The sequence below is a fragment of the Artibeus jamaicensis genome, unplaced genomic scaffold, assembly GCF_021234435.1.
Source record: "Artibeus jamaicensis isolate MK-2021 breed Jamaican fruit bat unplaced genomic scaffold, CSHL_Jam_final contig_797, whole genome shotgun sequence".
Classification (NCBI taxonomy): Eukaryota; Metazoa; Chordata; class Mammalia; order Chiroptera; family Phyllostomidae; genus Artibeus; species Artibeus jamaicensis.
The window spans coordinates 19141543-19274042 of record NW_026521977.1 but is presented as its reverse complement, the minus strand read 5'-3'; the positions used below and the strand labels follow the sequence as shown (position 1 = coordinate 19274042).

The window sequence follows — 132500 nt, the reverse complement described above, 5'->3', positions numbered from 1 at the left end:
TGTTGACTGAGGTCGTGCATTTGTGCGCGGGTGGACAGGCGAGGGAGTGGGCGGTTGGACCGGGCCGGCAGGTCCCCACGGCTAGCGGCAGTGGAGGGCGCCGCCATTTCCCTGCTCTGACCCCACCTCCACATACAGCGTCATAACCCAGCGACTCTGAGTGGCCCGGCCCAGGTGAACCACCTAAGGCGCTGTTCCTCCGCACCCAGCTGTGAGAAACAGCAGAGGGGGCCGCCATTTCCCCGCTCTGACCACGCCCCCACATACAGCGTCACAACCCAGCGACCTGGGAATCCAAGGCGCCTTTTCTCACACTTAAAGGGCCAGAACAGATCAAGAATGGCGCAGGAGGATCTCAGAGCCCCAGAGCCAATAAATCTAAGCGATGAAGAAATAGCAAAACTCACAGACGCACAGTTTAAAACATTGGTGATCAGGATCCTCACAGAACTGGTTGATTATACCGACAAATTAGACAAATATATGAAGGCGAAACTAATTGAAATGAATGGAATTGCACAGGACACCAATAGCAATGAAAAGGAAACTGGGACTCAAATCAATGGAGTGGACCAGAAGAAAGCAAATAATGGCCAAACAGAAAAGAGTCAAGGAGCAAGAATTCAAAGAAATGAGGAGAGTCTTAGGAACCTCCAGGACATCTTTAAACGCTCCAACATCCAAATTATAGGGGTACCAGAAGGGGGAAAGGCACAGCCGCCAGTGGAAAACTTATTTGAACAAATAATAAAGGAGAATTTCCCCAATCTGGCAAAGGAAAATAGACTTCCAGGAAATCCAGGAAGCTCAGAGAGTACCAAAGAAGTTGGACCCAAGAAGGAACACACCAAGGCACATCGTAATTACATTAGCCAAGATTAAAATGAAGGAGAGAATCCTAGAAGCAGCAAGAGCTAAGGGGACAGTCACCTACAAAGGAGTCCCCATCAGACTGTCAGCAGATTTCTCAAAAGAGACCTTACAGGCAAGAAGGGGCTGGAAAGAGGTATTCCAAGTCATGAAATCTAAAGACCTACATCCAAGATTGCTCTATCCAGCAAAACTTTCATTTAGAATGGAAGGACAGATAAAGTGCTTCTCAGATGAGATCAAATTCAAGGAGTTCATCATCACCAAGCCCTTATTATATGAAATGTTAAAGGGACTTATCTAAGAAAAAGAAGTTAAAGAAACATGAACAGTGGAAGAACAACAAGCTCACAGTTATTAACAACCACACCTAAAACGAAAGCAAACTAAAAGAACAGCTAGATTAGGAGTGGAAACATAGAAATGAAGATCTCAAGGAGGGTTAGCAACAGGGGAGTGGGAGGAGGAGAAGGGGGGGAGAAGGTACAGAAAATAAGTAGCATAGACAGTAGATAGAAAATAGATGGGGGGGCAAGAATAGCATGGGAAATATAGAATCTAAAGGACTTGAGACACATGGTCATAAACTAAAGGGGGGGTAATGGTGGGGATGAGGGGTAGGGTGGAGGGGACTAAAGGGGGAATAGAACAACTGTAACAGCATAATCAATAAAAAAATTTAAAAAAAAAAAAAAGAAAGAAAGAAGAGACCTGGGGCAGTACCTGTGTTCTGTCGACGCCCTAGCCGAATAAAGCCTCACCTAGCATTACCCGGGTGCTCTGTGTTCCCCCGCTGGCTCAGTGTCTTCCCTTACATCATCTTTAATTCTGTTCCAAGACAAAATAGGAGGTGTGACTCTTTCCTTAAAAGGACTTCTCCTGCCCAAGGAAGTACTGACCATGCCCATAGCTTATAGCCTATAAGCTAGGAGCTTATAGGAGTATTCACCACAAAACTTTTATCTCAAGTGAAGCTTCATATTTACACACTTATATTATTTTGGAGTAAAATAAATGACCACAGTACTTCTCAGTTAGGTGTCTGTGTCTGCTTTTCATCAGCAGCTGTGTGGGTCCAGAGCCTCTGGGCTGGGCGGGGGGAGGGGGGTGCGGGGAGAGCACACGGTCTGCAGAGGGTAAGCGCGCTGAACCTCGAGTCCAGATTCTGGGACTGTGGAGTGGGGAGCTGCTTTGCTGCGATCGGCTTCCCCAGGGGGACTGCCATTTCCGGCCTTGCTGTTCCTGGCTACAAGCCAACCCCAGTATGTCAGTCCCAGTATGTCAGCCAACCCCAGTATACAACCAGTGCTCATGCTGCTTCAACCAACCCCTGCTAGTCTGGCTTCAGGTTTTACAGATACATCAGTCACTGTCAGTCTAACCCATTGAATTGATGGCCTTTAGGGGAATGTGTTGCCACGTTCTATAATCATAAACTCTGCTCTATAATCATAAACTCTGCTGGTGTAGATAACATGGGACCTCTATAATCATAAACTCTGCTGGTGTAGATAACATGGGACCTGGCACTAGTTCTCAACAGGAAATGTAGCGGTCACAAGTTGAGGGCTTCCCGTGTGCCAGGTGCTGTTCGAAGCAACATGTGTATGTATTTCACTTAATGCCTCTCTGTGACTAGGAATAGTGTGGCCTCTACCCAAACCCACTGGAGCATGAACAGTCCGCGTTGCCTGCCCAGTTCACTGGCCGGGACTGTGCCTTGGCAGCTGCCCGCAGAGGCAGGAAGGTTTCTCAGAGCCACAGCTCCCTCAGCCTTTTTGTGTTGCTCAAACTAGTTTGAGAAAGTTTCCATTCTTTGCAAGTGAACATCACTGACCAAGACAAGTACTAGTGAGAAGAGTCTACCGGCAATTGCTAACTAAGCCACCCTTTTCCTCCTGGAGCTATAGGACAAAGTTAAAAACACACTAAAGGTTGGAATAACAATAATGTGTACATGATGTGAATAGAGTAGCCTTGAGATTTTTTTTTAATTTAGGTTTACAATAAGATGTCTTTGCAACAGGCCTTTATTTAAACGTGATACATTTGCACAGTTGTAGAAGGTCCTTTTGAGTGCCTCTGCCGCTGATGAGCTCCGAGGCCCTGTGCACACTGCTTCGCCACTCTGACCCTCTTGTGTCACCGATAGTTGTAGCAATGGGGCCTACCGTGACGGGCACTTCCTTTTTAGCCTCTTGGCTTCTGTTCCCCCTCCCTTCTGATAACAACTGCAATTATCAGTTGGGGCATTGCTTCTACTTTGTAAGTGCTGTCTTTGTGGGCCTGATAGTGAACGTGGTCTGCCCTCCTCTAGCTAAAATGTGGGCAAGGTCTCTCCTGGAATTTGGGTCTTGAGTGGAGTTATACTTAGAGTGAAAATTTTTTTTTGGTTGAAGCTGTGTCTCAGGAAGGCTGCAAGTAAACGATAACTCAGAGCAGTTTGATCAGACAGTCTGATTTTCTTGCATAAACAGTCGGAAGGTAGGCCCCTGCTGGCATTGGCTCAGCTGCTCAGCAATGTCTCAGTGGGTGTATTTGTGACATTCTTGGTCTTCCCCTCATGGTCGCAAAGTGACTGCAGAAGTTCCAGCATTGCACAGGTTTAAGGCAGGAAGAAGAGATGAAGGGAAAGTTGTTTCTGTCCCTCTTGTTAGGAAAGTAAAATCTTTCCTGGGAAGCTTCCAGCTATTGTCTGGTCATATCTATTGGCAGGAAATGTCTCATGGCCACCCCTAGCCAAAAGGGAGACTGGCAAAACTACTCTTTCCTTTTTCCAGCTTTTATAAGCGAAGGCTGCAGGGAAAGGGGTTAAAAACAGTCCCTGAGAATAGCCAGCCAAGCGTGGCCACCACTGCAGTGGCCAGACTGAAGAGGCTGCTGATTCCTTTCTGCTCTCTGGATCCCTCAAGTCGCCCTGGTATCAGCACCCTCAACCTAATTCTTAAGCTTTCAGTTCCATGAACTATGTTTTATATAAAATCTCAGTATCGACCTCTGTTGCTTGTGAGCAGAAAATTCTGACAGACCCACCCTCTAAAGTGTTACTACCAGGATAACCTGGGAACCCGTTATAGTAAGTGGTCGATTGTCAGCTACAATTATTTCACCCAAGGTTGCACAGCTAGTTGGTGCTGCTTGTTGAGACTTCACCTCAGCTCTCAAGTTCCAAGCCCCTGCACTCTCCATCCCACTGAACTGCCTGTCAGGCTTCAGTTTTTTAAAAATGTGCTTACTCTGCAAGTGCATAGGAAAACATCTGCCAAGGAAAACAAGAAGGGCTGGACCGCAATTTTTTTTAGAAACTTTCTTGAATTGTGGGTGTTGTGGAGGGAAGTGGGAGTGCGTGGGCCAGCAAGCTCCTGGCCAGCACAGTGGTTAATTCAGATGAGTGACAAAGAGAAGACTGTCCTGAAAAAAAGAAATGAAAAGAGTTTCCCAGAATAGCCAGACCCTTGAATTGTGACACAAACAACTTCTAGTTAGAGCCGGTCCCCTGCCAGCAAGAGAAATCCAGTGAATAATGGGAAAGTGACCTTTCTGGAGGCCGAAAAAGGGAGTGGCCCAAAAGCCGAGCTCTGGGGCCAGCCGACCGTTTTTAATTCCAGCTCTGACAGTAAACAGTCACAGGACCTCGGGCAAATTACTTAACCTTAGTGACTCAGAAAATGGAGATAATACCACCACCTACTGCTTAGGGTTGTTAGAATGATAAAATGAGTGAAGACAAGTCCCCGGCAGGCAGTGACCTCCCTGTGTAATATCAGGGTCCCCAGCAGAACAACAGGTGAACCAGCTGCTGGGGTGGAGGGCTAAGTCCCCTGGAGAGGGTTTGGACTGCAGGGAGGGACACGCCCATCCTCCCGCTCCACTGCCCTCATCAGTTCACCAGGGCTTAGTGGTGAATGAATGAATACATGTATAACTGTTTATAGTTACAGTCACACTTTATGAAGCACCCACTGTATGTCCCAGGTTTTCATCAGATACTTCAACCCCATGATGTAAGTATTGTCTTCATTTTATAGCTCAGAAAACTGAGGTTCAGAGATCTGACGTAACTCTCTTAGAGTCACCTGGATTCAGAGATGACTCCTGTCTTCCTATGTTCAGGCTGCACAGCAAACATTTATTTCTCACAGTTCCGGTGGCTGGCAAATTTGGTGTCTGGTGAGAACCCACTTCCTGTTTTGTGGGTTGCTGTCTTCTCACCATGTCCTCACAGGGTGGAAGGGGCAAAGGGAGCTGTCTGGCGTCTCTTTACTAAGGGCACTAATCCCTCTCATGTGGGCTCTGTCCTCATGACTCAAAATCACCCTGCAAAGACCCCCACCTCCTAATACCCTCACATTGGGGCTTTGGTTTTCAACATATGAAGTTTGGGAGGGGACACAAATATTCACTCCGTAATATATTGTATTCCAAGCCACAAACTCTACATGTGTGTACAAGCTGTCCAGATCCAAGGCAGGCAAGGCCAGTTGTGACATACCCCTAAAGAGGCAGAGAATCTGGTTAAGGTGTGATTGCTGGCGTCCTGTCTAGATGCAGAGCTAAAGTGATGGAGGGGAAGTGGGACTTCCAGTGGACCAGACGGAGTCCAACCATGTTCGTTTGCCCAATGAGCAGGAAGACCGATCGCTAAAGCAACAAGGAAAGAGCTTGTTTCCGAGAGACAGCCAAACGAGGAGGTAGGGAGAAGGCCCAAATCTGTGTCCCCAAAAGGAAAAAATTGAGTGGTTTTAAGGGGTTTGAAAGGGGACTTAAAGGGAGAGGAACTAAGTGATTCTACATTTGATGCACAATGGAACACTACTCAGCTATAAGAAAAGATGAAATACTGCCATTTGCAACAGCGTGGGTGGGTCTTGAGAACATCATGTTAAGTGAAATAAGCCAGATAAGTCAAGAACCCTATGATTTCATTCATGTGGGATATGAAGCAGAAAGCAACAAATGAACAAACGGGATGAGCAAAACATGCAGATGCAGACAGTGGTGGTGGGGAACGGGGGTGGGAAGTGGCAAAAGGTGTCAGATGGTGACAGGAGGAGCCCTGACGGACACAGCAGGGTGAACACAGCTCTGTGAGTGGTGAACACACAATGCGATAGACAGACAGTGTCTCACAGAATTGTACACTTCAAACATATCTCATTCACCAATGTCACCCCAATAACGTTAATAAAATGTTAAAAAATGAAAAGTAAATTTGATAAAGAGATTAACGACTTGGTGTAGAGGACAGTTTTTGTAGGACTTGTGTCGATGTTTGTGTTGCCAAGGCATCTAAGTAAAATCACTATCTTTATGTCACACTAGAATAGCTTTTCTATCTACCCTTCCATTGGATAGATATCTAGCTATCACCTGCAAAAAAATCACCTACAAAATCTCACCTACTGACTGAGATTTCATTTCAAGGAACCATAAAGCTAAACTACAGATAATACCCAAACTCCTTCATTTCTTATCCTTAACTTTAAATTTTATCTTTTTTGGTAGGTTATAGCTTCACAAGTCCAGAGGACACTTTCTGTATTATCTGTAGCAGTCAGACAACTGGGAAAACCAGGCAAAACTACACCGCAGGCATTCCCACGACCTCCTGGCTAGATAGGGCGGTGGCCTCGGAAAATTATAAACCTCAATTGTGATGAGGCAGCCTAGGTTAAACGGTTTGAGTCAGAGTGTTGAGAGGAACTTCCACCCTGCTGTGTCACATTTCTTAAGAGTGACACCCCTGGCACTTCTCCTGAGTGTGGCAGAACCACTGCTCTGCTCAGCGCATTTGCAGAAAGGGCCAGGCCTGTCCTTGGTCTGCTTCTCACTGGGCCACTAAAGGTCCTTCCCTTCTGGACAAAGCTTGGAGCAGCCTCATCTGTGGGTGGCCTCATTCACAGATGCAGGATTAGCAAACCCAACTGACAATGAGACCTAAGGCCACAACCTCCAATTGATTTTTGTCAGCAAAGAAGGAAGGACTCGTGACTCAACAGGATGGCACTTGGGACATTCCAGTAGAGAGGCAGCTGATACAAGAGCTTTAGAGCCCAGGAAGGGAAAGTTTCTGTTCAAATCAGATGCACAGCTGTTCTATCTTTTCATCACCAACTTGAATTTCTTGGTCATTTGTAGGGTTCTGTCTTAACTACCATATTGACTTTATCTCCAAACTGGGATTTAATCTCTGTTTGTATGTGATAACTGAGGCTTCTGTGTGGTTGTTATGTGTACATTATGTTATATTTATGATATCCTGCAGTTAATGGAAGAATCTAGAAGCTTTTTTTCTTCGAATGAATATTGAGGAATAGAGTGAAGAAATAAAATGGAGTCACTGTAGTCAAGCTGCCAAATAGGTTGAGGTATGAGGAAACAAATCTTGTTTTAACAAGCCCGGGAACTTACGTTTTTGAACCCTCCAGTCCTGTGTCAATGTGATATACATCAAACCTCCAGAAAACTCTAATTAGCTCCCCTCCTCCCTGAGGGACTAAGAAAAAATACTCATGTATCTAGATATCCTGACACCCATTATCCAGACCACCAGTCATCTATCTAGAGGATTACTGTCTTGGACCGATCCAGAGGCTAAGAATGGCAGGACCGACTTTTCTCAAGCATGTACTGTTGTTTACTATAAGAACTCTTAGCTCAGCCCTGGCTGGTGTAGTTCAGTGGATTGAGCATGGGCCTGGGAATCAAAGGATCATGGTTTGATTTCCAGTTAGGGCACATGCCTGGGTTGCAGGCCAGTTCCCAGTAGGGGACATATAAGAGACAACCATACATTGATATTTCTCTCCTTCCCTTCCCCTGTAAAGATAAATAAATAAAATTTGTTTAAAAAAACTACTCTGAACTCTTTTCTTCTTCAGAACATTCTGCATATTGCCTAGTTGTGCTTCCAGTTTGCAAACTCTAATACCCTTGAATAAATAAATCTGTGTCATTTATTTCTAGTCAAAGCCTCCACACTCTTTTTTGAGTTTGTTCAATAACATATACAAGTAAAAATGTGATTATATTGCATCATATAAAAAACAGTGGAAAATTCCTTTCCCTTCTAAGAACCTTCAATATATGTAATAACAAGAGCTGACATTTACTGAGTGAGCATTTACCATGGCTAGGCAGATGAGAGATCAGTTAATCCTGACAGTCCATGTGGGTACCACTACCGTTCCCACTATACAGATGAAAAGCTGGGATGCAGAAGGGTTCACCCACACAACCAAGAACACAGTGGATCCAGGGCATGGTCTCAAGTCTGAGTTTGAAAACCTGGCTCTTAGCACTACTATGATTCTGTAGGGGGAAAAGTTGTTTTTTCCTACTCTCTTCCAGTATCTGGCAAAGAGAGATTAATAGGTCACTTGAATTGAACTGACAAAAGACAGATTAGACTTCCGCCAAGATGGAGGTTTAGGTGGATGTGCCGTGCCTCCTCACACAACCAAGTTTAGGGACAACTAAATATTAGCATCAGAAAACACAACCAGAACACGGAAAACTGAACTTTTCGGAAGTCCGCTAACAACAAATTCTTCAGCCCGACCGGTAAGGGGCAAAACCGGCGTCTGGTGAGGAGCTGCAAGGGAGGGCTCGGTCGGACCGGGCGCGGAATCCAGACGCGCGAATCCAGACGCACGGGTTCCAAACCCAGGATTGGACCTAGTGAGTGACCGAGCAACCCACCGGGTGAGCGACTGCAGAGGAGACAGTGGGGAGGCGGTGCAGCGAGTTGACTGCGGTTGCCTAATTGCGCGCGAGCGAGGGAGTGGGCGGTTGGACCTGCCTCGGCGGCAATACAGGGCGCCGCCATTTCCCCGCTCTGACCACGCCCCCACATACAGCGTCACAACCCAGCGACCTGGGAGTCCAAGGCGCAGTTTCTCACATTTAAAGGGCCAGAACAGACCAAAAATGTCGCAGGGTGACCTCAAAGTCCCAGAGATAAATCTAAGCGACGAAGAAATAGCAAAACTCTCAGACGCACAGTTTAAAACACTGGTCATCAGCTTCCTCACAGATCTGGTTGATTATAGCCACAAATTAGAGAAACACATGAAGGCTAAATTAAGGGAAATGAATGGAATTCCACAGGAAACCCATAGAGATGAAAAGGAAACTGGGACTCAAATCAATGGAGTGGACCAGAAGAAACCAAATAATGGCCAAACAGAAAAGAGTCAAGGAGCAAGAATTCAAAGAAATGAGGAGAGTCTTAGGAACCTCCAGGACATCTTTAAACGCTCCAATATCCGAATTATAGGGGTACCAGAAGGGGGAAAGACACAACCACCAGTGGAAAAACTATTTGAACAAATAATAAAAGAAAATTTCCCCAATCTGGCAAAGGAAATAGACTTCCAAGAAATCCAAGAAGCCCAGAGAGTACCAAAAAAGTTGGACTCAAGAAGAAACACACCAAGGCATATCATAATTATATTAGCCAAAATTAAAATGAAGGAGAGAATCCTAGAAGCAGCAAGAGCTAAGGGGACAGTCACCTACAAAGGAGTCCCCATCAGACTGTCAGCAGATTTCTCAAAAGAGACCTTGCAGGCAAGAAGGGGCTGGAAAGAAATATTCCAAATCATGAAATCTAAAGACCTACATCCAAGATTGCTCTATCCAGCAAAACTTTCATTTAGAATGGAAGGACAGATAAGGTGCTTCTCAGATAAGACCAAATTCAAGGAGTTCATCATCACCAAGCCCTTATTATATGAAATGTTAAAGGGACTTATCTAAGAAAAAGAAGTTAAAGAAACATGAACAGTGGAAGAACAACAAGCTCACAGTTATTAACAACCACACCTAAAACGAAAGCAAACTAAAAGAACAGCTAGATCAGGAGTGGAAATATAGAAATGAAGATCTCAAGGAGGGTTAGCAACAGGGGAGTGGGAGGAGGAGAAGGGGGGAGAAGGTACAGAAAATAAGTAGCATAGACAGTAGATAGAAAATAGATGGGGGGGGCAAGAATAGCATGGGAAATATAGAACCTAAAAGACTTGAGACACATGGACATAAACTAAAGGGGGGTAATGGTGGGGTTGGGGGGGCAGGGTGGAGGGGAATGAAGGGGGGAATAGAACAACTGTAACAGCATAATCAATTTAAAAAAATAAATTAATTAAAAAAAAAGAAAAAAAGACAGATTAACAAGCGATAAGATTTATTGTGCATGCAGGGGAAGAGGGCACTTACAGAAGTAAAAATCAAAAAAAAGTGGTTAGGCTTGAGAGCTTATAAACATTTAAAAAAACTTTTTAAAATTATTATTTTAAATTCATTTTTAGAGAGAGGGGAAGGGAGGAAGAAAGAGAGGGAGAGAAACATCTCCCCATAGGGGATCGAACCAGCAGCCTTTGGCTTTGTGGGTTGATACCCAACCGAGCCACACCAGTCAGGGCTTATAAACCATTTTAACAAAGGGTGATAAATTGTGGACAAGTGACAAGACAATGGAAAAGGGCATTGGGCTTCCAGGGGTTGTAAACTGTGGGAAGGAAAATATATGGGGGAAATTTATGGAAGATAAGCATTGTTTAGTAAAGTTTGTTATACGGACTCAAGTCAGTGGCATCTCCAGTGACAACGATTCAACTCCTCCTCTTCCTGAGATGGATGGTGCCTCTAAAAAGGGAAATTGTGCCCAGCTTTTAGGCAGAAAGGGAGAGGACATAGAGTTCCTCTGAAGTCTTCTGTTCCTCAATTGCCTTCAACTTAAAATAATATTTATGCCAAAGGGGCATGTTTTGGGGTGGCATATTCTGATCCCTTTCAGTTCCTACAACCCATTACACTGTGTTTAAAGTTCCCAAACAGGCCCTGGCTGGGTTGCTTAGTTGCTTAGATCATTCTCCTGATACACCAAGGGTGTGGGTTTGGTCCCAGCTCAGGGCAGGTAAGAATCAACCAATGAATGCAAGTGAACAACAAATCGATCTCTCTCTCTCTCTTTGTATTGATTGAAATCAATCAATACAAAATTTTTAAGTTCCCAAATATTTATTGAGCCCTATTACATGCTCAGCATTATAGGATCCTTGGACTGGATCCAGCTAAATATGGGAAGAAAAGCTTCTCAGTGTGAGACATGATGCTCCTTGGAGATAGGTGCCCCTTACATTTATTTGGACAGAGTTTCCGAGTTTCCAAGTGCTTCACACACACGGTTCTGTCTTTGGTCTGGTCATCGCAAACAACTTTATGAAGCAGACTGGTTCGCTTGTTTCTATTGTACAGAAAACTGACTTAGAAGTCAAACAACTTACTCAAAGATCTGACTCCTTTTACTGCTATACCCCCACACACATACAGCATTTGCTGGTGGAGCTGGTACCGGCTCGAATCCTGACTGGAGCAGCCTGAACTCATCCCCACCCATCTTTGTTGATTCACAGCATGGATGGGTCATTAGGCGGAGGCTAATTTCAGAGAAATTTACCTCCTGTCAGTCTAGTACTGGTTGTTTATAGAAAGAAGTCTCTTTCCAAAAAAAGTGTGCGGGCTATTAGGGGTAGGTTCGGCAGAATTTCCTTTTGGTGGTTAGTTTGCTGCCTAATAGCTTTTGATAGTGATTGTGTTTGGAAGAGAACTAAACTGTATCTCATTGAAGACACTCTCCTTTAGATCTGTTACAAATCTATACCAGAGTCCCTTTTTCCACAATCTCGCACAACCCGGAAATTTAGCAGAAACATGGGTTGGCTCTAACAGCCATTCTCAGTCAGCCCTCTTGTCTGTAAAGGATGAAAAGTCCGCACTCATTTCCCCAAACTTTTTTGTATCGAGAGGTGGGTGGTAGAGGAAGGCGGCTGGGGCAGAGGACGGCATCAGAGGCGAGGATTTTTTCCCTCCCTATAAAAGGAGAGTCCCGACTGAAGGAAGTTTTTCTCTTACAGTTTTGGCCAGCTCTCTGTTCCGTGCTTTTGTGTGAAGTCGTGTTAGGCCGAGGCAGCTCGGGGGCGAGGCTTGTGGAAGTTAGGGGCGGTGCGAAGAGCTGAAGGGTAGGGGTGCTGTGGTCCAGCGATGAGAAAACCGCTCGGTGAAGCGGAAATCACACTCCCTTTGCTTACTCCACCGCCCGACCAGCAGTCAGTGGGCGGGGCCACAATCGGGGCGTGGCCGACCAGACCTTAGAACCCCGCCTGTTGGGGGCGGAGCTAAGGCGGAAGGGCGGGGCCGCGCTCCCTCCGGGCGTGGTCTATGGAATCTAAGAACCCCGGCTACTCGAGGCATCCGCGAGGACCCCGGCGCGGGGTTCCTCCCACGCAGCCTCCCATTCAAAAGATGCCGAAGGGGCGGCGCGGCCGCCAGAGCCCCACGATGAGCCAGCGGCCAGCCCCTCCCCTCTATTTCCCGTCCCTCTACGACCGCGGCATCTCCTCGTCCCCTCTCAGCGACTTCAACATCTGGAAGAAGCTCTTTGTGCCGCTGAAGGCAGGCGCGGCGGCGGGGGGCCGGTCCCTGCCTCAGGCGTCCCCGGCCCCGATGCCCCCGCCGCCACCACCAGGCCTGGGTCCCCCCAGCGAGCGCCCCTGTCCCCCGCCCTGGCCCTCTGGCCTGGCCTCCATCCCCTATGAGCCTCTGCGCTTCTTCTACTCGCCGCCTCCGGGGCCCGAGGTGGCTGCCTCGCCCCTGGCCCAATGCCCCACGACCTCCCGGCTCGCCTCTGCCTCCCACCCCGAGGAACTGTGCGAGCTGGAGATCCGGATTAAGGAGCTGGAGCTGCTCACCATCACTGGGGACGGCTTCGACTCCCAGCGCTGTGCGTGACTTCCCTGGGGGCGCCTGAGCCCACCCTTAGCCTGCTTTGGCTCACTCCTTGGCTCCATGTCCCCATCCCCTCCCCTGCAATGTGGCCTCGGGCTCAGACTCCAGCACCCAAGGGTCCCAGATCCCAAGTCAATCCCCCATCCTGGATTTCAACCGACTCCTTTCCCCACGGATCCTTTTGTCCCAAACTCCATCCTGAGCCCTTTCCATAATCTGGACTCTGAGCCCCAGGCCTGGAACTCCATCCACCACAACCCCCAGACTGAACTTTAAACCTCCTGCACAGTAATACTACCACCCCTGGAGCCCCACCCACCGCAGGCAGTCCCCCTCTAGAGGATCGAGATTTAGTGTTGATCTTAAAGCGGGGTCCTTGCCTGGGAGGTAGGGGAAGTGGGTGAAAGTCAGTTGGACTGTCTGTAAGGAGCAGATGGGAATTGTGCAAGACCCAGGGGGCTCATGGACATTCATTGAGGGGCTTTGGAACCCTCCACTTCTCAGTACTGGAAGGTAGCTTTCCTGTTATCCCCACCCCTCAACTTGTAGCCCTTTCACCAGGGTTCTGGACTCTGCCATCTGATTTTAGGATCGAAGTCTTAGGGATCTTAACCAGGGCAGACCACGTATGCTCATGTGGGTGGGATTCCTTTAGAATGTAAGCAGATTGAGTCCTTTCTGTTGGAGAGTAAAATGATCAAGTTCAATTGTTCTCCTAGAGAACCTACTGCATTGTAGAATATTCAGTAGCCATAGGCTATTCTGCAGACTTTGTCTTTCCCATCACCTGTTCTAAGGCTAGCACTTGACCACTGGAGGAGGGCAGATGGTTCTAGAAAGACCATCTTCATTATTGCATAAGACAGGTGAAACTGCCCCCTCCCCCCACTACCCCACAAACTGCCCCCTTCCCCCACAAACTGGGAAGGGGGTTATGAAATAAGCTAAATGTTTAGGTCCATATGGCTGTGGGTCCTAATTTGTTATATACCTTATAATGCTCCCTTCCCCATAGCTAGGGGAAGAAAACAGTTCTTAGAAAACTTGGACTTAGAATTCTAAGTCCTGAATTTCTCAACCGCATATTCTCCACTTACACATGTTTTGGCTATTAGGGATTTTTCCCCCCACCCAGGTTGGACCATAACAGGTTTTTGTCTCACATAAGGAGCACATAATTGCTTCAGCAGTGTTAGAAAAAGCCTTCTCTCTACTCCAGCTGAGTTTGTTGTGCTCTCCCACAGATAAGTTCTTGAAGGCGCTGAAAGATGAAAAGTTACAAGGACTGAAGACCAGGCAGCCTGGAAAGAAGTCAGCCTCTCTCTCCTGAGGAGCTGCCCACCGAGTCCGGGTAGCCACCTCCTTAGGCGTTAGTGCTTAGATAATGTGTCCTGTTTGTTGTCATTTCAAAGATTGTTATTTTCTGTTCTGTATTTACTGCTGTTCTTGTTGCTTCCAGCATGTACTCCACATACAGTGCCCACTTATGTGGTAAACCTCATGGTCTCTCTCCTTTTTGTGCTGCTGCTGAGGCAGGGCGGGTGGGGGGGGGCTCTCTTGTGGGGTGTGGAAGCTGCTGCCCAGCCAGCATTCAGAGGGTCCCAAAACCAGGGGAGGGGGGCTCCCCGCACTGCCGAGTCGGGAGGGAATTGGGGAAAACCAAGGGCAATGCATCCTCGGTCCTGTTACTGTGTCCTTGCTCAGAAAGGCTCTTGAAGGACAGGAATAGTGGGTTTGTTTTCCAACAGTGTGAGTCTTTGGAAGTGTTTTGTTTTTCAGTGTTTTTTTTTTTTTTTTTACCAGAAAACTCTTTGATAATCTTATCAAAGCCACAGTCCTTCCTAGAAATTAATATATCCAGGAAGTAGTTCTGAGAGCTTATTCTGTGCCAGGAACCCTCCTGGGCTCTTATGATTGGGGGTGGAGGAGACACAGATAATATTATAAATAGGTAAGTGATAATATAGTATCACCAATGATAACGAAATAAGGAGAATGACCCACAGGTCCCCTGCCTGCTGCCAGGAAAGTCAAACTCATGAGGCAGGTACTTGTTGAGAAGGAAAGGGGTTTATTCAGGAATCGACAGCCTGAAAAGATGGCAGGCTCATGCCTTCCAAACCATCTTAGCATATCAGGCATCCTGGCCAGGTTATATAGAGGAACTGTGTGTGTGTCGGGGGTAGGTTGCTAAGGACATTCTAAGGAAACAGTTTCACAGCTTTGCTCTCAGGCGGCCTCATCGTCACTGCCTGTGTGTGTCATCATGCAGTTCCATCACTCTGCCTCCAGTTTTATTGCTGGTGTTCAGCAGCAGGACACGCAGTCCGAATTTCTGCTGGTTCTGACAGGAATTGTGGGCGTTTGCCCAGGACTTGTCATCAGGGTTGTTCCTTGTCAGGTAGGAGCTGCACCTGCGGACACCTACCAATTACTCATAAGGAAGCTCGTAGTACATGCTTTTTCTGTGAGTCTGTCAGTACAGCCTATTCTGTAATTATTACTTGATTAGCATATTATTTTTTATTTTCTTCAATCACTGCTACAATAACACACTAAGGGGGGGAAATGGAGAGCAAGGTAAGGATAGTCAGGAGAGTCAGAGGAAAGCAAGGTGGAATTTCAAATACGGTTTCTTGGAGAGGTAGTATTTAAATAAGCTTTGAAGGTGGTTGAGGGTAATAGCCACGTGGCATCTTAGGAATGCTCCAGACACAAGAACCAGTGCAAAGGCTGAAGGTGGGGGCGAGCTGCGATATTTGAGGGTCTGCCAAAAGCCCAGATGGCAGGAGCAGGGGGAGTGAGAGGAGAGTGGCAGGGCTGCTCTCGTACAGGGGCGTTCACGTCAGACCTCCCAGCCCCGGTAAGGACACGGCATTCTACTCCCAATGGGGTGGGGAGCGGGTAGGGGGTTTTCAGCCAGGGAGTGACAGGGACTGACGTGTGCTGGAGGTTGAGAACAGACTAAGGGAGGAAGCGGGGAAAGCAGGTAGGAGGCTGTAGTAATGAATAATCCAGCTAAGCGAGAAGTGACAGTGCAGCCCCACATGCCCTTTCCCCTTGCTTAAAGAGAGGTGTCCACAGATCACCTGCTGCTGCCAGCAACCCCACCCTGACTTGCCAGGTGCTGTCTCCATGGTGAGGAGGAGCAAGAGTGAGATCTCAGCCACACAAGCACACAAGTAAAGGAAAAAGTATTTTATGAAACAAATCTTCAATCAAGTATAACATTTTGAAGTTTAGCATCTAGACACCCTTGTGCCTTCACTATGCCAGCAGCAACTGTAGCTAAAGGATTTGTGAAGTGTGGGCTTCTTGCAAAGAAGAATGAAAAGGAGTGGCTAGTGAGTCAGGTGTCTTTGAAGCTCAGTGTAGGAGGTCCTCAGAGGTGGGACCCGGCTCTGACAAACAGTGGGGAGCCAGGTGGAAATTGGCAGGCTGTGGGGGGGGGGGGGGGGGGGGGGGTGCGCGCACATGCCAGACTCTGGGGTGCAGCTGATAACCAGCTGCAGCTACCTGTTGTCCAGCCAGGAGTGAGGGCACAGTGTCTGGTAAAAACCCCTGCCTTCTAAGTCTTAGCAATCAATTCAAATATTTCCAAACAATGCAGGCCAAATACAACAAAGGCTGGATGGTCCCCTGGAGTTTGCAGCCCCCACCACCAGGAGTGCCAGCCAAGATTCCAGGCTCCGCCTCCCCTCTTGTTTGCCCCAGGTTGGTCCTCATCAGAGCAGCAGCCTTGTTCTTCCAGAAAACTTGAGGCTGGCGAGCCCAGTGAGGGGGTTGGAGAATCTTGATCAGAATAAATCAGGCGTCGGGAAAACCCAGGGCCTAACTCCGGTGGAGACAGAGTGACCTGGTGGGGGGCCTTTTGCCCATGCCCTGCCCAGAGTCCCAGCTTCCACTCCTCCCTGCACCGTGCTCACGAGATCAGTAACTAGAAATCGGCTGCAATGGCAGTATCACAATGTGGAAACAGGCAAATGTGCAAACCAGAGTTGTTCTTCCCTCTCCCTTGGTGGTTAAACAATCACTAATACACCACCAGATAAGAAGGAAGGAATCCAAGTACCACTTCATTTATAACTGAGCTAAGGGGGAAACCGCTTTGGAGCTTTCCAAGTTGAGCTGAAGGTATCAGAGAAGCTGCCGGCTTCCTTTGCCCACTCAGCGGGGAGGGCTCAGGAAGGCAGGCTTCCGTTTATGATGGGCTCTCCGGGAGCTCACGTGGACTGGCTCTGCAGGTGGAATAAGCCTGCCCCTTGGGGAAGCAGTGCCCAGGGAATGCCCTAGACTCTATCCAATCAGATTAGCAACTGTCACTTTCGGGAAATGAGGATAGAGGGGGGCAGAGGTAACGGCCTGCAGGGGGAGGAGGACTGAAGTCCCTCCTCTGCAGTGACAACTGTTTTGCCCAAGATGGAATATGAAACTTGATAGTCCCTGGAACCAGCTATTTATATCATGACCCTTTCTTCAGAGAAATACAAATTTCAAGTGTGACGGGAAAACCTCCCACTGCCTTATCTAAGTAGTCTGCGCCCCACTCTGTGGCCAATGGGGTCAGGCAGGAGCCGGCACCAGCCGGCAAGGGCCTGGCTTCTCAGAAAATGAGAAGAGCAAATCCCAGCTTCAAGACTTCCTGGCTCCCGGCAGGCGAACACCACCTCGGCGCCTCCTGAAACGCTGCCCTCTTCCTTTCAACAGCATCTTGATTTTGTAACAGACCAGGTCTGTGATCTTGGCAAAGTTACCTAACCTCTCTGAGTCTGTGTCCTCCTCTGTAAAGTGGAGACACTGGCTGCTCTCCCAGGATGATTGGGTGGGGTCAACAAGTAGAGTGATATGAAGCTTCCGCCGGTGGGGAGTCATCAGTGCTGTTCTCCAGTGTGCTGAAGACACAGCCCTCACTGTGGAACTACTGGTGCATGGAAGGGTGGCAACCACAGGAGATGAGCTGCAGGGAGAAGCCTTGAATTTGCAAAGCCCAGAGCTCAGCCTCACAAAGGCGACTGGGGGTGAGCTGGGCTGGGAGGCAGGCTGGCTCTTTTCTAGAGAGAGCTGACCTCTTTCCTCCCAGGCACTGTCAGGCAAGGCCAAGGGCACGACCTCTGTGGAGGTGGTGCTTCAAAGAAAGGGCTTTAGTCGTCACTAAAGGGCTTTAGTCCTTTTGTCCTGTCCACACCACGGACGGCATCAGCACATCCAAGAGGGTGCCTGTGCGGTGATGGAGGCAAAGTGACTGGAGAGAAATCCAGGAAATGCATCCGTGACTCACAGCTGGGAAATGACTGCTGTAGGGGCTCTTTGGGTGGCGAGGGAAAAGAAGGCCACTGAGATTAGCTTACTTAAACAACAAGAGTGGCCAACAGGAGGGTTCTTTGTCTACAAGCAGTAGAATCTAATGCGGGAGAAACAGAAGAGGGAGGCCTCCAGGCCTTCGGAAGGAAAGGAAGGACAAGCTGCTGCTGCACGGCTCGGCCCCAGCTAGCGTTCCTCGGAGAGGAAATGGGACTGGCTCATCTGGGCTACGTGCTCGTGTCTGTCCCTGGTGGGGATGGGTGGCCAGGGTCCTATGATTGCAGCCCCGCTAGAAGGGCTTGGAGTGGGGGAAGCCACTATAGACAAAGACATCACATGTTTCCTCAGGGGCTTCATGCCTTTTAGCACCAAGGCTTAGAAGCCACCAGAAGCCCAGGCGGTTGATATCCTATCTCTCACTTCATACACCTGTCGTACCTGCCGCCTTTCCTGCCCTTTTCAGCTAGCTTCCTCATAACTTCTGTACTAACTGACTCATAGGAGCCTTGTGAGTTGTCCACAATGGAGTGACTCATTAGCTGGCTTTGATCTAAGCTACAGGCTGGGGGAGAGGAGAGGCAGAGCAGGAAAGGTCTCATAATCAGCTGTTGATTCAACATGATTCTCCCGGAAGGAGGAAAAAGGACTAGCTGTCCCATCTGTCTGTTATCTGGCAAAGGCACCTGGTCCTGAGTGGGTCTGCCTAGGGCTAGATGGTAGCGTGTGGGTTCTTGACTTCATGTAAAAAAAGATTTCCCAGCACAAGCCCAGGTGACTATGAGGATGCATTTATTAAAGCTGCAGACAGTGAAACAAGAAAGGGCTTAGCATAGAGTAAACGACAGGAAAGCCCAGGCTGGGCTGCCTTAGCTCACTGGGGAATTGGAAGAAAGGGGGCCTTGGGGACAGGTACAGGGGATTAGCCTGTGATGAGCTGCCCACGCCCATTGCTCCCTTGGTTGCAAGTCTCTTGGAGACCCTTAGAATTTAGGAGCTGTGTGTCTGTGGGGGAAGGAGAAAGAGAGGGGGAAGGAAATGGCTCAGGCTACTCCCCAGGAGGAAAGCCTTTTATCTCTGTTGCAGGTGGGAATTTAGGGGAGGTCTCAAAGGAGGGTTCAGCAGAATATCCATCAGTTTTCCAGGTGTGCCCCTTCAGGGTTGGGGTCTGCATTGATTGGTTGGTGCCAGGGCAGAGGGTCCTTAGTAATTGTAGCCGGGTCTGGGTTGCCCAACTGGTTTTGCTGCTTTTCTGGGCCTGGAGCTGAAATACAAGGAGGCCTAGATGTTATCTCTAGGGGTGTGATGTTTTATATCTGGCTATAAATTGCTCTGCCGTTTTGTTCAGCTTTCTCAGTTTCCCTATTCCACTTGTCCTGGCTTACCGACCTGTCTCATGTCCATTCACAAACTCACTCAGATTATTAATCTCATCTGAGAGTTTATCTGAATGCAGCATAAACATTCTAGAGCTAAAAACATTGCTCCTGAATTAAGCCTGTACTCGTTGGTTCATTCATTTATTCATCCAAGTGTTCTTTTAATAAAGCAGGTTCTGAACTCCTCTGAGCCCCTTAACTCATCAGAAATGGCGCATGATAACCCCCCCCACCTGGGTTGCTGGGAATGAACTGAGATAATGTGTCAATTGCTCAGCCTGAGACCTGACACACAGCACCATCATTTGCCCCTTAGGGTCTGCGGGGCAAATTTGCATCAAGGTTTCTGGTCTTTAACACAAAATCCTCTTGTGTGTCTCATGGTGGGGTCCACCAGATGGCAGCATGGATTTAGAAGTGGGATGAAACAGCTCACTCCCCCCCCCTCCTCGTCCTCTCACATCCAGGGCTGACATTTATTAGCTTGCTCCTTATTATCCAGAAGAAAATCCAATTTGGAAACCTTCTGGGAGGAGGAGACACTGTGGCTGTTAAAGGCAGCTGTTGCAAAGATACACACAGGTGCAGCCCCGGCTTTTGCCCAGAGGCTGCAGGTGGCTGCCCTTAGAGAGCCACGTTTCACTTGCACAGGGGCCATCGCTCTTCAGAACCAGTTTAAAGGTAAAAAATCCAGTTTACATGAGCAAAATAAGCTGGATTAAATATATGATCTGTATTGGTATGCTCTGGCTGCTATAACAATACTACAGATGGGATGGCTTAACAACAGACTTTTATTTCTCACAGTTCTGGAGGCTGGGGAGTCCAAGATCAAGGTGCTAGCCAATTGAGTTCCTGGTGCAAGCTCTCTTCCTGACTTGTAGATGGCTGCCTTCTGGCTGTGTCCTCATGTGGCAGAAACAGAGCTCATGTTTCTCTTCTTCTTATAAGGACATCCCATCGCTAGGGCCCCGCCCTCAAGACCCTTTGTGTAAACCTGTTCATCCCAAACCCCAACACAGTGGGGACTAAGGCTTCAACATATGACTTGGAGGGTGGGGGCGGGGAGACCAAATTCAGTCCACGGTAGTATTTACAGCGTATTCCTAGTTATTCCTCTTCTATTATTTTTCTACCTAGAAAAAAGATAAAATGTGAACACAAATATCCACTAATACCTTGGATGGAAAATTACCAGAAAGACAATATGCTTTATATCATAGGCAAGTTTGTCAAGAGAAAGCAGCCACAAGTTCACTTAAGCCAAACAGAGCAATGCAGCGAAGAAGTGGTGTTCCTGCATGGCTCTACCTGGTGCACCTTTTCCGAGTTGCTCCACAGAGCAGTGTATTTCAGAGGCTGAATAAAAACCCAAACCCAGTCATTAATCATCCAGCACCTTCCGAATGGCACTTTATTGAAATAACGCAAAATGAGAGTGTTCAGTGTATTGTGTTTTCATTCATAAAGTATATGTTTCCTAAAGTTGTCATCTGGGTTGCATAATACATATGTAATTCCCACATTGGTTTTTCCTCTTCTTACAGTTTGGGCTCCAGATTTCCTTTGGTGGGGACAGCTCTGAGGTGTGGGTTTGTAACACTTGTTGATTCTTGGCAGTGGGCAGTTTGTTCTCTATCCCTGTGGGGCTCCTGTGGCTGCCTTATTCACTGGATAAAAGTCATTGGGCAGGAAAGTGTGTAACTTGATCAGAAGACACAACTGCAAAGTTTGTCCTCTTCTAAACCTAAATGTTTCCAAAAAGAAGGGGACTTCCGTTTTATTGGGCTGCCTCATGTGAGGTAGCAAAAGCACCGAATGAAGGGTGAGCCCTTCTTGTGCCGAGCTTTGTGTCTCAAGGATCGATCTTTCTCGACCGTGAGCTCTGTGAGGGGCAGGTACTCTGTGACCTGCTCACCGTTGGATCCTCATCACCCAGGATGGTGTTGGGTGCACAGTAGGTCCTCGGGAAATGTTTGCTTGGCCCATGAAAAACCGAATGGATGGCTATGTGGAAGGTTCTATCAGGGTTTCCTGTACAGGGTCAGTTAAATAAAAGACTAATGACCAATAGGACAAGACCACAGGCAGACATACGTGCCCCTGGCAGGAAGACAGCCCTGCTGCCTCTCTGCAGGCCTCATGTCCCAGTCCTGGCATCTGATTTCCGGTCTTGGCCTTCAGTTCTCTTTTACCTGAGCCCATTCTAAAGAGTGGGTCCTTGGGGGACAGAAGGCCTGCTTGGGACTTACCAGTTTGAGAGACAAAACCCTATTTTCAACAGAAACAAACTTTTATTTCCCAAAGCACCTGATTATTAATACATGATGTGACTTGGGCAGTTTGGTAGCCCTTTGTTTGCAGTCTTAAGACTCCTGAGGCCCTTTCTGTTGATGCTGCTGAAATGTGACCTAGAAAATAGATTTCCGCAGGAGCCCACAAACAGCTTCGCACTTTGCCTCCAGGAATCCTAGCAGACCAGGATGGAGCATGAGAAACCCAGTCCAACATCTGGCTTATCGGTAGACCTTAGGTCCCAAACCCAACTGTTTCCAAATGTCCCATAGGTAAGGAAGGCATCTGGGTAGTAGCCTTTTTATTAGGTTGTGTTGGTATGTCTGGGGATGTGGCCTCATGGGGCGTGGCTTTCAAGGCCTTTGGGTCTCCCAAAGGTCTTAGCCATTAGGAGTGGGTGATGGAGTGGGCACCAGGGGCAAAAGCAAGCTCTTGTATATGTTCAGTGAAGGCCCATTGGAGTCCATATAAGCCCATTTCAGAGACTAGGTGACCAGGAGTGCTTTTACCTTCAACTATTTGCCAGAGCTCTTTGGCTTAGAGGAGAGGTAAATGCAGATACTGTCATGCTAACAAAACTTTATTTCAGGTCCAAGGAGTCAGATGACTTCTCCCTAAATGTGGGTGTGTCCATATGTAAACATGGACACTGAAATGTTAAGATAAAGTGCCCAACCGTGCAACCAGTATTGGAGGTACACTATGGTACCTCCACTAATTGTTGTAACTGTACCTGCAAGAGGTCGTGGAGAGAGTCAAAGAGAGTATATTTCCCACTAACCATCTGTGCACATTTCATAGGTAATGGACCACTGGCATCCCCCTCACTCATGTTTCCATTACGTGGGTCCACACTCCTTCCTAGGCACGTTCCTTCTGACTTCCAGTAGCCATCAGAGCTCATGAGCTGGATGCAGGACATTTACCCAGAGAAGTCCTGTCTTGAAAGGACTTTAAGATTTTATTTATTTATTTTGAGAGAGAAGGGAAGGGAAGGACAAAGAAAGGGAGAGAAACATCAGTGTGTGGTTGCCCCTGACTGGGGACCTAGCCTGCAACCCAGGTACATGCCCTGACTGGGAATCAAATCAGAAACCCTTTGCTTTGCAGGCCTGCACTCATTCCACTGAGCTACACCTGCCAGGGCTGCTCTCCTATTTCTGATGGGGACCTAGCAAGGAGAGGCTGGGGCTGCCGTGTGTATCCTCCAGCTCCCTGGGTCTGTCTGCCTGCCATTCCTGGGACTGAAGGAGGCACCACCACTTCCTTTTCTTTGATCATTGCATTTGTCCTGAAAAATAAGAGCAACCAGGGTCCAGGAGGAAAGAAAAGAACATGGAGGAATAGGGAACCGCTTAGTTACCCCATGTGCCAAGCCACATTCTTCTGTGGCTGATCCGCCTATGAATGTGTGTAGCTCTTGGGTCGGGTGTCTCTCCTATCCATTCAGCTTAGGCCAGTGGCTGAGTATGCAGTACAACACACGGTCCCTGGATAGGGCTGAACATAAGACAGGCAGAGTGATTGCTGGGAGTGGCTCCCTCAAGGTGGGAGAGGTAGGTGGTCTCAGGAGTTTGTGTCTCATACCATGTCATCCCTAGACTCCTTGGGAGTCACTGGCCTGGATGGGACTTCTTTATACTCTGAGAAAGGCACATGAGCAGACATTGGGGTTTTCTTCCACAAGAATACAGCCACAGATAGGCTACTTCTCTGGGACCTGTGGATGGCCAGGGGTGACCTCTTTTTGGCCAACTGGTTCATGCCCCAGGTTGAAATGGCTTTGGAGACCACACCGGGCCTGCCAAGCCTGCAAGTGTTCTTTACCAGCACCCCGTAGGCCCTGCTGGGCAGCTGCGCTGTGAAGGGATTCCATCTCACTGTCTGGTGGAGGCAGAATGAGAAGCAGGCAGGTTTTGGGGTATGAAAGCCTTTGCCATTTTATTTCACAATAAAAAAATTCTGACAGCATAAGAACACTCTGTTCCTGGCAGAGGCCAAGGACATACAAAGTTAATTAGAAAGCAAAGCCTTTAATGACAACAGCTACAGTCAGAGCTCCTGTTCAGTACTTGTCTTTGCCCAATGTGTCTCATGTGGTTGGTGAGGAGTCGCCAGTCTGGGTTTTCCACCCAGAAGCCCATGTACAAGTACTTTCGTATCCTTCATATCAGACCACAGCAACACAATACAGCTCCAGGGGGGGCTGGCTTTTGTGAGCACTTCCAAACTTAGGAACATCTTTTATTTTTAATAGAATATAAAATTTAAAAATTTTATAGCACATTAGTTCAGTGGCTGGAAGGAGCTAACATATTTTGCTTGATAAAACTGAATTATGCAGCAAATACTTTAGTAAGAATACACGTTTCAAAGCATTTTGACATACATGAGGCCACACGCTCCTTAGGAACACCACTGGAGGTAGGAAGTGCTGACGTCACGCCCATTTCCCAGAAAAGGAATCAGAAACTGGTTTACAGTGCGTTGACCGAGGCCTTGACCGTTTATTATGCCTTTTTCAACATTTCCACACCAATGATACTCCTCTGATTGCTTGCTACATACCTGCTCTCATTTCATGAGTGGGCTGAGGGTGAGTTTAGGCATCAGGTACAGATGGGGTGAAATAAGGTGAGGCCACAGTTAATTTATGTAAAATCCATTGATGGCCTCCTTCCATAGTTTACAAAAGGCTGGTCAAGGTCAAAGAACAAAAGTAATCAATTTCTAGATTTCATTGTATAATGGCTTTCACTGTAGTGTGGGTTTGACCTATGGAAACAAATCCTGCCACTTCCCAAATCTCTCTGTTTTTGAGACCTGCATAATCACAGCAACTTAATATCCTCAAACTTGCTTCTAGCACTATTCATTCTATTTCTTAAGTATGCCTTTCCAGAAACACCCTACATGTTAGCACTTAGCACAGACTAGGATTCTGTAACATTTCACCTTAAGAAATCAAGAGACCTTTCAATTCTAGGGAACACTAACTTATACTTGGAAGGGCAGAGCCACGAGAAAATCAATTTCTCTGGAAACCAATTTTGTTTCCAAAGACTGTTGAGAGGCTCATGGGTTTTCTCATCCATGCAAATGTGTGGCCCTGAGCCACAGTAATAGCACCTGAGCTGAGATCATGCATTTCAATTTACAAGTATTTATCGTCTGCTGAGCAAGACTTTGCTAACTGGGCCTTGGTAAGAAATCCTGTCTTAGACTCAGCAGCAGTATCAATAGCACTGGTGGTGGGTGGCAAGTGGTTGGGGCAGGTCTGGCCAGTCTGCCAAGGTTTCCAGCTCATGCATGTTTCACTGATGCACAAGTCAAGGATGACTTCTCCTCTCTGCTGCAGAATCCCTGTATCCACAGGGACTCTTCACCTGCAGGCTGGCATCCTAAGAGTACCGGTCAATTCCAGTCCACAGCAGGTTCCTTTCGAAGGTCCTTTCCACTCATGAGCCCTCATCTGAGTGCTAGCCCCCAACAAAAGCCCTCAATGAGAGGGCTGGGCCAGGGAGCCATGCTCTATTACATGACCCTGCCCTCCGTGGTTATAGCTGATTGGATAGACACCTGACCCAAGGGTGCCTGATCCACAGGCAGATGAACTAGATCAGTGAGATGGTGGAGAATTTTCCCTAGGGGTACAGAGATGGTAGTCAGGGAGGGATGGCTATTAAATAGGAGAGATTGTGTGGAGTGGATCTGAGGGTGGATTTTCATCTGTACATCCACCACTGAAAGCTAGCAGGCCAAGGGAAGCGAGAGAACAGAGCAGAGAGGCAGAGAGAAGAGATGAAAGCCCGTATAAAGAGAATGCAGACAGCAAAAGAGAAGACGCTGTCTCTATCCTTTTCCCACATGGGAGCTGTGTTTTGTTTCTATGAACTGGCCCTGGATCTCCAGTCAAACCCCTGAAAGTGTGAATTAGCAAGTGTGAATGGGCTTCTAGTCCCTGCAAAGTTCCTTGCCTAGAATATCTGTAAGATCAATTCAGAGGCAGACAGAATTCAACCTCTAATTCTTGCATCCTGATTGGTCACTGATCCAAGCTAAATAACTGTCTTTCCCCAAGAGTGTGTGACTGTATTTTGTAAGGGAAGTCCAGAGTATTTTCTGGTGCGTGACTGAAGGAATGGATTAAGTTTAAATTCTGTTCTCAAACTGTTAAGCTAACATCTGTTATTCATTAAACATTGAGTGCCTGTGCGCTATGTAGAGGAAAACAGCAGCTTATTTATCTCTAATCAACATTTAAACCTTTTGATCCATGTCCCTAATTTCTGCCTTTTAGATTAGCATTTCCTTTCGTCAGGCATGTAAATTCCTCTCCTCCTCCATCTGTATTTTCTCTCAGAAGTTTATACTTTTTAGGACAAATCTAATAATTTCCTATTCATTCTTCCATGAAGATTACTCAGAAATTACATGTCCTTCTACCAAATGCACCATATAATACACCATATAACTTCTCCTGGGTCCAGAGTCCAGAGAATTGATTCTTAAATAATCCACCCTATGTTAGTCAGCTCAAGCTGCCGTAACAAAGTACCATAGAGTGTGTGGTTTATATTCCACAGAAATTCATTTCTAAAAGAGGGGAAGAGAGCTCCCTGGGGAGAGGGTGTCCCTTTTACAAGGGCACTAATCCCATTCAGGTGGGCTCAACCCTCATGACCTGAGTACCTCCCAAGGCCCCGCCTTCTAATACCATCACACTGGGGGTTAGGATTTCAACACAGGAATTGTTGGGGTGGGGCACAAACATTCAGTCCATAGCACACGATGAAAGAGGCACCTTCCTGCTCCATGGGTGACACTGCCGTCTTAGGTCATAGGTACCAGGGAACACACACAGACTTTCTCCTGCACCCCCAGGGTTGCCTCCCCGACACAGGGCACGGAATCTACTACCTCACAATGACGAGCTGGCATGGCCTCCCTGGCTGCCTGTCCGGAGCAGGAAGTGGCATTAAGATAGGAATACACCCCTAGAATCCCATTCCCTTGATGGCACTCTCTAGAAAAAGGCAAAATGCATTTCTTTTCAGAATGCAGAAAACTCACATCAAAAGTACAAAGATTCCAAATGTGTTTATTACATCTCAAATTCGTTGTTCTCTAGACGCTTTTCAGAAGTTCTTTACCTACTCCATCATCTTTCTCCTTCACAAGGGCATAGGGAACGTCTCATATGACCCTTGTCTACTTTTTCAACTTCCTAGCATAGTTCAAAAACCATGGACAAGTGTGCAGGCAGCCTGGTGACACAGAAAGCGAGTTGGATCATGAGTCAGCAGGCTTGGGCTGGAATCCCCGGGCAGGTCCCGCTCCTTCTCAGGACTTTGGCTTCCTTCTCCAAGGTCATCTGGGTCCTTGTGGCTTCTTCAACTCTCTGGAGGGTCCTGAGGAACACAAGCCTCTGAGCGCTCATGGAACTCTATTTTAACTTCCACGAGGTACTTCTGACCATTTGCCTTTCCTCTGAGTCAGCTGTCCAGGGACCTGTCACCTCAGCATGAGGCCTGGAGACTCTTCAGATACAGGTCCACATCGTAGTCACAGAATATCAAACAATGGCATCTGTCTCCCCATCGGTGGGAATACACGAACAGACTGACCTTGTCGATTTAAGGTTTCTTCCCATCTACTTTCTTAAACCAGTGGTGTCTAGTTAGAGGGAGTGTCTGATGAAGCATGCTGTATTTTTAGTTGTCTTTGTTGACTAACCCAGTATTTCGTGGGGCTCTGTAAAGACCATGGCGATTCATTCCTCCATCCTCTTAGCCAGCTGGGGCTGTAGCCTCACTCTCCATGAGTCACTGGCACATCCAAAGCTCAGACACTATCTTCGAAGCAGGTGCATATATTTTAATTACACTAAGGTCTTAAAACTTCATTTTCACATACAGTATTTCCAGGCATTTACCGAGTAGACAAAGTACTGGGTTGAATGTCATTGCACTGATGAAATCTTAAGATTACTGATAAGGCGGGACAATGTAGCTGACTTTATCAGACTCATACCATTTGCATGGAAAGGCTGAGTTTCTTTGGCTCTTTGTTCATTCAAGTGCATTGAATACCAATTTGGATAGAATTAGGCGTTGTGTTAATCTGTCGATAAAATCTTGCACTGTCCACAGTGTTTTGCAAGCTGATTTAGGTTTGGGATTACAACAACTAGCCATTGGTAGAAATATACCATATATACACGTGGAAATTACAAAAATACATTTTATTTATAGCTGATTTTTTTTGAAGTAACAAAAAACTAACACTATGAAAGATCAATCAGCATACCAAAAGACACGACCTAAAATCATCCGAACAAGAGACTTGTTTGGGGATTCCATGACACATCTCCGAAAGGGCAATTTGCCAGTGGGAAATAAAAACAGCTTCTTTGAAAAGTCTGTGCTTTGACTTTGAATCTCCCGTTCTAATCAGTTTCTCTCCTACTCTTCTCTCAATGTTTACCTTTCCCCTTCCCTCAGTAAAGACCAAAGAAACTCATGAGAATGGAAAGATGGGCTCAGGGAATGGATACAGCTGAAGCGGCAATGACCTTGGGTGAAGGCAGGACAGGACCTCATTCCCCGACAGACACCAGAGGGAGCCCTCGCCGTGGTGCACAGCTCCCAAAGCTGGCGAAGGGACCAGTGTCTTCTCCCCAAGGCCACCTGCAGCCAACAGTGTTTTGCTTTGCACTGACAGGCGCCTGTGGCAGGTGCCTCAGGCTGGGAGACACTGTCCACCCAGAGGCTGACTCGCCATGGCGGGGTGGGGGTGGGTGACTCGCAATACCACCCTCACAAGGTCGGCAGTCCTGCCATTTCAGCAAATGTCCCCTAGTGTCCATTAACCGTGGGGGTTGGGGAGGGAGGGGACTGGCTAACTCCATACACTTTTTAAAATGTTATTTACATTTAAATGTAACTCAACAGATTTTCTGCATTCAGAAGCTTCTATAAGCAGAGGCTGCAGGCTGAGCAGACTGTGGTTCCACTTTCCCTGCTTCTAGTTCCTTTTGCATCACCTGGCAGCCCAGGCTGGACATCGCTGTTGAAGAGACAGAGATTTTCTTGTAAAAGTCAATGTGTTTGTTATCCCCAGAGAGAGAGAAGCTTCGCTCTCAGGCCACCACCAATAACTGCTTTTCTTTTGTAGGATCCTAAACACTCTTGGCGCTGCTTCTCTTTCAGTTACATCCCAACTTGCAGGGTACGCCGGTTCCAGTGTAACAACCTTTCCAAAAACCTGTCAACGCAAATCAATCCTTTCCTCTCATCTCCTCTCTTTCTTGGCCTTTGTTTAATTAATGGAAGGAGGGGATCAGGACTATTTATAGGTTCAGTCATTGATAGCGCTGACTTTCATCCGATGCATCTGACTTTGAGTATGAATCTTTAAAAAGAAAAGGACTCAAGTTTCTTGGCTGAAGTCCGCGCCTCCCTTACAGACCGGAGGTGACTTTAACGATTACAGTCATGGCTGGATGAGAGAGAGAGAGTACAGTCTGGTGCTTCATCACACGCCTGCACTGCCTTTAACACAGAAACAGAGTTAACATGCAGGGGTCACCAAAGACAGAGCTATGTCCTTCGCCTCCTGGTGATTTACTGAAATGTGGCATTGGACAGGAATCTGGAGATTAGCTAGTATCTCTCGTGACTAAGGCTCCACAGAGAAATGTACCCACAGTTCCAACATTTAATATAACAGAATATCAAGCATATGGTCCCAAGCAGGGACTTCTTGACATACAATCAGTTGCAGAAGTCGAGAATCCAGTTGTTCAAGAGTTTCCTCTGTTTCCCAGAAGTCCCACTGTTCACCTTTTCAGAAACTAAGGATGAGAAAGACTCACCCATGGTGTATGCCTCAAGTCCCAACACATAGGCTTGAGAAGCCCGAAGACTGTTTCCTCAGAGTCTGGCAGTCCCACTGGGCTAAGGCATTAGACCTGGAACTCGAACATGTCTGTCTGTTTCTTGGCCAGCTTGGCCACTTCTTCCCGGATAGCCTTCACGAGGGCCGCGGTGGAGATGTTGGTCAGGGGTGTGTCGGACGGGTCATTGTCTGCCAGGCTCTGCTGGGACGCCGCCGTGGAGGGCACCGGGGCCTGCTCCAAGCTGGGGTGCATGCCGGCCGGCTGGCTGTACTGGCGAGGGAGCCTGGAGGGAGAGTTCTGCTGATAACGTGACCGGGGGTAAGCCTCGATGTACCCTGGGAGGGGCACCTGCAGACAACGAGAAGAGAGAAGAGAGGTGTCAGGGATTAGGAGGGGGCTCGAGTCATAAGCTACACCTGGTCCTGGAAGCAGGCAGCGAATGAGGACAAGGAGAGGGATTCAGAACACAGAGGCCACGTACCATTGTACAGATACAAAACCTGGAGTCAGACTGGTTAGAAAATAGGTCATTTGAACTCAGTGGACACGCTGGTGGGAACATACTTGGGTCTAGATCTGAATCTACTTGGTTACATTTTGAATATAACCAGAATCCAGTGAACAGAATCACACACAAAAAAAATCACAGTACTCTGGAGAAGTCTGGCGGGGACAATAATTCTGCAAACCATCAGAGACCACCTTATGAATGTCCTTTTAGTATAATAATGATGCTGAATCATTTGCTAAAGACAACTTATGTTCCTCTTTTAAAGATGGTGTATTAAAATATTTTAGAAGTTAAAGGGGTAGGCTTTGGTCACCAGGAAAATTCATATATGTAGAATAACTTCATCCTAGTGATGTCACTTAGATGGGACATCACTACAGTCAGGAGAGACACCAACATGAGGCTGAGTTGAACCTGCAGGGGTGGAAAGAATGGACCCCGGGAGTTTAGGCACAGAGGAAAGATGACAAAGGCCTTGGGTGTCAACATTTCTCCTAAATCTAGAATGGACTTCAGATGCTGAGACCAAACCCTGACATGACATGCAGTCCGGGGGGCCCCAGGTTCAGCCCGGAGAGACAGCCTGCCTCTCTCGCCCATGCCGGATGGTCCCACACAGGCACCAGGGCAACCTGTTCTAGGGGCCGTCTGTGCGCCATTTTAGTTCATGGGGTTTGTTTGTTTGCTCTCACTCAGCAGCCCTTGACAGGTGGCTTAGAGGCAGGGTTGGGTGTGAACACCCAGGTTCGTAGGGTGCTCCCCTCTGTAGTCGGGCTGGGCCAGGCCCACTGGGCCACACGCCCCTAGTTCAATGATGGAAGAAACCGGGGGATGACGGCTACCAGTCTTCGGGTGAAAGTCAGGCAGAAAGCCTCAGGGGGTGCACACATAGTAATTGAGTTTCTAACACTTCATTTTCCTGGTATTTCATCTAAAATGTTTACAGAATTTTAAAGCTAAAAGGAACAGATTTAAAAAGGCTTTGCAGCCAGACAGATGAGGTTTGGAATTTGGCTCTAGCCTCCTACAAAGGCTGTGTGGCTTTAGATCAGGCTCAGTGTCCTCATTAGCAAAATGAGACCCATCATGGGAATAATAACACCGACCTGATTCAGCAGAATGGTTGAAGATTAAATAAGATCATATAAGTAAAATAACTGACATGGTGTCTAGCACATAGAAAACACCCCCCAAATGGTAGTTATTATAAACATTTATTAGATTAAGGTTGCCCTGCTAGGAGAGGTAGAACCTGGCAGGTCTCCAGTTCCTCTGTCAAAGAACCACCCATCCTTCCTGTCCCCTTACATGTCCCCTTTCAAATGGCTGACATCAGCCGTCTGGTTGGTGAAACGCAGGCTGAGATAACAAAACGCCCAGTCTCAGCCTCTCCTCCCTTCCCCCCTGGAGTGTCGAGCAGGGCTCTCACCGAATCGGCCCACTGGCTCGGGAGCTCGTTCTCTCCCGAGTAGGACATCCAGGCCTGGTTCCTGTAGGACGAGGGAGGCGTCGGGATGAAGTAGCCGGTGAAGCCCGGTCTGTTGGCCGCTGGGATGGCAAACACTGCCGGCACCGTATTACCTGGCATGGAGGAGATGGATGGGAGAGATCAGGCTATACCCCACCCACTCGGCTGACATTGGCACAAGCCGGGGAAGCTGAGAAACCAGCAGGGGCAGAGGTGAGAGGGGCAGAAACTCTGGGATTGGGGGAGTTGGTAGTGGGGGGGTGGGCAGCAGACCTCCACCTGTAGCCCCAGCCTTGTTCACCTGCCCAGTCGGTATGAAAGGCAGGATCTGCTATGACTCAGACCTGTGATTCAAGAGAAAGGATCGCTGAGCTCCCCCCGCCGAGCCCTCACCAAGTCCCCCACCCTCATGCCAACAGTTCAGGCCTGCTGACAAGAGGAAAGGACACGTCCGTGTCCAGGTGTCTTCCTCCTAGGAGGGTGGGTATTTTTAATGAGCCAAGAAAAGGAACCAAAAGGAATGGATTCCACTGGCGACACTTCCAACTGGTGCTTGCAGTTTCGGCTTAAAAGGGAAGGTGTGAATGAAGGAAAAGACCGGACAGGGCAGGTCCAGACCTCCATGTTCATTTCAGCATTGTCTGTAATACTAAAAAATGGGAAATAACCAATAGGTCCCTCACCAGGGGAAAGGATAAACTAAACCGTGGCATATCATGCCGGAGAATAATATCATGTGGCAGTTTAAACGAGTGAACTAGACCTACCTGCATCCCGCAACCCGGAGAAATCTTAAAAAAACGATGTTGAGTCAAGACAATGAAGTGCAAAAGGAAATGCATAGCTAGGTATCAGTTATGTAGATGTAAAGTATATAAAGCATTAATGTATACCAGTGATTTTCAACAGATGTGCCACAAGAGTTTCTAAAACATGCAATACCTGACTCTTTGGTTAGGAGCACTAATCTCTTTTCCCTTAGATTGTCAGATTAAAAAAAAATGACAACAGCTAAACAGAACAATAGCCATCTGGTATCAATAAATAAAAATTATACCTATTTTTTTCACCTGATCAGCAAAAAATATATTTTCTAGTGTGCTGCAGAATGTTAGCAAGTAGTTTATGCTACCTGCACGAGATGGGGAACGCTGCAGATCGTTGCTGCACACTGTTGTGTAGACACCCGTATGCAGGAAAAAGTTAACGCCCGGGGCTCACTGACTGTGTTTACCTCTGGGAAGAAGGGGAGCGAGATGGGGGTGGATGGTTGTGTCTATAATGCTCTAAAAATATATACAATTAAAAACCCCCTAAAATCTGGCAAAATGTTAACGTATACCCTGACTGTAACATATTAATATTTTGTCAGGTTTCAGGTCTTTTTAAGAAGTAAAAGCAGTAACTCTCCAGAAATACTTGAGGAGTCTTGAGGGCGGCAGGTAGAAGGTGGAGTGTGGATCTGCGGAGGCGCGGTCAGGCCGGGCCTTTTCTCTTCTTGCTCACCTGAGTAATTTAACGCCGACTGATCCAACTGCGCCACGGACACGGGGCCTCTGGACACGTGCGCGAAGGAGGGGCTGTCGTGCAGCTGGGTGGGCTCAGGCCCGGAGGACTCTGCCATTCTGGTCTTGCTGCCGACGTCCGAGGTGGACCTGGGCAGGCAGAGGGCTACGTTAGCCGCTTCCCCGGGCTGGGCCCGTCACCTTGGGGAGCCGCGGCAGCCTCCGAGCCCCTGGAGGGTGGGGTCCTCCGGTCTGGATTTGCTCCCAGATAACAAAGGGGGCCAGTGCGCCCAGACCCATAACAACCATCACCGAGGTGGGGGCCTTCTTTGATATTCAAGGTTGGTGCCCCCCTGAGGGTGGCTTTTGTGTCCTCGGGGAGTATCATATTTAATTTACACAGAAAAATTAAGCCAAGCAATTAGCGCTGAGTATTAGCTGGGGATGGTCGACCTGGGAGGTGATGACATCATCGGCAGCCAATGAGAAGGCTCCGTCTGGAGTGCGAGGGCCCTTCCCCCTCCGGACACCAAGACTGGGACTTGGTGGAGGAGGGCGGGGGTGGGGGTGGGGATGTGGGAGCAAGGAGCCTAGGAAGCTCTAAGCACAGGAACCTACCAGCACTTTAGCATTTCCTGAGCGTTATGAATGAGAACGCATTTTTTCTCTTTTGGTCCCAGGCAAGCAGAGAATCTGGCCCATTTAACACACCGTATTTCCACTTAGTGCTCAGAAAGCCATGGAAGAAGAGGGCAGCCTGGGCTCCACCGGCTGCCTCTCCCCTTATTGTTACAGGTGATTTAGCTGCAGACTCTGTCTTCCCTTTCACAGAGAGACTCCAGGTTGCCCTAAAATTAAAATGGCAGGGAGGCAAAGGCAGCCACCGCAGGTGGCAGGCTGCCAGCAATGGGGGACCACCCTCAAAACAGAGGTGTGAACCTCTGTGAAACAGAGGGGTTTGTGGAGAGGGCAGTGACCCCTGGCAAGGATGGCAGAGGGTGCAGAAGAACATGGGAGGAGACTGGTGGTTGGGAAAAGAAATGAAATAGACGCTGGCCTTGGGCAAACCTACCACAAATGGTGGGTGTGGAGCTCTTCCCAGCCGGAACCCTCCGGAATAACTGAGAGGCCCTGTGCTGTTCCCCAGGGAGGGTTAAACGCAGAGGCTGTGATGATTTAGCTGTGTCTGGGCGGGCACACACTGGGGCTCAGCAGTATGGGGGGGGGGGTCTCCCTTTCTTTCTCAATCCCTCCCTCCTTCTCTGGCCTGCTCATTCCCACAGCCCTGGCTTCCCTTCTGCTGTTCCCAGCATCTGCTACCTGTCCAGAAAACCCTTCCCAGGAGAATCCCTGGGTTCTGCACTGTACACTCAGTGCCCTTTAAGGATTCCCAGAGCCTCTGAGATCATTTAGGTTATTGCTCTCATTTCACAGATAAGGAACCAGAGACCAGACAGGTGAAACAACTTGGCGTTACAGAGCCAGTTACTGGAAAGTTAGATGGAACCCTGGTCTGCTGCTTCTCAGCGCACTCTGAGCTCAGCTGGGGCCAAGCAGTGGTGTGTACACATAGCTGGGTGTTCTAAACTGCTGCAAACGAGGGCAGGGTTGTCGCCGAGGGGAAGTCATTTCTCTTCCCTGTTTTCACAAATGCAAACGGTTGGTTCACAGAGAGGATGGGACCAGTGTGACAGGGGCAGGCAAGGGTCCAAAGGCAAGGGCAGTGGCAAGTGCGTACCCCTGGGACCAGATGTGCCTCCTGGCCCTGCACAAGACGACTATTTAAATCTCTCCCAGGGCTCATGGCCTTTGTGTTGCTTGTCTATCTTTATTAAAAACCGTGCTTTTTATATTACACAGCAAAGAGTATGCTGGACACATCTGAGTTCATGTGCTTTCAGCCTCTCCCTTTTGGAAGTCATGAGTTGGTGTGGGTGCTGAGACATGCGGCTCCCTGGCCTCTTGGACACCACCCCTAGTGACGAAGGGACTTCTGGATGTGCACACATGACAGGAGGTGCCCAGACTGGAGGCAGCCAGTAAGCTGGAGTAATTTTTAGATGTTCAAGGTCAAAGATGGGGCTTTCCGTGTATGGGGTTTCTTCAACTGTGGATTCTACAGGACTTTCTATTTACAACGACAAAAAGCCAGCGAGCCCTCTATGGCCCCCACTTCCTTCATGGCACTTGGGGCGCTGCAGGCACATGGTTGTCTGCACAGGTGATGTGCCCAGGATGGGGCCCAGCGTGAAGGAAGTGTGTCAGGTCAGGGTACACAGGACCAAATCGTTTCCAAATATTCTAAACAAAGAAAGGACTGTGTTACCGCCTGAGAGAAGCGACAGCCACAGGGCCAGTCCGTGGAGGTACAGGTGGAGGAGGAGAGCCCATGACCATTTCAGGAAGCTGGGAAAACCTGTAGGCCTGTGAAAGAGACAAGCAAACAGAGGGAGATGTGTTAAAACCCAGAGTTGACTAACACATAAATTGTTATTTAAAAGGGAAGCAAATTTCCAAGGGGCAGGCTTTCCTTGCTTCCTCAGGGTTTTCCCCCAGATCTTCCCTACCATGTTCCCCGGCCCCTTCTTCTCCCTCATCTCCTACCACTCTCCCCTTTGCTCAGGCCACTGCAGCCATGGAGCCCTTCAATTGTTCTTTGCCAAAGTGTTCTTGGCAATCAAATAGGCTGAGTTCTTTTCTGCCTGGGCTTTTGTACATGCTGCTCCTTCTCCCTGGTGTGCTTTTCACGTTGCTTGTTCACTCATTTATTATCTGCCACTGCCTAGACTGTAATGAGCGCAGGGACTTTGTTGCCAGCTATATCCTCACTCCTGGAACAATGCCCTGCTGTATCAAAGATGATCAATACATATTAGATGAATGAATGAATGAGCCACTGATTGCATTCCACTTTCTCACTCATGGAAATAAAGTTTAACGGGGGAAAGCAGTGGGTTTGGATTCAGGATGTGTGAGTGGAGGGCCTACTTTGCTGAGGAATAAACTTTATTCCCTAAGCAAGTCATGTGACCTCTCTGGGCCTCAGTGTCCTTCTCTGAAATGGAGCAAAGACACTTGCTCAGAGGGGCACTAGGAAGATCAGGCAAGTCGGTGCATGTGTAAGTATTTTGCAATCTATAAAACACCATTCAGAGATAAAGGATTGGGACTGTCGGGAAAATGAAGCCTTTAATCAACACTTGAGGGGTAAGAGGACAACGGTCGATGACAGATGGGACCAGAGAGCCAGGCCACAGCCTTCTCAGCCTGAGAAAATCCAGAAATGCTCTCTGGGAAGACAAAGCTCAACTTGTGCTTCTCATTCATTCTTTTCTGCAGGTACCATGGCCCGCCAGCCCTCTTGGGGAACAAGATGACAAGACCGAAACTGAGGGCATCAGGACAAAAAGCAGCAGTAGAGGGAATCTATAAATAGGATTCTTTAGACTGAATGAGTCTAAAAAATTAGACATTATGGCAATTCGGCATGATGGCGGATGGCATCCTTGTAAGGGCCAGCCCACTAAATAACAGCAAGGTCCTGGATAAAACATACCTCTTAAGCACAGTGGGGTTTGCAAGATGTAAGGGAAATTTCAAGGACTCCGTTCCACCTTTCACACTGGCTTGCTACTCACTATTGCCACCTCTGGTTTCAGCTCATGGTTTTATTTCCGTCCACAGAGGTGTGTTATGTGGGGCGGGAGGGTGGGGGCGTGGTGCTCTGGTGAATTTGGCCCCTTCACTACCTGTATGATGACAACCCTAAACCCTCAGATTCTGCTGAGAATTTAAAAATCATTGTCCTGGATGTCTTTCCAGCTTTGCATTCTTTTATTATCAACAAACCAGCAAATAAGGACATACCTTTCCCAAAACAAAGAAAAGGATTTAGAGTCCCTCTTCTCTCTTCTGACCTCTCACGATCAGCAGTTTACAGTTGTTTGTTCAGAAAAACAATATAATACTTCATAAACAATAACAAGAATAAACTGTTTTGCATACTCACAACTGTAAACTTTGTTTCGCCCTACCCTGCACGTGACAAGATTAGAGTGTTTCCTAAAATCTCAATGAGAAAACCCCTTCTTCCCCCATAAAAGTGCATACTCATTTAATGGGCCATTCGAAAACTGTCATGGAGCAGTATAGTACGGTGACAGGTTTGTAAGGTTCAGTGAAAACTTGTTTCATTTTCTGAAAAAAGGACTCGGACTCCAGACTGATGGGAGCGCCATGGCTGCAGTGGCCGCAGATGCCGATGCCCCTCTGGAAGGCAGTGCTTCTCGAACCTCCCCAGCCGAGTCCCTGACGGCGGAGGCAAAGGCGGATTCCTGAGATCTGGGCATTGCTCTAAAGCTGGGGTGTCAAGCTCATTTTCACTGGGGGCCACGTCAGCCTCCTGGTTGCCTTCAAAGGGCTGAAATAATTTTAGGAACATATAAATGTAACTACTCCTTAACTGTTAAGGAGTTGAAATTACATTCGGCCCTTTGAAGGCAACCACAAGGCTGATGTGGCCCCCCGGTTAAAATGAGTTTGACACCCCTGACCGAAAGCCAGATCTCTTTGAGCTTCAAAATTATATTAAGAATTTTACATCAGTCCACCCACATCTCAGGAAATAGGATGGAAAAAGATGTCCCCTGTTCGTCCCATTTCCTTTATTGGCTATACTCTCTGGATTTGTACATTGCAGACTGAGAAGATGACTTTAAGACCAACCAGTTCTTCCAATAATGTCTCACTTTCCCCAAATTGGCTTTTACTTAATGAAAGACCCTGCTGACCAGCAAACCAGTATTCTGGTCCCTCTGGTCGTCTGGCTTCTCACTGCAGGTCTGTGAGTTAGTCTTCTTAATAACAAAGCAGCTGTTCTGAGCCTGATCAGCATGAGTTCGAGTCCCAGGAGCTGAGCACTCCGGCGTGAGTGGACAAAACAGAAACCGTGTACCTGTCAGCCTCGGGACCGGTCCCCACCCCAGCTCAGCCACCCCTGCCCCAGAGGTTCAGTTTCAAATCAACTTTGGTCTCTCCTGCTAAAGCTTAATCAACACGAAAAGATTAGGCTCAAGGATGACATTCTAGAGGAGGGCACGATGGAGAGAGAGAGAGGCAGAGGGCATTTGGAGCAGCGCCAAGGGAAGACACCTCAGTGTCTTCCTGGGAGAGGGGAGGCGGACCTGGAACAAAGGAGGATAAGGAGATTCACAGCAGTGTGCAGACTGTGCAGTTACACAGCACAGCAGCTGTTTATTAACCGCTAGCATAGTGTAAGGGCAGGTGTAAGGTGGTTCGAGGTTATCACAAGGCTCCACACGCCCAGAGGTGTCCCAAGTAAGATGGATCACACTGGAATCAGCAGAGAGCAGAACAGCACGCTGGTTAAGAATATGGCCCCAGATGGCGTGGCCTGGGGCCCCAGCTCCGTCCCTTTCCGGCTCTGCGACTAGAACAAGCTGTGTAACCTCAGTTCCTCGTCTGTAAAACAGGGAGAAAACTAGCACCTGTGTCAGAGGCTTATCGTGAGAACGAAATAAAGGAGTTAACATACACGGGACACCTAGATCAGTACCTAGCAACAGAGAAACACTCAATAAATGGTGGCTTTTATTATGTAATTACTTAGCACAATGACAGTTTATAAAATGCATTAATCAGTAACCCTTGGGGAAGGCTATGACACAGTACAAGGGCGGAATCTGTACACATACAAAGCATTGTCGTTATGGCCTGTGGCTTATAAAACCAAGTCTGCCTTTTAAAATTGTTGTTTAAATCATGGAAGCTCTTTGTCATTGGGTGCTTTCTCAATACTGAAGTGCATGCAGTTGCCACTAAATGAAAAGACTGTGACCGATACTTCTATGGCATTTACTGTGCACCTGGCATTCTAGTACCTCACATATATATCAACTCGTTCAATCTTGACAATAACCCTAGGAAGTAGGTTATTTTTATTTGTTGATTTCATCAGTAGAGAATTTAAGTCACACCCCTAAGTGACAGAGCCAGTGAATGATGGAGCTGGGACTCCAAATCAAGCCACCCAGCCCCAGAGCACCTGCTCTGAACCACCAGCTCTGTGATGCATTTTGACATTTAAAACGGGTCCCCACACTTGGAAGTGTAGGAAACCACCAGCGCATGAAGAATGAGGTCAGCCCCTCACAGGAGGGTTGCCAGGAAAGGAAAATGATCCTGAAATGCGTTACACAAGGGCTTCCTGCATGCCTGTGCCCACGGGACTACAAGGCTGAGGCCCGGAGCAGGAGTAGAGGATGGGATAAAAGCCCAGCAAAGTTCTTTCTCCAAGTCCCAAGGTGACTTATCACTAGAAGTCCCCTCTCTGAGACACCTGTTAGAAGCCCCCGGGCAGGACAGACCTGATAATAGCGGACAGGCAGAATGTCTGACTTACCGGCCGGGGCAGACTGTACTGGTACATTTCTGGGCGGTAGGTGGGCACCCACTGCACCCCAGCCCTGGGCCTCGTCATGGTCCCCGGAGCGCTGGTCACCACCTCGGAGTAGGGCAGGTGCTGGGTTGAGCCGTAGGCCTCCTGGTGCCGGCTTTGGCCTGCATGGCCCGCGGACGCCAGGCTGAAGGCCTCCTCCAGCAGCATGTGCATCTGCTGCCTGACCTCGTCGATGGAGGGCTGGGAGCTCAGCGTGGACGTCTCAGAGTGGCCTTTCACTTGCCTTGACCTGGCGTAGCCCCGGGGCTCGTTAACCCGGTCGATGTTGGTTTCCTCTATGATTTCGGGCTCGGTCTGCGGGATCAAAGAAATGCCCATTGATTTGTTAATTTCCCTTTTCATTAATGCTACCTGTAATGTGCTCTACAATGTTTAGCCCGAACAGGTGATATTAGGTACGTGTGCTAACTTAAGTTCTATTCCAGGTGTCCTATCCAGGATCCACACGATGGGGTAGTCAGCGACCACCAGATCAGTGAGGCCACACTTCAGCCATCTCTGGGCACTTCAGTTGCCCAGAGATGCCACTGGCTTAGCTAACTTCGTTGATGACATTAATGGTATTCTCTAAAACCTTTTAGAGACAGTCTCTGCTCTTATGCCTTTTAGGTAAAAGAATCTTGAATGTTCTGCTGTCTATACTTCAAGGGTTGGCACTCTAGATTCTAAACTGACTCTCTAAATGGTCCTGAATCCAGCCACTGGTTAGCAAATTGTTGGATGCCTGATGCCGGTTTTGGAAAGAACAATACCCGCCCCCAGATCACTGATCTCGAGGAGTGGTGCCCACTGACGCAGAAGCTCTGGGGGCAGGACACAGCATCTGTACCTTAACAAACCCACCCGGAGATTCTGATGCCTGATGAAGTTGGAGACCCCAGAATGATCTCCCACCTTCCTCCAGTGGCCCTTTCATCTGGGGAGCAGCGACAGTATCTAAGTGCACAGGGAGCTAGGACTTGGCACTTCAGAGCAAGCTACATGGGCTGTCTTAGGCCTGCCTGCTCATGAATGCTTATTTAACAAGCCTTCAGGTGTGGCAGATTTTGGTCTGAGATGGGCTTTTGTGATAACCTAATGGTGAGGCCGTGGGAGAGCAGTTAATCCACAGCCACTTCAGGTTTGTCTGTGGCTACATTGTCAGCTAAAGGAACTTGGGGGCTCTGTGAGGGTAAATAGGCGTAGGTCAGTTTGCCACCCTGTTCTCCATTCATTACTTCAGCACAGTCATCCCCCCTTATCCATGGGGGATACAGCCCAGGACCCCAGTGGACTCCTGAAACCACAGGCAGTACTGAACCCCATACAGGGTGGGGCAAAAAAAGGAAGTTTAAGTTGTGAGTATGCAAAACACAGAGTTTATTCTTGCATTACTATGTATTATTATATTATTTTCCATATGAATGACTATAAACCTACTTTGGCCCACCCCTGTACATACTGTTTTTTCCTAGGCATACATACATGCACACATGCCTATGATAATGTTTAATTCATAAATTAGGCGCAGTAGCAGATTAATAATAACAATAACAAGTAATAAAACAGAATAATTATAATAGAATAGAATAGAATAGAATAATTATACTGTAATGAAGTTCACATGACTGTGGTCTCTCTCTCTTTCTCTCTCTAACTGCCATGGTATAACCCTGGTGGCTACTAAGTGACCCCTGGGTGGGGAGTGATGACTGTCGTATCCCCTGACTCCTTAGTCAAGGGTTGTCGCGGAGACTGTCCTTGAACTCTGAGATCTGTGTAGGTGCCAGATGGGTGGCGAGAAGCCTCAGTGCAGAAGAGATAAGGAGCTGCCGAGGCGACACAGCCGCACTGTAGCAGTGCCACCGCTGGGGCGGAAAGCTGTGCCGAGAACATAAAAGACAGAGCGGAAAAGACGTTCTGCTCAGGAGGCACTTAACTTTTCCATGTTGCAGTTGCCTTGTCTGTAAATGAGGGTAATAATGAGACTGGTCTCCAAGGGTTTTATAAGGATTAAATAGGATGCATGTACAGATTTTAGAACAGGAGCACATGGGAAACACATGTAGCAGCTGGCCATCGTCATAATTGTCATTATTACTTTTATTCAGTCGACTGCACATCTTTCTCATGTGACGACTGGGTGTAAAGCACTCACATATATTAGACTGGGCACCACAAGGGAACACCGTCAGCGTTCACATTCATAAAGGAAAGTCCTTCCCTCCTTAAAACCTCTACGTGGCAGGTCAGACTCTTGGTATTTTACATATTTTAGAAATTTGTTAACTTTTCTTTAGTTTAGATTAACGTATGCTCATAAAGAAAGAAACCAAAAATAGAGACAGCACAGAAAAGAAATCAGACATCTCCTATTATCACCCAGGGTTAGGGAGTGGCTATAGTTCAAGATCGAAAGACAAGGCTCTCTGTCCACCTTCGAGTCTAGATTTATCAACGAACATCTAAGGCAAGTGGTTCAGAATACTATTTTTATGTTAACATAAGTACGGACACATTATGGAGTACAATGCCAAATTACGGTTATGATAATGAACAAGAACTCACAGATATTTCACACCTGGGGGCATGGCTGCAAATCCCCTGGCTGGGGATGCCCTAGGGCATGTTTGCATTGGAGCTCTTTAGGGAAATGTAATCTCCGAAGGCCTGGTGATACCTTCTAGGGCAGTAAATGCAGCTTCTGAAAAACATTGTCTTCACAATGCACAAAACACCCTGAACTGAATTTCAGAGCCTGAAGAGAGTTCATGAGACCATTTAATTCAAGCCCACTTTACAGATGAGGAGGCTGAAGCCTGAGTGTTTAACTGGCTTAACCAAAGTCACCCGGAGGTGGCAGTGGCAGAGCCTGGCTCTCCTAGCTCATGTCCCTGCTGCATCCATACGCCAAGGAGAGAGGCCTGCAACAGGTCCTTCTCTCACGGCCCTCAGGAGGAACAAACTCGCCAACACCTTGACTTCAGACTTCCAGCCCCCAGAACTGTGAGAAGGGGTTCTGTTGTGAGCTCTGTATACTCTGCTACGACAGCCCAAGCTGACTACTACATCGACTGTTTGGCTGAAGCCCTGCTTGTCAGGGGATGCAGCTGGAGAGGGAGGCAAGGACCAGATCTTGAAGGCCATGGTCAGAAGGGTAGACTGTTTTCAAAGGCCAATGAAAAGTCCTTGAAGAATTTTAAGCAGAGGAGAAATGTGATTGAAATCTGTGGGAGGTCGGTTGGAAGACTCTTACAGGCAAGAAGAGATGGCAGGAGCTTCGGTTAGGATGGACCAGGACAGAGAAGGTGTGGATGAGCTCACAAGAGCTTTTGGAAGAGCACTGACAGGATTGGATAGATGAGGTGTGAGGTTGAAGTAAAGGAAGGAGTCAAAGCTGAGACCTTTATTGAGAAGGGGCATCTTGCTACGTGGGTGTCCTGGATATTCTCTGAGCTCCCCAAGCGTAGGTCTTCCTCTGGGCCCTTCCACCGGCTGTTCCTTCCGCTGGGAATGCTCTTCCCCCCAGAGGTCAGCCTGCCTGGCTCCCTCATTTTAGTTCTCTGCGCAGAAGTCACTTTCCCAGAGAGCCCTACGCTGGTTGACCCATAAGGAGCACCTCTTGCTATTCTCCGCCACCTTGCCTTGCTTTATGCTCCTCCTCGGTACTCTGACATTGCACAGACAGCTACGTGTCCACGTGTTTGTTAACTGTCCCCTTACTGGAATTTGAACTCCAGGAAGGCAGAGCCGTTGTTATGCTTTCTGCTGCATCTCAGGATGGCAAATAGTAGGATTTTAATAAATACTTGTGGAATGAATGAATGACAACTAGTCTTAAAATAGAGCCTGGAGAATGTCTGCTCAAAAGTCTTCAACAGTTAAAGACATTTATGTGTGTTTAAAATGAATGAAACAGCCCTGGTTTGTGTGACTCAGTGGACTGAGTGCTGGCCTGGGAGCTACAAGGGCACTGGTTCGATTCCCAGTCAGGGCATGTGCCTGGGTTGTGGGCCAGGTCCCCAGTTGGGGGAGTACCAGAAGCAACCAATTGTTTCTCTTACGCGTTGATGTTTCTCTTCCTCTCTTTCTCCCTCCCTTCCCCCCTTTCTAAAAATAAATAAATAAAATCTTTTAAAAAAAGTCTAAGGTGAGTGAAACAACCTCATTTAAAATGGAGCTGAAGAGGAGGCACGAAGGACTCTTGAAGCCAAGTGTTCTAGAATTCCCTGAGTTACGGGCCCCAGAGTGGATGGATGTCTTACAAGGTCCTACTCTGCAGGATACACAAGTGTGTGCAATATCGCTTTGCCTCGCCCAGGCACTTCATTCCTGGAGCACAAGAATTTGAAGGCTCTCTCCCCAAAATCTGCTTCAAGGCAGTGATTTGCAGCTCGGTGTCCATCACCATTTCATCCAGCAAGGAGGCCGGATACTGAACAAATTCTGCCACTTCACGGCAAAGACCAAGTAGGGGTTTCAGCAAGATAGATTTCTGGGCCCCTTGGCCATGATGCACTGCTCCGGCTGCATGTCCACTTTTGTCTCCATCAAATCAGGTCCTTTGGGCCACATAAAACAGTGCTGCCTCTCTCCACCTGATGCCTGCTCCGGCTGTTTAACAGCCTCATTGCAAGTGCTGCCTGTCATCAAGGAAACAGAGACATTTGCAAAACTGCCCCTGGAAACCAAACCTCTGGGGCTTTCACTTCCTCTGCAGGAAGAAGGCTGTCACAGCACAGGGGCAGCCAGCAGCTTCGCCCACCTCTCAAAAGCTTCTCCGACAATAAATAGAAGTTGCCCCTCAGAACAGAGGCTGGGGGCGGGGGGTGTCAGAATAATGGTTTGATAACTTCTTTTCTGAACAAGTGTACAAATGGAATTTAAATAAAACTCTCAGCAAATTTTCTAATCATTCTGGCGGCTTTCCAAGGGGTGACCCACAACCACATATTAAGCATATAAACACAACCTGCTGCTTCTGTTTTTCAGGTAAGTAGGAATGGCATTACAGGGTCTCTCATAGATTTCTCAGCAGAGTGGCATATTTTTCAGTTGTCTGTTGCCTTTAACATTGAAATAGATGACAACATGTTTTTCTACAATTATAATATGGAGCTGTCTGTGAACAAAAGAGACCAACTTTTCGGCAAATGCCTAGGAAAGAATGGTCAAGTTCATCCAGGGTTTTAAGTAGCATCATCTATGCAGCTGGAGTGCGATCAGTATTTGGGGACAGAGGTAAATATCCACAATCTGTAGATTCCTTTGATTTCCTTTTTTGATGCCTGACTTGCCATCTGGTGATGCTGGGCGGTCCTCTTTAACTTCTGACTCGATTTGGAGTTCATACACTGCCCCACAGCCTCCTGAACTGTCAGGGACTTTGACAGCCACAGCTCAGGGATGTTTTCTTTGAGGATCTGGGTTTCTTTCAGCTCCTCCTCTGTCTAATGGGCATGCAGTCACTGAGCACAGCGCAGAAGAGGAAGCGTGCAGATCTGATGGCGCAGAGGCGCTGCCTTCCAGACCTGGACAATCCAACCTGCTGCGGAGGTCGCCAGGGACTGAGAGCCCCAGAGTGGTTTTTTTTTTTAAATTTTCCAAAGAGAGACCCATATTCTACTGAGATTATGGGGATGGACTATCAAGGGTAAGAGAAGGTGCTTCAATGTCCTCAGTAGATGAACAAGTCTCAGCATTACTCACTGCTCCCAAGGGTTTTATAAGGATTAGATTATCTCATAGCAAGAGTGTCAGGCTCCATCCTCTCATTTTTCTCCCCCTTAACCTGCTGCCCCCCACAGAGCAGTGGAAACTCAATTACTGAGCAAGTCATGACACCCCATTTGCCTTGGGTTCCCCCTGGCTACCCTGTGTGACCTTAGCGGTCACCTTTGGAAGTGTGGCCTGTGTTGGGACGACGGGGAGAAGGTCTTGGGCACCCTTTACAAAGCCCTTCTCCAGTCCCATCACACTGGAGAAAGGTACCATTTGAAAAATACAATCCTCTCTTTTGCGTGTGACAAAATCCACAGCAGTTCTGCGGTGTCTGAAGTGTTAGAAGGGAAAAGAAACAGAGAAAGCGCATCCTTCTCTCCCTGCTGGAAGCTGTCAGCCATAGTTGTGACAGGCAAAGTTCACCGTGTGCTTCGCCTGCATCAGCTCGTTCATCCGTCGCAGGATCCCGTTGGTGGGACCACCTGTGTCCCCGTTCGGTGGACGGGGAAAGTAAAGCCCAGAGTGGTGACGCAGCTGCCCAAATTCGCACTGCTCTCAGCGTTCAGTAGCTGAGCCAGAACTTGAACGCAGCCTGGCTCCAGAGGCCGTGAGCACGACCATCCTACAGTACTTCCTGTGAGCACTGAGAATAATATATGAATTACAGTCAATTAATTTAAAATGCCTTTTTAAAAGGAATCAATCTGAAAGTAAACACAAAAGAATGGCTTTGTTTTAGGAGACGCTATTTTGCTCTTTGTTTTTGAAGTGAGTCATCACCTGCTTCTTCTCTTCTCAGCTGGGCAGGCACTGCAGGCGGCGGAGACAGAGGCTCAATCTTGAGAGTCCAGGCTATTTCCTAACAAAACAGCCTCTACCCACTGCCAACTCACACCTGCTTTTTCACCTTTGGTAAACGCGAGACAGACTCACAAAATCCCCCTTTGTTACTCTATCTGCCTCCAAAACACAGTCTCTAACCACTCAGGACTTCTCCCCGTGCTCTCAGGAATAGTGGCCATTGGCTCTTCACCAGGCTGATCCTTCTCTTTAAGGAGGGCTAACCCACGATGAGAGGCCCTGATGGAGGGAGGCCTGGCTGGGAGGATGCTGCTGGTCTGGCTCCTTACGAAGCCCAGCTGCCAGAGTTCTTCCCATAGTGGGTCGTGATGGCCTCAGCAGCTACCCACTATTTCCCTGGTGTCTCTCAGCAAAGGGGCCTGGAGGTCTGGGGGCTAAGCCTGCCCCAGCTGCACTGGGGAGAGCCTGCTGGGTTAAATCAATCAGTGTAAACCCCTTCCTCCCCTTACCCCCTGCTACAGTGGTTGATAGAGGGCACTTGACCTACAGTGGCTCAGTTAGAGGAAAACCCATACGCCTTGTTTCACGTTTGGGAAAAGACAAATGTTTTTCTTGCACTGGTCAAAGCAGTATGTGGGGTGAGGCCCGAGGCTGTGCAGCCATTTCCCACCAGAGAGAGAACCAACCTGCAGACAAAGCCAACGCATGAAGGAGGACAGGGCTGTAGGAGGCAGTGAAACAAACAGGAGCCCCAGCCCAGCCCTGCCTGATTTACTGTGCACAATACGTTCCCCTTAATGACTTAAGACAGTGTGAGTAGGGTGGCTTTTTGGTTCTTTTAGCCAAAGCATCCTAACTGATATCTACCACTTAGACTGAACTTGGAACACTAACACACATTTGTCTGTACTCTTCATATGCGGTCGAATCAAACTTTTATGTGGTTCGGAGTTATAAATCTGCCCTATTTTCAGGTCTCAGTGCGGAAGTCACCTCTTCTGGTTGACACGCTTGCTTGTTCATTTGCCCAACAAATAGGGACACTGCACCTCCTACGTGCAGTTCCTGCTCCGAGTGCTGAGGTTTCCGGGACACATAAAACATGATTCCTGTCCTTGAGGAGTCAAATGGGGGAAACAGCACACGTGAACCTGCAGGGGAGGACGGGGAGTAAGAGCCTTGACTGGGGTGAGTCCCAGGGGCTGAGGCACACAGGTGTCTAAGTCAGACCCACAGAGACATGGGGTCAGGGAAAAGATTCTGGGGGAGGCAACATTTCAGCTGAGTTCTGAAAGCAACGCCTGGACAGGCAGTTCTCATCTGGGAGCGGATTTGCCCCAGGGAACATTTGGCCACAGCTGGATCCATTTTGGTTGTCACAATGGGGAGGTGCTACTACCATCTCATGGGGAGAGGGCTAGGCATGCTGCTAAATGTCCTACCGTGCACAGGACAGCCCTCCACACAAAGAGATGTCCCACCCTAAATGTCAATACCACTAAGGTTGAGAAACCTCGTCCTGCATGAAGCCGGTTGGAAGGAATGTTCTGGGCAGGGGCATGAGCACGTGCAAAGACACACACACACACACACACACACACACACACAGATGGGAAACCACGTGATAAGTCTGGGACAGGCACGCAGGGCTGGAGCCACAGCATGGCCAAAGGAGTCGCAAGCTTCAGCTCGAAGGGCTTGCTGGGTCAGCCAGAGCAGGAGCCCCAGGACCGAAGCTTGAAGCTTGAGTCTGTTCCCCAAGGCTGGGGGGAGCTACTGAAGGATATGAAACGAGGGCGTGTGGTTTAGAATTCCTCTGGTGGTTATTTGGCAGCGTTGGCAGGTGAGTGATGGGAACTGGATCTGGCAGGAGGAGTCCCTGCTCCCACCCAGGGTCTCTGACACAGAGCACCGTGTGTCCCCCTCCCCCTACCTGTCCATACAAGCACCCTGGGCAAGCACTAGCGTCAATCCGTCTTTCTCTTCTTGGCAGAGCCCCCCACAGGTAGTACCTGTGGGGCTGAGATGCTAATGCCAGTGTAGTAGAACTTTGAAAATCCCTTAAATTGGCCACATCGTACAACAAATGTGGCTGATATATACAACCTTATAGAGATATACATAAAAAGAAATATACTATCTGTACTGTATAATAGAAACAGAATAAACACAGAAGCTATTTTTTTTGCAATATTTAAACTACATTTTTCCTTTGTCTTTCAGGGCTTATGTTGTTGAATTTTCCTACAATCGATGCAGACAGGATGCAATGATTTCCACTCAGTAAGTGTCTGGTGGAGGAAATGAAAGAAAGAGCAATTCCCAAGGGCTGCTCTCGCTTGCCCTCTGGTCTCTTGCTCTTGCAGGGGTTTGGAGGCCACATGTGGGCCAAGAACCAGGGTTGGGAGGGATTGGTGCAGAGAGGACAGGGTGTCGTGTTTGCTCAGCACTGGAGTACGTAGTCTCCCAGCTGCCGGACACACTGCCACCTGCCGACCCTCAGCTAGCGACTGGGAATTGCCCCTGTTACTCAGGGTAACTCTGCAGGGCCATGTGAGCTCCAGATCTTCCCGTGGGATAAGCTGAGACCTTGTAGCATCTGTACCATAGTCCAGCTTTGAACTCTGCTTAATCCTGCTTCCTGCCCTTCCTCTCCAGGCCTTCATACCAAGAGCATGGGGGTAGGGGGGACCCTGACATGCAGTAAGCAACTACCCTGGTCAACGGGCTATGAGATCTCAGGGTCCAGGAGAAGCAGGAGTGTAAGCAGCTACCAAGAGCAGGAGCAGGCAGCGTCCAGATCCAAGACAATCCAAGAGAAAGGCGGGCAGATGTCACCTGTGTGCTCATAATAGTGGGGAAGTTGTCTGTCTCCTGTGCAGTGGGACACTGTCCTCACGGGGGCAGAGTTCTGGGCCTGCAGGCGAGGCCTGACTCCGAGGGAGGTCACCAGGCCGTCCTGAAACCTGGCCTGCTCCCTCCCAAACCTACCAACAGGAACCCACCTCCTGCTCCACTTGCCAAGGGGCCTCTATCTTTGTGGGGTTAACAGCATTTTCCTGGGCAGCTACCCACCTGGTGAGACCTGCACCACACTCAAGCACCCCTCCACCGCCAAACACCTCCCCCTCTTTGCCTCAGGCTCAGTGAGGGACCTTGATCTCAGATGATCATATATTTCTTTTGGATTGAAAGTCCCTGTTAAAATACAATGCACTATAAATTAACTTGAGATAACAGATCAAGCCAGGGCTATTAATAGCTTAAACCAGCTGGCAGAAGTAGAATAAAGTAATTAAAGACTGAGATGGGAGACACATGTAACTCAGTTCCAGGTGGGATACAAGGGAGTGATGGAGGGGGGTGGGGCCGACACAAGAGGATCTAGTTCAGAGGACAACAAGCAGGCTGGAGTGAAGGACAAAATCCCCAAATCCAACCATTTGCTTCCCAATAAACCCAAAATGTACCTATAACTGGGAACACCATGGGGCGCCTGGACATTCTTGCACTTTGCCCCGGTCTCTGACTGCCATGCTGAAGCTGGAAGACTGCTGGGGAGGGGTGGGAGTGGGAGCAGGAGAGACTCCTTTTAATAATAGAATGTACAAGTTTATCTAGAAGTCCCCAGACTTGGTATAAGCTATTGCAGACAGTCAGGGGCTTTCCGGATCATATTTCATTCTCCTGCAAGTAGAGCACATCAAAAGAACTGTTGTATGATATTTGTCCCTTACCACCTGGCTTACTTTGCTTAGCATAATGCTCTCCAGTTCCATCCATGCTGTTGCAAAGGGTATAAGCTCCTTCTTTCTATCTGCTGCATAGAATTCCATTGTGTAAATGTACTATAGTTTCTTAATCCACCCATTTACTGATGGGCACTTAGGTTGCTTCCAGCACTTGGCTATTGTAAATTGTGCTGCTATGATTCAATGACAATAAAGTAATGTAAAAAGAAAATGTTCTTAAACCTAAAAAAAAAAAGAAGAACTGTTCTGATTCCCAGATTCTTTGGCCTCCTTCCAGTAACCCCTGCTCCCCTGGAACAAAGGGAAACTGTCTGCTTTGTCATCCGGGACAGGCCAGCAAGATAAACACCCCATTTCACAGGATGCAATGCACCTGGGCCTTCAGCAGGTGGCTGGGGACTGAGCTCTGAGTGATGCTTCCACCTTCCCCTTTGCTTTACTTTCCTCCACAAATGCCTCCAACTCCTTCCCAGTATTGCTTGCTCTGCCTGCAAATTCTCTCATTTCCCTTTCACCTGATACCCGCAGTACGGACAGTGGACCAGCATTTGAGAAGCTCTTTGTAGCCACACTCCCACAGGGCTGAGCCTGGTTAGCTACGCACACTGCAGGCCCTCCAGGAGGCGGCGGCTATGGTGGCAACAGTAGCTTAAGTTAACTGGATGCACTAGTGTGCAGTCTGGATGGAAGACATGTGGCAGGGCTCACCTTTCTGCTCTTCATTAGATCCAGGGCAGCTGCTTCCCCACCTTCCTGCTGGAGGCAGAGGCAGCAGGCCTCCAAAGACTTGGGCAGCACCTAATTCCTCACAGTCATTTTTTTGTTGGTTGACATGGCTTAATGTTTTCTGTTTTCTGCAGCTGAACCTTGTCTGATCTAGTATCCCCACTTTTAGTAGATTTACATATACTTTCCAGTTGTAAAATCAACTGGTGTTCATTAACATTTCAAAATATCTTCCTGAAGAACACCCCAGAATGAGAACTTATGGCTGGGGTTGCTATAGCAGAGACCTTCAGTCTCGCTTCTGAGATGCGCTGAATGATTGGTCATACTTTGAACATTTGCAACCCGCTGCCCATCGCTGAGGGTCTGAGCCCGCCATTCTGCCACGAGTGGTCTCTGAGTGCCTCCATGGTGTGGGACCTTGGACGGGGCACTGGAGAGAAACCAAAGGGCAGTCGCTTGCAAAGGTCTCCGCTTCCGAGAGGGCAGCATTCACTTTCTAAGTTGTAACTCAGGCTGTCATTTCAGGCTCCTCCACAGCCACGGCACAGGGCTGACCCCATTCCTGTCACAGGTTTCTAAACTCTAAGCACAAATCAAGGTTGAGGAGGTACATTTTTGTTTCTGGGGAATGATCTGATTATTACTTGCCCTTTGGAAGCAAACGCTGATTCCTCATCCACATTCAGAGGTTATTAATTTGGCTGATATAGGAAAATAACACTTGGGTTTTTATCCTGCCTGAGAATTCACATTTGGGCCATGTTCTCTTCTTCACTGCTTCATTATTTTCTGTGACTTTCATTTGGAAAAAAGCATTTAAAAATATTTTGAAATAGAGGTATTTTTGCTTTTAAATATTAGGCAGACTATGCACTATCCGCTTTATGCACTGGATGGAATTGATTTCAATGCAAAAGTTAGTTTAATGATATAGTCTAGCCTTTTAGGGGTGATCAGTTTTGGACATCTTTCCAAAATCAGGCATTCTTCTGCAAAGGGGTGCCTCCTCCTAGAAACTTACTACCCAGCAGAGCCACTACGAGCCAGTACGAGCCACTACTGCCTTAACTGTTGGGGTGACAATAGTTAAGAGGCTGAGAAATCTTGCAAAACACACTCCCAGAAGCCTTGGGGCTCAGAGGCTCTCTTCTGCCTGAACAGGTCCTGATCCATAGACAAATTTTGAGATGATCCAGGCTGCCATCAGTCTGGGGGTTAAGATTTGCCTGTGGAGCATGTGTTTGCTTGATCATTTATTTATTCATTTATTTTTACATGCAGGCTTTTCCATTGGGACTCTAAAGTAGTCACCTTTGGAAAAATTCACAATTAAATCCATCTCCCAGTGCTTTTGTTTCTACCATGTTGGGGCGCAAGTCCCCCTGGTGTTTCCTAATTTGGCAGAAATGACTGGAAATGCTGGCCTGGCTTCAAGATCCCCAGACCCAGTAGGGAGACTGACATGTTTCCAACTGATGACCTGTCCACTGCTGGGCTAATGGGTTCTTTGCCAGGAGAGCCATGACATTTTTGGAAAATCAAGAGCCCAGAAAATGAACACATTGTTTAAAATGTGACCCTTCTCTTTTCGTACTTTATCTGCTGGCTTACTTTATTTTTTGTTTGTGTGAGTTATCCATGCAAGAATTTTTGTAGGACCTGACATCAAGCCTCTTTAAGAGATTCAGATATAGAGAACACATATTATGTTATATGAGGGCAGATATTTAGTGTGGTGGGTGTAGATGGAAGTCATATTGTATGATGATTAAGTGAACGGGCTCTGGAGGAAGGCAGACAAATTGTGTAACTGCTCTGTGCCTTGGTTTTCCCATCTGGACAAAGAGTGTGAGAGTACCTAGCTGACTGGTGGCTTTTCAAATTCAATTAGACATTACACATGGAAAGACTAGAATAGGCTTGGTCTACAGGGTGCAGTCAGTAAATAATAGCTACTTTTCAAATGATTAAAATAAACATAGGAGGAGATACAGAAAGCAATTTCATTCTGATAGTCAATAGTCTAAATTTTTTAAATTGCTCCCTAGATGACAATTTTATCTTAAGGAAACATATTTGCTTATGTTTTTTAGATCACATGCAAGCTTCAAAGAAATATGCATTAAAAAAAACAAGCAAACTAGACTTCCGGTCAAGATGGTAGCAGAGGCAGATATGGCTCACCTCTTTGCATAACCACATCAAAATTACAACTAAAATATAGAACCACCATCACTCAGAACTGTCAGAAATTGAATTGGATGGAATTAAAGATACCACATCTATCTGGACTGGTAGGAGAGTAGCAGATGCAAAATGGGCTGGTCCCTCACCTACATGCGGTAGATAAAAATTTGAGGGATATCTTGAGAGCGAGGAGCTCCAGTCCAATACCAGGCCCCCTAGCCCAGGGCACCAGTGCCAGAAAGATAAGTCCCCACAACTTCTGGCTGCAAAAACCAGTGGGGATTTAGTCAGTGGAAGAAAATTCTGTAGTCCCAAGCAGGATCTCTTAAAGAACCCACACACAGACTCACCTACTCAGACTCAGTCCCTCAGAATTCCAGCACCACAGTAGCAGCTTGAAAGGCACCAGTGACATACTAGGAGATGATGAAGTGTTGGCATCAAGGTGGCCAAAGGCCATTGTCCCTTTTCTAAACCTTCCTCCCCAACAAAGCCATAAAGCTGGCAAGCTGGTGCCATATCTGAAACTCCATCAACCTGGCTAACACTGTTTGACCCACCTTGGAGAGTCCCAGAGACTCTGCACCACCAACTTACAGGCCCACCCAAACTGCTTTTCTATATAAATGTCTCATCTTGGCTCAGGCTGCACAGCTTCTTAAATCCTCTCAAACAAACAACAGCTGGCCTCAGTGAGTCCCAGGCCCAGCACTAGCAGCAGCTCCCCTAGATTCACAGCTTGGCTCTGTCTGGGAATCTGTAAGCCCAGGACAAGTAGCAGCCATCTTAGATTTCTTTATAGCTCAGGCAGGATGGCCCTGGGCAAAACACAGGTGGGGGCTGACCTTGGCCTGCACCACCTGGGAAACTCCAGAGCCAGCACACCCAGTGGATAGCTACAGACCACACTGGAGCACCACCACCTGCCCCTGCATAGCTGATCCTCCACGGAGGGCAGGGATTGGTGGCCAGGAGTCACAGCCAATCCTTGCAGCTGACTGGCCTGGTAAATCCCTCCCATTGACCTGCCAATAGCAAGCAAGGCTCAACTACAAGAGGAGGGTGTATTTGGCGCACATGAAGGGCACGCCTGGAGTACCCAGCTTGGGTGACAAGGGAGGTTGTGCCACTGGACCCTATAGGACATCTGCTACATTAGGACATACTACCAAGACATGAACTCAAAGAAGCTCTACCTAATACATAGAAACAAACACAGGGAGGCTGCCAAAATGACTAGACAAAGAAACATGGCCCAAATGAAAGAACGAATCAAAACTCCAGAAAAAGAGCTAAACAAAATGGAGATAAGCAATCTATCAGATGCAGAGTTCAAAAGACTGGTTATAAGGATGCTCAAGGAACTTAGGATCTCAGCAGCATTAAAAAGATCCATTCAGAAGCAATGGATACACTAATCAAAATAAAGGACTATTTACAGGGAAACAGTAGAGTGGATAAAGCAAAGAATCAAATCAATGATTAGGAACATAAGGAAGAAAAAAAACAACCAAACAGAACAACAAGAAGAAAAAAGAAGTAAAAAAACAAACAACAATAACAAAAAAAACAAGGATAGTATAAGCAGCCTCTAGGACAACTTCAAGAAGTCCAACATTCACATCATAGGGGTGCCAGAAGGAGAAGAAAAAAAACAAAAAATTGGCAACCTATTTGAAAAAAATGAAAGAAATGAAAAAAACTTCCCTAATTTGGCAAAGGAAATGGACATGCAAGTCCAGGAAGCACAGAGAATTCCAAATAGGATGGATGCAGAGTGGCCCACTCCAAGGCACCTCATAAATGCCACAGGTTAAAGATAAAGAGAGAATCTTAAAAGCAGCAAGAGAAAAGGAGTTAGTTACCTACAGGGGAGTTCCCATAAGACTGTCAGCTGATTTCTCAAAGGAAATGTTGCAGGCTAGAAGGGATGGGCAGGAAATATTGAAAGTCATGAAAAGCAGGGACCTACAGCCAAGATTGCTCTACCCACAAAACTATCATTTAGAATTGAAGGGCAGATAAAGAGCTTCCCAGACAAGAAAAAGCTTAAGGAGTTCATCATCACCAAACCATTTTTATATGAAATGTTAAAGGGTCTTATTTAACAAAAAGAGGAAGATCATAACTATGAACAATAAAATGGTGAAAATAAATATCTAGCAACAATTGAATCTAAAAAACAAACTAAGCAAACAAGAAGAACAGAGACAGAATCATGGATACAGAGAACATTTTGATGGTTGCTAGATGGGAGAGGGTGGGGAGAATACGTGAAGAGGTGAGGGGATGAAGAAGTATAAATAGATAGTTTCAGAATAGCCATTGAGATGTAAAGTACAATACAGGCAATGGTGTAGCCAAAGAACTTACACACATGCCCCAGGGACATGAACAATGGTGGGGGGGCTGCCTGAAGGAGTGAGGGTGCTGGGTGGAAGGGGGCCAAGGGGAAAAAATCAGGATAACTGTAATAGCATAATCAATAAAAAATAATTAGAAAAATATATTTAAAAAAATTTTAAATATATTAGTGCCCTCCTAAAGTAATCTGTGATTGGAATATTTATACATGTTTGTGAGGGGTGAGCAACCTCCTTTTAAAAATCACCTCTCTCCTGCCAGGTAATTTTACTACCACGATATTCCAGAAGTATTAGGTGAGCACCCTAACTCATGGCACAGTGGCTGAACACATCTGCAATGTTCTCTTTTCATGACTGATAGGGGAAACCTCCGGCCTATTTCCTCAAATAGTGAAACGTTTTGTACCTAGAATCTCACAAGAAGCCTCAGATATGCTGCAGCAGAAGAAAAAGCTCCTCAAACTACAAGCGTCCAGGAAGAATATTTATTGTTGGTAGAAGATATTAATTGAATAAGTCAAATGCCCAATATTTGACCATGGCTGACTATTAAACTGATGACTGAGTTTGGTATAAAAATACTTTTATGAGGAGAAAAGTTAATGTTGAATAATTTCACCTGGAGGAAAAATATGATTTGCCAAAAGCATCTAGAAGTTTATAAAACTAAACTATCAAACTGTCATATTAAAAAAAAAGAAAAAGAAATAAAAGATAAAGCTATCACCACCAACACAAACATCAAGTTTAAATGTAAGGAAGGTAATTAGAAATTCAAATTAGGTAGAATCTCTCTGTTTTTAACTGGGTCATTAAAAAATCCATTTTAAGTTTTTGTAGAAAACAGTGACCAATCCTGAGGAGGAAAAAGTCTTCCTGCCTTTAAATTAGCAGGGTATAGTGAAGAAATCAAGCGTCATTTTTAAATTGCAACCTCACAAATTATAACAAAACTTTATTTGGAAAAATATTTGAATCATAGCTCTTGTATACAACATTTTTTATTTTGATGAGAGAATAGATTTCAGGAGAATGGGGAAGAAACATTTTTCATAAGACTTAAGAGTATATTCAAGACTGTTTAAAACTGTGGGGCAGGGTGAAGCTTACTGAACCCCTCAGCCGGGTACCAGTCACGTGAGTGCGACTTGTGCACGGCTGCAATGATGGGAGAGGACATCCACAACTTGAGAGGAGGCACTGAACTGCAACCCTTCACCTGCGGAAGCTTCATGGGATTAGCAAGATTTTCACAGTGTGGAGACATCCCTGCACACAGCATGGGCTTCATCATAGGAAACCAAAGAACCACTCTGTTGGCATCTCATTGTTTCCATGGCAGATTGAGGAGTTCAGAAATCAGGAACAAATCTGACTTCTCAACACTGCTATGAATTACAAGAAGCCTGTATTCAAATGAATTCTAACCCAAGGTCATGGTTCATACTAAGTATCTAAGAACAGAGGGTAGAAAATTAAGGACCTTTAGAATCACTGTTGGGTTTAAGATCAATAAAGCACAATTCATAAATGACTGAATTTAGAAATCGAGGTCCTTTTAGCAATAATTTGTTACTCTGGCAATTCCAAGTAGTCTTAGTTTGCAAAATAGGTAATAAGGAAAAATGAAATAGAAGATATTCCACTGCATTTTTGAATTCCACAAATATGCGTATATACTAAAACTGAAACATATGGGTGCTCTATCCTTTTTGCTTTTAGGAAAAGAAAAGGTTGTTTACCTTAGCCCACCAGAGACTTACGTCATATCCACTGTTACGAATTCCACGCCGGGGTCGCTCCCGAGTCACTAGAAGATCCATCTCTGTTTCCCCTGGACTTGGGCTATTCAGAGACTGCCGGCTTCGGTAGACAGAGTTCTTCGTCTGTTGCCTGTAGCAAATTCAACAACTGTTATGATGCAGCAAATGCCCTGACAGATGGAATTCTCCACTGATCCAAAATACAGGCAACCAATGAAGGGTTTGGTTGGATTAGTCTCACAAATCTCAGAATTGATGGTATTTGTTCTCCAGCCATGAGGGGCCATAGAAAGAGTAGAATAAAGATTTTTTTCCCAGATGCTGTAACCATTTGGCTGTATTGTAAATGCTCTTTCATATGCTAACTACAATCAATTCTAACACTGCAACCTCATCTAAAATCCTGCTAATGTCAAGGCCAGGGGCTTTCCCTTGACCTTTTAATGCAGCTAACACTAGAAGGCCAAACTTGCTTTTGTGGACTGTTGACTCAGCAGCCCCTGCTCCTTTAACTTTTCTGATTCCGCAGGCAGGGTTCCAAGAGGTGTTTATAAACCTCGAGGCTAAAGGGTTGCTTAATACTGGCAGGATGATGGACTTTCTTTTCTACCTTCACCACAGTGGTTTCCCTTCTGGGCTAAGGAGCACAGAAGGGCAATTTGGGGATCATCTATCCATTGGTCTGTCCATCTATCCATTCAAAGTTCATTGAGTGCCTACTATGTTCTAGTCACTGTGGAAGATGGTGAAGATCCACAGTGAGCAAGGCAGAGCTTACACTCTAATGAGAGAAACAGATTATCCACATGATTTCAGAGTGATAAGTGCTATGAAGGAAAACAAGGAGATGAGAGGTAGAGATTGGTGGTGACAAAACAGACGTGGGGATGTACAGTACAGGACAGGGACTACAGTCAATAATGTTATAATAACTGTGTATGGTGCCCGTTGGCTACTGGAAATACCAAGGGGACCACTCTGTACAGTATATGACTGCCTAGCCACTCTGCTGCGCACCTGAACCCAACACACAGTACTATCGATCCCACAGAGTGGCGAATGTGTGCTAAAATCGCCAACTTCCTTCTTACCCCACGATGAGTTTCCCTTGTAAATAACTGGCATTTCAGACCATCTATATTGAGAGAACCCCCAAATACCACCTATTTTATGTCTCGGTGCTAAGATTCTATCCATTCATGGGCTGAAGGTGAAAAGGTTGCATTATTTATTCACGGTGGCTCTGTGGGAAACCGGAAACCTGGCAGGCATACGTGCCTTTTCATGATCACACTCCCAGTTGGTCACACATGACATTTAAACCTTGTTAGTCTAGAACAGACACCAGAACTCCCAAGGCAAAAATACTACCCTTGCAATTAGCCTAAGGAATAAGACAAGACACTAATAGACCTACTCCCTCACCATGAGGAGCTTCCACCCATTTGGAGAGTACAGTGTTCTCCTCTTGCCTGGTACCCATATGCTATTCTCTGTGGCATTCCCTTTCTCCAGGGGTTGGCATGTGATTCAGGCTGCATGATCACAGCATCATGTCTCCATAACCATACTGATTGGTCAGAGGGTGGGCCCATGAGTTGGTCCAATGAGACTGAGTCCCAGGGCTTTTGTTAGAGCAACCAGGAAAGAGGCATTCTCTTGGCATTGAGATTTCTAAGAAGATAGAATATAAGCCTAGAGGTGCTGGCAGCCAGTTTGTCACTATGAGGCAACAACAGCCTGACTGAAAAGGAGCCGGCAACCAACAGAATCCTGACTAACATAAGAGCCTAAACCTGACAATAATAAACCGTGCCCAATAGTTATCCTATTGGGCTTCTGATAGGAAGCTCCCTTAGGAACGGACTCTGTGAAACAGAATCTGTTCTGAGTGATTCACACGGTAAGAGACACTCCAAAGCATTCTCATCCTCGACGTAATTACAAATCGGTTTTTTGGATAAAGCAGATTTCACAGCTGTCCCGAGGTTGCCAATTAGCCCATTTAGAAAAGATTTACTAATAAGAGTGGTGGAGGGGGGAATACTAGGATTAGTCATTGACATTTGAGGAGGTTATTTTGGAAGTGGTAGAAACACAATAGTGAGACTGTGTAAGCCCTTTCAAGAGCCACAAATGTGGGTGAGAGATTAGATGCTGGAGTGCGCTCCAGTCTTCTTTTCTGTGAAAGACAAATGTTCCATTATGACACGCAGCTTAAAGGCCGCTGTGTAGCTCGGATCTCCACTGACCAACCATCAGGGTGTGCATGGCGTGCAAGACACTACTTACAAATCCTTGGGCTCTCAGGTAGAGAAATGACTCGTTTTAATCAAATAGAGTTCCATGAGGTGTATTGATTTCTTGTTGGCAGTTCACTAGATTCTTTAAATGTTAATACATTTAGAAACTTGCAAACTTGAGAAGATTTTTTTGCCTCTGAAAATACTGCTGTGTAGCTCATGATAAATTTTATTTGGGTTTTTGGGTTTTTAAACCCACTGTGGTTTAACCGCCTGGCCCGCCCTCTGGGAAGGAGGTGGAGGAGCCCTCCTTCCATCAGCCGGCTCTGTCTTTATGAGTTATTGCCTTAGTTTGGGTTCTCCCAGAAGCAGGCTTTGTAACCATTTAAGTACAAGTGATTTATTTGGGGGAGGGTTCCAGGAAGCACAAATTGGAAGTGGGAAAATGAGAGGGGGGGGAAGGAGGCCAGTAAGGGGTATGATATAGAGCAGATTAGTGTTTTGGGCACCTGGGCCTCAAACTCATTGGAAAAGTGTGGGAGAAAGTTGTTTCAAAGTATAGGTTTTTGTTTTATTCAGGGATGGCAAGACCAAGAGCTCAGGAGATGACTGCTATTGAAATGATCTCCAAAAGAAGGGGCATGCCACATGGGGCCACAGGAGGGCCACATGGGGAAGCACATGTCACAGCATCTGTTACAAGGAAGAGGGGGGTGAGGGGAAATGTGGGCAAGAGGACTTACTGTGTTTTATGGGAAGGAACAGACAAGGCAGGGTGCGCAGGCTTAGGACTGGGGCGTTGGAATAATTTCAGCAGAATCTGGGGCAGAGGGGCGGGCTGGGCCCTGGCTTTTTGATCTGTGTATGAAAGGCATACTTGCAGGTGGGCCCCTTACTTCTCTGAGGATTGGCTAGACAGCCCTGGGGAGGGCAGCTTCTCCGGGCTTAGTAAGGTCCCAAATGTCAAACCATGAGATACAGGAGTTACAAAACGTGATTGTTAGAAGAATGTTGTTTTATACCTCAGAGTTCTCCCATCCCGTCTGTCACTGATGGAGGCTGTCCCAGGGCACATTAACTACCTGACACTCTTGGTAGGGGCTGCCCCCCAAAAAGGCCTCAAGCCAGAGTCAGAGATGTGGGCACAGTAGGAGCGAGGGGACCCATGGTGGGGGTTGGCCTCTGATGGCATCCACCTCTGGTACATCACACACTTTGTGCCTCCGGGTAACATGACATAAAAATGGGGCACTCTTCTGACTGGAAAGAAAAACCCGTGAAACCTCTTTTAAAAGATTCCAGGATAAGTCAACCTTTGGAATCTAAACTTTGTCTTTTATTAGCTTTATTTGAGCCTCAGGCTAAGATTCTGGTTACTGACGTTGCCTCTGGTCTGCAGAACGACTCCCTCCCCAGAGCCTTGTGGAGGCTGGGTTCCTGGGAGCAGAAGTCCTGGAGAGCTGAGCTGTGAGTGGCAATTAAAAGGTCACTCTAACTGGGGACATCGGCCAGCTCACAGTAAGAGCCTCTGGAGGCCATGGCAGAGTGTGACAGGAGCAGCATCTTGGAGCTTGCTGGGTCTCTGTCACTCTCTTTCTCTTTTAAGCTTTCCCTCCCCTTCCCATCGCTTGCTAATTTCATCTCTATTCCCACTCTCACCTCACCTGATTTGTAGTACAAAAAAAATTTAACATTTTTGGTGCCTTTATGTCATTATGTCATTTCTTCAATAGACACTTCCTGAGACTCCACTCTACATTCATGGGTCAGCAGGTCATCAAAGGGCCTTGAGAATCTGGCCTGAACCTATGCTAGGCAGTGATGAGGCATCTCTATGGCAAAAGAAGGTTTTGTTCTTTTTCTTTATAAAAATCCTCAACTGTACTGGAATCCAAACACAACACTACAGAAAGCCACCACCATATAAGAGAAGAGACCAAGAAAATAAGACAGGAACAGAGAACTACAAAAATAATCCGAAATAATAATAAAATAGGAGTAAGTTACATAAGTATGAAGAATGAAATGTAAATGGATTACCTGCTCCAATCCAAAGACAAATGGATAAAGAAGGTGTATGTGTATACAATGGATGAAGAAGGTGTGGTATGTGTATACAATGGAATATTACTTGGTCATGAAAAGAACAAAATCTTACAGTTTGGAAAAGCACAGATGAACCTGGAGGGTATGATGCTAAGTAAAATAAGTCAGACAAAGAAAGAAAAATACCGTATGTTTTCATTTACATGTGGAATCTAAAAAACAAAACAAATAAACAACAAAAACAGAAACAGACTCATAGGTAAAAAGAAGAGACTGATCGTTGTTGCCAGAGAGGTGGGGGTTGGAGGACTGGCTGAAAAAGGTGAAGGAATTAAGAGGTACAAACTGGTAGTTACGAAACAGTCGTGGGGATGCAGAGTACAGCACAGGGAACATAGTCAATAGTACTCTAATAACTGTGTGTGGTGCCAGATGGGCCCTGGACTTACTGGGAGGATCACTTTGTAAATTGTATAAGTAAACGTGTAATCACTATGCCGTACACTTGAAACTGATATAATACTGAATGTCAACCATAACTGAAAAATTAAAAAATATTTCAAAGCCTCAACTGAAATTTTTATTTATTTCTCAAATAGCTTCCAAACTAAGTTATTCTATCTGCACACCACCTTTGGTTCATTTCCTGAGTGGCGGCAGGAAACCCAGAGAAAACAGTCCCCCACTCAGACTACAAAAGACTGCGGAAGTAAAAAGTCTCCAAGTGCAAAGTAAGTGCTAAAGAACCACCCCTGGGCCTCCCCATAAAATCCATATCTTTTCTTCTCTTTCTTCTACGGTTATCAACACGGCGACACATGCATTGTGAACTCTGTCACAGTGTGATTTTGCATCAATAGCCTAATTAAAAGCAGGGTAAATGAAGCACAGGATTAAAAGTCTCTTAGTTCCTTGTTGAAAATAAATGATGTCTATTCTATTCATAACATTAGCTCCACATCCCAGTGTGATTTTGTGGCTTCCACCCAAGCCTGCTACACGGTCATTTTTGATTTTAATAAATGCCCACGCCGGCAGGCAACCGTCCTGTCCCACCCAGTCTGTGGAGAGTGTGTTTGCCAAGGGAACGGGGTGGGTCGGAGCATTGGCATGCTATAAGCCAAGGGGCTGTTGCCAAGGAGAATGTGTATTTAAAAGAGATGGTCTGGAAGCATGAAAATGCTTCTGAAGAAGTGCTCCAGGGTGGGGAGGAAAAGAAGGAAGGTGGGCATGTACAGCTTTGCTAAAACCTCTAATCTTTCCCCAGTAGGTGAGGTCACTCTCTGCTCGGCTGGCAACAAAGCTGGGGAGGATGTTAATTCAAACCACCAGGCCTAACCTTCGCTCGGGAGGCCAATTTCCACTTACACACCGTTATTAGCACCTCACATCTCAAACACCCATCATGCTTGTGAGTAATAAACTTCGGAGGTGGTATCTTTCTCTCCCAATTCAGGCCTTAAATTCCGTAACAGCAGCAATTCATCTGTCTTGTCTGCCATAAAATGTTGAATGAGTTGAATGAGTGAGTAAATACATGAATAAGAAAAAACAACATGACCATGACAGTATTTAGCATCTTGCGTGGTGGCTAATATATAGCAGGTGACAGTAAATGTCAAATAGATAAACGGATCTGTGATTCAAGAGCTGAACCCAGCATGGAGCTCTGAGCAGCTACGTGGTGGATGCGTACTGCAGCTGAATGACAAGGTGAGGTATGACATTTAATTTCCTTATGCAAGAGCCACTAAAATGAAAAACACCATGCCCTTTGATCTGGAAGTTGCATAACCAGGTGGGTGATAATTCTATCTTCACCCAGCTCTGAAACAGCCACAGCTGGAAAGTATCATTAAACTAAGGGACAGTTATGGTTGTTTGCCCAAGTATTTCTGTAATGGCTTCAGTTTTATTCTCTTCCTGACTCATTATGGAGCACGTGCTTGCACAGAACAGCATGGTGTGGCTCAGCAACCTTCACAGATGACAGTCCTCTGGTAAGAGATAAAGGGACCATATTGCCCAAGGAACCCCCTGCCCCTCATCCCACCAATGCCATGGTGACCTTCAGAGAATTCCCTTGCTGTCGCACCTGTTTTTAGACTCAGCGAACGGGGCACACAGTTCCGGGTCTGGATCCAACACGTGCTCGATTTCTTTCTGGGCTTTTTCATACATCTTTTTTCTTTCAGTCTGAGCCTTGTTTGTCTCTACTGCAGGAAAATCGTAATATCCCTTCCTCTTGGCTTTGAGGCGCAGCTTGTTCCGATAGTGCTCGATGTCCGACTTCTGCTTCAGCGCTTTGTTCACCTGGGGAGAGAGACCGTCTCAGGCCCACACTTGTCCCTGACGGCGACAGGTAGGAGGCTTCCATCAGAAGGCCACAACTCCAGGAAACGTTATCCTAGGCTTCCTGTCTGGGCCTTTGAGCCAGCCAGACCCAACTGGGACCCACACCAAGACCAGCCCACAGCAGTGGTCCACAAACGTGGTGAGTCTGGCACTCACCTTCATCACCTGGGACCTTCCATCAAGGCCTCCTTCTCTCTGATCTCCCTGAGTCTGTTCAGACCTAGGCCTGAGGCCAGGCTTGTAGCTTTGTGGTGTGGGCCTTAATCCCACATAAACCCTGCTGGTCCCCTGTATGTCAGCCTCTGGCTTGGCAGCCCAGCTAGATATTAGTGTCCTGAGCCTGACTTCAGCCCGGAGGAACCCAATGTTCTCCCTTGGCCATTTAGTTGGTGCCTAGCTGAATAAGCCAGTTCCTGGAGGGACTGAACTGAGATGAATAGGGGGGGAAGGGGGAACAGACATCCTGTTCCCAAGGTCTCTGCACTCTATGAGAGCTTATTTGTATCAATCTGTATTCTTCTCAAGAGATAGGGAGTGATGAAGCCTTGTACAGCCACTAATGCCAACCAGTTCCTGCTCTGAAGGGCAAAGCCAGTCAGGACTTCAAAAGGAACATGGCCAACATCCTTCCGACCTGTCAAGATACAAGCAGATGACTACGCTAAGCAAATCACAAATGATGAGGGTGTTATACCCATGAATGGAACTGAATGATGAAATCCACCTGACACTTATTGGATGATATGGGGAACCATTAGTGCTATTTGAAATCAGACTTGACTACATCGATATAATCGTATGAAGAGTTGTTATTATGTTTTCTTTAAAATAATCTTTAAGCCTTGGCTGGAGTGGCTCAGTGGATTGAGAGCTGGACTGCAAACCAAAGGGTCGCCAGTTCAATTCCCAGTCAGGGCACATGCCTGGGTTGTGGGCCAGGTCCCCAGTTAGGGGGTGTACGAGAGGCAACCACACTTCGAGGTTTCTTTTTTCCTCCCTTCTCATCTCTAAATAAATAAGTAAATTTTATTAATAAATAAATAAAATTTAATTTTAATTTTTATAACTTTTAATTTTTATAAAATTATTTATAAATAAAGAACATTTGTTTTATAAATAAAATTTATTTATAAATAAATTTATTTTATAAATTTATAAATAAATAAATTTCATAAATAAATAAATAAAATTAAAAGGAAAAACTAAAATAATCTTTAAAAGAATTTCCTATAATTCGTAAAATGAAAATGCATCCAGTGATAAGATATGTATCACAGCATCAGGACCACAGTCCACTCTCTTAGATATTTTAGTTTTACAATATTTGAAGAAAAAAATAACTGAAGGACATGTTTTTTCTAACTTTGGCAAAGTTCCCCCATTCTGAGCTCTAATGATATTTTCAGGTGGGCAGAATTTCACAGGTCTTAACAGTTCCTTCGTTCTGCTTGCCACTGGGAGAACCAGTAGACAAAGTTAGTATAGCATCCTCTGAGTCAGGAATCCCTTTTCTGGAATTTTGCTTTAGCTGACACGAGAGAGGTTCAAAATCAGAGCTGAAAGCTAACACCACCAGTAATCAGACACACCAGTGTCAGGAACTTTCCGATGAGATGCCCACAAAAGGGCACATCACTCCTATGGTTGTGACAAAAAAATGCATCAATCCAATCATAAGAAAACATTAGACAAACCCAAACCGAGAGATATTCTACCTGATAACCAGCCAGTACTCCTCAAAACAGTAAAGGCCGTGAAATGTAAGAATGGTCACAAAGAGTGACGGAGGAACTATCCCAGACTGGAGGAGATGAGGAGACAATTAAATGCCACGGGGGATCCTTGACTGGACCCCGGAATAGAAAAAGGACATTAGTGGGAAAATCAGGGAAGCTCCAAGGAGGTCTGTGGATTGGTCAACAGTGTTGTACCAGTGTTAATTCCCTGGGTGTGGTCATTATTCTGTGGCTCTGACAGATGTCAACGTTAGGGTCAGTGGGAAAAGAGTGTATAGGAACTCTGTACTATTATTAAACCTCTCCTGTAAGTCTAAAACTGTTACAAAATAAAAAGTTTTTAAAAGTGTTGCATGAAATTCTTCATTGAAGTGTTATTTATTATAACCAAAACTGAAACAAAAAAACACCCAGAAGGCTCGAACATCGAGTGTTCAAGTCGATGGCATCCCTTCTCAGCGCATTCATTAACAGTGATTGTCAACAAGACAACAGCAATATGGCAGGTGCTTACCGTACAGGATAGAAAGCTGTTGTGATATGAAGAGACTCTAAAATACCAATGAGTTTGATCAAAAGCTTGCAGAGGAAGTGCAAAAATGAAAAAAGGGGATGTTAGGGTAGTGAAATTATATTGATTTTTCTCTTATTTTCTCAACTTTCTATGTTATGTTTTCTTTCACACAATCTTTGCAAGGATTTCCTGTAATGCATAAAAGAAAAATTTATGGCTTTGGCGCTGTGTTTTCTTCCCTTAGACAAGGTACCCAGAAGAAAAGAAGGGAGCAAGTTATAAGACAATTTGCCCTAAAATCCACAAGGCTGCAAATCACAGAGAACCATTCAGGGCTCTTTTCCCACCGTAATGCCAGTAAGGTCCATTCCTCTAACTACCAATGTGTAACGGGTGTCCACTTCTGGACAGAGAAAATGCTCATCTCTCTCCTTCTGTGATAGGGTGATGGGCTTGGCAGGAAAAGGGAGCAGTAAACTGAATTTAGTTGAAATGTGAAATCTGTCTCTGTGACATTGATACCACTAGGCTGTGATGGAAAGATCCAGACATGGCGGTCATTGCCCAGGTCCATACCTGGGCAGAGAGCCCTAGTCAAGAGCAGTTCCCCAGAGCATTAGTGACAATCTCAGAGACTGTAATCACTGGGCTTGCATGTCTGGTGACAGAACTGTGCCTAAGGAAAGATCCAGTGGGTGTGATTGGCTTTGAGAAAACATGTAGGTTCCCAAATTATAAAGCCAAGGGGTGTACAGTACATAATCCATGAATCCTTGTTCATTGGCTGACTAACTGATAATGAGGAGGAGGAGGAAGAGGATATGCTTGCTGAATGCTAGGCACTATTATAAGTGTTTTGCACTATTATAAGTGTTGTCATCCTTATGGCAGCCCCGTTCTACAGGTGGAGATACTGAGGCCCAGAGAAATGAACTAACCTGCCTAAGGTCAAACAGATAGTAAGGAGAAGAGCTAGGATTCCAATCCTTGCAGCATGGCCTGAGAGTTCCAGATCTTTTAAGTACAATGCTGTTTTTCATTGTTGGGCCACAGTAAGTCAAAGAGATGGAAGGAGCACTGGACAGGGAACCAGGGGACCTGAACATCATGGATGTCGCAGTGACCTGCAGTGTGACTTTGAGTAGGCTGCTTGACCCCTCTGGCTTCATTTCACTTAAGTGTGTTTGTGTGTGCACACGTGTAATGTAAATGTTCACATGCAGGTTGCATGTGCATGTCCTAAAGGCTCATAAGCATCTTTAGCCCATTTAGACCATTCAGCTGCAGAAGATGGAGAAATGGCAGATATTAAGCTGACTGGTTCTCTTGCCCTCCCCTAAATTGCCTCTGCCTATCTATCTACCCATCCATCCACCCACCTGTCCATTATCCACCCACACATCCATTATCCATCCATGGATATCTATCCTATTCATCCATCTGTTTTTCTTTGTGAAATCATAATTCTCCATGTACATTATAATTTTCAGGCCCTTAGCAAAAGTGATTACCCCATGATATCCACAGATATCCTTCTGAAAGCAGGCAAAGGGTTGTCTGAAGCTTGCTTGAAGGAGTAAAAGTCATTTCAAAGCCTCTGTAGTGGGCCATGTCCCTGCCCAAGAGACAGTACCTTCTCCAGTTCCCACTCACTTTAAGCCCCTTGCACCCCCACTACAACTGACCTCCCAGGATGCATGGTTCAGGAGTGTTACCAAGGAAGGTAGACTGTATGTGTGTAAGAGGTGGGGAAGAATTCTGATGTTTCTCTTCATGACTCCAGCTTTTAAAAATTCCCCCACTGGGCTTTTTAGTAAAGGTAATAATGCTCTGAAAATATCACCCTACAAACTCATTTGAGGTGACTTGTGTCCTGATTCATTCCGCCAAGGCCTGTGCATGCAGAGGTAAAAATGACCAGTGGAGCCCTATATATCTGGAGGCAACCTGCCCCCAGCATTCCCGGGTGGTGCTCCTGGCCGCCCTGGCTCTCACCCGCTCTGCGTCCTCAGCTGCTCACCTCGCCATTGAGCACTGCCGCCTCCTGGCTCCGGTCCGAGGTGGGGTGCACCACGGGGAGGGCCGTGGGCTTTATTGCGATCAGCTGCACAGATCCAGAAGATGTGTCAAAAGGATCGGCAGCCACCTTGCCAGAGTTGTCAAAAAGAACTGCTCCTTCCTCTTCATCGCTCGCGGGTACTAAGGCACAAATAAACACATCAGTTTTATGGCTGCAGGGGAGCTGCATGGTCGTGGGGGGATTTATGTGTAACGCTCACAGTCTCAGGACATCACTCGAAATGACCTCAGAAACAACAGCGTCTGGTTTGGTGCCAAGGGCTCACTGCTGCTCCTGTATTTCTTTTCAATTCAAGATCTACACCATTCAGTCCTTCACTGTGTCATCGATGGGGAGGAAAGAATTTTAGACATTGAATTTAAATGGTAAAAACCATTCTTTCAAAATTATGACACTTAAAAAAATGCAACTTGGTTAGAACTACGACTCTTCTTAAAATATGACAATCAACAGAATAACAGCGTTCAGTTCAGTCTCTGCCACCAAAGCTACCCATTTTTGCACAATGTTAAGGTGACAAGTCTTCCCAGGTCATCCAGCTGCGATAATTGCAGTGGACACATCATCATTTTTCTAAAGTGTGCTTCTCAGTGATTTGGGTGTTAGTTTCGTTTGTCTAAAACCAAAGAAAACTAAGAAATAATCATCAGAGAAACTAATTTAAAGCTACAGACAACTCCCTTAATTAAATAGAGCAATTTTCACCTACGCTCTTTTAAATTAGTTCTCACTTCTGACAGATAATTCTACCGTGATTGTTGAAAGACACCAGCCTGCCTTGAGCTTCCAGAACTAAGCAGATGGAAGAAGTTCCAGGGCCCGTGGTACCTTGCTGATTTAGTTGTTCCTAAAGCATAATCCCATTAAGTAACTATAAGAATGACAGTTTATTGAGTGTGGCTGGGCGAGAGATAAATGAAGCCTGCTCAAATAACTAAACCAGTAGGCAATTTAGGAGCAAAATAGGTATCATTAAAATATGGATGTACTAGAAGTATATTTATCTTTCTTCCTGTCTGCTCAAGAGATTGGAATGTTATTTAAATAATTGAGAAACACATAGTTTGTGGCACTCTGTCACTTATCATAATCACAGAGGATCTGTCAAATTAAGCCAAGTAAATTGTTACTTCGTAATGTGGCTGAACACCTCAGAGTCTAACAGCGGCTATAACTGGAGTATTTTTTTTGGTTCTGGGGGCTTATTTGCAAATAGCAGCTAATGACAGAGCACAGTCTCTCCTCAGGCAAGTTACCAGATGCATATGTTTTCAGAGTAGAGCTTTGCTCAGCACCATTACCTCCTACCTGGACACGTGCAATGAAAGCCACCTGTGAGACCCAGCCTGCAGAATGGCAGCCAGTAATTCTCACCTCCTGCTAATAACAGGACTGACCTGTGTAACCGAAGGGACGCTTTAGAAATGACAGTGTGTTACTTCGATGGCGAGGTCACTAAACGACATGTGGCTTCCACCTGGCTCTCTCTGGGATCACTTACTCCGGGAAAAGCCGGCTGCCCTGGGATGAGGACACTCAGGCAGCCCTACGGAGAGGTCCATGTGGCAAGAAACCGAGACTCCTGCCAACAGCTGTGAATGAGCCACCTTGTAAGTGGGTCTCGAAGGCCCAGCCAAGCCTTTAGATGACTACAGGCCAGACTGTGACCTCATGAAATTCTGACCCAAAGCCACCCAGGTAAGCCACTCCTGAATTCCTGACCCACAGACATTGCGTGACATAACAGATAGAGATTGTCATTTTGATTGCTAGGGGTTAGGGTAATTTGTTACATAGCAACACAACAAGTAACTAATATATCTCCTAAACAACCCCCCACTCCTGTCCTCCTACCCCTAAAATACCCGCTCTACCAGCAGCCAGGATGGGTTAAGGCTACCAGATCACAGTATTCCTTTGATTCGAGCCTTCTGAAGGCTTCATGTCTCTCAGAATAAAGCCCTGAGTCTTTGGCGTGGCTACCAAGGTTCTGTACAGTTCAGTTCAGTCTTGGCCACCTTGCTGAGTTCACGTCCTGCCTCTCCCTGCTGTCCCCTCTGCTCCAGCTACAACAGCCCACTCGAACATGTCAGGCTTCTACCCCCCACCTCTGGGAGTTTGCATTAGCTGTTCCCTCTGCTCAGAAAGCTCTTTCCCCAGATCTTTATATGCTTAGCTCCCTATTTTGCAAGTTGCAGCTTGGAAAAGACTTTCCTTATCCACCCATCTAAAACAGCCTGAGTCATCACCCTGGTACACTTTCTTCATAGCATTTGCTACTGTTGATCTGTGTACTGGTTTAACCTGCCCCAGCCCTGCCACTAGAACATGAGCTCCAGGCTTGCCCATCTGATTAAAGGCAATGCCCATTACCTTTAAGAACACCTCATAGGTGGTTGGCTTTCAATTAAGGCTTGCTGAATAAGTGACGACTAAAGGAACAGCTAAAATTTCCTGACTCGGAAAGGAGATGTTAGGATCTGCAGAACAGGTAAACAGGCAGAACATGCTATTAAACTCCTCAGATGAAGAGTCGGGGGTTAATATTTTTATTGTTTCTGGGTTGTGACAACCTTACTCCCTGCCCCCTGGACAGAGTAAGGGGAGGTGCATAACTGTAAGGAGAAAGAAAAGAACACTCTGGAAACTGTACAAACTACAGTTCTTTTTCATTCTCACTCTCAAAATAATCATATTCAGATTTGCACAGTACTTCCTCTAGGTTTAAGAGAAAAAATAATTAGTTATCCTCCCCCCAAAGACTATATGCAAAAATGCATTAAAGGACATTACATTAAATATGAATACCAGAATATTATGTGGGTACAGCAGGTTCATGGGAATATTTAATGCATAATTAGTACCTAAAGAAAAAGCAGGGGAGAAAGCTAAACAACAGGGCCACAGTCAAACTGTGGAGTGTCCTGGATACCATCACCATCATGCTAGTAAACACCAACATCCTGGATCTGGTTGTGTCTGAGTTCCACTGTTGGTCTGAGTTTCTGCAAATTAAGCTGGGGAGGGAGACTTCATTTCTTCATGTTTAAACTGGCATGGATGGGGAGAGCCCGCCCATCTGAGGCAGAAAACGCTCTCACAGGAAGCACGCTCTTCTTTTCTGGAATTTCCGATAACACTCAGAGACAACATATAACTAGCATCGCTAGTTATTATCTGATAAACAACCCTCTGGTGTTGTTTATCAGATAATAGGCAAGTCCTCACCCCATTGGGAAGGTAAAGAAAGATGAAAACTGAGACTGGTTTTGAGCTAATAGCTCTGACACGTCCCCAGGGGCCCCTGCTAAGAAGGTGGTAATTGCTCCTCTAAACGCTCTTGTTCTTGTCCTGCTCTGGGCCCGTGCACCTCGGGACTATTGGTGGGCAAGGTCTGATTAGCTTCTGAGCTTTGGCAGGGAAATCTCCTAGTGGCTTAAAGGAAGGTGCACACGTGGGGGTTTATGGAAGTTTTTGCCCCTCGATGACTGAAGATTTAAATACACGTGCTCTCATCTGGCACTCATTTTTAACTCTTTTCCTGGAAAACACTTTTTCCAAGGTGATGTTGGTTTTAATTCAGAAGTTGAAGTGTCTGTATTTGGTTGAAATTTTTCCAAATTCTTTTGCTTTCCAAATCCTAGCTTTCACATCTCTTTTCCCCACTTATATTTAAACACCATCCTGGAACAGACCCTAAACTAGCCTTGCACCTGTGGTAACTAATGAGGCCATTGAGCTACAAGGACCTATCCGAGCCACGCTGCTGGCAGGATAGTGTTTTTTCCTTTTAGAGTTCTTATTTTCACAAAAGTGGAATATCAGAAATTACAAATGCAACAAAACTGGCAGGAAACAAGAACAGTTTTAGAACAACTGCCTGGTACATGAACATTTATTAATCAACCTTAGTAACTCTAACCTCTAAAATGGATATGGAGACAAAAATCAACAGTCTCTGAATATTCCATACCAAGAGAATAGTCTATTCTCAGAGGCCACAGTTACAAACACCTTTTGTAAGCTGACAGTATGATGCCTTTTTTTTCCTCCACAATTCCATTCTTCCTTCCTTCCCTCCCTCCCTCCCTCCCTCCTCCCTCCCTCCCTCCCTCCCTCCCTCCCTCCCTCCCTCCCTCCCTCCTTCCTTCCTTCCTTCCTTCCTTCCTTCCTTCCTTCCTTCCTTCCTTCCTTCCTTCCACCCTCTATACCAATAAAATACACTACTGATTTTTACTGGTGAACTCTAACCCAGCATTATGACAAGGTGGAGCTCTTTGATAAAAAAGGACAAGTGTAGGTTCCAGGGAAGGACCCAGTGGAGAGGCGGATCAGAATACAGGCAGGACCAGGAGGACAGGGAGGCTGCACAGGTGTCTGACAGATGTGAGCTGCGGATGGTGCCACAGCACGGCCGGGTGGCTCCAAGGACTATCAACAGATCCTGACACCAAACCTTTATAAGGAGGGAGAAGATCTGTTTGAGAAACTCAAAGTTAACTTTCCCTGGAGAATGAAGGCAGAAGCATAGGCTCGTGTTTACAATGACAGGTTTATTACTGTGCTGTTTTTCCTGAGAGAGGTGCATTTGCAATATCTGGGCTCACTGGCCTAGACTGAACCGCTGACACATAGCAGGGAGTCAGAGCAAGAAAAGGAGGGAAATCTCCAAGACAGACAGCATTTCAGAGATCTGCCACCCCAGTGGATCTGGTGTTAGAAATGTCTATTCACCTCAGAATTAGAAAAATCTCTAAGCAAACGTCAGTTCATTCTGCATAGTTTTTAAAGGCCCTACATAGTTCCATAAGAACAGGGGGCAGAATAATTCAGAGAGGGAGGTAAGCTGATACCTAACAGGCAGGTAGAAAGCTGAGCCCTGGCCTTTGTAGGACGCAAAAGAAAGAAGAACTGAGGGTGAGAGCACACTGGTGTGTGTGAGCGTGTGCAGGCCTGTGAGCACAGGTGAATGGGATGGGCTGAGGTGGTGCTTGGCAGGGAAGGCTTCTCACCATTTCTCTTCCTTGCCTCCTCCTTTGTCACTTTCTGCTGTGCCATTACATTCTGGGGTGAGCGCCTCTCCAAGCTGGGCTTCCCTGATTCGTTGCTGATGATAGAGCCGTTCTCACTGGGCGACCTGCTGGAGGTAACCATAGCAACAGGGAGATGGTAAGTTCCGACCAGAGCAGCCTCTTCTCAAGGTTATTTTATTTGCACAGTTTATGTCTGTAGACTTTCATTCTGGTTTAATCCACAAAGAAGAAATGATTCAGAAATTTAAAAAGAAATCCATACTACAGCACGAGTTCAGTAGCTAGTTGTTCTGAAGTGCACTGACTGGTGCTCAGCTGTGCAGAGAAGTTCAGTGAGTGCAGCTCTGTTCCTTTTCATTAACCCCCAGTGACTATGGAAACGGTGGCGATGGTGTTTTAAGTATACCCTCTTATTAGAACAGCACTTTGGAGAGTGCTGAGTATTTGATTCACACAGCATCTTTAGGGACAAGTATGAATCATGGTTCTCTTGGGCTACTCTTAACAGGATATACCTTGACTACTAAACATGAAGTCACCCCACTGTTAAGCTCTCTCTCTCTTTCTTTCTCTCTCTTTCTCACACATACATTCTTAACTCTGCGAATTGCTAACCACTTCCATTTGAAACTACCAATTGGGTTATTTATTCATGCAGAAAATGCTTTATGTGTGCCATCTCTGTACTGGGCACTCATTGTACAGGCACAGAGAGAAACTAACACCACCTGCGCTCTCCAACAGCTCTGCATCGGGAGCAACTGCAATACCAGTGGTCAAGGACGATGCTGAATGCTTTTGAAACTGTTAAGGAATCATTATGACAATCCACAGATTTGGTGATCATCACCCTTGTTTAGCTAGTGAGAAATGTGAAGTTCAAGGAGCTGAAGTATTCTGTCCAGGGCAGAGTTGGGATGTGGCACATCAACTCTGGAAGCCAGAGCTCCCCCTGCAGGTGGGGAGTTTCCCTACATGTCAGAGCACCTTCCCTTTACCGTCTCTCTACAGTGTCCCAGCTGAGGCAGGGGTAAGCCACGGGGTCTTTTTGCCTTCCTCAGGGGCTGGACTCAGGCCTTCTGGAACCTGGTGGGAAACGGGGCTCTTGAGAGCTCTTCTGAGTCCCTGTTCCCTAGGGCCTGAGACCATGCCAGCCTGTGGGTGGGCTGAGCATAAAGACCAACTGCCTTCCCCTCTGTGGGAGACAATGAGGAGGCAGATATTGGATCCCATCAAAGCTCTGGTTTGTCTCTTGTCAACTGGCCAGATTCAGAACATAACGGCATCGGCCCTTGCAATGGAAATTTACTATAGTGAAATGCAGCACTTGACCTAATAGATGCCCCTCTTCCTCCTCCTCTGGGAATTTAGAATTCTCAGGTCTGTACACTTCCATGCACTTTAGCACCCTAAAAATCATGAACAATGATAGTACCCACTTACAGCCCTGGGATAAGGCAGAGTCTGCCAAGAGTGGACCACTGGGTTCAAGTGAGATGCTCTTTACCAAAGCCCCGCATGCAAGTATGTTAGGGAAATGCTGTTCGCTCTATCCCTTCTGTGGATATTCCTAATGCACATGTACACACCAAAGGCTCAGACTGGTCCTGTCATAAAGAGACTCGTCTTGTTTTGTTTAATTCAGCATTTCCCAGTTTATTTCGCTATAGATCTCTTCTGCCATAAAAATCTCTTAATTTCCAATAAAACTTGTAATATGAAAAGTAAGTTTGGGAACATATGGATAAGATACTAACTTATGGAATATATTTCATTTATTCTTCAGCTATTTGGCTGCAGAATACTGGGAGTACAAGTACACGTACGCAGGGAGTGTACACGTCCTTTGATTGTTTTCGGAAGCTCACAGTTAATGGCACACACTCCTCCAACTGGCATTATTCGGTGAGGTCCCAAGGAGAGGGAAGGGAAAGGCTTCTTGTAATATATTTTACATTCACAGGTTACTTAATGGTTTTCACAGCATTTGCTGCTCCTACCCTTTCCCTCATTTGATCCTGAAACAATTTTCTGGCTGTTTCTTTTCAAGGGAAGATGTGAGTGAGTAGATTTTTGGAGAAAGAGAAAAAAAATTACCTTATTTTTCAGACCATAAGATGCACTGAGGTTTTAGAGGAGGAAAATAGGAGAAAGAAATTTTGAAGCAAAAAATGTGGTCAAATACTTAATAACATAAATAACATAATATTTCACCCATGTAAATGTAAACAGAACTCAAAGGCAGCATTAAGAACCTTTATTCCTCCCAAATTTGGGGAGGGGGAGGTGTCTTATAGTCTGAAAAATAAGGTACTCTGCTTTACTCTGCATCAGCTTATAGGCAGGTTTATGTAGAGCCATCAGCTCAAAATTTCTGGTCAAAACAGGAGTGAGATTTGTACATGTATGTGTGTCCACTCGTATGACAGTCACGAAGATGTTTTTGAAAGCAAGACAACATCACCAGTGAGATGGCAGTTTGGGGATACCGAATTCAATAGCCTCCATTCTGAGGATGTGGGTGTACATGAAAACTGGAAGAACAATCTCACGGAGAGGATTAATCAATTGCTGAACATTTACAGCCAATCACTGCACTGAAGTCACCATTGTGAATGGCTGATTCTTCACCCTTGCCCCTTAATCCCAACTGTGGACCAACAAAATAGCATTGGCAGAGTCTACATAAGGCAAAGGTCCCACCATGTCTGCCTGGTTGTCTGCAAGTGGTTGAACGCTCATTTTCCTTCACTTTTAAAACAAGTTTTGAATATCGAGATACCTTAATGACCACCAAATCACTGCTTTTCCCTATTTTTCACTTGTGAAACTTTTCAGATCATCTAACAGGCCCATTCTGAAAGGTCACGCAGTCCTGATCTGGTAGGGATGAGGAAGTTGACAGGAAAGTCTGAAATGCAGATGCATGAGGGGTTTGCTCTCAGGTCTGGCATCTTAAAATTTTCCCAACTGACCAGATTCCCGTGGTCGGCTGCACTTGAACAGAGGTGAAATTTTTCCTTTGGCAATGATATAGCCAGACCTTAGCAAAATTATATCTTTATGGTAAAATCACGAAGCAAATTTAGAAATCACTCAGCAATATAGGTATTTTCTTTATCTGTATTTGTTTCATAAACTAGTATTTATTGATAAAAATCTGGAGGTAACTAAATTTTGTTAGCAAGAGTAGATGTCTTGCTAATTCAAGATGAAATGCTGGAAATAAACTTTTAAGATAAAAAAAAAGAAATGCTTGGTCTAAAAAAAATTTTTTTAAGAAACTCACACAACAAACTACTCAACTAGAATGGGTAGAAAAGAATTTTCTTCCTGAAAGTACTAATATCCTAATTTTAGTAATCCTATGTATTCCTTTTCATTGTCCTCTAAATAGGTGATAAATAAGTTGTTAACATGTTTTTATTATATTTGGTAAAAATTGTAATGAGAGTAATTATTGCAGGTAATATTGTTTGCCAGTCAACTCAGATAAACCATCTATCGCAGGACTAGATGTATGTCTCTCTGTATGTCTGGATTCTGCCCTGCTTAGGATCCCCCTTGTGGGGCAGACAGCTGGCAATGGTCCCAATTTGTCCACACCTCCCTGTAACCAAGCTCTGAGTAGTCCTCTCCTACACTGACTCTGGACTTGACCACGTGTCTTATTTTGGCCAATAGGACAGTAGCAAATATGCAACAGCAGAGACTTAAGAGGTGCTTGCCCTTTGGGGCTTTTCCTGATGTCCCTGGAATCCTGTAACCACCCTGTGAGAGAGCCAGGGCTGGCCTGCTGGAAGATGAGCGACCCATGTCAACCCAGACAAGGCAGCCCACCTGACTGCAGATGCCTGAGCGACCCCATCTGAGCTCAGCCAAGCCTACCTCGGACCAGAGCCACCACCCAACTGGGCTCAGCCTTAACTGCTGCCCCACAAAAAACTACTGTCCCTGAGCTCAGTAGACGGTTGTTATATTAAGCTGCTACGCTTTGGAGTGGTTTGTTACGGGGCAGTAGGTAACTAGTCCACATGCCCTCAGCCTTCTTTCTGACACAGCCAACTGTCTGAAATCCAACTGTCTGTCTCTCTGCCTCTTTCTGAGGTGCCAAGAACTCCTGGGGAAAATGCACACAGCCCTGCTCCAGACTCCAACACAAAACCTCAAGTATTTGATGTGGACCATCTTCCCTTTCTCCTCAAACTGCTCTGTTCCCTTAGCTTCTCGGATTCCACTCTTGCTTTGTTCTTCTCATGCCTTTCTTCCTGACACTTTTTGGTCTCCTTTGCTGATTCTTTTTCATCATCTGGGCCTGCAATCATTGCAATGTCCCAGGCGTCAGCTCTTAGACCTTTTCTCTACCTCTGCTTTGGTAGGAGATCCCATCCAGATTCTTGGCTTTACATATGTAAACACCGACCACTGCCTCATCCACATTTCTACCCTGGACCTCTGCTCTGAACTGTAGACTCATGCGGTTAACTGAGTTCTCAACACCTCGCTTACATGCCCAATGGGCATCTCAAACTTCATATCTAAATTCTTGATTGTCCCCTACAAAGTCTTCTCCCATACAATACGTGGCAAATTCATTCCTCTACAATACAATAGGCTCTTAGCAAATCCTGTCAGCTCTTTCTTCAAAACATCTCTAGAATCTATCCGTGCCCCAGACCACTATCTCTCAAGGGGACTAGAATAGCCACCTAGCAGGGCTGCCTGCTCCTACGCTGTTTCTCTATAGTCTGTTTTCTGCACAGCAGCCTGAGTGAGCATTTAAAACAGCAAGTCACATTACGTCATTGTTCTTTCCAAAACCCTCCAATGACTTCTGATCTTCATTCACAACAAATTCCAAGTCCTGACTTTGGTCTAAGAGGTTTGACAGGATCAAACTTCAGGCATGTTCTCCGACTAAGCTTCAACCCCTTCCTCCGAGGTTGAACACCAGTCTCTTTGGCCTTCCTGCTCTCCTTTGTACAAGTCCAAAGTACTGTCTCTGGGATTTGCACATACTGTTTCAGCTTCCTCTAGATAGCCTCAAGGCTCACTCATCATTTTAATTGGGTCTTTGTCAAATGTCACTCCATCACCGAGGCCTTCCCCAGCTTCCTGCTAAAATAGCATCACCTTCCCTCTGTCCATCTCTCTATCCTCTTACTATGTTTTGGTGTTCTTCATACTCATCACCACTCGACCTACTATCTATCTATTTGTGTTTGTTTATTGTCTATCTCTCCCCACCAGACTGTAAGCCCCACAAGAGCAACAATTTTTTTGTCTTGTTCACTGCAATATCCCCAGTGCCTGATACACAACAAACAATGAATACATATCTGTTAGGTAAAGGGAAGGAAAGAGCGAAGGAGGCTGGAAGGATGTAGCTTTTCCAGCTATTGCAGCCTCGGGGCAAGGGAGAAGGGGGCTGGCAATGGGAGTTGGTTTAGCAGGCCAACAGGGCTTCCCATGGGGGTCTTTACCTCTTTATGAGGCCACTGCTAAGTCCTTATAATAAGATAATGAGTCTTCTGGCCTAACCTCTCCCATCTATCTTCCACAATACCACTTGCGTCATCTTTCTCAAGTACAGGCTGGACATTACTGTCTTCCTAAGAACTTGAGGTGGCTCACCATTGGCCAGAGCATAAAGGTCAAACTCCTTAGTCTGGAAGTTAAAACCCTCCACGATTTTAATCTATCTTCTGCTGTTATCCTTCACTACATTCCAGTCCCTGTGAACTCTAAACTCCAGGGACACCTGCCATTAAGTGAACGTACCTGTCCCTTCTCTCCTGGCTCTTGCAGACTGGACGCCTTTATCTCTTCCCACCTATCGATGCTCCTCTTACCCTTCAAGGCCCAGCTAAAACTCAGCCTCCTCCACAACACCCCTCCTCACCAGAGTCAAGTTCTTATGCCTCTCTTTCCCGTTACACTTTGTTCAGACTCGCCTGCAGGTGCCTGCATATCCTGCTTGGTGTTCCAGCTATTTCTCTCTGTCTCTCCAGTATGAGATCCTTGGGGTCAGGAAACAATTTTAAACCCCTTTGTAGTCCTCCCAACGCATGTCAACCTACTGTGTTCATAGTAAAAACTCAATAAATGGTTTTGAACTAAAATCCTAAACCACTGAGGAACTTCCAGATAAAATACAACTACATGTGCTAAATCAAAAGAACCACTTTTAAGATAAGTTAAAATATGTAAGTGCAATGTCGGTGCCAAATTTATTTTCGCAAATGTAAGAGCTAAAGCTCCACTGTTGTGGTTGATCTGTGATATAAAATCTTACGCAGAGTGGCTCACAAGAAGCAGGTAGTGTGACTCTCCCCATCTCCTTTGGTCTCCTTTTCAAATATTCACAATGAGCAGGAAGGGGGGTTTTCAAAGAGAACAGTGGAATTAACTTGAGGGCTTTGGCTCCTCTCACCAGCAATTATTTCTCCTGCTGACACAGAGAAGCAGAAGTGGGCCCCCTGCCTACCTCTTTCTGGTTTCCGTGGACTTGGCTGTCTTGATGGTGCTTCCGTCCTGGACGACGTCCCTTTCCTGCAAAGCCGGAGCATCTCTGACGGGCAGTGGGAGGACCACCGTCTCCTGGGTCACGGGGATGACCTCCTCGTCCGCCCCTTGCTGGCCCAGGTGCTGTTTGGCGTAGTCAAAGCCTTGCACAGGCTGCAAAGAGGAAACAGATTTGCAGTCGTCTTTCTAGCACAAATGCCTCTAACCATGGCTTTGAGAGAAGACAGGCGGGCAAGTGCAGGTGTCAGGACCATGCTCAGCTTTCTGATAAATAGGGGTTTTCATCTCCACCATAATTCGTCTCTGCAAAATCAGATTCCATGGTAACTTCACCTAGCTTCAGACTCTCTATAGATAAGACTTACTCAGAAAAATGAATAGTGAAAACAAGATGCAAAAAATGTGTGTGAGAACAAACTTCATGCGGGGATTTTAGACCACTAATTTTAAGTCTCTGGATATGGCTAATGGGAAACTGTCCATTGGTATGTTGAACAGGTCCTGTATCCTCTCCTACCTAGGGATGTTCTGCCATCTCTTAGCTCTTGTGCAATAATGGGTGTGTGACTTTGCCAAGTCACTTGAACATGGAACCTCAATTTTCTCATCTGAGAAATGAAGGTAATCCTATCTGTTCTGCCTCCACCACCCTGAGTATTAAAGTGGAATCACAGCTCTGCAAACAGAGGGAAAGAAACATGCCACCACATGGAATTTACGGACACACTATTTAATCCAGACTCTCCCTTAAGCAAGTTGGTTCTCCTATAGTTCATGACTGGGAAGTTAGCAAGGCTTTTACTGTACAATGTCTGAAATCCCAAGTGAAAAGGGCAGCTGTGAGCAAAACCCAACAGACATCTATTGGTGGAGTAATGAAAAACCCAGAGGCTTGTTTAAACAATTCCTGGGAGGGTCTCTATTCTGCTTTACACTCCAAAGCAGCACAATGCAGGTTTGAGGTAGAATAATGGGGTGGTTCACAGCAACAGCTCTGAAAACAGACTGCCTGGGTTCTGCCACTTATTAGCTGGATGACCATGGATACGTTACTGAAATTCCCTGCACACCAGCTTCCTCATTGGTAAAACGGAGATCATAATAGTGTAACAGGACACCATGTGTATGGCTGTGAGAGTGATAGGCAACATCTTCCAGGGATGCTGTGTGGATTAAGTAAGTAAATTCAAGCGCAGCATTTAGCTAAGTGCCTGGCACATAGTATCCATTCGATTGATATTATTCAATATCGTTTGCCTTGCTACTAAATCTCAGTCCAGGTGAAATGGACACCAGTGATTCTCTTCAAGAAAAATGTAGGGATGAAACCAACCTCCACCATTTGGGTTCTACCAGAACTTGATATGATCAGAAGTTCTTCCTTTGGCAGCTAATTTAGTTGAGAAATATTAACAGGAAGGTTCTAGCTAGATTTAATGGTTTAGGACTGTGGCCCAACTGGTAAAATCTTGCACAATTCTTTTTTCTTTTGCATTTCGGTTGCATTTTTACCTTTCTTGAACTAACAAAGCATTATATGCAGAAAATGTTGCTTATTTTCTTCCATCTTCAATATTAATATGGTTACACAAAAATTCACCAATTTTGATGTTTTTTTAATGTACCCTGATGTGACAGCTGTCACATTACAATCTAACAAAACTGTTTTGAATGAAGTTAAAGATGGCTAAGCCCTACTAGAACCAACTTATGGGGGGGAAAAAAAGAACAAACTTTTTGGCCAACTCAATATTTCCCTTAAACCATATCAGGGCATTAGAAATGATTTATGACTCCTAATCACTACAACAGCAAGGCACTCAAGGCCCTCCAAGTCCTGGCTGAACCCACCTGCTCAGCCTCATCTCCTGCTGACCTCTTTTCCCTAATACCCCAAGCTACCCATTATCCTGTTTGATTTTGTTCCAACTATAGTTATTGAGCAGTGGCTTGTGCCAGGGACTCTGCTTGGTGTTGGAGATACGAAGGTGAGTGTAACTGGTCCCCAACCATCAAGGGCCTCACTGCTGCAGCGTCACTTGATATCACTGGTACAGTACCAAACACATTACATAAACCTGTCATTTCATCCTCACTACCGATCAAGGAGGGAGGTATTATTATGGAGATGAAGATGAAGAAACTGAGGTTCAGAGAGGTTAAGCAACTTCCCGGGACCACACAGCTGATCCGTGGAGCCAGAAACTAACTTCTGCTGATGATTCTTCCCACGGTCTCTCCTTCCCTTCTGCTGTCTTGGTTGGGCATTTCCTACCGTATTTGGCCTTGCTTCTGCGCTCAGACTCCTGGCATATCAGTGAGGGACTGGGAGTCTCCAATGGCAGCTAAGACTTCCCAAGAACCTAGTGAGGAAGACAAGCTGGCTCTGGCCCCAGACCCACCTCCAACTCTCTCTCCTTTGGCTCCTCACCCTTACATGGGGCTGGAGTCCCCTGCTGGGTACTGCAGGGGCTGGGTCGAGGATGGGTAAGCAGAAGTAACGGTCTCTGCATGTGTTCAGTACTTAGAGCCTGCAAAACGATGACCTCATTTTGTCCCCACAGCAACCCCATGAGGCAAGCAGGGCACACACCACAGACTTCATTTCACAGGTGAGGAAACAAGAGCTTAAAGAGGTTCAGTGACTTGCCCAAGATCACGCAGCAAAGTGGTGAAAGACTCAAGACTGGTCCCTTATTCTTCTGACTGACAGGGCAGTGGTCTTTCACCCTCTAACTTGAAAATTGCCTGAGATTAATTAATTGCTCACTAGACACAACTAGTGACGCCCAGCCCCACCAGTATATTGTCATGAAGTATTTAGAGTTCCTTCAGTGAGTTTTGTAAAACTATTCAATCAAATTATCTCAAATAATTTCAAAAGTAGAAATGTCACCCAGATCTTTTAAGAAGAGAGCATTGTAATAATAAAAGCCAACTTGGATATAGCATTTCTTCTATATCAGGCACAGCTCAAAGAAGTTTATGTAACTCAATCCTTACCACAACCTATCAGCCTGCTTTCACAGATGGGAAAACTGAGGCAGAAAGAGGTCACGTAGAGGTCATACAGATAGGATGTGAGAAAGAGGAAACAGTGGGCATCTTCGGGGGTGACTGGCCTGTCCTGACCAGTTGGCCATGCCCACCACTGCAGGCCCCCCGAGCTCTGTGTGCATCCTGATATGGCCCTACCTAGTGTTCCCTACGATCTCCTGCTCTTGGGGGCCACGTTCTCTTCAATTATAGGAAGAGAACAGCAGGGAAAAGGATGTGAATTCAATGACAAAGAGTGAAGAGAAGTGAACTAGGAAGAAAGGAGGTAACTGACTGGCCCTCCTGCGTTTATCATCTTCCCGACATTTGGCCTGCAGGAGCCACGCTGACAGCAGTGGTATCTGGGCCTTGTCTCTGAAGAGGGGTGTGGGCTCACATGCCCTGGCCTCTGCTTCTAGGAGAGCCACACCCATCTCCTCTTAGCCTGTTAAGTCTCTTACTGAGTGTCAGCCAGGATCCCAGGATGTCCCCTGGCACTGCAGCCTGTGTTCTAAAGATACAGTGATGTCCCAGGAGACCAGGAGACTGTCCTCTTGGTCTATGCATTGGTGGCAAGAGCTAACTTTTCCATTCCGCCTTGTCCCTTGTCATTCAATGAATTCTGCTCCCACATAGAGGTCGTGAGGAGTGATGTAGGTGGCCTTCCTCTCACAAACCACAACACAGAAGGCTGTAGTAAGAAAAAGTCCCACCCTGCTGGTTTCCTTTGGAAAAAGGGCTTTGGCAATCAAAGTGCGTAGCCCAGCCTCATTGAGGAAGAAAATAACGAGCATCACCACATACAAGTGAATTCAATCATCTCATGCAAAATAAAGTTGCTCGATTTCCAACACCAGCCAGGTATCTCCCAAAGCACAATGCACCAGGCAGGAACATTAAAAAAAGCTATGAGAACCCACAAACATTAATCTGTTCCAGCTGCTGATAGCTTTCAAGCCAGAAGCTATGCTGAAATCAAGTGCTGGCCAACTCACCTTGGCAAATTCATAAAATTCTGGCTTAATCTATAACACAAAGATGGCATTTACAACCTCAGTATGGCGTGTTTTGCATTCCTGGACCAGGCTGCAATTAGATTTTGGTGATTACTACTGTGTCTGAAAGGCCCAGGTTGTAAGTAAGCTCAGATGGAAACGAAATGCCCCTGCTTGGAACAGTTTCACTTTTCACTGCTTGGGTAATTACCAACATCGCCATGAGTCTGGGAAGCGGGTGGCTCTGTGTCAACAGAAACAGAACGACATTCTTTGGGGATTGGCTGTTCAGTACACAGAGTGTCTATTCAGGCTGCAGCTTCTCAACAGGAGGATTGATTTAATAAACAATAAAATTCATTTGATTTCTTTTGCTGAAGTGAGGGGTGATCACCCAGAAAGAATGAGGCATGCGTGACTCCCAGCAAGAATGATCTCCATGACATGCCTTCCAGTGGACATGAAATTCCAGTCACTGTTCCATTCCTGTACAGAGGGACAAAGTTCAGGGGTTCAGGGCTGGAAGGGGATTCTACCTGACAAAGCTCAGGGATCAGAGAGGTGTAGTAAGTAGGAAGATCCCAAAGCTTCAGACGGAGGCTGGAGTCAGCCCCCTGCTGACAGTTCTGTGATTTTGATCAAGTCCCATAGTCTCGGTTTCCTTGGGGTTTCTGAGCAATAAAATAATGAAACCTTCCCTGACCATGACCTAGGAGAGCCCAGCAAATTGTAAGGCATTCTTTAAATATCAGGTATTATAGATGACTGCATTTTTTACGGAACATCATGGAGGGAGCCATGTGACTGGAAAATGAGCCTTTGGAATTTTCTCAGTCCATTCCCCAGAGGTGACTGGGGCAGTGGAGGCTGTGAGAGTGGATGGGGCTCCTGGCCAGGCTTCACTGGAGTCCCTGGAGTGTGACAGCAGACTGGCCAGGGCTCTCTGCAGCTTGCCATCATGGCAGCCTTTGAAAGTGAGCCACTCTCCTGCCAGTGAAGCAGGAAAATTCTGATGGTCTGCAGTGCCTCAACAGCCCTGTGTTATGAGCCAAGAAACCTAATGCTACTATCAGTTCTGCTACTTACTAACCGTGCGATCTAAAGGAGTCATTTCTTAGTAAATGGAGGGAGTCAGATTAGATCAAAGCCCCTTTTAGGTCTATCTAGTTTTCTGTGCTTTGGTTTCCTCATCTGTAAAATAAGGGCCCTTCCTCAAAGGGGTGCCACGAGGACTGAGTTGCTGTCTAGAAAGCACTTAGAAGCATTTATGGCAAAGAGTGAGCATGAGCTAAGCAGCAGCTATCACATCCTGATTGTAAAAGTGAAGGGTGTACAACCAAGTGACTGTACTTATCAACACTGAACTGTACACTTTAAAATGGTTAAAATGGTAACCTTTGTTATGCATATTTTACCATAAATTTTTAAACATTCAAACACATAAGTTAATAAACAAAGGTACTCCAAGCAAATGAGCACTCGTTAGGATGTTTCTGAAGGTACTTGCAACGTCTCCAAAGCCAAGAGAGAAAAGGCAGACAGAGCCGGGGCCCCCGTTCCTCTCCGCCTGCTTCTGCTGCGTACCTTTGCCCTCTGAGGCAAGTTCATCACGGTGTCCGGCTTGAAGTCGTTCTTGTTCTTCCGGCAGAGCACAGCAGTGATGATGATGATGATGACCGTGACCACAGCGATGGGCGCCAGCACTGCGGCGATGATCCACAGGTTGTTGGGTGGGTTCTTCACCACGGCTGCAGGGAAGAGCCAGCGGGAAGCACATGACAAGGGGCACTGGGAAGGGAAAAGGCCACCAGGGACAAATCCCCCCCAGTCCCAAGTCATGAAATGGGCAAGAGGGTTTCGGAGTAGAAAGGCTCTTGCACTGGGTAAGTGACTCAAGGTCTCTGAGTCCCAGTTTCGTCATCTGTAAACCGAGCTATCACATCACGAGGCATCCGTGAGATGAGACACATGTGGTGCTTTGGGAGGTGCTCAGTAAAATGCCAGCCTTCGCGATCACTACGAGGAGGAGGAAGATGGATACGTATGAGCTTTCCTCATTGGTGATGTCCATGAGTCGAGGGAAGAGAAGAAATCTGAGGACTAGAGTGGTGCTGGAATGAGGAGGCAAAGGCCACAGAGAGAGATGAATCTATAGAAGGTCGTGATGTCACCCTCTGAGTGGGCAACAATTAAAATGTATTAATGGGTGGAGACCTCCCTCCCGCCTCCCCAGATGGCTTGGCTGGGGAGCTTGGATATGCCTTGGTCTAATCAAAAGGGTCAGGCTGTTCTCAGAACTCAAGTAAAGAAAAGAGAACAGAAGCCAATGTCAGTAGGAAGAATGCACTATTAGGATAGTAGGTGCCTCCAGGGGTGAGGCCGGAATTAGCTAACCTGCAAAGGATGACAGTGGGATGGTCATGTAGGGCTGGCATTGCCCAGGTGTCTACATTCGTCAGCACTCATCAAATGAGATACATAATTTTGTGCACTTCACTGCATGTAAATTTTACCTAAAAACATCATAAATAATTGACCTCAAGGCAATGATATGCATGCTGAAGTGTGTAGGGTTGAAGTCTACAGATGTTTGCAACCTTGAAATGCATAAGAAAAAAGATGGATAAATGGATGAATGGAAGGATACATAAATGAACAGATACGTGATAATAAAAACACAGTAAAATGCTCATTGTGGATTCTAGGTAATGAGAACATGGGTGTTCACTATATGATTCTTTTCAGAAGTTGGGTTAGAAAAATATAAGAAAAAGGAAAAAGACCCTGACGTGAGATGAATGAGAGCCCCCTATGATCACTGGTAGGGGGAGGGGAAGCTTGGAAAACACTTTGGTTCAATCAATAAGTTCTTAGAACCAAAATAAAGAAAACGGTAAGCAAAGCAACTGTCTGTAGGAAGGCATTAATAGAAGGAAGTGGAGTCTGCAAAAAAAATCTAGAGAAAGAGAACCGAAGGCCCAGCAAGGACTTGCCCACACCAGCAGAACATGCCCTGACTGGCAAATGTGGATAATCCAGACGGGCGGCAGGTCTATCCTGGTGGACAAGGTCACGGGCGCCTGGCTGTGGCGGCTTGCTGACACTGTCCATTGACACGCCCAGGCACGCTTCTCTACACTCCCTAGATGATCTCACAGATTTCAAATACCATGTACGTTCTGATGATGCTCATTTATACCTGCATATATCTAACCTCTACCCTGAACTCTAGATTCCTACACTCAACTGCTAGTTCAACCCTCCAATTAGATATCTCAATTTAATATGTCCAACAACCTCCCCCAAATTCCCCTCACCCCCAAACCTGTTCTTCCTGTGATATTCTCCACTCCAATAAATGGCAACTTCTCCCTTCCAGTTTCTCAGGCCAGTAACTTTGTTATCAGTCTTGGCCCTTCTCTTTTCTCTCACCAAATGTCCATTCATCAACAAACCCTGTCGCCTCCATCTCCAACACACATTTAGGGTCTGTTCACTTCTTTCCCTCACTGCTGCTTTCACTGTGGCTCAGACCACCCCGTCTCTCCCCCGAAGCATTACTCAGTGGCCTCCTACCTTGTTCCCTGTTCCCTGTGGTCTATTTGTAACACAGCGGCTGGAGCGATACTTTAAAGATTTTTATTTTTAGAAGAGAGGGGGAGGGAGTAAGAGAGGGAGAGAAACATCCATATGTATTTGCCTCTCACGTGGCCCCCACTGGGACCTGGCCCACAACCCAGGCATGTGACCTGACTGGGAATCAAACCTGTGGCCGTTTGGTTTGCAGCCCATGCTCAACTCACTGAGCCACACCAGCCAGGGCCTGAGTGACACTTTAAAAACTTAGATCACAATACTCCTGCTCAAACCCTCTGGAGTGAGAGCCAGAGAGTCCTCAGAACTTCTATGAGGACCCTAAGTGACCTGCCCCTCCAGCCACCCCAGTCTGGCCTGATTGCCCGGTGCTCTTCCCTTAACTCGCTCTGGCCTCCTACTGTTCCCCAAATGCGCCAGACATGCTCCTGTCTCGGGGGCCTTTGCCCTGGCTGGTTCCTCCACCTAGAACATTCTTCACCTAGACCTCCACATGGCTTCCCAACTCAGTTTCTCGGGCCAAGGCTCTGTCATCAGTGTTGACCCTTCTCTTCGGGCTCTGAACAGGTCGCCCTACCTGTGGGGCCGTCCCCGTACTCCATAGGAAATAACAATCCCCGCCAGGCACTCTCCACCCCCCTCACCCCACTCATTTTTTTCTCGAAAGCAGTGCTTCTGAAATCCTCATGTGCGCATCCATCCCTGGGATCTGATTCCTGTGGGGTGGGGTGGGGGGCCTAGAGTCTGCCTTTGAACGAGCTACCAGGTGGTACCCACGCAGCAGATACCCAGGCCACACTCGGAGTGACAAGGCTCTGAGGCACTTATCACTCCCTGACATGATTCCCATGTCCTCTGTCACCCCTGGCCCTTGTATCAGAATATACAGTCTAAGAGGGCAGGAAATGTCTGTCTCTTATTTACTGCTTTATCTGCAGGGCCTAGAATAGGGCCTTGCACACAGTAGGTGTTTAATTAAAAGCTGAATGAATATGTAAATGAACTATCATTACCCCTGTTACAATTTGGCTCCCCATACAGATTTTCATACAGGATAGAGTAATGGGCAGTTAAAAGAAGCACCATCTCCTTGGTAGTTCCAATTCATATTTTAAATGAATATCCTGCCAGTCTGGTCTATGTATCAGTATCTTGGTACATCTGGTTAGCATGAGTTGGTTCTCCTGACTCTGCTGGACTCTGTGAGCTACCAGACTGGCAAAGCTGAGGACCAGAGTCTGGAATATAAAGATCGCACTGGTGAGTGCCCCATGGTGAGGACCTGCGTGGGGAGCCAGTTCTGTCTCTCTGACTTCAACGCCCCTGACTTCACCTGGCACCTCGGTCGCCGAGATCGGCCCCTCATCAGGCAGTGCTTAGATCTGGAGTGCTCTCGGTACAAAGAATTTCTTTATCCCAGTTTTTGTCAATTGGTGATTAATCACATTATTAACTTCTGAAAACACCTCATTAGATGGCGTGCTTCTGTTGACATTAAGCATTTAATTGCTCCTGCTTTTAGTAATTTGGTATTTATATGTGAGTTTTATGCCTTCAACATTTTCCAAAGCTCAGACCTGCTGTGAAAAATATGAATATGCCTCTTCGTGGCTGTGCTAGTCTATCCTGATAAAGAAAAATGTACAGTGTATCACAACATGATACCCTAAATATATATCGATTCTTTTCATTAGCAAGAATGAAATATTTACACATGTCCTGCTTTTACTCAGCTTTATTGTTTCGGTGGATGTGTTCCTTCTTGGTGCCATCTGTAAAATCCTTCCACCTCTATTTAAATGAGGAGAGAATAGATTCACCTCAGGTACATTAATAAATTCATTTTAACAGTCAAAGAGAGAGTAGAGTTAGGCCAACGGAAGTCATCCAAACATAATATATTCATTGGCATAATGATCTGAAACTACAAAGTCATGGGCAGAGGTGAAAAAAACGTTTGTTTAATTTGCAAGAATTGCAGCAGAGGAAGGACAAGAAAAGGAGACAACATGTTCTGGACACCCACTGGGCGCCGGGCACTGCGACAGGCCCCTGGCCCGGGTGCTGTTCTGATCCCCAACGTGCAGCGAGCAGCCTGAGCCCCGGGGAGGTTTGCTGCTTCTGTGGGAAATCATTCTCGGACACACACGGTCGAGGACAGTTCTGAGTTGACACAGACGAGTGGAAGTGTGCGTGTGAGCACACCACACACACACACACAAATGCTTGTCAGAAAGAATGAAGTCACGCATTCACATCACCTAAACCAAACAGAAACTATTCTCACATGGAACAAATGTTGAAGGAGAGAAAGCCATTTAAAAATGTCTCCGGCTCCTTTTTTGTGGCTGTCACAACATCAGAGGGTGTGACGGTGCGAGTGGGCAGGTAGGAGGCCCTGAGGCTGGCACGTGCGTGGTGTGTGTTGCTCTCCTGCCCAAGGTGCCCGCCCGTGGCTGTCACCCCTCCTGGGGTGTGGCTGTGAGGCTCCTGTGCTTGTGATCCCTCCTCTGTGCCTCAGACCTCCTTGCTGCAACCCTCAGCGACTTCCTTGCTGGTCTCAACCCCCACCCCCGCCTGGAACCTTGTCCCCAGATAGCCTCAGGTGGTCACGCAAAAGTTACTGCCTCAGTGAGCCTCTTCTTCACTCTCCACCCCCACAATTTAAAATCATGACCAGCATCTCTTTGATGCCCACTAGCCCTTCCTGCTTCATTTTTCCCCAAGGCACATATTAGCATCTAATATGTTATTTATTTTATCTGATCTGCCCACTCAGAAATGTAAGCTCCATGTGGGTGGTTTTGTCTTTTTCATTCACTAATGTATCTCCAGTGCCTAGGACAGTTCCAGGCACATAGTAGGTGCTCAAAAAGTGTTTGTTGAAAAAGTGAATGCACACACATTCCCTTCACCAAAGGGTCAGTCTATTGCTTTCTGTAAATGGATTTTTTAAAGATTTATATTTATTTCCAGAGAGAGGAAAAGGGAAGGACAGAGGGAGAGAAACATCAGTGTGTGGTTGCCTCTCACATGTCCCCCACTGGGGACCTTGCCCTCGACCCAGGCATGTGCCCTGACTAGGAATCGAACCAGTGAATCAAAGGTTGGTGTTCAATCCACTGAGCCATAGCAGCCAGGGCTATAAATGGTATTTTTGAGGTAAGTGCCTGATGGCCATGCTCTGGTCTGGTTCTGTGTGGGGAGAATTGTTTTTCTGCTACATTGGCTACATAAACACTATAAAGAACCTCTTACTCCAGATCCTGCAAAAGGAGCGGATGGGAACCTTCATAGGAGACACAGCCACCTCTTTAAAATTCACTGCTGCCTCATTACCTAGAAGTGATGGGGTCAGGCAGCACTGCACACCCCACTGTAGGGCACTGCACACAGGGTCGTGCACGCTGGCCCCAGACCTGGAGATTTACAAGACACTGGAACACACAGAATGTTATCCTCACCCCACCCCCGCCCTTCAGAGAAACAAGGTGTTCGTTCCACACTGACCCTATTCCACGTGCTGACCTCAGACTCACTTGCAGGCTGATTTTAAAACTATTAGGAGAAAATGGGATTGGCAACATCTCTGTTCCTCGTCCTCTCCATTGGATTCCGTTTCTTTTCCATCGGATCCTGGGCAGGGAGGCACTTCCCAGGGCCTGTCCTCCAGCTATGCTCTCTCTCCAGAATTTTCTCCAGGATTTTAACTGTAACTTGCATCTACAACATTCTCAAAAATCTGTTGTGTTAACTTTAACCTCTCCCTTGAGATTCAGACTTGAATTCCAACAACTCTCTTAACTTCAGTCCTCAATATCCCATTGGCACCCCCCTCAATATGTTTTTAAAGATTTTATTAATTTATTTTTAGACAGAGGGGAAGGGAAGGAGAAAGAGAGGGACAGAAACATCAATGTGTGGTTGCCTCTCACACACCCCTACTGGGGACCTGGCCCACAACTCAGGCACAGGCCCTGACTGGGAATAGAATCAGGGACCCTTTGGTTTACAGGCTGACAGTAAATCCACTGAGCCACACCAGCCAGGGCTCAGTTATTTCTATCAGTGCCCCCTCAATATGCAAATAGCACCCCTTAATAATCTCATCATTTAAAACTTGACATGGTCCAGAAGAAATAAATTACCTCTCCCTCCTAAAAATGCTTCTCCTCTCCAATCCTCTTTCTATTTTCATTAATAGCACCCTATTCTGTGAATTGCATGGGTTCTTAACCTTCAAATCACCTTTCCTTCTTCATTCTCTCTCTCCTTTAGTCCTTTTACCTTATGGGTAAATGAGTCATTCAACTGTCCCTTACTAAGTACTTAATAGGAGCCCCAGGACCGTACTAAGCCCCTTACATAAAATAATTATCTTATTCGGTCCTCTAAGTATCTCTATTAGGTCTGTTTTTTAAATATTACCACTTTACAGACAAGGAAAATGAAGGCAAGAGAGGGTATTCATTCGTCTCTGAGCTCCACAGCTGCAAAGTAGAAGAGCAAGGGCGTGAATCCAGGTCCGTTTTATTGCAAAGGCTATGCTCTCCTCTGCTCTCCTTGGGTGTCTTCCTATCATGTGCCTCCCTCGGGGACTGCCAGAGACACTTAACAAAGGTCGATGGTTTGCCTTTACAAGAACAGAGCCAGACAGTAGTTGGGGCTGGACATTAAAAGACAAATGAGATGTGGTACCTGCTTTTAAAGAGCTCAAAGGTCAGTCGTCTGCTCATTGTGATAAGGGTGATGGAGGCTTTTGAAACTAAGAAAGATTTGGGGGTGTCTGTTTCAGGGGTCGAGGAAGGCTTCAGAGGAACAGCAAACATTAGGGGTGAACACTCCTGTGTGGCTGTAAGATCAGAATCTGTGTGTTTTCCAAAGTGTTGATAATGACTCTAATACAATTACATAATGGCAAAACATGTACAGACAGTACATAACGGCAAAGTGACTGAGGTTATTTGGAAAATACCTGCAAAGTCCGAGAAGGCATAATAATGAAATGGAGAAGAGGGAAGATATCTGTGAGTTATTAAACAAGGGAACTGAGAGGACCATGTGGGTTTGGAGGAGACCAAAAATGAAGGCTGAGGGACAGCAGCTGTGCAGCTGGGCAGAACAGGGCCTGGCTTCTGTCTCTGAGTCATAATCGAGCCTCCGGGAAAACCCCCAGGTGATCCCTGGCTCCGTGCATCTTCTAATATGATACGATCTCTCTCCTACCCATGCTCTCAAACTTTCCACCGTTCCCCTTCAACCACCTGCAATAAGCTCCCCTTGGCCTAACCACTTCCCCTGATACTCCATTCACCTCTTGCTCCGAATAAAGCCAGCTCTCACCTTTCTGTCCCTTCCCAAGCACCACCAGGCCTCAGGTAGAAGTGAGGAGGCCCCAGAATGAGAGATCAAAGTAGAGGATGGACTGGAACAGGGAAGCACTGTAGAAGAGACAGTGAGCCAGCAAATCTCCAGCAAATGAATCACATTATGTACAGTCTCCTTCTGCCAACCAAGGCCTGGCTCTTTCATAATACTCCTCTCTAATCCCATCAACTCCTCCTCAAGTTTCTGCACTCCAGGCAATTTGAACCCCTTGTTTTTCAAGCACACCCAGTACTCTTTGCTTCTATTCTTTTTATGCCTCTCCCTCTGTCTGGAATACATACCTTTCCTCTCCCTCTGCTGAAATCTTAGTATATAACACAGTTAAGAACACATTCGCAGTCAGGCAGATCCAGATTCATATCCTGGCGATCTAGGTACTAGTTTGCAATACTGACCAAGTTAGTTAACTTTTCTGAGCCTCGGTTTCCTTGTCGGTAACTTGGAGCTCAATAAAGTTGCCCTAATGAGCAGAGAAAGTGAGAACATCCATGTAAAGCAATGAGTACAGCAGCTGCCAGGGAGGAGGGTATTCAAAGGGGCAGCTATTACTTTTAACATCCTCTCTCCGTTCACTCTTCCCAGATGCCCTTCAGAGTAAACTCTCCCTCTGCCAACCCCTGTATAACACTACCTCCTTGTGGCACTTTCCTGCAGTCCACTCTTCTGTATTCGCATTAACTCCCTCTCTGCTCCTTAAAGGAAGGGGCAAGGCCTTGCTCACTTCTGCACCTCTTCCAGCACCAAGGCAGCAGTTCATGAAGGACTCTATGCATGCTGATGAATCAAATTATCTTTCATTCCCCAGACAACAAATATGATCTCAGCTATAGTTATTATTTTTTTTAATATTTTAAGTTTTTATTTACTTATTTTTAGAGAGAGGAGAAGAGAGGGACAAAGAGAGGGACAGAAGCATTGATGTGTGAGCAATATATTGAATGGTTGCCTCTCACATACCCTCAACTGGGGTCCCAGCCCAAAACCCAGGCATGTGCCCTGATAGGGAATCAAACTGGCAACCTTTCGTTTGCAGGCTGACACTCAATCCACTGAGCCTCACCAGCCAGGGCAGCTATGGTGATTTTTTTAGCTATTCACTAGACTATAATGAGGAGGAGGAGTGGGTAGGATTTGGGCATAGCAATGATCATTAACATCTTTCTAATACTCAAAACCTATCCCTTACCCCAAACTTATTGCTTCAAACACAGCTGATTGATTTAAAAACCTTCTAGGACAGAAATATGCTTAGCTCTGAGTCCATTAACAGGAGCTTAGGGTATCACTTTGATTTGCAGGAAACATTTAGTGGCATTAAGAATAAGGAATGGAAAGACTATCCCCTTACGGTCAGCTTGCAGAAGGACAACGTGATGCAAGGTCAAGGCCATCCTTTGGGAGTCAATGGTGCTCAGGATCTTGGCAGCTGCAGTCCCCAGCAAAGGCTTCCCGTTGTATAGGGTGTAGTAAGTCAGCTCCGCTGGGTCCTTGGGTCCAGGCACCCGCTGCATCTTTACCATCTTTCAGAAAAAAAGAGGCCATGTTTATAGGACATCTTGCATAGACCCTACAATCACTTGGGCAATCAGCAGGCTCTCTCCTGACTGCTGAGGCCTTCTGTGGCCAAGTGGATCCACAGCATCTATTTAAGACATCAACCTTAATGTACCTCCCCTACCACCAGAACTACAAGAAGCCCTGCTGTCGCTGGAGGGGGAGACAGGAGGGGAAGATATGGACATCTGGAAAGCACAGTGTGACTGGAGAAGAAAACGCTGAAATGGTGATGTCTTCCAGCCTCCAGAGAACTCTGCCCTCATTAGAAAATAGGCCTCCACATTAATTCAGGGCATGTCAGGTTATCCTCAAACAAGATTTCTAATTTCAAACTCCTGCAATTGCCAGAGAGGGAAAAAAATGAACTTCAATGTCTGCAATTCAAAAGATCTCTGATAAAAACAGTACCTGGAGATTCAAACTCCTTTTCTAAAATTACCTCTGTTGCTTTTTCTCACTGTACAAGTTATACATATTCACTGCAGAAAATACGAGAATACAAAAGAACATCAGGAAATGAAACAAAATAAAAACAACCTGTAATCCCTCAGCCATAAGCTAATGACTTTTATCATTTGGTGTATTTGTTTCTACTCTTGGGAGTTTTTTCCCTGCACAAACCTTTTATTTATTATTTTACCAAATTATTTATAATACTCTGTATACAGTATAACATATCACTGTTTTTACTCATATCCTGAAATGACCTTTGATACAACAAAGGCATAAGTGTTCATTTCTACATGCTAACTCACACCTCACAAACTTACTTAGCCAAGCCTTTCTAGTTAAGACACTTTAATCGTCACTTACTTTTCAGTCTAGTAACTTACAATTGGAAATCATTCCAAATACACAGAACACAAATTTTAATACTTAATCATGTTCTATTGTACGCGTGCCTCATACATTAACTAACGGTTCGTTTTTGAACATTTAGGTTACTATTAACTTTTCACTGTTATAATTAACAACTGATAGACATCATAGTACATGACAGTGTTTTTCAAAACACTGTATATTATGGATTATGAGTTTCATAGGATGTTGAAAGACATTACAAAACTGGTTATAGCAGCACTGTTAATAACAACAAAGAAAATCCCCCTGAAAATTCAAAAGTCACTAATGGTAGAACAGATAAATGAGTTATTGTATAGTTACACAGTGAAATATTATAGAGTAATGTACATGAACTCTGGCTGTTTGAGTATGAAAGCCTCACACCGAGGAAAAATATTACAGAATATAAAATTCAAAATCAGGCAAAACCAACTGATGTACTGTTTAGGGATACACACACACACAGATGGTAAAATACATGCAGAAAATTTAGGCATGATTTAATACAAAATTCAGAAGCACACTCAGCTTTAACAGAACAAACGGAAGCATGTGTAATAAAAGAAGACACATAAAAAGCTTCTGAGGTTAGATAAGAACATGTTCTTACCCTCTGGGTTGTGGGTTCTTTTTATTAGTGGTCTTTGAAGTCTACAGATTTTTACACCCCTTGGTATGTATGCTATATGTAACAATTAAAAATAGATGTTACTACAACCCAACAAAAATGGTTTTTAAAAAAATATGATCAGACAATCCACAAAGGAAGACAGTTAAACAGCCAATAACCATCTAAAATATGGTCAATGGTGAAATCCAAATTTAAGCCATGAGACACAACCATCGCCCACAAGGAGAGCTAAAATAACAAGGGCTGACAACACCAAGTGTTGATGAGAATGTACAGTAACTGGAACTCTGCATCTGGCTGGTGGGAGTATAAAGTGGTACACTTTGGAAAAAGGTCTGGCAGTTTCTTACAGAATGAACATACGCCAACCCTATGACCCAGCCATTCAACACCTATATACCCAGGAGGAATGAAAGCACATGGCCATAGAAAGACTTGTAGAACAATGTTCGTAGCAGCTTTGTTTATAACAGCTAAAATTTGGAGAAAGCCTAGGTATCCATCCACAGAAGAATGAGTAAAGTGTAGTGTATTCATAAAAGGGAATATTATTCAACAATAAAAATAAACTGCCAAAAAATACAACATGGAGGAATCTCAAAAACACTACACTGAGTCAAAAAGTTTTACGTAAAAGAGAATTTACTATAGGATTCCATTCACGTAAAGTGCTAGAACAGTCCAAACTGATCTCTGGTGTGGAGATGATATATGTGATCGAATGTAAAGCAGTGACATAGTACACACTGTTAAATGTAGAACCTAGACGGTCAGCGTGTGGGCACTTACCATACCATTTTTTCAATGTTTCTGTGAGTTTGAAAATGTTTGTAATAAAATGTTGGAGAAATGTAGATACTACTAAAAACAAGGGTCTCATTGGCATTTAAATTTTGAATCCATATATGTTGAAAGGAAATTTCTTTACTACAGGCCTTTTTAGAGTCTGTGGTTTGCCAATATGCCCTGGGAACCATCCAGAAGGGCCAAAGGATGCAGCTTTAACCCAAACCTGACCTGGGAGCCCCTCGGCCTCAGGGCAGCTTACAAGGACCATTTTCCGAACACAGTCTGAGAAATACTGTCCCCCCCCTTTTGTCTTTGTGTGTGTTTACCTCTCTTTTTTTGAAATGACCATCCACGAGTAAGTTTGTGACCATCTGAAAGGTGCTTGTCTAAACTTCTCACTTGTCATCCAGAGAGGTCATATCCATTTACTGTTTGAAAGTGCCACTTTCCTGCATCCTCATCAACACCGAAAAACTGCGTTCCTAATCTTTTGTAGGTGAAAATTTAATCTTATGGTAGTTAAAATATGCATTTCTTTAATGGCAAATGGAGTTAAACATTTAAACATGTTTGTTGGCCACACGTATATCTTCATTGGACTTTCTTTTTCAAATATATCTCCTAGAGAAATATCTTTCAAGTCTAGACCTCTAAATCTCCATACTCATGAAGGTGGCTCATCTTTTAAAATGATCAGATCCCTAAAGGAAGGCCTCTGTGTGGAAAGAAGACGTAAGTTACATGGACTGAATTTTACTTGGGAAACTTGGGCACGTTAGTCCTGTCCCTTGTGGGAGAGGACGTTAGAGAGCGTTAGTACGGCCAGGTAGGTGGTGCATGAGCTTTCAAATATCGAATAGCTTCACTCAGCTTCAATTTATTAGCAAATCCTTCTTACCAAGATTCCTCCCAGTGTAATCTACAGCCTCTGTAAATTAGGGACTGGCCACTACTGAGGCCACGCACACTGCGTACTTGGAGGAAAGGAGAGAACATCTCACTGGACCCTTTATAACACAAAGAATGCTGTTAGATTTTTAGTGTTACTAGTAACACCAGGATTGTAGGTGTTATTAGTAAATGATTCGCCTCCCCCTTCAGCACAGGCAAATCCCATTTCACTGTGCAGTGAGAGACTTCCTGTCTGTTGTTCGGAGAAGTGTGAATTATAGGGCTGGCCCAGAACCTACAGAGGCAAAATCAACCTGGCATGAGAAATTAACCCTCGTTTTACCTCAGGACAGGCTGTCACAGGCCACAAAGATGTTTGGAACTAAAGCAACATGCAATGGGACGAGGGACCAAAGTCACTGGCTATGGATGTGAGACCTGGAGTTTCCCTCAGGGGCACGATACTGATTCATGCAGAAAAGAGTGTTCCAGAAGATGGGTTGTTTGCACTTACAAGACTGCCTGGGGACGTGATCTGCAGAGAGACTGTGGTAATGCCTGTAATTTCCTTTAAAACAAGCTTTCTGTTTGTGTGATGCTATGCCTATGTGTTTGGGTTAAGTTACACCCACGATGTGGTGACTTACCAACCAGGGGTGCACACCCCAGTGGCCTTGGGCTAGATTCCAATTAGGAAGGCTATTCTGGAGTGCCCTTCCTAATTGTCATCTTGCTCAACAGAGCTTTGTTCATTAGCATAACGAACATTAGAAATGGGTTCTCTTGGTGAAATGAGGGCTATTCAAGATATGTGAATTGGCTGGAACATGCTAGAGACAGTCCCTCTCCTGCTTGAACTAGATAAAGAAGCTGGGGGCTGACAGTCAGTTACCTTCGGAAAGGGCACTGTCTTGTGTTAGGTTCCCTAGGAGCAGCCTCAGAAGAACTGAGTGCTTACAGCTTGTTTGAGTGATGCAGAGAACTGACAGGAAGGAAGGTGACACAGGGGTGGGGAGGGAGCTAACAAAGGGCGTGTCATTAAGCCACTTACCACAGCGGGTAATTAAAGCTTAGTTCTACGGGAAAGCTCTGGGAATGCTCTAAACCATATATTTCAGAATTCTCCCAGCTAAGAGACGAGGGAGCTGGGGTTCATACCCCCACCACTGGTTAATTCCCAGACACTTCCGGCACCGCGATGTGGGCAAGGTGGGTTCTGGCATCTCAAGAGCAGTCCTTCCATAAACATTCAGAGGTGGCAGCTGGTGTTGACAGAAACAGCAAGGGGACTCAGGCAGAGCACCAACAGTGTCTGCAACAGCTGCCTAGCCTAAGTTTCTGTGTGGTCATGTGTCCATTATAAACTTGGAAGGCTCTTTTTGTCAAAATTAAGTGAAAAAGGATAATAGAATCCTGCACCTGGAATACTGATTGGCGCACCTGTAGTTTCGCAGCGGAGGCGGCAGGAGGGCCTGGAAGCACCGGGAACTGGGCCTTCATCCAGCACACGGAACAGGTTGGGGAGTATCCTGTGCCTGCTTATGTACAACTTTTTGTTGAATAAATACCAGCACATGTACAGACTCTGTTCCGAGAACGCCTTTCCTTATAATCCGACAGTGAGACTGTCGAGAGAGTAGCTCTCACCCTCCTTCGTGATTGTGATGTTATGACCCCCAGCCCAGAAGGGTCAGAGCCAGGTGGATTAGATGGTGTGGTCAATCTGCGGTGTAGCTGCTGCTCCGCATGCAGCAGGACTATTAGTCTCAGGCAGCACATCGCCCCACAGTTATTAAAGACCCCAGAGGCTTCACGGACACCCACCTGAACAGTGTAGCTTCCCAGGGTGGTGGCCCTTTTAAACCTCCGGCCTTGTTGCTGGGACATCATGAACAGCTGGGCCAGGCGCTGCTCCATGACCCGGGCAAAGCTCTGGTTGTGCAGACCCACCAGCGAATTGTCCACGCCCTGCAGCACTGCGGGTACAGAAGGCAGAGGGGCGGCTCAGAGGACAGACTCCCTGCTGGCACAGAACCATAGCCACCACCATGGGCCCTACTGCATGGGAGGGCTCGGCCAGCTTCTCCTTGCTTTACCCTCACAGCAGCCCCAGGAGTTAGGAATCACTATTCACATGTTATAGGTGCTGAAAAGGGCAAGCAACTTGTCAAGGTCAGAGCCAGTAACCAGAAAAGTGAGGGTTCAAACCCAAAGCCTGGGCTCCCTCCTCTGTAAGTGTGACATGTCCAATGCTGCTGTATTAACTCCGACCCTTATCACAGGTTAGAGTCCCTGCAGGCATGCAGCCCAGATGCAGGTATGGCTAACTGGTTTTTTTTTGCTGGTTCCCACTTGGAAGCCCTGGCTCAGGGCTACGCTTATTTTTCCTTCTCAACAGCTTTACTATCTAAGCTCCATCCTGCAATGCAGCCCTTACACCTTGGCAAACCACCCTGTTCAATGTCCTCAACTCTCCCTCCCTGGCGGTCCTTTTGAGAGCCGTCCCAAAGCTGCACAGGGCCTCTCAGGCACTCTTCCATTTGAGAGCAGGGCAGCATGCCAGAAAGAAGGGGCTCTTGCCTTTGTGAAACTTTCTGCAAACCACTGGCCCTCTCTGAGTCCAAGTCCTTCTCTGTGAAAGGAAGCAGGTCTGCATCACAACAAATATACTAATGTGATCTGTCGTCAAAATGAGACAAAGTGTGTAAAGGGGCTTAGCACCAGCCCCTCTCTCCTTTTGCTGTCAACCCCCGCCCCCAGCTCCAGTCCTCCCTCCAGGTCCTTTGGGAAGCACATGTCATCCCGAATACACAAACACTGCCTTCAAACACAGCCACTCCGAAACTAAAAATGCTGAAAAGAATTCCCGTCTCAAAGAAATCAAAACTTACATGGGCTGGGAACGTAATACAATTTTTTTCACTTAACAGTTTGTTCTATCACCATCCAGCAAAGGGCCATGAATACCTCCCATCTACTGGGATATGGAAATAGCTCGGGTACAAGGAACATGTCCTCACGATCACATTCCACTCAAGGTGAGAACAAGTAACTGATGACCACAAGACACAGAGAATGACGTTTAAACTGATCAAGAGAGAAGTGAAATTCACAGCTGAGTTTCAGAAGTTACCTCCTTGATGAGATAAATGCTAAATAAACCCCAATGGAGGATACAGAAGCAGTTTTCTTTCTAGAGTCCTTGTGAGGGACTCCCAGCTCAGCTGCCAGCAGAACTCCTGCTGGCAGATAAAACGCTCCTGCACCGTCCCCACTGTGGCAGGTCCCAGAGGTCCCTGGGAGTCCCCTGACACAGTCTGCCTCGTGGCTCCAGACAGGAGAGCCCGTGGTCTTGATAATCCAGAGATGCCCCTCTGGTAAAGTTATGCAATCAACTACTGAAGGACTACTTCTAAGTTGGCCTCTCCTGGCCGATGAACAGAGTAAGAGAGGAGACAGGGGACATCGAGGGCATCATCAAGAATTGATTACTGCCCTGGCTGGTGTAGCTCAGTGGATTGAGCGCGGGCCTGTGAACCGGAGGATTGAGGTTCGATTCCCAGTCAGGGCACATGCTTGGGTTGCAGGTCAGTTCCCAGCAGGGGACGCATGAGAGGCAACCACACATTGATATTTCTCTCCCTCTCTCCTTCCCTTCCCCTCTAAAGATAAATAAATAAAATCTTCAAAAAAAAGAATTGATTACTTTATGGGAATCCCAGTGATGGCTCAAGGGCAGACACCAAAGACAGGGAGAGCCAGAGCCCCTAGCTGATAGGAAAGTTCTGGAAGTAGATAGCAGTGACAATTGTACAACACTGTGAATGTATTTAATGCCACTGAGATGGACACTTGAAAATGGTTTAAATGGTAAATTTCATGGTATGTGTATTTCATTACAATTTTTAAAATTGTGAGAAAAACAAAGAAACTTCCATAGAAAGACTGTGGGAACCTCCCGGAGTTCCAGGGAATCAGCACCTGCACAGTTCCCGCAGGCTTCACTGCCCTGTTGGCGAAGATTATGTGTCCTTAGGAGGCAGCTGAGGAAGAGTGGGGGGTTGGCGCCAGGGCCCTGGGTTTGAGTCCTGATTCCCCCTTTCACTGCGTGTTCCTGGGCAAGACATCTACTTCCACTGGGTTCTTTTTCCACATCTGAAAACGGGGGATCATATTCTACTCTTGAGTGCGTCATTGTAAAGAACAGATACCTTATTTTTTTTTTAAATGCTTCCAGCACAGTGCTCTAGGGCACTTGAGAAGGTGCCCATAATTGGTATCTTTGTTGTTGTTCACATGTGCCCCCTTCTTTGCTAGACACATCCTTACCAGGGAGCAAAAACCTGACATAGAACTGTGCTCCAGGACTGGGGCTCCTCTCCTTCCCCCCAAGAAGTGTGCCGGGCCTCAGGCTCCTGGCCCTCTCCACCGGCCAGGAAGGGAGTAGAGGGGGGGTGTACCCACAGCTCCTCTGGAGGCACATAAGCAGTATGGGAGCTTGGACCCTGGCTTCCCACTCTTAGCCTTCCTACCTCAGGTGGGCAAGTATCCAGCTGTGTTCAAAGGAGCTTTGTCCAGCACATTTGGTGACTTTTACATCACTAGTCTCTTATTATTCCTTTATTTGCAAGTGCACTGGACCCTAAAGTTCCGATGATTGGGCCTGGTTCAGCTTCCTGTATTCAATCAAAACTGTTTTATTTGTGGTTGAATCCCACACATTCAGAGCCAGAAGAACCTGAATGTTCAGTTCTTATCTTCTGATTTTAAGGGTGAGGGTGTGACACCCACAGGGTCTAATGACTGGCTCAAGGACATACTCAGGTCACGTGTAGCAGAGCTGAGACCAGAAGGAATCCTGTGATGGCTGGGTCTGCAGTATTTTTACTCTAGTGGGTGAAATAAAGACAGGGTTCAAACCCACACTGGGCTCTCACCTCGGTCAGGGGGCAACATTAAGTCTGCACTTCTCTATCCCACCTGATGGCAAGACCCATGGACAGCAGAGTAGCTCCCGGGTTCTCTGCAAGGACGCACTGCAGGAATCACCCCAGCCAATGATTTTCCACCACGGAGGGACCACACCCAGGGAGGCCAGAAGTATATAGTGTGCCAGAGCACATTTAACGCAAGTTCGGTGGGCATACAGGTGAACATGCCAGAGTATTACAATACCCACTAACCAAAGGAAAGCTGCTCCAGGTTAGCAATGGCCAAGGATGAAGGCCTGGGAGAGAACGCAGAGTGGCTGGGAGTATTCAAGGGGCTGTGGGTTTGAACAGGATGGACAAAGCTGTCTTCTTCTCTCAGTTCCCCATCCCGACCCCTTTCTGTAACTAACAGGAAAAGTTGGTGGTGCCTGCCCATGGGGTTAGAAAGTGGCCATGAACCAAAGTGAAGGAAGGAGGGCCATCTTGAGGCTGATTTCAGTCCCCCCAAGTACCAACTGATCCAACTTGTCCCAAACACAGTGACACACTGTGTCACTGTTCTCACACTGTTTCTTCTGACCATGCACAGCCACGACAGCAACAAAGAAGGGTTACAGAGGTGAGGGGACAGAGCATTAAGTCCCGGAAGAATTCTGAAAACAAGCCCACATGTGGGGGGGGGTATTAAGTTTACGTCACTACAGTTGAGGCAGGGCAAGACACAGGTACACGAGGACAAACCGAAACAAGAAGTTGTCCAGGACGTCCTGTGTTTAAGAAGTTACTAGAATGACGGAAATCTCTGCAAATTAAAAGGCAGCATTCCCGATGGGGGGGGGGGTGGATGATTTTGTAAGTGTTATATAATCTGCTGCCTTCAAAAATGTGTTGCTGGTTTAGCATTGTCTCTCTCTTGGGCATAAACTCTGGTGAGTTTTTTTTTTCTTTCTTTTTAAAGATATTTCTTTAGTTTGCCTTCTTAGCAGGTAAAAAAAAAAAAAAAAAAAAAAAAGAATCTCTGCATGTCCATGGCTCTTCAGGAGAGAAAGAAAAGCAATTTTCTGCAGTTTAGGGAGGTCCCGAGCAGCCTCCTCAAGAAGGATTGTGTGCTCCTTTGTCGGTGTTCGGGCAGAAGCCCACCTCGCTCAGGACAGCAGGTGAGGGGGGAGATGGAGAGGGAAAGGGGTTTTCATTTCTAAATTGATTTTAGAGAGGGGAAGGGCAGGTAGGGGAGAGAGAGGGAGTGATGTGGGGGGAGAGAGAGAGAATGAGAATTTGTTGTTCCACTTATTGATGTATTCACTGGGTGCTTGTTGTATGTGCCCTGACTGGGGATCAAACCCATGACCTTGGTGTATCCGGCTGACACTCTAACCGACTGAGTTACCCAGCCGGGGCTGGAGGTGATTCAGGAGGGCCTGCTTGCCCAGGCATGTCTTCCATGACTTGCAGGATCTTCCTCCCTCCTTGTTAGGGGCTGAACCATGACCTCCGAAAATTCGGATGTTGAAGTCCTAGGCCCTCAGAGATAGGGCCTTTAAAGACCTTACTGAGATAAAATGAGATCCTACACGTGCACCCGAATCCAATATGCTGGTGTCCTTATAAGAAGAGGAAGTTAGGACAAACACACAGGGGGAAAGCCATATGAAGACACAGAGGGAAAACAGCCATCCGTACGCCAAGGAGAGAGGCCTCAGAGAAACCAACCCTGCTGGTACCTTTATATGGGGCTTCCGGCCTCCAGAAATGGTGAAGCCCCCTCCCCACACCCGACCCCGCCCCAGTCTGCGGTACTTTCTAAGGCAGCCCTAGCCAACTGATTGATATCCTCCCTTCCTGTCCCTTCCTTTTACAGCTGGCCTGGTCCTTTTCCTCCAACAAACACCTGCCTTCTCTCTCTGCTTCCAATCCTCACTTCTCTGATTTTTCTGAGCTACTGTCTGACTTTTGAAACACAAATAATGTTTTGCTGTTTCAGAAAGCTCAGTTGGGAAATGTCAAGGGAAAAAAAAGAAAATGCCACCAAAACACCCTGCTACTTCCATCCGCCCTCACTGTCAGGACAGGCCTGGGCTCCCCCGGGACCAGCGTGGGTGTGGGCCTCCTGCCCGGACACAGAGGAAAGCGCATGCCTGGCGTTCCTCCCGCCTTCACTGGCATTTCGTAGGGCAGTGCAGGAAGGCCCATCTTCCACACAGACACGCCCTGGATGGCCACAGGTCAATGCTGTACCTTCCGATCAGTCCGCTTTCTGCAAAGAGGAGGGTGCTAGGGGGGACTTGCAGCTTGCTATTTTAAATTGGTTATCTAATACGCATCATCCACAGCATGACGCTTTTTCTTGTTTTAGCTTACTCCACCCACTCCTGGTCCTGGGACAGTAGCTCCTTGAATTACAGCACAGGACCAAAGAACAGATGCCAATCCTATTACTGAGTACCATGCAGTTTTAATTTTTTTAGGTTTTTTTTTTTTTTTTTGCCTTTTGGCAGTTTTAAAAAAAACCCCAACAACCTAATGAGGGAAAGGAGAAATAAATAAAATAAGAGATTACCTGTAACTACCCAATAGTCTCTGGTTGTCTCTGATATGTCAAGGTTGGGGTATTCCAGTGCTAAAACAAATGAGAAACAAATTACTTTTCTGAGCTTGATAGGTAATTACTGTTATGGGAAATAAACACAGGTGACGAAATATGAAGGAGCTGGAACCTGCTGTATCATCCTTAGGAACTTTATGACCTACAGACCAAAACTACCCTGCTGTTCAGAAAACTGAAATAGTCAGTAAAGAGCTCACCTTCAGATGAAGAGTTTTCTCAGGTTTGTGGATTTCCGCACTTTCAGTTTTCCATCAAAACCTTCTTATGTGAACATCTTCATTATTAAGATCCACAGCTAGAACCTGTCTGAACTGTAGCTTTTTCTTTAACAATATTTAACCATCACTACCATTTTTAGGAACGATTAGCTCTTGAATGGATTTTTCCAATGTCAAGGACTGAGTTTAGCAGCCAAATATGCTTGTAACTAACATGTTTTCACAGGTATCCTGGCCACCAGAGTTAAGGCACATAAAGGGCTTAGCCCAGTGCCTGGCCACAGGAAGTAAGTGCTCAGTAAATCTTAGCTGTTGTTACTATCAAAATATCGAGATGAGAGAAAATAAATTCTTCACATGCTGCCATGTGTCACAAAGCCTTCTTTTATCTTTTCCATAAAATCCAGTTATCTGTCCTTACTACGTGGAAACTTGCTATTAAACAAACATTAAAAAAATTCAGAATGGCTACCCTGGGCTGAAATATATCCACATATATCATCGCATTTATTCATAATATCTAAAGCAACCATGGAAGGAAATAGAATTTTGCTAAACCTCGTGGTTTAAAAGAGAACTTGCCCAGTGACCTTGAGAAATGTACCAACAATTACACTTAAAAGCACAGATTTTTCCTCCCTTTGGCTAGCAAGTAAGTGTTTGGGGACAAAGGTAGGCTGCATCGTCCTCGAAGCCTGTGCCTGCTGCGTGGTAATGAGGATTATGTAGCTGAAGCATTAGAGGAAGGTGAGGCCACAAGACTACGGGGACTTCATCAAAAGAAGTCACAGTGCTGACTGCAAATGAGCTGCACTAGAACCGGCCACCAGGGCAAGGGCTGCCGGCCCCGGGATGGCTGCTGACAGCAGGAGCCGGGGAACCACAGCACTCCGTATCGCCACGAGGACAGATGCCCTGCCAGGCAGGACTAGGTGTTCAGAGGCAGACTGCTTGGGTTCAAACCCCAGATTCCAGGTCTCACTAGCTGTGTGAACGTGGATGTTTTATTAAATGTAACAAAGTTCCATTTTCTCATCTGCACAATGGCACTAACTGTGCACCTACCTCAGGGGGTGGTTATAAGGATTAAATGAGATAAGAGACGTGTGAAGGTTGTGGACCGCTCTGCCTGGTTTCAGGAATTGTAACTACCTCTCATGGCTAACGATGAGCAAGTGACCCCCGGAATGTGAGCCACAGGGGACAAAGCTTGTCTCTGGTAGCAAATGCTACCTCAGTTTCCTCCCTGCCCCCAAAGCATGGTAGGAAGTCCACGGGGGGTAAGTCTTCTCACAGTGAGGAGCAACCTAAGCCAGACTGGATCACTTGGGAGGCCATCATGGAAGGACTTGGGGGGCTGCAACAAAGAGTGAGCAATGGGCCCTTGCCCCCACACTATATGACGTAGCCGGAGTCCCCGTGTCCTCTGGGAGAAGCACTTTCTGGCTCTAATCCACTTAAGCCTGAATACCTGATGGGGAGGGGTACAGCTCCTTGCCTTGCCAGAGTGGATCCCAGGGGAAAATCTGGCACCACAAAAAATTCCTAAAAAACCTGTGAAACCTGCTCTGTTACGAGTGCTTTCATTCATATGTTAAGGGTCTGAGCAGGAAATGAGTGTCTCCCACAGTTTCTGCAACCCCCTTTCCTAACAGACACTGACTCAGACTAAGCCCTCAGATTCTTTGAAATGTTACCTACTGTTTGGTCCTTACCACCTGTATTCCTGTGTATTACAACCCAATAAAAGCCCCTGGAGGAAGGGGCTCAAGGCCCTTCCCTTTTGAGGGATTGGCCACCTTTCCCCCCCAAGCAGATCATGTCTTAGTAGTGTTTACTTTCATCCATGGTAGATGGGGGGGGAGACCTGCAGGAAAAGTTGCCCCCACATGTAAAGAGTAAAGGCACCCAGCAAGGGCTTTTTTACAATGTGCAATCAACTCATTATCAATTCAAAATCCCATGTATCTCTAATTCCAGTTGCTGTTTTATGACCAAAGAGCAAGCATGCGGCCTGCCATAGTGATTGTCTGCAAAATGAAGAAAGGCCCCCAGGAAAATGGGAGAGTCCCAGTACGACGGGCACAAACTCACGTTCAGCAATGGTGAGCGGCGGGTAGGTGAGGTAGAACCCCACCAGCTCAGCCGAGAGCTGGCGGAGGAGGCTGCTGGCCACGGTGCCGTTGAGGAAGGAGCTCCGGTTGCCCACCACGTACACCAGTGTGACAGTCTGGGAGGCATTGGACGTGCTCACAATCTGAATCGACACAGGAGGAAAGGGGAGGGAGACATGCCACATAAGATGAGGGTCTGTTTCATGGAGGCCGTGGGAGGAGAAGTTTAAGCAGAAGTTGAGGGTAGCAATGAAAGGGAGGTGGGGAAAGAGCAAAGAAGAGACAAGAATAACAACAGTCATCACTCACGGATGGCTCGTTACAGGCCAGGCATCATGCTAAGGGCATGTCACCTCATTCAATCCCCACCACGACCCTAGGGGGTGTACCTAATGATGACTCCCTTTTACAGAAGATGAAACCAAGGCTTGCCCAAGGTCACACGGCTACAAAGTGACAGAGTCAGGCTTCAAACCCAGGCAGTCTGCATATTTTCTGGGGCTAAATCAGATTACTTTTCTGGTCCTGCCAATACAAAGGAGAGCATGGGGATGTAAAATTTAAGGAACGCTCAGGGGCTCACACAGAGAAAGCCCATGTCAAACTTTTGGGGAACTTTGAAGTTGAAAGGACAGGGAATGCACACCAACCTGGTAACAAACAGAGTGACTGAATCTCATTACAAGGAAGTTCAGAAATATAAAATAGCTTCTTTGGAGAGTGAGTATCTCTCCTGTGGTCTGTGAATGCAATGTAGGACATGTAAATATGAATATGAGATGGTGTGGTTTTCTTCTTGCATGTTGTCTAAGCCAGTGTTTCTGTCACTGGAAAAGGAGGTTTTCTAGGTCAATGTATGAACAAAAATATCCCACAGATGAGGCGTGCAAACCAGATGCAGCAGGAAGTCACTCCACTTGGAGAGACCATCTTTGTCTGCTCCTTCCTTCTCCAGACCCGATTGCCACCCCCTCTCATCCTGCTCAGTGCCCCCAGAGGCAGACCCTATGGACCACTTTGGCGGGTTCCTCTGCCCTCTGGCTTCAGCTAATGGGAGATCAGCAGGATGAGGAGAGAGAGAGGGAGAAAGCAGAGTATCGGTGTTGGGGACTCCCTGCCCGTGGGGTAAAGTTCCCGCTGGGCAGCTGTGGCCTCTGGTTTCCGTAACCGTTGCTTCCCCTCCTCCGTCAGCCCCAACTGTTCCACCTTTGGGCGCTGCACTGTCCCTGTGGTTTCCCGAGTAACTGCCTAGGCTTCTGCAAAGGGTCCCTTTCACTGGATTTCCTTAAAATATCTTCATTTGAGTGTGTCCTTTCTTCCTAACAGGAGCTGACTGGTATCCCTCTCTCCTAGGCCTTTGTATGCTCAGACATCAACATGTCTGCAACTTTCCTTTTAAACCCCACTTTGAGGAAGACTGTTAAGAATGGCTTCTTCATGTTATTTCTCACCTTTTCCCATGGCTGGAAATTACTTTAAAATTCACTATTACAGAGTATACAAAATACAGTCCAGTGGTCCCCAACCCTTTTAGCACCAGGGATAAGTTTCCTAGAGGACAATTTTTCCATGGGCCAGGTGGGGGCGGGGGATGGGTTCGTGATGATTCGAGTGCATCCCATGCAAGCTCACCTCCTGCTGTGCGGCCCAGTTCCTAACAGGCCTGGAGGTTGGGGAGTCCTGATATAGTCCCACGATTAATGACATACACTCACACTCCTCTCTGCAACTATTTTTGGAATGTGGTTTAGCCACAGGTATTCACACCTCTTTCTCAAGCTACCAAGAAGAAAGGCACTGTTTCCGAACAATTCAAAAGCCCTCGCTGCATTGCCACCTATAGAAGTAGTAACTAAAATAATGTTGTGACCTTTATGTCTATTGTGAACATTCTATTTTGTGCTCAACAAAATTCAATTTCACTGGGTCCCAAAGAGCCAGCAGCATGGGGGCCTCTTTGCATATGACACTTGACTGGGTACTTACACTTTTTTAAGCTAAGGGTATTTTTATTGAAATGTAACTGACATATGACATTATATCAGTCTCATACATTTTTATTGTGGTACACTACATAAATGTTACCATTTTAAGTGTACAGTTCAGTGGCATCAGGTACATCCACATTATCATGCAGCCAACACCACTGCCTGTCTGCAGAACTTCTCCATCCCAGGCTCAGCCTCTGTACCCATGATACACCTCCCCACCCATCAGCCGAGCGACCGACCCCTGTTCTACCTTCTGTCTCCATTAATTTGATGAAACTAAATACCTTTTATAAGTGGAACCACACACTATTTGTCCTTTCATGACTGGCTTATTTCACTTAGCATAATGTCCTCAAGGTTCCTCCAGGTTGTAGCACACTTCAGAATGAAGCTCCTTTTCTAGGATGAATGGCATTTCATGGTACCTGTACGCCACGTTCACCCACTCATCTGTGGATGGACACTAGGGTGGTTTCCACTTTTTTGGCTGTTGTGAATACTGCTGCTATGAACATGGGTGTGCAAATAGCTACTCAAGTTCCTGCTTTCAGCTCTCTTGGTTACATACTTGTGAATAGAACTGCTGGATCATATGGTAATTCTGTATTTAATTTTTGGAAGAACCGCCATTCGACATGCTCACCAGCACTGTGCCCAAGGCCGATTCCTCCACTTCCTTAGCAACGTGTTGTATTCCATTTTTAAATAATCCCTTCCTCATAGGTGTGAAGTGGTACCTTGTGGTTCTGATTTACATTTCCCTAGTGATTAGTCATGTGGAGTGTCTTTTCATGCACTTATTGGTCATCTGTGTATCTTCTTAGACAAATGTCTAAGGATTTTCCATGTACACTATCATGTCATCTGCAAACAGTGACAGTTTTGTTTCCGCCTTTCCTATTTGGATGCCTTTTATTTCCTTTTCTTGCCTGATCGTTGTGGCTAAAACTTCCAATACTATATTGAATAGAAGTGGTGAAAGTGTACATCCTTGTCTTGTTCCTGATCTAAGTTGAAAATATTTAATTTTTGCCCATTGACTATGATGTTGGCTGTAGGTCTCTCATATATGGCCTTTATTATATTGAGGAATGCTCCCTCTATTCCCACTTTGCTAAGTGTTTTTTATCATAAATGGGTGTTGTACCTTATCAAAAGCTTTTTCTGCGTCTATTGATATGATCATGTGGTTTTTGTCTTTGCTTTTGTTCATGTGATGTATTACATTTACTGATTTGCGAATATTAAACCATCCTTGCATCCCTGGGATGAATCCCACTTGGTCATGGTGTATGATCTTTTTGATATATTGTTGGATGCAATTTGCCAATATTTTGTTGAGGATTTTAGCGTCTATGTTATCAGTGATATTGGCCTGAAGTTTTCTGTCTTTGTTGTGTCTCTATCTGGTTTTGGAATTAGGATGATGCTGGCTTCATAAAAAAGAATTTGGGAGTTTTCTATCCCTCTGGACTTTTTGGAATAGTCTGTGAATAATAGAGGTTAGCTCTTCATTAAATTCTTTGTAGAATTCTCCTGTAAAACCATCTGGTCCAGGGCTTTTGTGTGATGGGAGTTTTTTTATTACTGTTTCAATTTCTTTTGCTGTTATTGGTGTGTTCAGATTTTCTGCTTCCTTTTCATTGAGTTTTGGAAGATTGTATTTTTCTAGAAATTTATCCATTTCCCCTAGGTTTTCAAATTTCTTGGCATACAGTTCTTCATAGTAATTTCTTACAATCCCTTCTATTTCTGTGGTATCAGTTGTAATCTCTCCTCTTTCATTTCTGATTGTGTTTATCTGTGTCCTCTCTCTTCTTTTCTTGATGAGCCTACTTAAAGGCTTGTCTATTTTGTTTATCTTTTCAAAGAACCAACTCCTGGATTCATTGATCCTTAGAATTGTGCTTTTAGTCTCTATGTCATTTAATTCTGCTCTGATCTTGGTTATTTCCTTCCTTCTGCTTGCTCTGGGCTGTCTTTGTTGTTGTTCCTTGAGTTCTTGCAGGTGTGGGGTTAGGTTGTTTGCTTGAAATGTTTCTATCTTTTCTAGGTAGGCCTGTATTGCTATAAACTTCCCTCTCAGGACTGCCTTCGCTGTGTCCCATAAGTTTTGAGTTGTTGTGAGATCATTTTCATTTGTTTCCAGAAATGTTTTGATTTCTTCCCTAATTTCATTCTTGACCCATTCATTGTTTAATAGCATACCATTCAGTCTCCATGATTTTGGGTGTTTTGGGTTTTTTCCTTTGGGGTTGGTTTCCAGTTTCAGTCCCTGTGGTCAGAGAAAATGCTTGGTATGATTTCAATTTTCTTGACTTTGTTGAGGCTCGTTTTGTGACCAATCGTGTGGTCGATTTTTTAAAATGTTCCATGTGCATTTGAAAAGAATGTGTATTTAGCTTCTTTGGGATGAAAGGCTCTATATATATCAGTTAAGTCCATTTCATCTAGGGTGTTGTTTAATGCCACAATATCTTTGTTGATATTTTGTTTGGAAGATCTGTCCATTTTTGACAGTGGGGTGTTAAAAATCCCCTACCATAATTGTGTTGCTGTCAATATCTTTCTTGAAGTCCTCTAAGATTTTCTTGATATATTTGGGTGCCCCTGTTTGGTGCATATATATTTATGATGTTAATGTCTTCTTGGTGGATTCTTCCCTTGAGTATTATGAAGTGACCTTCTGGGTCTCTCTTTATGGCCCTTTTTTTGAAGTCTATTTTGTCCGATATGAGAATTGCTGCCCCAGCTTTTTTTTCTTGTCCATCTGCTTGGAAAATTTGTTTCCAGCCTTTCACTTTTAGTCTGTGATGGTTTTTTGTCCTGAGGTGGGTCTCTGGTAGGCAGCATATGTGTGGGTCATGTTTTCTTATCCATTCAGCTATTCTGTGTCTTTTGATAGGAAAATTTAATCCATTTACATTTAAGGTTATTATTGATAGGTACTTATTCATTGCTATTTTTGTACCTGTGTTCCTTTCTGCTTCTCTCTTTTCCTTCCTTTCCTTAAAGCAGTCCTTTTAGTATTTCTTGTAGAGCTGGTTTGGTGAAGGCATATTCTTTTAGACTTCTTTTGTCTTGGAACCTCTTTATTTGGCTTTCTATCTTGATTGAGAGCCTTGCTGGGTAAAGTAGCCTTGGTTGTAGGCCTCTGGTTCTCATTACTTGGAATATTTCTTGCCATTCTCTTCTTGCTTGGAGTGTTTCCATTGAGAAGTCAGTAGCTAACCTTATTGGGGCTCCCTTGTATGTTACTTCTTTTTTCTCCCTTGCTGCCTTTAAGATTCTTTCTTTGTCTTGGAATTTTGCCATTTTAGTGATGATGTGCCTTGAAGTGGGCCTCCTTGGATTCCTCTTGATTGGGACTCTGTGATTCCTGGATTTGTGTGACTTTTTCTCTCATCAAATTAGAGAAATTTTCTCTCATTACTCTTTCTAATATGTTTTCTATCCCTTGTTCTTCTTCTTCTCCTTCTGGTATTCCTATTATTCAGATATTATTACTTTTCATATTGTCTTGCATTTCTCTTAATCCCTCTTCATTCTTTCTGAGCCTCTTTTCATTTTCTTGCTCTTTCTGTGAGATGCTTTCTACTTTGTCCTCCAACTCACTAATCTGATCCTCCACCTCATCTATTCTACTTTGGAAACTTTCTACTGTGTTCTTCAATTCGGAAATTGTATTCTTCATTTCCTCTTGTCCCTTGCTGATAGTTCCCATTTCCTTTTTCATGATGATGCAGTTTGCAGTAAGATCATTGTAGTTCCCCTGTAGTTTCTGGTACCTCATTGTGAGCTCTTTGAACTTCATAATAACCAGTGCTTTGAATTCAATATCTGATAGTTGATTAGCCTCTATTTCATCTAACATTCTTTCTGAAGTTTCTGATTTTTCTTTCATTTGGGGATTGTTTCTTTGTCTTCCCATTGTTTGAGACTCTTCTTGTTAGTCTCAGCTTCTAAAATTGATCTGTTCTGACTCCCTGGGTTTATGGTGTGAACTTCTGTGGTATAATACCTGTGAATTTCAGTGGTGCAGACTCCTTCAGGTATCTTGATACCTGAAGGAGTGGTTCTCCATCTTCACCTATTCCCACGCTGGTCCTCGCACTGGTCCCCCTGCTGGTTGCCTACCACTGCTGAGTGTCCAGGCTCCCATAGCCGACTCCTCAGGCACCCTGGTCCGTTGCTACGGCTGCGGCACAGGGGCCACGAGTCTGTATCCAAACTTTTCGGAGCAGAGCCAAGAGGAACTGGCGTGGGAACCAGTGCAGGGCCGGGAAACCTGAGCTGTAACTGATGGACTGCTGGAGGCTCCTCGGTGTGAACAGCCCTGAGAGTTAAAAACTTCAGGAGGACCCAGGTATAAAGAGGGATGGACCTTCCAATTTTGTGTGTTTTACCTCCAGGAGCTTGAACAGGTTCTCTTCCTTTGCTCATTTCTCGATTGCGTTAATTTTTGTTGTTGAGTTTAGGAATTCTTTATGTAGTCTAGCTATAAACCCCCCTATTACATACTATATGATCTGCAAGTATTTCCTCCCATTCCATGGGTGGCCTTTCTATTGTGCCCTTTGGTCCACAAAAGGTTTTAATTTTGGCAATGTCCAATTATCTATTTTTGCTTTTGTCACCTGTGTTTTTGGTGTCATATCCAACAAACCATTACCAAGTCCAATGTCCTGATGCTTTTCTTCTCCATTTTCTTCTATGATTAATAGTTTAAATCTGACATTTAGGTCTTTGATCCATTTTAAGTTAATTTATGTATATGACATTAGGCAAGGGTCCAACTTTGTTCTTTTCCTCATGGATGTCCAATTTTCTCAATATCATTGGTGGAAAAGACTGTCCTTTGTCCATTGGTCTTAGCACCCTTGTCAAAAATCATTTGACCATATATGCAAGGGTTTGTTTTTGAACTCTATTCTGTTCCATTGGTTTATATGCCTATGCTTATGCCAGTACCACACTGTTTTGATTATCATAGCTTTATTGTAAGTTTTGAAATCAGAAAGTGTGAGACCTCTGACTTTTTAAGATTGTTTGGCTATTTAGGGTCCCTTGAGATTCACTGAGTTTTAGTATTTCCACAAAAAGAGTCACTGGAATTTTGATGAGGACTGCAGCAAGTCCAGATTGCTCTTAGTAGTATTGACATCTTAACAAAATTACCTTTCAATTCATGAGCACAGAATGTTTTCCATTTATATGTGTGTCTCCTTTAATATAGTTATTTTTTATAGCTAAGAGAAGCGTGATCATTGTGTATGGCTGCTTAACACTAGCTTCATAAATAAGGGGTCCATAGGCCCGTGATCAAGGTTGTATCACTGTTCCCTGAAAGTCGTGCTGTGTCCCCATCTCTTCTTTATTCTTAGACTCCTGTGGCTCCTGACCTGATCTCTTACTTCCCACTCCCTCATGCTGCAACTCATGAGACTGACCCATGAGAATGACCAAATGGAAAGCTCTTATTTTGGCAACCCAGCAACCACTGTCCCTTCCATGACAGCGTCACAATTTTTCTTGGGGAAACTCTGTTTCCTCTACCAGTTCATGTGCTTTGGGTGGCACTGCTCTGGCCAAGTTCCGGGAGTGGGTATTTGAGCCAGCACTAGTTGACTGGGACATTTCACCTCCTTGGTCACAGTTACTGGTCCAGAAACAGGCACAGGATCCAGGTGGGTCCAATGACAGCTAATCTCAGGATTTTTACTGGAATGACACAAAAAGGCGCTTTGGTTCCACAGACTGTGAGCAATAAGGAGGCAAACGTGTGGGTGCAAGGGGCCAGCCTGCACGGCCTGAGGATGACAGCAGCCCAGAGCAAGATCAACCGAGAAATGAGATGAGAACTGCGTGAAGAAATTACGTGAGCACCTGAATCCAATTGTGCCTGAAGTAAATAAACTTTGAACTTGTCACTTGCATGAACCAATCACTTCTTCTATTTGCTTTTAAACCTGTGAACTTGCATACTGTCATCTGCACCAAAAAATCCTGATTGAGTCCACTGTAATCCAGCCTCTAGCATCAATGCTATAAAGTAAAAAAATATATGTCGCCTTTTTAACGATTCTCTCAACAAATTAATTAAATATTGATGTAGTCTTACTCCACAGCGGATCCAAGGTTCTCCACAAATTATATTTAATACAATAAAATGCAAAGTTAAAGTTACAAAACCAGATCCTGGATAAACACATTAAAGACAGCCCCAGGGGAACGACTATCATACAGTTCTCTATGCATGATGATAGAGGGTCTTAGAGGGTCCTAAACCGAGGCAAGAACTTTGTCTCTGGGCTTCCTATTGGCCAAAGCAAAAAGAGAAATGGGATTAATAAAATAATTCACCCAATTATCCATTCATTTCAAGAGCTGTTGATATATATTCAAGAGTTTTTAAAATCTATTTAGATACAATTTTAAAATTGCCTGTTGTAGTCTTCTCCAAGGAAGTTTTCTTACTTGCTAAGGCCAAGGGCGGCTTTTCTTTATCTTGGTGTCCCTCTCAGGGCCTGATGAATAGCAGGTGCTCAGTAAGTCTGTGCTTCTTGAATACAATCAGAGTGTGTTCTGAATACCATCTGAGTATATTCTAATTCTAACCAGACTCAAGTACCTGTGAGAATCCAAATACAATGAGAAAACAAAAGATCTCCCACAGAAGATCTGAGTCATTCTGCTTACATAAATGTTAAGCCTGTGACATGTTTTTAGATGTTAGTCTATTATGAACCAAATCATAATGAGATACGTCCACTTTGGATGGATGGAGAAAAGGAAAGCTTCTCCTTCAAATTAAATTGTACTCTTTCTACATCATATTGGCGTTGCTGATAATTTACCTATGCTAAAGGTCAGTTTCGAAACCACTGGGTTTCATCTCAAAGGCAAACCCTGGAGGTGCCTTTTAGTTCAGTGAAAATGGAGATATTGGCTAGTACAGTTCATTAGAGCAGTTTGGGGGCTGGATAAATGTCATTAAGAAGCATCTGTCTTTAGTGGGATGATATCTATACAATTGCAAAAATGGGTATGAGAAAGGCTTTTGATGGCATGCTTACTGTAAATCCGGGAAATTGAAGCACAGTGCTCTAGGAGTGGGATTTTCCTGGGAAATAAATCACGCATTTGCCAAAAGTTTCACCATGGGTCCCATTTCCCCCTTGCATCGATGTTAGTGTAGCACGTGGATAAGAGTGGGCTTTGCTCAAGTCTTTATTCTATTTTTCACCAAAAATAATGTGTGCCTTTCTGGAAGTTTCTCACCCCTCTTTCAGTTCTCTCTTCTGTGAAATGATGATAATAATACCTCAGAAGGAATGTCTTAGGTATTATGTAGCAAAATATTCATAAAACACTTAGCACCCTCCTAGCACATAGGAAGCCCTAAGTACAAAATGTGTATGTGTGTGAAATAAGAGACTTCATGTGGACATTTGGAAAATAACTCAATGAAAATCACAGAATAGGCAAATCTTAGTGCATGAGCTATTTAGAAATGATTCATTTTATACGAGACATTTGATATATCTTATATAGTATATTCTAGCACCATTTTAAAAAATAATAAATGCATTGGAAAGGCCTGAGGAACCTTCCTGTGGGAAAATAAGTATAAAACCCCAAAGCACAGCAGGGACACAAGGACATGGCTTCCACACCCCAGACATCCTCCCCAGTGCCGGACCAGCCCTACTCAGCGGCCCGAGTGAGAGGCACTGTCTCCTGCCTGCACCACACGTTCAAAGTCCAAAGTAACATTCACCCCAGGCAGCTTGGAAATTGGGGACTGAGTCACCCCTTGCCAACCCCTGACTGGCCTCTGTCGACGACACAGCTCCAGTGCCCTCGTCCTTACCTGAACTGTCAGGTTGCTTTTGGTGCTCAGGACCTTCTTCTCGGCATCCTGGAAGGCCTTCTGCAGTCTCTGTTCCATCGTCTGAGCAAACTTGCAGGACTGGATGTTGTCGGACTGGCTCACAAACTGAAGCACTAGAGTGAGAGCAGTAAATCAGCACTCACCGACGCAGTGTCTCCGTTCCTGGGACTCAACCGCCGTCATAATACAAAATGCACTTTTTACATCAGAGCAATTAGGGAAGTGAAGGGTGACATGGTTTGGCTGCAGGTCTGTAAGGGGTTCTTAAAATGATTTATAACCTAGAAGAATTTAAAGTGTGATTGGACCTGAGATTCCCTCCAATGCAAAGGATTTTGTGATTTCACCTGATTGGAATATGTAGACATCTGCTCCAAGATTGCTAAAAAATAACCAAAGAGAGGTCTTGCCTTCTGATGCTTTGGAGGGAAAAAATAATCAATTGACTTGCATCACTAAGTTCACTGTGCCTTTCAGTGTCAACAGTTTCTCTAAGCTTCGGGTTTACAAAAGACTGGAATCAGCAGGGAGCTTGGGAGAAAGATTCCAAGGCCTGAGCTCAGAGATTCTCATTCAGTGGCATCTGGAATGCGTTGCTCCAAAGCACAGGTTTTATGGATATTCAACTCTAACTGGTATTCATAATATGGAAAAAATCCAAAAATATACCACCTGGTGCATGGAAGTACTAATTAAATCCATTAGGAAGAAACGCTCCTGTGAAGAAATATTTCCAATTAGTCCAGGAAAGATTTAGGCTGATGTGCAGGGCACTTGGACATTTGCTTTAGCTGGGCCGTGTGAGGGAGGAACACAGAGACTTGAAAAGACAACAGAGCAGTCAGCGATGGATTTTTTAAACAGGGGTCTTCTTGGTACTGTCCCCAGTTCCAGAAAAGGTAGAAAACCTTCCCTTCTGAGTTACTTGCCTGTTTTCAGCTGGAAGTAGCCTGCAGGCTGGGGATCCCACGGGGCGGCGAGTACCGCCACAGACTGCAAGTTCGGGGCATGCTGCTTCAGATCCGCAGTGACATTGCTGACCCCGTAAACACCCAGCATTTCGATCACTGCGGAAGGCAAGTACACCAGCCTCCCTCTGGTAGCATAATAACCAACTGTGACGTTGTGAGAATGTTCCAGAATGTCCACCTACAAAACAAATGGACGCCCAGAACTCAGTATTGGTTTTCACAGAATGTTAAGTTATTTAGCATGGCTGGGGAGTAGGATGTTCTCATTCAACGACTATTCTAACAATGCTATAAGAAAGACATGGATTGGCAAGTCTTAAAATATCAGAATACAACGAAATATCATGATGCTGAACCTACATGTTGATAGAATTAAATCTTTGGTTTCCGGTTTTATTCCTTAAGTGCCTCATATAATCCTGCGAGCACCAATTACCACCTAGGATGGTAGACAGAAGACAGCAGGCAAAAGAGATTTCCATGGGACGGAATGCTAAAAAAATAGCTTTATTGTACTTCTCATCATTTAAAAATTAAAAGGCAGAAATGAGAGATTAATTGGGGCCCCTTCAGGACAAGGGTCTAGTAGTATATGAGGTGAATTCCTCTGGCTAGAAGCTGAGAGAAGAGTTGTTCAGACTTAACTCCATTCTTGACTAGTAAGTTGGTTCAGCCCAAGGCACGGTGGGCCATGAAGAGTCTCTCTTACAGCTGAGCCCTGGGGGATACTGCTGATCTGAGCTCTTTCTGACCCAAATGGAGGACCTGAAGGCTTTAGATTGTATTCTTACTTGTTTTTGCTCTTGTTTTATATTAACAGTTCAGGGTGTTTTTAACACCCACTCCCTTCCACCGCCCCCTACTCTTCCACCTCCATTGGTAATGTCACGTGTATTGGCAAAGGAAATCAAGACAACTGATTACGCAACAGGCTGGGTGCGCCTTTGGTTTCTTCACACTGTTTCCCCAGGTGCTGTTCAAGGTGGCCCAGGTGACTAGTGTGCCAGAGAGGAGCGGGGTTGGGGCGCTGGGTGAAAGTTAAAGGGATCAAGCAGTAGAGATTGGTCATTGCAAAAGCAGTCATGGAGAGGTAAACCACAGCACAGGAAATAGAATCAATGACATTGTGATAACTATGTCAGGCGGGTACTTGAAATATTGAGGAATCCCTCTGTAAGACATGTGATTGTCTAAGCAGTGTGCTGTATACCTGGAACTAATACAAAATAATACTAAATGTAAACTGTCACTGAAAACAAAACAAAAAAAAATTTAGAGGTGGCTTTAGGTGGAATGAGATCCTTCCGAATGGAGCACAGACACACACTGAGTAATACCAGAGAGCAAGTGACCCCTGTTCAAGCCCTTCTAATGACCTCGAGGACTGAGTCTCTGGTTGGGGATCACTGACTTTCAATACCTCCCCAAGCTTTACAAGTCGTATTTCTGCCAGTGCTGTTTAGCTTCAATTTAACAAGCTGTTCCCATTATTCTTGTTTTCGCAGTTACATTTTCTTTGTGGCAAATGATCCTGATTTTCATTTATGGTGGTAATATCAAACACCCTTTTGAAATAAATTGTATTTAATTTTTAAAAATGAGCCAATTGAAAAACTAATAGGGGGATCAGGGGGTTGAGGGATGGAGCCAAAAGGAAAAAGGACTCATGGACATCGATGACAGTGTGGTGACTGTGGGGGAATGGGGTGAATGAGTTATAAGGGGACTAAATGGTAATGGAAAAATACAATAAATAAAGAAAAGAACTAACACATACTAATTGTCACAGTTGTCTGTGATGATATGCAAGAAAGGCAAAAACTTGAAGGTCATTTCCAAATGACAGAAGTTTAATGAAACCTGTGTCAGGCAACCAATGGAAACATTCACACTTTCTACTTTCAGACGAGATTGTGCGTGTTCAGGGCGGTACAGATGCCTCACGTAGAATGCATTTCTTTCTTTTCTTTGTTTAGAATTATATAAAAGAGGTTGACAATGACCAACAAATTACGTACCAAAACTTATTCCTATTTCTTGCTGTGGTGGTGCGGGGGGAGGGGGGGCACCACCAGCTGAACACAGCTGTAGAACAAAGCATCAAGGGAAGAGGCCAGAGGTGCAAAGGGTGCCCACCAACTGCCAACCGCATTTACTGCTTTCAAACAGGGAATCAAAACAAACACGCATAAAGCAAGGCTTCCATCACTGGGATGTGCCTTCAAAATCATCTAGCAGTTGTTGAATAGCACTTGGCATTAAAGTGGAGGAAAAAAGTGTTCCCTTCCCCGTCTGCTGCTGGTAATTTAAGCAAAGCTGCACTCAATTTACAAGTCAGAGTAATTTTTAAATGTCCAGAAATAAATTGTTAACTCTTTATGATGGCGAGGGAGATAAAGGAAGAAGCAATGGATGGTATCTAGAGAATTATACTAATGATATTAAATATTTTCCCCAAACAATGAGATGATAGAACAATTTAAAACAGTATATCAAGGCTTTTTTAAAAAATCTGGACATAGGGTAATTAGCCTCCATTCTCCATCTCAAAATTTTTCTCTAACCACCACACATTCACTATTGATCAAAATGGAAAAAGCTGCTACTTCCACCCAGCATACTTATGGTACCCAGGGAGGGGGAAACAATCTGAACACACCCTGGACCCAAGAGGAAGATGTACAGGGATTAGTCTGATTACAGAAGCAAGGGGCTTACGTGAGCTGAGACGTCGTTCTGCTGGAAAGCCTTCCGCAATGCCTGCGTGAGCCCCTTGGCCACACTGAGCTTCAAGGTTTCACCGATCTGCCCTCTCCTGTGCGTCAGAAAGAGAACTGGGACAAAACCGAAGTGTGGTAATCAGGGTAAGGCAGCAGTCGTCCTAATGAAAGAGCCCTCCTCTCCTCCCCACAGCTGCCACCTCTCACAAGTTCTGAGTGAAGCCAGTTGAGTGTAGGTCCAATGGAGTAGGTAGGGTGCTGGGGTAGCGCTGGGGTAGGAGCTCTTTTGGTCCCACTCAAGTCCCAAGGAAAGAAGGCCCTAGCCATCTGTGTGGAGAGACAGCTCTCAGGCTGGTGGCACTTCATTTCTGACCAATGCTGCCTCTGAAAGGTGGGGCTCAGCAGGACCTGCCCTGATGGGTCTGCATGCTAGGGAATTCCCTCAGCAGTGTTCCTGAGACCTGACTTAGATGCAAGCCCTGAGCTAGGTGGAGCAGACAAAAAGAACCCTGTATCAGGAAGGCAGTCCCCATCCCACAAATGCAAGAGACAGAGTTGGAGACCAGTGTGAAAACAGGCAGTTGTGACTGAATGTGACAGGTGCTATTTGAAGGGATGCCTGGGGTGCCGCTGGAGACCCTAGGGAGAGCAGCCAGCTGTGACCTGGGCAGAGGTGGATCGAGGAAGGATTCCTGGAGGACCTGGAGATGTTTCTGCTGAGTTCAAAGGATCATGGGAGTGAGCTGGGCCAAGAGGGGGACAAACTGTCCCCACACTCCCAGCAGAGGGAAGACCAAGGAAGACAAAGGCCCAGGGGAGAAAAGTGAAATATTTCACTGTTTAAGCTTGGCCCTGAGGGTAGTGGGAAATGAAGGGTTTTAAATAAACGCATGCATTTTAGAAGGTTCCTTTAACTGCAGACTGGAGAACAGGCTGTGTGTGTCTGTTGTGGGGTGGGGAATCTGAACACAGACAGATAAATTGGCTGTTGCAGAAATCGAGGTGCACAATCATGACGATGTGAACTAGGGAAGCGGCAGCAGTGGTGGAAGGAAGGGGCATTCTGCAGGTAGACCTAAAAGTAACTTGTGTTTGGCTGGGTGTAGCAGCGGTGACAGGGGTCAGTGAAAATGAGAGGGGGAGAATGTTCCGGACTTCTGCATGGAGGTGGCGGAGGTTGCCACTCAGAACAGGAGACGCAGATCTGGAGGGCTAGGGGAAGGGAAAGTGGAAAACCAGATGGTGTCATTTCTTGAGATATAGAAAGAAATACTGTACTTTCTGCTAGACCTAGTTTCACAATTTCCCATTTTAGAATAGGATATGTCTAGAGAGATGATTTCATTACATTCTTTCTGGGGCCAAGAGGAAGGCAGGATGCGAGCATTCAGCATGTGAATGCTCTTTCAAATACTGTGTCTAATGCTTTGGAGAGCAAACTCTACCACACCACACTATCGAAAGGCCCCCATGCCTTCCTGGTCTGCTGTGCTGCAGCTGGCGGGAGGGGGCCAAGAAAATGGCATCTGCCTCCCAGCATTTGCAGGGTCTCCTTTTTAATGTTAAAAGAAATCCCGAGTTCCCACAAAGTGTACCATGGCTGTAGTTTTCATATCTGCTGACTGAGAACAAGCATGACAATAAGCCTTTCTGAATTCTGTAGTAATTCCCAAGATGGTATGTTTTACTAACACAGCGTTCATTCATGTGAAACGTCACTGACCTGTCTGCTCTACAGGCAAACCTTGGGGCACATGTGCTTCCTACATGTAATGCTTGTCCTCACCTCTGTCACTTGATAAAGACTGAGGGTTCTCAACCCTGGCACTACTGATATTTTGGGCCAGCCTGTTCTTTGTTGTCAACCATCCTGTGCCATGCAGGATGCTTAGCAGAGCCCTAATCTCTGTTTCACTAGATGCCAGCTGCATCCTCCCCACCCTTTAAATTGTACAGATCCCCAAATGTCTCCAGATGTGGCCAACCGTCCCCTGGGGAAGGGGGAGCCAAAGTGCCCCTGGTTGAGAATCGCCAAACTCAAAGAAATCTAATAATTCTGTTGCATCTCCAAAGCCATCATGCGCTTGCTGCTTTCAAGTAAATCAAGGTAGTGGAGTCTTACCTATCTTTACCAAGAGTTTACTGGACATCTGGCACTCCAGGTTGGACACTACCTTGCCAGTGGTAACCACAGCTGTCGACACAGCGGGAAGAGCAGCATTTGGGTTCTCTGCCAGCAGAGGCGGCAGCCGGGTCGCCCTTACCGGCGCGGTAATGGACGTCAAGGCTGCCGTGATTGTCAATGAGCGTGTGGTGGACGCCCTGGGCAAGTCTGAGTTGGTGGGGTTTGGGAAGTTCGTGTGCATGGCTTGTGGTTTCCTGGGGAGGTGAGTAGTGGACAACAGGCCAGAGGCGGTGCCTGGGTTCCCTTGCATGGCTGTGTGAGTGTTCATAGTGTGTGCGGATCTTGCAAACATATAGGTTGGAGTGAATGAGAAGGCTGGATGGACTGCGCCTGGGGTCGCCTTTGGGCCGGACGCTGTGTTGTTTGTGACATTTTTAGCTACAGCAGTGGTCAAACTGCTCTTGAGCAATCCTGAGACCCCAGCTGATGGGTTGCTGCCAGTGCCCTTGGCAACCAGGGCTGCAGACAGTGCTGGACTTGATTTCCTTGGAAACAACGTGGAAGCTGCTGCTGTTGTTGGTTCTGCCTTGGACGACACTGCAGAGTCCGCTGTGAAGAGAGAAAAAGCAAAGGTTGTCATTGGCCCAGAGTGCACACATCACTGGTGATGATGAGTGGATATAACTTATGGGTTTGCTGCGGTGAAAAGTCTCTGTGCTCTGAAATTTAAGCAAAGCAGCTTAGGCTCATTAAGTCAATTAAGCATAATGAAGATGACAATTATAGCAAAGCTATGGCTGGTAATAAGGACACTTAAATTGTGAATACTTAACAAAAAAATCAAGTCAGCAGAGGATCAAGGACATGACTGCTTGGGGCTGCTAATCCATTCATCAGTGAGACTAGGTGTGTCTGCTCATGAGCAAAGCTGGGTATCTGTGTTGAGCTTGAAGATGCTTTGGCCACAGAAGCAGTCATACCTGTTTTCTGGGTACCAGGAAACAAACTACCTGCATTAGTGGCTGCCCCTGTCCATTTCTTGGGGTGCTGAGAAGGCAGAAGCACTTTGGATGGGATCCTGAATAAGGCACTGGCTGACAGAGGAGATTCAGCAGTAGAGTGATATCTCGGGACACTCTGGAATGGTGTGGAAGCATTTATCACGGGAGATGGATAGATGCTGCTGGAAACTTGGAAACTTGTATCCATTCCATCTGAAAACACTGCCCGCAAACCAGCTGTGGAAGGCAGACTTGGAGAGGTTAGCCAGAGCGAGCGTGTTGGACGGGCAGGCCATTGCAGATGGGGAGAAGACTCGATGTGTTGACTGGTGGATGGGTGACCTTCAATCTCAGCTGCTTGGAAGACACCAGAGTGGTCGTTATTACTTATGGACAAGATGTCTGTATGGTTTCCAACCATGGTAACGTCTGACTGTTGGACTGGCTGGCTGGTGCTTGTGTCAAGGACTGGATCCTGAATACTAAAGCCTTCTGCAGTTGCTGAATGCCCAGCAGTGTCTTTGAAATGCTGAGATTCTATTGTACTGACAGCTGAAGCTAAATCGTTGGGAGCAGTAAAGGAGACTGAATGAGTATTCCAGCTTGTGGAGTTAATTGTGTGCCCATTTACATCGTGATTTGTTGGCTGCTGCATGCCAGCTATGGTTGGTTCTGTGGAAAGGGATCCAGTTCCTGCTGAAAGAGAACTCCCGAAAACATCTGTGACTGCTGGCTTTTTCCCGTTTCCCATTGTTGAGAAATCATAGACCTCGGTGGAGGAGAGAAACGCTGTCACCTGTTTGGAAGCTGAAACTGGCAGCTTGGAATGGTCTGTCGCAGCTGCGTAAGTCTCTGGATTGCTGCTGGAAGAGCTGGGAGATGAGGAAAAAGTCTGCGTGGCTTGTCCAGAGAGGATGGAATGTGGAGGTAATTCTGAAGGAAGGGTTGTGCTTGGTGTTGTAACGACAGCGGGTGAAATACGATCAGTGCTAAAACCAGAGGCAAATCCATTTACAGTGTGAAGACTCCAAATCTCTTTACTTGGAAGGGTCTGGAGGGCAACCGTGAAATTTGTCTTTTCGTTTTCCTTTAAAACAGTTGTCATGCTATTCTCTTTCTGTCGGGGAAACATCTGAGTCATGGCAAGGAGGTGAGGAATCCCCTCTTCCTGAGGAGTTGGCATTTTGGGCTCGACGGATGGAAAGGCATGATTCTGTGCCGGCTGCCGGAAAGTAGGTGTGGAGGGCATATCTGCAGCTGTGCCCTTAGATGGAGATGCAGGAACCGCCCCAGAAAGGTTGGCTTGTCCTTGGCCAGCTGTAGTGAGAGGCACAGGAGAAGGCACCCAAGAGAAAGATATGTGTTCTGCTGAACGGGCAGGCCCTTCAGAATTCTCTGGGGCTGCTGACAAATGCAGTGGGTTAGCAAAATCCTTGGCGGTGGCGGTGGCTGGCTTTCTGCTGGTCGTTTCCATTGCCACTGACTCAGCAGTTTGGAAAAGCGAAGAAGGCACAGCCTCACTGGTCACTGCTGTTGCCGTGCTCTTCCAAACCGGCAAAGCCACCCCACTGTGCACTCTTTCGTCCACCTCAGCTTTGATTGGCCGGGTGGATGCAGGGCTTGAAGCCACTTCCAACCTTGACCATGAGGGAGTTCCACCTGGCAGCTGAAGACTTCCAGGTGCTAGGGGAGGGGGAGACAGATGGGCCAGTTCTGCCCTGGAGCTCAAAAACTCTGGTGTGGGGGATCTTGCTAAGCGAGGACTCTCTGTGAAGGACAGCTCCGAATACTGCTTTGTTGAAGATCCAGAAAAACCTAGATGAGGGATGCCTATTAAATCCTGAGCATTTTTGGATGGAGTGTGGTTCGTTTCATCAGCAAATGGGTTTAGGGCATTAGCTACACTCTGACTTGAAGAGGAGTTGGTTGGAGCTGTTTGGGGGAATAAAGGCACTCTGATGGGTCGCTCGGCTGGCTTAGAAAAGATGATGGAATGAGGTGAGTCAGGAGCCAATGAAGAGGATGGAGATGGAGGGAGAAGTGGAAGGATGTCTGACCTCAGAGAATGTCGTTTTGAGATGGAAGGAGTCCCTACCCACACTGGCTGAGATGGGAGGGCAGGGCTCAAGGACGGCACTGATGGGGCAGCGGGCAATGGGGAGAGCATGCTAGTGTGAGGCAAACCTGACACGCTGGCTGTCTCTTTTCCCCCTTGAGGTCCTGGTTGGACCAGCGACTCAGTGGAATCCTTGTAAGGCTCGAAGGAGGAGCTATATCCGCTTCCTTGGTAAAGGGAAGAAGAGAAGTCCCCATGGGCCCTAGCTCTGCGGTGTGTCTTGGGAGGAGGGGTTCGTGTGAACTGCAGCACGCTGGTGTTGTCGGGGGGCGGTCCCAGCACATTCTTGATTCTGTCCCCTGCCAGGGAAGGCTGGGCTTCTGAGAAAGGCCATGTTGGTGAAATCGGTAACAATGTCCCAGGAGGAAGTGACGCAGGGTTTGGGGTGACAGTTACTGGTACATTGGCTGTTCCTGTGAAACAAAACATCAAGCAGTCAGACACAGTCATTAGGCACCCGCAGGGGTAGGTCCTGGAGAGAAGGGGCGGGCCAGCCAGGCACTGTTCGGTCCTCTTCCACCGGTCCCAGACGTCGCATTAGACACATGCAAACAATGAATTACGTCATTAGAAATATTCAAACACTGCAGCTGCCACACAGGGCAGGATCGGGGACAACTGGCCTCTGTGAAGTGATGTTTAAGCAAAGATGGACATACTTGAGTATTTTGAGTTCTTTTTCTGTACCAGCTATGAGAGCTGAACTGTGAAACTCACAATCTAGAAAGTCAAATATGTGGGTGGCTATCTGCCATGGCCAATGACCCCGAAATAAAGCTCACCTGAAAACCCAAACTGCGAAACAAAAAGGCCATGTATCCAAATGCAAATATTTTTTTTGTTTTGGACCCTAAAGCATCTCAAGCAGAATAAGTGAGGTTGCCTATGTCTGGAAAGACGGCAGCAGGGAGATAGCTATCTCGTTGGATTTAAAAGGATTCCTGATGCTATTATTTACCCCGTGTCAACAAGCACCGGGGATTTCTTTCGGGTGAGGCTATTTCTGAAAGAAAAAACTGTTCACATTTGACCTGGGACCTCTAGAGACACGTCTCATAAAGCCTGGTGTCCCTATAGGTACTGGCAGCACCTATGGGTGGGACTGCAGGCAGAGAGGCAAGGACTCAGGGCACAGAGTGGGGACCTCCACAGGAGACGGGGCAAGGAAACAACTGATTGCAAAGTGGAAAATGTCACGCTTGGGAAAAGAAACGACATTCTCTGTGACAACCCTCTCACCCTCTTTCCACTTCTGTGATGTTGATGACCCCACAGGTGGCTAAGTGCTGTTAAGTAATATTTTAAATTAAACATGAAAAAGAAAGAAAAGGTATTTCTAGAGCTTTCTGCATTATTTGCTACAAACTTTAGAATTGTCTGCTAGGAACAAACAAGCCAAGCATTGCAGCCAGAAAATCTGGGTTTGCTTGCACCTCCCAGCCACCTGGAGCTGCCTCTCTGGAACCCCGCTGTGTGAGGTGGGGGTAATAAGCACTAAACCACCCCACCAGGCTGCTGCAAGGAGCAAATGAAATCACAGGGGGCGGGGCGGGGGGGGGGGAAACGGGTGGAAGGAGGGGCTCTTCAAACAGAAAAGCACTAAACAAATGGGGGGGGAGCACTACACATATGAACTGTCCTTACAGGCTCTCAGCCCTGTTTTTTTGTTGTTCTTGTTGATTTGTTTAACAAAAGAGGACACTGTGGCCCAGAAAGGGGACACCATTTGCCAGAAGCCACAGAACTGATTAGGGACAGAAGCAGGTTCAGAGGCAAAGTCTCCTCGCTCCCGGGGCACCGTCTTTGGTTTCTGCTGCTTCTCTCACACCAGGGCTTGCCCTTCACACTACCCCCACTGGATTCTGCCAACAGCAAAAAAAAAAAAAAAAAATCAAACTAAACCTGAAATCTTAAAATATTTGGGTGTTTAGAATATGCAATATACTCTGCAGTCACAAAAGCTAAACAGTGACGGTTTTCTGAAATACTATTTTCTGTTTCCTTTTAGAAGACTTGGAATTAGTTATCATAAAAAATTTCCTTTTTGATTCTCTGTTTTCTTCTTTTTAATCTCCCATTCTTGGAATTTACAGATACCCAAGAAACAGGCCTTCAGTTGTTTTTAGAACAAACCAGGATATAAATCAACGCTACTGTAAAGGTGGGTCAGTGGACTGGTTCATTTGGTCTGTGAGCAAGAAGTAGCCCCTGGTCCCGAGCAGGCAGCCCTCCAAGCCCCCCAGTTGGCTCCTTTGTCCCATAATCACTAGACATGAAAGAAAGCCCTTACCTACAGGATCCAATGCTCCCTCAGGTCCCTGTTGGCCAAAACCCCTTACACAGAAATAAGTGGCAAGATGCTCTTACAGCTACAGGATGGCGAAGTCTAACATAGCATGTCATTCAAATATCTGTGCTCCTTGGGAAATGCCTTGGTTTGCAATAAAAATTGTATTTCCACGTTGCCACACGCAGTCGATTTTATATGGGAGTTTTACAGTTTTACAGTTATTAAAATTTCAGTTTTGCAATTCTACTTGGAAGGCTGATACTGCTTTCATCACTCGATCCTTCCTATTCATGTTGCTTATCTTCTAGTTGGACTCGGCTTCATTCTTCTCATGTAGTCTTGCCTTGTAGCCAGGGAGGAAAAGCATGTTCGCTGAATTAGCAAATGACACCAAATTCAGACATGAATAACTTCAGAGAAACTTACTTCCAAGACTTAACAACTGACTGAAATTACTGTAAAAGATAGAAAGGCTAGCCCTTTGTCCAAATAGTACCAAGACAGGAACAGGCTGGGAGCTTCCCTTTAAGAATAGCTTACATTGCCTATAGGCAGAGTTAACTGGAGCTTGTCATGAACTAGAATAGAAATGTAGGCTAGTAAAGAAATAACAGATTCTTAGGTCATGTCAAAATGTTTTCACTTCTAAATTAACAAATATTTCATACATAGAAAGGAATATCTATACTGTCTCTATGTAAGGTATAGAGACTAAATAATGAAAAGCATACATGGCCTATGGCTTTATGGAACTCAGTCTTATGGGCTATGGGGACTTAAACATTCTCACAAATGTAAAAATAGTCAATGCTATGGCTGAAAGATGCTCTGGCCTTAACGGGATGCAATAGGAGGAAGTGACCTGATCAGGGAGGTCAGAGAGCACATCAAGGAGGAAGTGACTATCAGGCAGAGACCCAGAGAATAAGCAGAAGTTAACTAAGCAAAGCAGTAGGGAAAAACATCCCATGTAGAGGGACACACAAATGCAAAAAGCACAAATAGTACAGGGAACTGAAAGAAGGTGACCAGAGCTAGATCAGGGAGAACATTAGTAGGCATGGCACGAGGTAGGTGATGGCCTGACCACTGTAGGGTCACAGGTTTAAGTTTAAAGAGGTGGGAGATGGAGGGGAGGCACGGTGATGTGCAACAACAAATTTGTGATTTAGAGCAATTGTTCTGGCTCTGGATGAAGAACAGACTGGAAAGCAGCAAGAGTGGATGACAGGGGACCAGTAAGGAAAACCTACAGTGGTCCAGCCATGTGAGGTCAGCAAAGTTGTAAACAGCAGTGGAGCCATGGGTGGGAGACCGATATAGATAATAATCCCCCTACGGCCCCTTCCAAATCTCAGAGTTCAGGATAATGCAGCCCTTTAAATAGGTTTGTGTTTGTATATATGATAGTTTTGGTTTTTAATGGCTACAAATTCTCCTAAACGCCTCTCATTGAGAAGTGGGGTCTGTGTCCCCTCCCCCTGAATCTGGGTGAACTGGAGACTATTCAACCAGTCAGAGTATGGCAGAAGTAATGCCATGTGACTTGTGAGGCTACCATCAGAAAAGGCCAGGCAGCCTTCACTGGGTCTCTTGGAACGCTCGCTCTCCATATGCTCCCTCACTCCCCCTCCTGGAACCCGGCCACCGCTCTGTGAGCAGTCCAAGCCACATGGACAGGCCATATGTAAGTCCTCCAGTCAACAGTCCCCACTGAGCCAAGCGCCCCAGTTATTCCAGCCTGGGCCCAGGCACGTGAATGAAGAAGCCTCCAGAAAATCCTAGCCCCCAACCATCTGAATCACCCTGGCTGCCTGAGTCCTTCCTACCGAGCTCACAGGCATCATGAAGCAGAAACAAGCCCTCTCCATGGTGCTTGGTCTAAATTCCCGAAACCACGAGCCTAGTAAGATGGTTGTTATTTTACAACACAAAGTGAGGGGTGGTTTGTCACACATCAGTAATAACTGAAACAGTACTGGGTTGGGTCCCTTGTGTCTGGGAAGTGGGTTTGATTAATCAGGTCCTCAAAAAATGCAGAAGTCAAAATCAATTAAGAACTTTCATTTCAATAAAAATCACTTCTGTGGTTATACATGAGGTTTTAGAAAGACATCAAAGCTAACAAGTAAAATGTATCTGTATTTATTAAAGTTGCGTCAGGGAAGAGATAAGAAGGGAAAATGTGTTTTGAGGGGGAAGTGAGGGTAGGTGGCATTTATAAAGAAGGGGAAAGTAAATTAGGGGAAGTAGGGCATGACGAAATTTCAGAGTTTAAAACACTCAAAGGAAGGCAATGAAGCAGAAGTTTGATATAGGGGGTGTGCTAGACACTCTCTAAGGCAGCCCCACAATCCCCATTTCTTGGTGACCACGTCTCTGTGTGACCCCCTCCTATAGAATGAGCAGAACCTGTGGCTTGTTTCTAACCAACAGAATATGGCAAAGGTGATAGCGTGACACTCTTGTGATTACATCATCTTAGATAAGACTCTAGCAAGCTAGCAGACTCATTCTCCTTGATGGCCTGATGAATTAAGAGGCCATACGGGGAAAGCACATGTGACAAAAAATATGTGGGCGGCCTCTAGACACTGCCACAGTCTCTGAGAACTATGAACGGCCTCTCTGAGCGGAAAATGGCCTCCAGCTGAGAGGCAGCAAGAAGTCAGAGCCTTCAATCCAGCAGCCCCAAGGAAAATTCTGCCAACAACTTGAATGAACTTGGAAATGGACTCTTCCTCAGCCAAGCCTCCAGGTGATAGCACAGCCCAGCTGACACCATGACTGACACCTTGTGAGACCTTGTGCAGAAGACCCAGAAAAGCTGTGCCCAACCTCCGGACCCCCCGTTGGTTTAAGCCACAGAGTTTGCAGTAATGTGTTACCCAGCAAAAGAAACTAACACAGGTGGGCAGTGAGGAGCCGAGGCATGTGCGTGGTGAAATGGGGGTGTAGAAGGAAGATGTGAGCATGAAGTCCCATGACTGCAGAGCCACATGAAGGATGGTGAAAAGACAATCAAGACCGTGGAAAAGAAGCCCAAGGGAATATGTTTCGCTTGGAACATCACAGAGAACAAACTGTGAAATAGAAATTCTAACCTAGTACCCAGGACACAGAGAATGTTATCTGAAGAGAACAGAAAGCTTTGCAAGGGTAGAAACAAAGCCATGCAGCAGACAGCAGCAGACACATTGCATGTTACTGTGAAGCAGGCTGTGCTCTTCCGCTGCACCCCATTGTTTGGGGGGAAATAAACCACATCATTCTAGTCCAATGACCGAATTCTAGTTTTTCTCAACAAACTCCTACTGATTCTCCGATCTCTCCCCACCGAATACCCCTGTAACTTTCTTCTACTTAGAATGCCATGGATTATTCTTTGTGGAAAATGTGGTCATTGTCTTCAAAGAATGCACAGAAAGCAAAGGCAAACCCCGCACCCAGAGAGGGAGATAAAGACTGGCTACCCTTTCTGATCATTGACAAGTCCCACCCATTCCAGGGACAACCGGAGAAGTACCTTCTGTTCACACAGTGTTTCCCACAAAGGGGCCGGTGATTTGGAGAACGTTAAAGGGAAGTAGCTTAAGTGGTAAGAGATTTAAGGGGGTATGGGATGAAGACTGACAGGGAGTGGAAATGGATTTATGTTGGAAATGAGTGAAAGCCAGCTGAGGACCCTCATCTCTCCCCTTCCTAAGGAAACAAGAATGGGTAGTCCCACAAAGCCTGCTTGACTGACAACTGACACACACACATCTTAAACTCAGCCTATCTGAGCCAGGTTTAAATAAATCCGTGGTTCTCAGAGCTTCAGGAAGGTGTTCAGTCAGTCCTGTAAGGCCATCACACTTAATAATAACCCGCACAAGGACTTCCACCAAGATGGAGGCATAGGTGGAAATACTTTGCATCCTCTCACAACCAAATCTAAAAACAACAAAGTTTTAACAACAATAAATGCAACTAAGCCACAGAGAAAACTGAACAATACGGAGTCCAAAAACAACGAACCGCTCAGCTAAACTGGTGAGAGGGGCGAAGCCAGCAGCGGAGCGGGTTGGGCAAAAAAGACCCCCGACCAGGGCGGTGTGTAGGCAGCCGAGGGTGCGGATCCCAGGTGCAGGCTAGCTACGGGCGGGCCCAGGGAAGAGGCGCAGCTTGCTGTCTGTGGTTGGTCACGCATTTGTGCACACATAAACCAGTGAAGAGACATGTATTGAGACAGATTGCACAGGCTCCAGTGGCGCAGGGCAGCGAGCTCCCACATTGTGCTCAGATAAACAGGTGGGGGTGAGTGGTGAGGTGGACTGGGCCAGCGGAGAGGACCGCCATTGCTCCCTCTCTGACCCCACCCCCACATACAGTGTCACAAACCAGCAACCTGAGTGGCCCCACCATGGTGAACACCTAAGGTGCCTCTCCTCATACATAACAGGCACAAACAGATCAAAACATGGTTCAAGAACA

At 46.1% G+C, this 132500-nt stretch overlaps 2 protein-coding genes across 2 annotated transcripts; one reads left to right on the top strand and one right to left on the bottom strand.

The window, feature by feature from the left end:
* Positions 1-12116: 12116 nt before the first annotated feature.
* Positions 12117-14135, top strand: CUNH11orf91 (chromosome unknown C11orf91 homolog). Its single transcript, XM_037128303.2, has 2 exons — positions 12117-12655; positions 13905-14135. Exons 1-2 carry the CDS (start codon positions 12178-12180, stop codon positions 13988-13990), a joined length of 564 nt encoding a protein of 187 aa, XP_036984198.2. The 5' UTR covers positions 12117-12177; the 3' UTR covers positions 13991-14135.
* Positions 14136-23562: 9427 nt separating this feature from the next.
* On the bottom strand, positions 23563-125879 carry KIAA1549L (KIAA1549 like). Its single transcript, XM_037128270.2, has 20 exons — positions 123628-125879; positions 122615-123226; positions 120491-120606; positions 117731-117950; positions 116781-116914; positions 106897-107059; positions 104537-104596; positions 98873-99024; positions 93686-93857; positions 84940-85103; positions 79287-79477; positions 72779-72906; positions 67707-67885; positions 63177-63394; positions 56793-56922; positions 39438-39788; positions 35343-35440; positions 33018-33166; positions 31473-31624; positions 23563-29880 (listed from the first exon to the last, which is right to left on the bottom strand). Exons 1-20 carry the CDS (start codon positions 125783-125785, stop codon positions 29599-29601), a joined length of 5829 nt encoding a protein of 1942 aa, XP_036984165.2. The 5' UTR covers positions 125786-125879; the 3' UTR covers positions 23563-29598.
* Positions 125880-132500: the final 6621 nt, after the last annotated feature.

Excerpts from the sequence above, each read along its gene's own strand:
- CUNH11orf91 (XM_037128303.2), top strand. The coding sequence starts at position 12,178 with ATGCCGAAGGGGCGGCGCGGCCGCCAGAGCCCCACGATGAGCCAGCGG. Across the intron at positions 12,656-13,904 it reads CGGCTTCGACTCCCAGCGCT|ATAAGTTCTTGAAGGCGCTG; the intron begins GTGCGTGACTTC and ends GCTCTCCCACAG.
- KIAA1549L (XM_037128270.2), bottom strand. The coding sequence starts at position 125,785 with ATGCTCTCCCCATTGCCCGCTGCCCCATCAGTGCCGTCCTTGAGCCCT. Across the intron at positions 117,951-120,490 it reads AGAACGACGTCTCAGCTCAC|GTGGACATTCTGGAACATTC; the intron begins GTAAGCCCCTTG and ends TTTGTTTTGTAG. Across the intron at positions 33,167-35,342 it reads GCTGTCGCTTCTCTCAGGCG|GTCCACCTCGGACGTCGGCA; the intron begins GTAACACAGTCC and ends CTGCCTGCCCAG.